Genomic DNA, 144,179 nt, shown 5'->3' with positions numbered 1-144,179 from the left:
GAGTAGGCTTCAGCAAAGCAAAACAGAGCGAAGCAATTGAGAGCTGATGACCAGAGCAGCCTGATATCAGACCCCAGATAGACAGGGTTTATGCTCGTTAAATGTGTCTGCAACTTCTCGAAAACTAATTAAAGTTAAGCATATTCTTCTCATCTTACAGGTACTCTGTGTCTGCGAGCTATAAAATACCGAAAAAGATATTTCTGTTTCCCTGATCCTTTAACTGTGTGTCAAAGCAATGAGCCCTAAATGAAGTTTCATCTTTCTGGAGGTGTTGCTAGGTGCTAATTAGCCTCGGGGCCTTATAAAAAAGGGGAGAAAGTGCAACAAAGGATTTCTATGGCGATTGGTTTCTTGCCCACTCTTTAGAAATAAGCCCTGAAGGAGTCTGTTATTAGAGGCTGCTGTGACATTTATCTGCATGTTGTGGTTGGTCGAGGGGTGGACTCCGCACTTGTTAACACCAGTACGTGTTGCTGTTTCAGCGGATATTTCAGCAAACTGATTTTCCTCACTCTATGGCCAGGGCTGTCTGTAACATCTCCAAAGCAGAAGGCAAGACAGAGCAATATTTATACTTCCCAGGTCTTTGCTTAGTTCAGTTCAACTAAGTAAAACTTCCGTCCTGTGCCAGGGTCTTTCTGATAACTGGTTTATTATATCGTTATAAAACAACAATAAAGTACAGCAAATAACCCAGTCTCAGGTGAAAGGGGGCAGAGCTGGATCAAGCTGCAGGTCCTAATGTCCCAACCTGGATTAAATTCCCAATGTCCTAATGGGTGGGGGAGTGGGAAGTGTCCTTGATTCCCTGATAGCCTCAGCTCTACGTGCTCAAACGTTCCAGCACTTTCTAATAAAGGGCTTTGGGAAACTGGATGTGGATTTGGTCTACCCAGATACCCACTTTTTTTTTTTTTTTCTTTACTGTTCCATTTACTGTGAAGGAAGGAAGTGGTGAGAAAGTCGAGCTGCGTGCCCAGCCGCAGAGTCCCAGCAGTTTACAATATTCCCATAGTCCCAAGGATGGTCATATTCTTGGCAGGCTGATGTTAGTGGCAGGCTCACCTAAAAGTGCTTACGGCTGCTGTCAAACCCTTCATAACATGGCAGAGTACATCTTGTTTGTAGATATCCTAGCCTTTTTTTATTCAATTTCCGACTGTTAAATTACCCCGTGCGCTCTTGTAACTATGTAATCACAGTCAATTCCTTCATTGTTTGGGGTGATTGAATCCAAAGCTTTTGGGCTGTTTCGGGTCATGTGTGCCAGACCTCAAAGTGACCTTAACTAACAATCCCTTGTTTCTCTTCCCCTTTCATGTACTTACTTTCCAGGATCGGTATCTTTCCAAAAATAATATTAATTTTGGCCCCATACCCTACTCCGTTTCACTCTGGTAAATGTCTGGAGCAGTAAGGATAAGAACAAAGCTCTCTGTCTTTAAAACACTTCTCTTTCAACCGCAGTGGGGTCATTTTCTTTACATCCGTTGAATTTCCAAAGGGGAAGAGGAGTGTTTTGCAGTCAGGGAGCTCTGTGCCCAGCTAGACTTGTGCAGCATCAGTCAGGACTATTGGCTGGACTCGTTCCCATCACACTTTGATATTCTTCAAACACGAAGGGGAATTCATAACCAGCGACTCTAATGCACAATCACTTTGTTCCAAATTATGACATTTATCCAATTAATTCTCCATTAGTAAAAACTAATCACAAAGCAAGTAAAGTGAAGAATAATGAACAGATATTGGGGTATACAGGGAAAGAAATGGCAGGAGAGTCTGATCCTGGGATACTGTGCTCAGTTTTGGTGGCTGCAGCAAGAATCAGTAGCTTGAAGCTACTGATTATCAAATTATAACGAGAAATTAGATGAACACATTTAACAGTAAAGTGACATAATCCTCAGAAATAAATTACTGCAGGAGCCAGTGGATCTTTTTATCACTTCAGAGCAAGGCTGGATGCCTTTCTAGAAGATATACCAGGTTAAAAGCCTGGACTGTGAACTGGGGGAAGGAGGCTAGACAGAGACGAGGTGACACTTCACCTCTCACCTTACATTTTCATGAGTCTTCTCGTGCCTTCTTCCCTGTCCCGGTCCAATCCAGTGGGAAAGGATGTGGGCTATAGACCCCTCTGGATAACTGAGGGAAGCCCTGGCAATCAGCCCCTTTGATCCATCGCCAAACCCTTCAAAACTTCCAGAGCTTTGGACGTGGTCCCTGTTCCCTGGGGAGGATGGGTCACCATCATGCCATCAGCAGTCCAGGATGGAGAAAGCTGCTGTCATTTGTCAACATCCCTATTTTTGTTGATTCAATAACAGGAACTGATACGTGTGCTGTGCTGTGATTCCAGCAGATAAATATGGGAGAGGCTGGGCAGTTTAGCAAGAGCAAAGAGATGCAGAGGCGTCTGTTCCATTGGCAAATTGCAGGGCAGGGCAGGAAGGGTGAAATGGAGAAGTGTTAATGCTCCATTAACTTATCTGATGGGTGGAATTAGGACAGTTGGGTTTGAGGGTTGGGTTTTCTTTCATGTTTCCTATTGACAAACATTGCTTTTCTTGCTCTTCCTCTCACAGGGAAGAGTTAAGTACCTTCCCTCTCCTTCCCTTACTCTCCACCCAAGGGCTGGACAGCCCAGCTGTTGATGCTTTGCAGGAGACCCCAGTGCTTACGAAGCTTCTCAAGCAATCAGCATCCCAGCTTTGCATCCTGAGTTTTTGGGGAGAAATTGCACTGGTTTCCCATTTGCAGGCTCAGAGTGAGGGTAATTATCCCCATTACCTCATCAGGCCTGACCTATTTTCACTGCCTGTGGTTCTCTGCTTTCTGGGAGCAATGTCACTGGTATACAGTAAAGAAAGGGCCCTATCTGAGCCAAGTACTATTTATTTAGAAGAAAGATTTTTATTTAGCAGAAAGACTTTTAAGAGAAAACAGATTGTAAGGGCTGTAAATCACTCTGCGTCTCTCTACCTAGAGCTTACTTATCCCCTGATGTTAGATGCAGCCGGGGTTTTTTAGACTTTCCTCGAGACTGCTTTCTTCTGGACAGCCATGGACCACTGACCACCGCCCTTGTGCTCCAAAGGGGACCGGTCCTTGATGCCTGACACCCAACTGCAGCTCAGCAGCTATTTCAGTTTGGCTGGGACCTTGAAATTAGGCCATACCCTTGTAATGGAGTCGTCAGCACTTGTTGAGAGATCATTTATTGTGTTGTCCTGCTTGTTCCCTTCCCATTCAGACAGGAAAGTCTTATACAATAACTTCACCTCGTGAAAAAGGTCATGTACAGAGTTCACAAAACACTGTCTCTGTATTCCTTTGTTTATTGCTCAGTATCCCTATGCCCATCCCATAAGCCACAAAACAGGGGAAGATATTTAAAAATACTCTCCATTTTGGCACATTCCCCATAATTTGGCAGTGTTTGGGTTGAGGCTTTTGGTTTACATTTATCCGAGTTTTAGAAAAATCAGGACAAAGCTCAGCTGGAGTTTCACAGTTTTGCTGAGTTTCACAGAGAACCCCCACGCAGAATTGCCGCAGGTTTTAGAGGTCTCCATCCAGCCCATAAATCAGTTGAGGTCGACTTGAACCTTGGCCCAGGTATGCCATGACACCCCAGCAGCCCTGGGACTGAGCCGCAGCTGCACAGAGGCTCGTGCAGACCCCGCCTGTGCTCGGTCCTGCCCTGCCACTGATTTTCTGCCTGTCCCATCCCTTTTGCCTTCACCGGTCCGTTACCACCAAACTTACCGACTTTCCAGCGTGCCATGACACAGCACACGCGCGTTAACACCATCCTCACGTCGGCGATGTCCCATGGTAGTAACAGGCAGAGGCGTTCTCATTCACTGCAAACTGTTCTTTCCTCTCCACGTTGGGGTTGGGTTTGGTTTTTCTTTTTTTGGAGTGTCAGATGTGGAAAACTGAACAGGATGATCACTCAGCCTGTACCTTGTCTCTGCTGCCTGCTGGAAAGTCGCAGCGAAAATGAAAAATGAGAGAGGGGAGAATTTAGAAAACACTGATTTGCTCAAAAGGCAACGGGGCAAATTAAGTCCAACTCCGCTGTGGTTTTGCTGGTCTTGATAGAGTTGCACCAAGAGACGAATACTCAGATGTTCCACTGATTTGTCAGCAGGCAGTTGGTAAAAATCTTTTAGCACTTTTACTTAAGGAGTGATCATTTTTTCTTCCCACAGAACTCCTGTGGGTATGACGAGGCGTTCCCCAAAGAGCACTGATGATCTCATCCTAGCTGACCCTACAAAGAAACCTTTAGCCTAAGCATGAACACCGATCAGCAAGTGCTCACTTATCATGGCACAATTGCTAGTTGATGCTCTGTTTGGTCTTGCATCAGTTTACCCACAAGGGTTTCCATGGAAATTAATATACAGTATCATACCTGTTATATCATGCCCGATCTGCTGTTTTTCCACGGGGTGTACCACATGCCAGCCCTATAAATCCTTGAAAAGCCTTGGATCTATAGGGTAGTAATTACCCCCGTGTCTGTGGAGCAAATCCAAAACATACTGCGGGTCTGTGGGGCTGTAATTACGCTCGAGACGGGATGACTAACCGGCTGCTGCCGGACGGTTTCCCAGTCACAAGGTGTAATGTAACCCTTGCAGCCACTGCATGTTTTCCTACGTGAAAAGCCTTTGCAAGGATTTTAGGGGTTGAATGTCATTCAGCTGCTGTAAACCTAGACTCAGATTTTTAGACCAGATTTATTGGTAACAGGCCTCTCGATACGCAACTTTCCCACCACCTGAGACCTCGGTACCTCTGGTGACACAACAAGGACCCGTCCCCAGAGCGCGGCTGCACGTGGGGTCAGGGGGTGTCTGCGTGTCTGGGTCATGTAACGGGAGATGCTGTGCTCCAGGACCTGAGCCCCTTTCTCCTGCTACGTCACCTCGTCTGTGAGACACAGGCTGGCCCGTGGACTAGGGACCCAGAAACCATTTGTGTCTGGCGTGAGGCTTCGTGGGAGGGAGAGGGGAGCAGGGAGAGTCAGCAGCCCAGCTCCTGGAGCAGACAGTGAGGTCTTTGCTCAGCTCTTTCCCTGTGTTCTGCTCAAAACAGCTGTTCAGCAATATCTAACAGCCATCAGCATCTGTCAAAGGGGATCCACCTCAAGAAGTGATGTGAGAGCCCAGAACTATACACGTCCCGTGTGACCACATGTGTACAGTGTCCCTCGAAAAGCTGTGAGATCCCTGTGTTTATTTTCTTTATTGCAAATTCTGCCACAACCACAGTTTTCCAAATTTGGAGGGGCCACAAAAGACATAAAGGGGAAGATCTAGACTTTAAAATGACCCAGAGAAAATAGATCAGTAGGATACAGAGGTGTGAGAGAAAAGGAGTATAATTACAAGGAAAATACAGCGTTCAAGGGTGGGATACTGACAGCCCAGCAGCAGGATAAAAGGATGTAACCACATGGTCACACCCAATGCATCACTTTAATTTTCACCTCGTCTCCTTAAAACTGCCTCTGGTTTCAGTCTCCACCCATTAGAAATATTAGTGAATGTGTTATATTGAGGGCAGGGCATTTTCAGTAGTAGAAACACTTTCCTCCGAAATTAAGTCCTCCAAGAACTATTTTGGAGGGCAAGTCTGATCCCATTCGGAGGAAGACACGATGTAGGCCTTTGTCCATTCCTATCAGTTGGATCTGCAGGTCCTGCCGTTATGCCAATTAATTATGTCCTCAAGTGTTTACCCACGTTTACGCTGCAGGGACTTGAAGGTTATACAATGCATGTTTGGGGCAATATAATTTCATGTCCTTCTGAAATCTCAGAAGGTACATCACGATCTCCGGAGCACAGAGAGCTCTGTGAAGTGCTTGTGAGAAGAATAACGACAATTCATTTGCTTTCCCCAGTATTTTTAGTCTCATTCCAAGCATGATTTTATGTGGGACTCTGGAATTTCTTGTTAACTGTGGTACAATCATTTTCCAAGAGTTACTTAGGTATTTTACAAATGTTTACAGCTGGGGCACGTGGCAAAAAGGGGTGAAAGGTAGCTATAATTGAAATGAAATTGGCTTAATACCGCTAATTCATCAGAGGATAATCATGCTAGTTAAAACTTTACCCATAAGACATGCCCGTACCACAAATGGAGGCAGTGAGCAGCGACTGGTGACCTGACAGCTCTTAAAACAATTTGCCGTCACAGTCAAGATTTTTCGACAAAACCTTGAGCAGGCAGATGGAGCCACGTGCCTCTGGCCATCGCCATAGAGGAATCTCCCTGCACATCCTTTTACAGTGGATGGTGGCTTTGTAGGGCGTATCACCAAGACAAGGCAAGGAGGTGGGAAGCAACACCAGCAAGACGATTAAATTTCATAATATATATAGATATATATATTTATTATTTTTTTTTCCTACGATCACCGCCTGCAAACCGTCCATGCTCTTACCCTCTTGCTCTTAATGTAGACTGAGAGACAACCCAAATCTGCAAGTGGGCCTCATGGCTTTGCATGTCACTTTGTGGAAGGTTGTGTCCAGATTATGACTCTCTATATATGTTTATACACATATATTTGAAACAGTTTTTCTTCACCTTCTGCTCTTCAGCTTCTGGGTGGTGAACTGGAAGAAACTTCACACATCTATCCTTTAATTTTTAAGGATAAGTATTGTAACTTCCAGAAGGACTTTAATTTCAAGCAAAGTTGTTTTCTCCTTGAGAGATTGATAAATTGAAACTTATACCTTGCAGCTGCCTCAGTCATTCTCTTGCAGGCACGTTCACCTCGCTCCTCCAACAGCAGAAGAGACCTGGTGCTCCCCTCATGGCACTGCTTGTGCCTGCACTTGAGCTGAGCTCATCGGGCACGAGACCAAACTGGGCTTCTCTTATAAAGGGGATCAATGCCTTAGCTGCAAAGAAAAGAAACTGAATCACAATAGAGGTTGCTGGAGAGAGGACTTTTGAAAACATTTTCTGTTTCTAATTCTGGTAGGGAAATAGGCAATTACTGTCTTAAAAAATTAAATGTCATGAAATTTCAAACTCCGTTTGATCTGATAAATATCTTTCAACTTGTGACAGAGGTTGATGGAAATTTCCCCTAGTAGCAGTGCCATGTTGGCCAAGAAATGTTTGATCTGTTCTCTAGCCTTTTCTTCATGTGGGTTGGACTGGATGATAGTCAGATAAAAAATAATCTTGGTTAGTTTAGCTTTTAAAAATAAATTTCAGCCAGTCAGTCTACTTTGTAGCAGCTATACCAAATCTATCCAGAGAAGTAGTTAAAACTAGGAATCGGCCAGCACTAAAACACCATTTGCCAACTTACTTGAACTTTACAGAGGGAGTCTGAAATCTTGATCTATGTGTCTTCAAGCTTAGGCTGAGGTCCAGTTCTACCTACTGCCCAACAAGGCTTGGTCAGACAGCGCCTACTCTGTTGGATTTGCAGCCACGAGGCAGACCAGCAGTGTTTACAGATTTTGGCATCTGAGTCACCTCCACACTTCACTAGGTTGTGATTTCTGATGTAAAACATGCCCAGTAGGTTGGGTTTAAATGGCTGCCCAGATATCTGGGCATCAGTCTGTCTTTAGATGTCTTAGAAGGTTTATTTGGCTTTAATCCAGCCTTACATGAACTTTCTGCCATATAATGTGACCTGCACTGATAGCGCTCGGTTGAGTTAGGGTAATATCCTGACCTCCACTGAAAAATCAAACGCCGTGTCCCAGATTTTTAGTTAACAGTGCCACTAGGCCTTTTCAAAAGGACTTTTAGGACTAAACCTCAATCATTTGTACTCATTGGCTTCAAAGCCAAGCAGAAATTCCAACATTTTTACCTGTGCTGTTGGCCCAAACGCTTGTGAACAATCTCTTCCTTAGAAGTTGAAGTCTCTTTAAATGAATTCTTCAGTGATTGCCCTGAAAGTCTGGAAATAATCTTTCACGCTATCGTGTTTAACTTTGGAGAACGACATGAGATGCTTTATTCCTAGAAATCTGTGAGGCTTGAAGACAGGGCAAGGAAAGGTGAATGGGTCTTCTCCCGACATGCCACGCTAATATGGACTGGAGTCTCCTTAGTTGTTAATACTCTTTGGGAATTGTATCATCACGTGCTTCCTTTGCATGGCCATGGTTGTCTCAGAGACAGCAGAGGCAGGGACAAAGTCACCGACCATGGGGGGGGGGGAGGACGCCCAGTTGAACATGGTGGCTTGGGCTTTAGCTTGTGATGATGGAGCACAGCTCATCTGTCACTGCTACCACAGCCCGCCTGAGGCGCCGGGAATTAATTACAAAGCTTGAGAAGAAAAGTCAATAACAGAATTGAAATATTCCCATCGGTTTCTCTTGAATTAGATCTCCCAGATAACGTCTGCTGATCGTAAAATACAATGCCAGGTGAGATAATATTGCTAATTAGAGGGACACTGCGCCCAGTCTTCAGCCAACTCTTGCAAAGCTCCATGAGGTCATGCGTGAATAGACTCCAAGGAAGAAGGTAAAGTGTCAGTAAGGATGACTTTCTTCAACAGATTCACCTGCGATGAGCACATTCCAGTGACTCAGTGCAGGATGAGTAGGTGCTGGAATTTTCACATCCACGTAAAAATAATGGAGTATAGAAAAATCCAGTAAATGCCTATTTTTTTTTTTTTCCCACAGATTCTATTTAAAATTAGGGATATATCATACAAAATCAGAGGCGGAAAATAATTAGCCAGTGTCTATGGATATTTACTGTCATCTCAGGATGCTCTGCTCATGAGGTAATACTTCATAGTATGGTGGGAAAAAAAACCATGCACAAAATTACTTCCAGTCGGTTCTGAGGTAGGTCCTGAGTGACCAAAATCCCTGTCCTTTGAAACGTATCCAAATCACATTAGTTGTGCAGGCTGTGTTCTGATTCAGCATGGAATTTGTTTTTCCCGTCATGTGAGAGAGAAAACGTCCAGTCCAAAAAGGGAGATGTCAGCCTGTACGCAAATTCGCTCATCGGAGAGAAACGATGCCGCCAACACGCAAAGCAGAGAAGCTGGCTTAGCAACATGATAACTTTCTGTATTGCCTTGTGGACAAAACCGTCTTTGAAGGATTAATAACAAACCGAAAGCTCACTGGAAATCTCTCGCTTGTTTGTTTTGGCTTCCAGAGTATTTCTAAGTGTAATTACTAGCAGTTGAGAAGCAGAGAGCATGAAAAAAAAAAAAAAAAATCTTGTGGTTAGTGCGCAGGGTGGCAGCTCAGAAGACCTAGGTTGATTTCTAACCTCTGTCATGGTCCGGTGTCACGCAAGAAAAAGAGCTTTTAATTCATCTGCAGCTCGGATCCTTTCCTCCAGCAGGGCTGAGGCTGCCCTTTGCCTGCCCCGTGCCCGGGCTGCCAGCGGCACAGGCAGCAGCTCCTTGCACAAGGGAACCTTACACAGCCAGCCCTTTGTGGCCCGCTGATGCTAATGAAATTCAGACAGCAGTAATGACGTACCTTCCTCGAGGGTGCCCAGTGCTTATATATAAGCCCTCTTAAGAGCAACGTGCTGCTTCAGAGGGGGAAAATCCAAAGTTCCTGTGTGCCGACGCATCCTTTTAAGCCAGTGGATGAGAATGGATTTGTTCTCCGCAAGAACGAATGTCTTTATTAAGATACATGTTTGCTGGGCAGTGACAAATCTTTCCTTCAGAACATAGTGATTAAGGTTTAATTTTATTCTGGATTATAGACAGCTCCGTTTGCAAACCAGCCCTCATCCAAGTTTGTGCGCATATTGCCTGGAAATGAACATTATTCTCCAACTGCTTAAGCAGCTTTGGATAAGAAATGATGGTTTGGGGAAGATTAGGAGCATAAGAAAGATCCTCAGGCTAAGAGGAAGTTAAGAGAATGTGTCGTCACGAATTCAGGAAGAAATGCTGCCCCCTGTGTGGGTTTGAGTTTTCCAAATCGCTTGGGAGAGTTGGAGAAAGTTGCTGGGAAAAGGATGGATTAGTGAAGGGATGAACTTACAGATGGTGAGCGTGAAGACAGCCTCTATATATGCATGTGTACATACATATATATATAAATAAATAAATTATCACCAGGAAAATGTATAGGCTTCAGTCTTCTTAGAGAAATAAATCAGTTGTTACAGTTCTGGGGATTTTATTATATGGCAGCAACCAGGAGCATCGCGTGAGATGAAGTGACAAGTGTCACCTTAAACACAGAGGGGGATAAAGTCTGCTTTGCCCGGGTCAAGAGCTGAGTAAGGACACAGGCCAAAGGTCTGGTGGAGAAGCGGGGCGGAGGGAAGGGAAGCGATGCTTTCAGGGCTGGAATGCAAACGTTACCCAGTACCCTGTTCGTGATGGTACCCCCTCTGGGATTTTCCTCATAGGCATGTGCCTATTCTGCCAGATAAAGGTATTTAAATACAACATATTTGTTCTTAAAACCATGTTTGTCCCCCTCTGGGAGCGGTAGGAGCAGGACAGCGTGGATATCTGATGAATATTTCACTCTCGCTGTAGCGACAGCTTCGATTTGTGAAACAGCTTGGAATAAAATGAAGGTAATTTTTCATGGAAAAAATAGCGTACGTAATTTCTGTGTGTCTCAAAGGGAACAGCAGAGAACTGAAATGCCTGGACACGCTGTTATCTGAGTGCCAAAATCCCGGATGGATATAAAAGTTAGTGTTTTTAACCCAGAGAAGTAATGTTACAATCATCCCTAATTAAGTAGATTCTGCTTGTTTATTGTTTTCAAGTATCTGCAGCTCTACTCATCAATTTTTCACATTATTCCTTGGCTGTTTTCTCACATTCAGTCTCTCTGCTGGTTTGATGTTTTGTTCTCTGGAGATTTCTTTCATGAATTTTTACTGTTTCCTCGGAGAATTTTTTTAATTTTTTTCTAAGGGAATCTTGTCACTGCGCTATGGTGCAGCGAGAGAAGAGAGTCAGGCAGTGGAATCTCCTTTTAACTGAATGACATGGAAAAACCCCTCTGGCTCCCTGTCAGCCAAAGAAGGTCGAATGCAGGCAGAGCTGCAGCTCTGTCCATGGATCCTAAATACAGTATTTAATATTGATCTTCACCTTCATAAATACCATATTGACGCTGGCGACATCAGTCCTGACATCAGCCTGATGAAATACGAACTAAGACATATAAAAACGACTTCACGTTGCCAGATTTGCTCACAGCCGCCTGCCGAAGCAAAAAGGGATCTTTTGTAAGTGTAATTAGTTAGTAGGAATAATGTTTTGTTAGAGGAGCTCTGTAGGCTGGATGAGTGTTTGCTTGCTATCCAGCTGTCTGCCAGGGTGCTCAGGCATGATGCTGAGGTGAGAGTGAGAGGAGCAAAGCTGGGTTGCCTCGGTGGCCGGGGTAGGGGCGTATTGGAAATCTATGCTGCAGGCATTTAAAGCAGATATTGTGCTCCCCTTGTCTCCCTGGCTGCCGGCGGGAGGTTTGCCAGGCGTGCCCTGTAGCACCTCGTGGCTCAGCCAATGGCCCAAAGCTGATCTTGAGCTTTGGAGGAGATTTCTGAAGATCTTTCTGTGATCTGTTTTAGCCCAGCGCTAAGCACAGGGTAACAGAAAAGTTCCCAGGCAGCAGCGTTGGTACTTGGCAGATGTGCCCAAGGTGCGGGGCACATCGCCCTGCAGAATAACAGACCTGGGCTGCCTCTGTCAGTGCTGAGCCTGGGGACGTCCTGACTGAATTTAATTAAAATCTAGAAGCAGCACCGTTAAATCATACAAAGACCAACTGTAACATTTTGCAAAAGAGACTGTTCTAAGTGACCGTGGTGATATTTAGGCAAATGGTTATGAGCAGACAAAAATTCACGTGGTAACTATTTTTTAATAAAATGAAGGGGGAAGGAAGAGAACAATTCAGATCTTCCCTTGAAAATTTTGCAGAATTACTTTTCACATACCTCAATTATCTCCACCTTCATTTAATATACGAAAATCTGTGCCTACAGAATGAGTCAATAAAAGCCAATAAAATGAGAACAGTATGAGACAGATCTTTGGACTGTATAAATAAAGCATGGCTGAGGTGACATCATTGGGGCAACAATGATTTATACCAGCTGAGGATCTGGCCCATCAACTGGGAATAACTCTTTCTGTGCTGTGATTTATGTTCTCCAGTTATTGACTGCTTAGGAATAAGCCCTCTGTTATAAACAATCTGGGAAGTGAAGAAGGCAATTGTGTCTTAATGAGACCATGGTTCAAAGCACTGCCCTGTTACATTGACCCTTCTATAGATCAGAGAGTCTCCTTGATTTAATTACTTTACAGAACCCCAGACTAGACAGCTCCAAAACTCATTTATATCCTGATTTATTTTTTTTTTTGGGGGGGGTCTTTATAGTGATTTACAATTCAGCCAAGGGATTCTTCAGGCAACCGATGAGAATTGTTTAGAGGGGATTGCAGTTTGTATGCGATTACATTTTCCTTAAGAAAAAAAGAAAAGCCCATTTTGAGACTATGAAGGTCCTATTTCCTTTTCCAAGCACAAATAATAAGCAGTTCTTCCTTTTAAGTCTAAAGGACCAAAACCTTCAAGGATAGATTTAGGAGAATTTAAATTAGAGGCAAGACACTGCACAAGTCAGAAACGTTCCCATTTGAACGTTCACAATTCAGTCCTGCACACAGTTTTCAGCAGGGATTACAAGATTGTTCTACCAGGATTATTCCATCTTCAAGGAGATTTTTATTTTTTTTTCTTTTTCCTTCAAATCTCTGGTATAAAGCAGTGGAAATCATACGATGTTCCCTTCCATTCACAAACGAGCATTCTGTTCTCTCACAGGTGTCTAACAGTCTCGCATTAGGTAAGGCTCAAAACACCCCCAAAATTCACAGGACACCCAACAATTACATCTTCATTTCTTCTGGAGCAATACTGCACTGCAACCAAAAGGCCGGCAAACAGTCTTTGGCTCCTCTGGGATGATTCCTCGGTGCCAGAGCCCACAGAATTTTGTCTTGCCACTGGCAGGGAGGGATGCTTAGAGTCCCCACAGCCCAGAGTGAATGTAACTTAACCTGGGGACCACAGCCCCCCATGCCCAGGGGTGGCTGATGGCCACTGAACCAGCATGGAAATTGCCTTTCTGCTATCAGAAGTCTCGATAAATATTCAATAAACACCAACCTCCCTGTCGAGCCTTTGAAACCATCTCCTCCCGAAGCTTCTCCCTCACCTCTGCGGATTCAAAGACTTTCGTGTTATAGCCGCCGACAGTCCCTGCATGATTTAAAAGCTCAAATCCCATTGCATTCTCATAATTTACAGTTGGTTTCCAGAGACTTTGACTGAAAGACACAGTTCCCACTCACCTTTCTTCAAAGCTCCCTTCTGCCCATCACCTACCCTGATTTAGGATCTGCTTTTTCCCTTTTCACTAAATCTTTCTCTCCTGGTACCTATCCCTTGGCGATTTTTATCTCTTTCCTTTCTCTGACCACAGAATAGTTGGAGTTTCAGTCTTTAATGTGATGGTCTGACCTTGGCACAACTGCTAGTGTCTGTCTCAGTCTCAGGGGGTTTAAAAGTAAGAGCCTGATCGAGAAATGAGTCAGGTCCTTTCGCCCCGGACATGAGCACACTACCTGTGCTCAGCAAAGCACCACGCCAGGTTCATATACTGTCATTAATTAGCTCACGCCATTAATTATCACTAATGTTCAAAATGTAGCAGAAGTTCAAACAGAAAACATCCCGTATATTGGCATTTTTATACCTTGTGAACGTATTTTTTTTTTTCTTTATTTTCAAGTCCCTTAAGCAGAAACTTATACTCAGGAATGAAATCTCTTGGGCAAAGTTACAGTATATATTGAGAGGGGAACTTTAACCCATGCTGTAAGCCACGTATTAATTTTTAATAAGCTCCTGCCTTCTTTCAACACAAATAAAATATTATTGCTCGCTGAGCTGAAATATGTTTAAATGGAACAATGATTTATATTTTCCCAAAACAAACAGTCTTCAAGTAAGGTTCTTTTGAGATTATCCGAGAGAGATTTTTTTGTGAATTGGATGGGTGCCTAAAAACAACGTAAGATCTGACAATACCTGTAATTGCTGTAATTCAGCTTGAGCACCCTACCTTCCTCTGGATATCAGGACTCCCTTTTTCTCCTTGACGTCTAGGGCATTGGCATGTATTTTAGTTGAACATTTAAATCTACAATCGTAAGCTCGTTTGAAAAATATAGCCTTGTCTTTTTAGGACTGGAAAAGGAAGTAAGGAATTTGTTTCTCCTTGTTAAAATGATAGTAAGTGTCTCTACTGATAGGAGAGGGGGAAAAGGGAGAGTAATGTAACAATTGTAATGATCCTACTCTGTCAAACAAGGATGTTAATAGTGAGGTACAACCATCAAACAGCAGAGCTGCTCCGACACCAGGACCGAGCACCGATGCTGCCGTGTCCCCGCTCGGAGCGACCTCCCAGCACTTAACCCTCCTCCAGCTCAGCAGAGCCGGTCCTGGGCCCCTCTTAAACTGGAGATGCTGCTGAATCAGGCCTTAGCAAGATCCATAACCAACGTTGATGCCCTCCGCAGCAAAACGGGTTTCCCTGGGGAGGTTTTCAGCCTGCAGTTAGAAGAAGGGATTGCCTTCGGGGTGCCCGGGTGCACTCATCGCTCTGCTGAATCCCAGGCTGGAACTAATCGCTGATGCAAATAAAATATTTCCTGAGTTCCTGATGTTGTTCACTCAGTGCGAGAAAAGAGAAGGGAAAACAAACATGGTTTAAACCCTGGTGGCTGTTTGCAGGTGGCTCAACCCTGGCATAAGCAGGAACCACCTTTTTTTAGGCTGCCTGGGTTTCTGAAGAGCTGCTTTGATAGTCAGGAGCCAAATTTCAGGACCTCTCAGGCCCTGTGTGCTGCACAGTTCTGCCAGGTCCGTGTCCAAATCCCAGAGCTGGGATGGTGCTGCAGCTCCTCCAGGTCTGCTGAAGTCACCACTGCTTCAGGAACCAAACACCTGCAGGACACAAAGCTTGCTTAGCTCAGAAAGACCCTCCGTAACACCTACGAGTGTGGTGCTGGTAATTCTGTTAATAAAAGGTCCTGGATCCTTACAAGGTTTAAAAGGGTGATATTCAACCCAAAACACTGCCTCACCCCTCTGAGGGTCTGGCACCTGGTGAACCGTTAGCAACACAGCCCCCAGAGGATGAAATACAAAAGGGAAACAGCTCTGCATGAAAAGAAAAATTACATCAATTACAGCATAACGAAGCCTTCCCATGTATCAACTGGCTGAAGCGGCTCCAAGCAAATCCTCTGCGTTATCTGGCAAAATATGATTAAAATTATGCCTGTAAGCTCCTTAAGGGGACAGATATGGTACAGATGAAAGCTATATATACACCTCAGGGTTTCCCTGTCTCTCTGCAGTCAGATTTGGGGCTTTCTTGCAGAGGTTACTGGAACGGCACGTCCTGGGGTTTCCACCTCTCCCAGCTGGCTGCTGCCCCCACATCCCACCAGGCAGGTGGGGTGAGGGGTCCCGCCACCACCCACCTGATGCCACACTGGCACGACTGTAAAAGCCAACCTAGTCTGCTCTTTTATACTATAAATGGGACAAGAGGAGCAAAACTCGTGGTGCTGTACGCTACCGACAATGCACGCGGGCTTTTGACTAATTGTAAATCAACATGACATGGTGGAGTTTGAGAAAGCGAGATTGGTTTTGGTGTTATTGCAGTAATCTGGTGGCTTCTTTAAACGTTAACAAAGCCCTGCTGCATAAAACCGGAGATGCTAAGGGGAAAAGGAACTTCTTGTAGGATATCCCTTCCCCTCAGTTTTTTTGCTCAATACTTTTCAGTGCTCCCAGCCCGGTTCTCAGTGCTCCCCAGCGATGGGGACTCCTCTCCAGGCAGCAGCTGAGCAGTCCTGTTTATTTATAAGAATCAACCAGAGCCACACAAAAGGTTATGGCTACAGGCCAAATGTCTTTGACATCATAGCCTGTCATTAATGGCATAAATCCTCTGTGATTTCATTTCCCAGTCAGCTAACCAGCATCTATCACAGATTATTTTAAAGGAAAAAATGTCTAAACATTTACCTTCAAACTCCAAACAGATCATATCGTTCTATTTTGCCTTCCCAATATTAAATATATTCGCCTGCATATGGCATTTTTATTACAGGTTGTGGCCAGTCACAGAGCTTGTTTCAGAAAGAGATATGTACAAAGAGAAGTTTTCTTATTGTTCCTTAAGGGGAAAACCAAAAATAGCATTTGATTTAACAAAACCTTTACTAACCACAATACTTTGCTGTTTTAATGTATTTTTGTTCCCCGGGTTGAGCACCCGATCTCTGGTCATTCCTTCTGAGGGAGAGAAAAATTAAAAATGTGGCTCTCTGTGCTACAGTGTCTTAAATGTGAGAACATTTAATGTGAACAGGCCAGAACAGTTTTCCCTCAGACCATGCCTGTCCCTTCTTTTGCATCAAATGATCGTGGTTATGTGTAAAACATCAGCAAATGACTCAGAGCATGAAGGGACTGAATATACATGTAGTGCCTGAGTATTTTAATTTAAAACGCCTTGCTATTTTAAGTCTGACTGACCTTGGTATATTTGCTGACGGACAATACACTGTTCGATAATAAGCCTTGATATTTAACCTGTCTGTGCTGATCATTAGATTGGGCCTAAAAAGCACAGGAAAAATTTTCCAAACCAGGGCTGGTACAAACCCTGCAGGGATGAACCAGGAATTCTTCAACATTACTTGCGAAAGCTGATAGTCAGAGAGGCAGTTTTGATCTCCCTTTTTTGCATATAAACCTGAAATCACTGAAATTAGCCCATATTACACTGTTTGAAAGCAAAGAAAACCAACCTGACAGGGCTGCCTCTAGAAGAAAACCTCTGTGATATAACGACCGGCACTCACTTATCACCTCCCATCTCGAAAGCGCCCTGTGAGGAGAAGTTAATTATACGCAATTACAGATTAATTCTGAGATCCAAATGAATTCAAAGGAAGAAAACTCAGGGTCAGATCAAGTCCATTTCACGTCTGCTGCACAAAGGGCAGATTTACACGGGCAATTTGGTACGTGGCGGTAGCAGTTAGGCTGAGGCAGCGAGCGTGATCCTCCTGATGCCAGTGCAAACTCCTGGCAGCTGTATTTTTTCAGTCCCTGATGCCCGTAAGGTGCAGGGGAAGGGACCATCACAAGGAGCACCGTGCAGTGAGCAGCGTGCCAAGGGGCCAGGGCAACGCAGCCAGGAAGCTGCCCCAGCCTGAGAAGGTATCTGTGAACTTTCCCAGGGCAGAAAATAACACCCAGGGACAGACGAGCAAGACTGGCTGAGCAATCGCAGGCTCCCCACTCTCTCTGGCTGCCCTGCAGTGTTCAGAAAACAAAGGACAGAACTGGAGCTGGACATCGCAGCATGAACCCCAAGCTCCCATTTGAGCCCTTCACTCTTTGCCTTCGTCCCACGTTTAACCCTGTGCCCAAAAGCCCTCACCACCAGCAAAGAACAGCAAAAGGACCTCCCGCATACCTTAGCAAATATAAATTAGATGTTTCCTTTTTTCGAGCTGTCTCGAATCTCAGGAGGCAGCCGCATGAAAACGCTACCCAGACGTGCAGACAGCATGGATGTGTCAGAGCACTCATGTGAGAGCCAAAGTTAAAATATGCCTGCAAAGCACCAGTAGCTCCATTCTTATGACTAACGCATCCCAAAGGTGCCATAACATGCACTGATGCAATGAATTCTGGGGCGCTGGAAGGAGTACAGTGAGAGGAGGAGCTGGAGAGGAGAGTTTCTTAGGAAAGCCAGAAAGTTATTTTTCCACAATTTATCATACTACTTTTACGCTGTGAGTTAGCCTTTTCCTCCAACTGCAGGGATGAAAAGTCACACAACTCCAGCATGAATCAAGAGAGCCAAGAAAAAGAAAGGCAGCTTTCTCTGCTCCCTGGGGCATATATTATGCCTATTTGTTAACATTTTTTGATATGTGGAGGAGACAAACTTCAAGGAAGGAATGTGGACATCTCCTATCTGAAACAAAATCTACCACGTTGGAATGGGCTGAACGTGTTTAGTTAGGAAGATGTGTTAGGGGCAGTAATATATTTGAGTGGTAACGCTTATATTTTTTAGTGCAGATAATACAGCGTGGAGCTGCCTGTGTGAACGACACTCACAGAATGGACTCTTACGGTGCTGGTGTAAATAATAAATAGCACATCTGCACCTTGGCAGAAGAATAAGATGGGTGCCCCAAGCAGAGCAGGAGGGAGGGCGGCAGCAAGGCAGACCCCAACCGCCACGGTCACAGAAGCTCCCAGGGTTTACGTGCTCCTGTGGATGATGAGCCAAGCGTCAGCAAAACTCCATGAGCCTTTAGAGTAGATAAAGGTACCTGTAAACGTGTTGGGAAGCTCCCTCCTGAGCAGCCATCAGGAACAACCATCACCTGAAGCAATCTTTCCAGGGACATGGAAATATCTGTGGAAGGAAACCTGCAAGATTTGAAGTTTGTGGTGTGAGGCTTTCAAGCAATACATAATTAATTGTATTTTAAATACACGCAAATAATTTACCCGTGTAACAAAATCTCCGAGTCTGAAAACCTAGAATATGAAATGCTGTGACTGTTCAACCCTTCACTGTAATAGCAATATTGTCATTAAAAAGGCGCCACGATTCTGGCAGCAGGGAAAAAAAAAAAAAAAAAAAAGAGGGACAATACATGCAAATGCTACTCACATTTTCTTTTCCTGCTCTCCCAGTGGTTTAATTTATATCTGATGAGACTACATTTTCAAGAAGGAGAATGGCACATTAGTCTCACTGGTAATACTGCTCAGGATGAAAGCACTCTCATTATTCGCACTGAAAGATCCAGATTTGCTTAAACAAGAACTGTCACAACATGCTGAGGTCCAGGGATTCCTAGGGGAGCTAGTCTGACATATTTGAAGCTGATTTGCATTAATTTATGAATATTACATAGTCTGTTTGTCCAATGGTTCTAAAAATGTTTAGTCAATGCATACCTTGAGTTAATTCAACAGAGAAAGCGTCAGATAATGCACCAAGGGACGGGCACAGCAATTCTGGTAACCCCTCCTCATTAAACACCGAGTGTAAAGAACTGCAGAAGGATTTCATTGCAGGAGTTAATGAGCTATAAATATTGCAAAAAAAAACCCAAGACACTCCAACTCTATTAAAACGTTGCAACTATAAAGGTAAATACCAAATCCGCAAGGGTCTTTGAGATCAAAGCCTGGTGAAGAGTGTCACTGGGAGGAGAGAGAGAAAAGAAGAGGGAAGAATGAGAAGGGCAGAAATAAACTCCTGAGCCTGCTGGGACACAGCTTTGGAAAATTTGAGATAACGACTCTAATACAGTTCCATGGCTGGCTCTAATTAGGATATGTCAGGCCTTCCCTAATTGCTTTTAATCCCCTTGGCTTCTTCAGAACCAGGGCTGACCACGGCCAAGGCACGTGGCGCGGGCTCGGAGCTGCGCAGCCGCTTCACCCCGCTCCTACTCCTGGAGGTGATTTCCCAGACGGGATCAGATTTGTGGGCTGGCCGAGGTGAGGAGGGAGGCCAAGGACACCGTGATCTGCAAGAGCACCTGCCTCCGCCAGCACAGCCTTTGCAAAGCGAGATGCAGGTGACCTTACGCCTTCCTCAACGGAATTAATTGCTGTCCTCTTCCAGATGCTGCTGTTGCAATCACCCCCAAACCCTGCAGAGAGGTGTCCTTTGGGGGGAGCTACTGAGCGTCCTGGAAAGAGCAGACAGAGCAATTTTGCACTCCACTGGCTTTGAAATGCGGAGTGTGATTTGAGCTGCTCTATACCTTTATTCCCTTTATTTTTCCTTTAAACTTTGTTTGTTGGTTTGTGGGGTTTTTTTCTCCAATGAGCTGCTGGGCTTCTTATTAGAGGGCAGACATCTCTTGCCAAACTTTCAGAAGGAAGAATGGAATTCCCTCCATTTCCATCTGTAGATCACAGAGGTATCCTGAGTCAACTACAGACAGCCAAAGCTCCCTTGCCTAAGGTGTAAACAGAGAAAATACCAACTTTTGATCTGCTTCTACCTTTCCAGCAAAAGTGAAGGCAGTGCAAGTACCAACATGGGAAACAGGAAAAAAAAAAAAAAAAAGAGATTTGCTGGTCTGCCTTTCATTCTCTGCATGCAAAGGGCTCACACAGAATTACAGGAGTAAAGATGGAAACGCTTTGGTGAAAGGTAGACATTCATCCTTCCTGGGAGCTAACAGCCACTGCACTATTTAAGAATATTAAAAGACTTGAAAAATAGAGCTAAAACAGTATTATTTCTCTGGGTAATCTCTCTGCCCCAGGGTGAGATTCATCCCTGTTTGTAAAGATCCTGTGCTATTAAACGGTAGAAATCTATCCTTTCCTGTTAACTGCCTATTATATATCAATTAAATGAAACTCCAGTAATGATTTCAGTGGAAGCAGTCTCTTGGAGTCTATTAGTCTTGGGCAACGCTAGCAACTAGATCTTTCTCAAAGCCGAATAATCAAGAAATTTCTTAAGTAGTGACCTCAAAGTGCTCTGGTTTGGTTTGTCTTTTATTTACAGCAAACACTGGTATTTGCAGGCTGGAACAGGGGGCTCCCGAGGCAGGGGTAGGAGGTTTGGGGAGCACAGCAGCTCTGTCCCTGCTGCTCGTGGGCTCCAAGCCTGGATCAAACACAGGCATAGCCATGGGGCACCTTGTATGCCATGTAACGCAAAATAATTAATGAGTTAATTTGCGTATCAAATGGAGTTTATGCTCAGCAAGATTTTTTTTTTTTTTTTTAAAAAAAAAAAGCATTAGTAAACTATCAATCCTGGAAAGCAAGAGCCTATGGTTTCCTCCGTGCTGCAGCAGGGAAGGTCTCCCCAAGGAGCCAACATGCAGCAGGAGGGTGCAGGATTGATCTGGGGGGATCCTCCCCCCAGCTGCCTGGTTACAAGGAATAACCAAGTTAAGACCAAGTTTGGGCATGTGAGACCTAATACTTGATTTTTGACCTTGGTTCCTGGGTTACCCTGAAACCTGCTATAGTCGGGAGGGGGAAAGAGGAGGGTCTCCAACCAGGACAGGAGAGCTACGCTGCAGCTCATCAGGCCCTTTTGCTTCCCAACCAGAGTATTCAGCAGGTGCTTCACAATTTAATGTACATGTCATTTGTATGAGTTTCAAAGTAGATTTTTTTTTTTTTTCATAAAATCTGTTTCCAGTGTCTATGGGTTGAAATCTAAGCCAGTAAGGGAGGAAGAGGCAAGAGGAGTTTGTTTGTTTTTTTTTTTTTTAAATAATATGAAACGTATATATTGCTGAAACAGGTGTGAGTGTAGCCCCTTCCTGTCCTGCCCACCCAAAACTATAAAATACATCAGCCTGTGTATAACCACCCGAGTCTGCACACTCAAACAAGCTGTAAATGTTGGTGTTAGATTAAGGCCTGTACTTTAGAGACAGCTTTGGAAGGAGCAAAACAAAAGATTTTTTCAAGACTCATATTTCATTTTTTATATTTTTGGACTCTTCCTATAATTTTCATTGCTTTCACTTTTCTGCCCTGTCCCCAGACACTGGCAAACCAGCAGAAACATCTCTGCAGTCTGCAGGAGAGGACAAAGCAAAGGCGATGCATCAAGGTAAAACCAAGGAAAGAGTTCAGGCGGCCGTGAGGGTTATAAATGATGTTAACTCCTTACAAAAAAAAAAGTCTACCCGAGGCACAAGATAAATGGAAGGATTTAGCTGTGGGTTTCGCTTCCATCTGGAGAGCTGCCCAAAGCACGGAGCAGCCTGCTGTGGGTCGTGGTGCGATGCAGTGGCCGGTGTCACCGTGTGGGCTCGTGCTGGATGTGATACCAACAGTTCCGGTGATGTCTCTGGTGCTCCCCTGGCAGCACGTGCTGTTCCTTCCCCTTCTCCTAAGAGAAGAAGTACAGGACTGCCGTGAGCAGTGACACGCTGCTGTCGCTTCCCACCTCTCAGCTGCCGTTGGTCCCATGTAGCTGCTCGATTCACAGAGACTTTTCCCATTCCCTCCCCTAAAACTTCGACATTTTCATCTCAGACTTCACCAAGTGACTCCACAATCGTCCAGATGGTTTTACTCATCCTCTGATTTCTGTGAAATCGCAGTTATAGGGGGGGTGGTGGTCAGAGTTTGGTTTGCCTCGGCGGGTTCCGGGGTGCTGCAGGACTCCTACTGCTCTGTGGCTTCCCCGTGAGGACGCGTGGCTGTTGTGTTTGCAGCATCAGCAGTCCTGCTCTCACTCCCACCGTGGCTTCTGAGCTGTGAACAGGGCTAAAGACTGCCAGTTTGTTGAATTTAGATGAAAGTTTGCAAGTGCTTCCAGATCAACCAGTCTGGAAGCTGATGGGGGGGGGGGTGTGTGATCTGAGTACAGGTGAAGCAGCTGAACCTTGCACACCAAAGAGCAGATGGAGAGAGAAGCAAAAACCAGTCTGAAAAATTACACTTTGCAAACTCCCCCCACCCCCCCTTCTATCTCCCACAGGTTTAACAAAGTCCAAATCTTTCCCCTGCTGCCCTGAGGGGTGCAAGAAGCCGTGGGCACCCCATAAGTGCACTGAACCCCTCTGCAAAGCTGACAGGCTGTTCCCCAAATTGCTGACAAGCCCATCACGCCGGGATAAATGAGCTATTCCAGACAGGGCGGGTGTTGAATCCCAGAGAGCGTGTCTCATCCAAACCCTCCACACGGTGATCTCCACCTGCCAGGAACCCAGAACCGTGAAACAGGCTCCCCTGAAGTCACGAATTGTTTAGGCAGAATGGACGTTTCTTTAAACATTATTATACGTTTTTGCACGGCAACGAAACCTGCGGTCAGCCTGAGCTTGGCACATCAGAAGAGTCAGCCAAGCACTACTAGTTTGAGGAGAAAACTGGGAAAACAGGAAACAGTTGGTGCATGCAGCTTCCTCTAATGCACCGTCCTGCGCTCTCTGCGGAGGGCACATGCACCCAGCGAGCCGCAAAGCAGCGTTGCCTCCACCCTACTGTTGCTGGCACGCCAACACCCATTTCTGTAGCATATTACTCATACTTCTCGGTTTGAGCAGCTTATCCTTGCAGCTTGCAGCACAGGCTTGATGCATCCAGCTGCTACAGGAAGGAGAAGAGTTTAGCTATTACCTTGCTGGCTACTAAAATACACCGTCTGCGTTTTGTTGCTATATTTATTCTGTCTCCATCCGACCGGACCAGTGGCCAGCAAGAGAAGGGAAAGGCACTGACAGGAGAGGGTGCTAATGATTTTGCAATAAGAGTGAGCCAGGAGGAATAGGCAGATAGTGGCCCCCGACCCGCTGCCCCTGCAGCAAACATCAAATCCAGGGTTAGATCAGTGAGCGGCTCTCACAGAGGACACTCTTCAGGAGGGAGAATAAGCAGATCCAGGCTGTGACAGCTAATCTATATCTCTAAATCCAGCCCTGTAATTATTAGTGTAAGCTTTCCAAGAGACCATTAGATTTGAAAAGTTAATTTTGAATTTATAAATGGAGTCCTTCTATATAGGGTCAGGGCTGCATCCAAGGCATCATTTAATAGCGTTACAGACTGAGGAGAAAAAAAAAAAAAAAAAAAAAAAAGTTTGAAAAATCAGCAGAGGGGTCCAAACTGCATTGAAATGCTTCGTGGCTGTCCTCAGCTGTTGCAGCGTGTTTGGTTCCGGTTAGCTCAGCAGTTTTGAGCTGAGTCACACTTGTGCAGCCTCAGTATCTGCCCTGGAGGCCACACAGCAACAGCAGGAATGGAGATTTCCAACGCAGACAAATAAGGGCATCGAGTCTTTTCGGTTACACGAGGCCCATCCCCGTTACGCTTCCCCATCCCGTTACCCAGCTCCGTGCCGGGGACGTCAGGCTCAGGACTCCAGACGAATGAGGCGTGTATGGAGATTGCAGAGACCGTGGAACGGAGCTGAGCTGAGGAGCACCGCTGCAGTAAGGGGATGTTCCAGGCAGGCATGAAACACGGGGATTTGAAGATGAATTTCCTGCTTAATTTTTTTAATCCCTTTCCAAATCTTTCAACGTGCTTGCCTACGCTCTGTGTTTTCATTCCCCCCCTCCCTGCCCTGCTTTGTAGTTTACGCAGACTTTGAGGGTTTTTTTTTTATTTTTTTGATTATTGTTTTTTTTCCATTTCATAGGACTTGTAGCTAATGATCTGGAGTTCTGCAGATCCAGGTATGACCTTAAGAAAGTCTCTCTGGCGCAGATCTTCCTTTGGTGCAAGTCGCCTTACACTGCGCCGTGTTTGTGTTCTCATCTGGGAAATAATGATGGTATCACCTTTCCTCCTGCCTTTTGTCAAGGGACAGAACGACCTGTCCCTTCCTAAAGTGCTCCAGACAATGTCTGTGCTCAGACAGCCATAAACACAGCTACAGAATAACCTCCAGACCCATCTCCCCACTTCATTTACATACATGCTGCACACACGAGTTCATTCTCAATTTTTTTTTTATTTATTTAGAAATAATAAAATAAGACATAATATATAAAAATCTGTACAATCCACAATTTGTGCAGTACATTAGGAAGACTTTGATACAAAAAGGCTGCAAACAGGAAAATAGTAATGGACAACTGTCAGATGCCTAGATTGTTCACCTTACAATAGCTGCAGGCCAAAAGTCATTACAAAATCAGTTTCTCGTTGGCTGTGGGATGGCAACTATGCAGCACCCTTCTACCTTACAATGGTCGGGAGCAGCCATAATTTAAAGACATTACAGTACTTCTCAGTTTTACCTTGTAATCCATTATGAAAAAGAAGACCTAAGAGAACAAATAAAATATCTGGACCCTTTGTCTTTTCCAAGAAGAGCAAGTGCTAAAGGAACAACACAGAAGTTTATGGTGGCTGGGAGAGCGTATCATTAAACACAGCTAATAAGTAATGATCTCTACCCTTGCTACTTAACCAAGGACAGCTCGCACGGAAGAGACAGAGGGAAGATCCGTTCCCACCTGCCTCGGAAATGCTTTTTGTCACTGTATGCAGTATTATGGTTTAGACAATGTGTCTCATTCAAGTATTTTCAGGGAAGGGCAGAAATAACATATTTCCCCCCAGACCCTAACCGAAATACAGTATAAACCTTCTGTGCGAGCCAGCTGAGCCAACGTTAACCTTGACAAAGAGGTTGAACCAAGGCTGTCGGAGTCTGCGGGTAGAGCTCGGTCAGTTTAACGGGCCCCTAATTAAGCATCATCTCGGCCCAGGATGATCGGGAACTGAAGAAACGCTGTCAGTCACTGTGTAGTCCTTAAAAATAACATTTTAACAAAACGACTAACCCAATTTGCTGCTGTAGAAGTGTGCTACAAGGGTCTGTCCTATACCGGGCTTCCCAGGGCGTATTGAGAAATACAGAAATGCTGGACAAGGGGGAAGGGTACCATGGAGTGTACATTGCAGGTCTCTTTCTAGCAGCTTCCCAGAGCCAGAGGCTGAGTGCAATTCTGCAATGTAAGATTCAATCGGCAAAGACAAAGGGTTATTTTAAAAAAAAAAAAAAAAAAAGAAAAAAAGAAAAAGAATGCAGCAGAGAGTGTAATGGATTACCTCAATGCACACCCTTGACAAGACTAGCACTCGGAAAGCTGGTAACTTTTAAAAATGCCAGTAACTAGAACATGTTTTCAAATTAAAAGTCCATGCTTAAAAATAAATAAAGAGAAGTTCATAGCATTAGGAATCCTATAAGGCTTGCAAGTATTTGCTAAAAATCATGCTAACCGGTAGCATCTAGGTACTAGCTAGCCGAGACTGCCGAGCAGAAGTTATACTTTTTGTGGCCTTTTCTTTTTCTTCTTGTCCTCCTTTACAGACTTTTATTTACATTTGGCTTTAAATATGAAAATACTTGATAAACTTTATAAAATGTACATTTTAAAAATATTTCTGAAAAACCGACTTGAAAAACAAAACAAAACAAAACAAACCCCCAAACCTCTGCACCAGAAACGTTAAGGGGGAGGGGATTTTTTTTTCCTTTTTTGTCTTTAATTTCTTTTGCTTTAAAGAAACAAGCTGAATCTTGCGTTTCCCATCCCCTGTCTCTCATCCCTCCCTCAAATCTCTCAAGTATCATCTAGTGGGAGCACTGTGCACCTGGGGGATGCCGACCTGGAGAACGGGTCCCCTTTCTCCCAGTCAGCCTCCCTTTTCCATCCCTTCCCCATTGCATTTTCACGCACCCTCTGTTTCACTGAATACTCTTTGGTTTAGGTTGTGTTGGTTGGTTGTTTGTTTTTTTCCTTTTACAAATATATCACAATAGCAGCACTAGCAGCACTCAGTTGTCTTCACTACTGTTGACCCAGGAACTGCAATCAAATCGCCTTTATATGTTCAGCCTTTTCTTTACATCCCCCCCCACCCCAGTAACAGCCTTAGAACTTGCACTTAATCATCTGCCCTCTCTAGTAGCCAAATCTATGTTTACAATGTCGAATTTCCACAGTTTCGAACCTGCCCACTGTAGATACCATCTTATCAGAAACCATTTCATTGCAGGCATTTCTTTCAGGCAGGGCTGGAAGGGGCCAGAGGCCTTCACAGATATCCGTTTGCAGAAGACATTAGACCTAGAACAAGCTGTTTTTTAATGGCATACAGTGATCCAATACTGCAAGAGTTGACTAGGATTATCATCCCCACCACCACCCCTCTCCACCTGCTCCTCGGGGAGCAGGCGTGAAGCGCAGGTTCGCTGTCTCCTTGATCTTAGAGGCACAGAGAATTTAAAGCCTTCTGGATGAAGGAGCCAAAATACCGCTAGAGCCAGAGCTTCCCTGAAGGTCACAAAATCTGCTCAGAGCTCAGTGACATGTCTCATCCACTGACCACTCGGTTGGTGTTTGCTGGGGGAGAGGAGGCAGGAGCTGGCTCTCGCTTTGCTGCCTCACCCTCCCCAGATGAGGTGGAAAATACAATTTCTGACACCCTTGCCCTGCTGAAGAGAAGCATTTTTTTTACAAAATGCCCAAAATCCCTGTGCCATTCCCAAGCGCTGTGTCACAAAAGCTGGTTTTTCTCTTCCTCTCCACTACCCTCTCCCTTCCTCTTCAAAATCTCTTCCCGGGGATTTACCTATCGCTCGGCTCATCCGTGCCGGAACGCCGGCTCCGGCAGCGCGAGCCTCTACCATCGAGCGGCAGCTTCGCACGTCCCTGGCGTGGTTGGAGGGGTGACACAACGGCAGCCGAGGGGGGCTCGGGTCGGACGCCTGCAGCACACGGAGGACGGCTCAGTTTTCAGGAGGCTGGGTCAGCGCTGAGGTCTAGCGCTGGTTTGGGAATGTGCGCACTAACACTTGACCTTCTGCTGCAGCCCGGCCCAGCAAGCGACCGGGGAGGACAGATGTTGGCTCGTTTGCTTTCCCCCAGCTGCCTTTCTCTGTACAAGAAAGGAAGGGAATTTATTTCCCCATAGAAGAGCAGGGGGGAAAGGGGAGGAGTCCTAGCTCACTTTAGATCCGAGTCTTAAGCTTTCAGAATAAGGTGCAAAATAAAGGTCTTGGAAAAAAAAAAAAAAATTAAAAAAAAAAAGTGTCTGAGGTTTGAAATTTTTTTTGTTTAAAGCAGCCTGTTCATTTTTTTCTTCCTTTTTTTTTTTTCCTTTTTTTTTTTTTTTTTTTAAATAAACTCCGCTGTGCAAAACTGTGCATTTTCTTTGGTATCCATTTAGGTAGTTTTAACTTAGTACTTTTTTCTATGTATATATATATATATTTTATTTCATTTTTCCTTTAGACAGAGAATTAAATTCTCCCCCCAAAAATCATAATTTTGCTGGAGGCTACTGATTGGCCTGATATTACATAATGCCCCTTATGTAATTGGAAAGAGAGAAATTGATTCTAGCTATCAAACTACTGGCCTCAAAAGGAGTTTAGACTTTCTGGCAACATTAGCCTCTCTGAAGTGATCATGAGCTTTTCAACCCAAAAAGTTCAACACTGTCTTTTTTTTTTTTTTTTTTAAATTACACAAGAGAAAATAAAAACTACACTGCAACAAAAATAACCATTTCTGTTCATGTAGTTAGCAGCAGCTTTTTAAAAAATAATTATAATAATAATAATAAGGCAGATTCTTGCCTTTGTTATGCCATTAAAAACATTCTTGTTCCCTAGAGAGAAGCATTCTGGAAAAAGTTGAAAAAAAAATAATAATAACCCAACCAAAGCTTGCCTGCAAGTTCAAGTTTTGTAAAAAAATATATACATAATTTATTCTACAACATATGTGCCTTCTGTTCATACTTAGACATGTTTAGTGCTTTGTGTTTAGAGTTCATTTTCTGTCGTCCCTCCTCTGAGGACAGCCCTAAAACCAGCCTGGGTTTCTCAGGTCTGCTTGCCTTCACACCACTCTTCAACAGTACCGTTGTCTGAAAACTGTTCTGGGCCAACTTCTCGGGTCAACGTGCCTTTGACCGATAGATGTAATTTTTTTCTTTCCTTTCAACCAAAAGAGAGAGGAAGAGTTTGCCAGTCATATTTCCGACTCCCGCCGTAGCGGCCGTGGCTCTAGAGGCACCCCTGCTTGGTTGTGGTGGTCCATGTCTGGGTGGGTGTCTGTGCTCATGCTCTCAGGCACCCCAGTGTCAATCTCGTCCTCCTCTTTGCTGGTGAGGGCCACTTCGTTCTCGTAGCAAAAGGAGTTTGCGTTCGAGAGAATGTATTTCTTTTCTGCTAAGTCTCTGGCACTACAGATGGGTGTGTTGGGCACTTCGTATGTTTTGTGGAACCTCGAGTAGTCCACTTTGTAGTAGTTTTTCTCTTCAAAGAGTACGGGCTCGTAGCGGTGGCCCCAGAGGATTTCATTTGCCAGATATGAGCTACGGCACTGGGTAGTCATGGCGGTAGCTTCCACCATGCCCTCTAATATTACTACAATTTCAAAGTCAGCATTGTCCATGTCTTGTTTGCTCAAGTCATACAAAGGACTGTCTTCATCTATTTCATGTACTATTGTAATTGGGGAGACCAGGAATATGCGGTCTATCCCGCTGTCAAACCCTACGTTGATGTCTATTTGATCCAAGGGGATGTACTCCCCTTCTGACGTGATCCTGGATTTGAGGAGCTGTGCTCGCACGTGTGCCTCCACCAAGTGGCTTTTCCTCAGGTTTCCAACACGCCACATCAGGCACAGTTTTCCGTCTCTCATGGCCACCACAGCATTGTGGCTGAAGACCAGAGTTTCATTCCTCTTTTTCGGCTTAGCCATCTTTGCCATGACAGCACCAATGATGAAGGCATCAATGATGCAGCCTACTATAGACTGGAAAACCACCATGAAAACTGCGATGGGGCACTCGTCTGTGACACACCTGAAGCCATAGCCGATTGTGGTCTGGGTCTCAATGGAGAACAGAAAGGCTGCGGTGAAGCTGCTCACTTGAGACACACAAGGTTTGCTATTTTCTTGATTCTCCAGATCCCCATGCAACAGTGCAATCAACCAAAACACACAGCCAAAAAAAAGCCAGGAGAGGATGAAAGTCAGGCAGAAGATAACTAGCATCCACCTCCAGCGGATGTCCACACAAGTGGTGAAGATGTCTGCCAGGTATCGCTGTCCCTTCTCACCCACATTAATAAACTGGACGTTGCAGTGGCCATCTTTTTTGACAAAGCGGCTCCTGCATTGCTGTCTGGTATGTACCTTACTCTTTCCATTCCCAAAGCCGTTGGCAACGGCCATGGTTGCCAGCTTCATGCCGTCCTCTTCCGAAGACACAATGCTGTAGCGGTTGGTTCGCACGCTGCCCATCACTACTGCTGTGGACTGAGGTGCTTCTGCTTTAGAAAACAGTCTAAGTTTCTGCAAAACCCTTTGGAGAAACAGTTTTGAAAGTTCTAGAGGAACACACACACACAGAAAAACTGGGGAGAGGCCGGAGTCCCCAAGAGCCCTCGGATCAACCAAGGACAGTCTTCTGGCATGCAGAGTTAGCTTAACAAGTAACCGTCATAGAGAGGGCATGGTCTGCAAGAGAAAGAGAAATGTCGTGTTAGATCTTGGAGGAATAGGATAAGGAATCAAACCTGAAAGAATCAAGTAAAATTAATCCTGTGGACCTGAGGAAGCTTCCTTAATCTTAATGACAGCATTTTCTGGAATGCACAATGTGCGGGGTTGGGTATTGACAGAAGTGACATCATTACTACCAAGAAGGCATCGCTCTCCCCGAGTGGAAGCGCTGAAGACACAAGGCTCTAAGCAATATTCCCATTAAAATCTGGACATGCAAACAATCTATCTACTGTTTACAACTGCGCTTTCTGTTTATTTTGAAACTAACAATTGGTGTTAACATCCATCTGTTCAAATATAAATACTGAAGCGGTTTTTAGTGACTTTCGATGGATGTATGGATCCTGGACTGGTTTACCTACGACAAACAAGGGAGTGTGCAAAAGGGAAGATGACGTGTACTGAGAAAAGCAATAACCTTGGAAAATGCAAGTGTCAGTGATTTTCATGAAATTATACCCCATATAGCTTTTTTTTTTTTTAAATCAAGCTAAAAAAAACCCCAACAAACAACCCAACAAACAAACCCAAACTGTGTATTCTCTGCAAATGGCAGGAATAAGGGCTGCATTAGTTTCTCTCTAACTCCATAAAATCATTGGAATCTATGTGGGTTTTGCACTCACATTAGGCTTAAGTCATACGAAGCAAACTAAACTGTGGAAGGACCCTCATCTGCCCCTGCTAATGCAACTAGCAAAAGGCTACGATGGAGTAGGACCAGCCAAGTGTCTTCGTTAACACCTTTGGTAGCAAGTACCAGCATCTTCCCCTCGGGAGCCCGAGGCAGCCAGTCCCATCTCCACCGGGTAACAGTTCCGAGTGTCCCGTGGGTCTTAAATGTCAGCAATTAAGACTCAGCAGAGAGGCTACAAAACCTTCTTCCTGAGGGTAGAAGCCACCAAACTTGTTTCAGGGAGGTCTGGCTTAGACCCAGGTTTAGCTTTTAACAAGTGCGTCATCCATTAAGTCATGTACTGTATATCAGGAAATGTAATTGAAATATTGCAGAGGAGAAAAGATGCATTAATGCAACTGCTCCATCCACACATGCGCCCCATGGAGGAAATAAAACTAAAACCGAGCGATGAGGAATGTCTGCTCTTCATTTGTCATAGGAGAGGAGACTTCAGTACCGTTTACAGTAGCAGGGGAATAAATCACGATACTCTTTGTAAATCGGTATTATCAAAACCCAGTCTGAGTTTGTCCGAAACCCAGAAAAACTGCAGCCGCCAAGGAGCACAACCTCTGCCCACAAAGTGGCTGCAGTACTCTGCGGCTCTTCCTCCGATTCATATCTGATAACAGCTGTAGATAAAGAGTTTATTTCCTTCCCGAAAAGCAGCCCCTGAAGCCCTGCAGGGGTGTTCCAAAAACTTGCGGGATTTCAAACAGTTTTTCAGCCCTCCCACATCCTTCAACCACATTACAAGGGCTTTAGATCAGCAAACACTTGTTAGGAAAAGAGCAGGTGACAAACAGAAAACAACACCGTGCTCGCACTTGCACGCAGGATGGTTTTGCCTCTAGAATCTCTTCAGGGTTTACTTTTTACCTTCTCTATTTCCCCCCCCCCCCCCCCTCACTTCTGTTTGTTGTGCAAGAATGCGTCCCAACGCCTACTTGCCGAGATTAGTCATCTGTGACTTCAGCGGCGTACAAGCCATTTTGGCAGCTTTGGAGGGGTTTGGCAATGCCCGGTTTTGAGGACGGCTCTCAGCACTGTAGGCTTACGATAGAGCTGACCTCTTACTTACCTGACTGTCTTGCCTACACTGTGTAAAGATTCACTCCCCGCCCCCCCCCCCCCCCCCTTTTTTTGATCATGGGATTTCTCATTCCCATCAGAATATCATTCTCAAAAATACAAATGAATTCTTTTAATGTTCCCTTAAATTGGTTGGGGGGGGCCTGCAGAATACTTTTATTAGAAACCTGAACACAGAGGGAAAGTTAAATTACTGTTAATACATTCCACACACACACACAAAAAAAACCCAAACTTCTTGAAAAAACATCGCACCGGTCTGCAAATCAATCACTTCTATAAACCACATCCTATAATCACAGTCATGTTCAACTTCCACATTCAAAGTCTGTTTTGTTCCAAGCTGATGGAAACACACAATTTAGGAAAGATTTTAATTTTAAGTTTGGTTTTTTTTTCCTACATTGTCTCTTGGATTTTAGAGGAAAACTTGTGGTGGAGGGAAAGATAAGCTGTAAACTCCCAAGTGTCTGAATATGCAGCTCCCCCCCATGAAAGTCTTGACCCGAGGACATATGTTTGAATTCCACAAATCACTGAAATCCTCACGCCAGCTTCCTGAGGTTTGGGACCCGAATTAGGTATCGTACATTGTCATATTCCTCCTCCGCATGGCCAAGCACCTTCTACCTACTGCACCTCCCACAGCGTTTCTCCTTCCGAGCCGCACGCTGTCCCTGCTCTGCCCTTGGGAGCCAACCTGCTCCGGTCTGGCTCTAACGATCCTTAAACTTGGGGGCACCCTGTGGTCCCTTTACAGGCTGCTTGAAGTTTATACGCTAAAGCCCTGGCATGCTCCACCGCAGCAGAGTTGTCTTCTTTCTTTTAGAACACCACTTGACTCTCTCCCTCACAAGTGCTTGGTGTGGGGAGGATGCCAGGAGGGGAGCACGACCAGCGCCGTGCGCAGGAACCGGTCAGTGCAACACAGCTCGGCCGCTCTGGCTCCGGCCCTGTAAAATGCCGGGTAGATCCACTGGCTGCCTGATCCCCCACCCCATCAGCATTCACCCTGACTTTCACAGCTACTTGCGGCAGAGGTTCCCCCCAAAATCCCAGAAACAATCCAACTAGCATGAAAATCTAGATCGTACTTCTGATTTTGCTAATCCACCTGCTGCTCAAAGGCAAAATAAGTTTGCCGCCTCCCACCCCACCCCACGATCAGTAGTTGGTGGCACCGAAGATGCCAAGCTAGTGCGGGATCAGCCCTGCAATCCTCACCAGACAAAAGAAGCCAACCCAGCACCCACCAACCAACCCAAATCGTTGGATAATTGGGCCCAACGCACTGCAGCTGTACACACACACACACAGAGCTGTAAATTCACTCATCACTAGGTGTGTTATTATTATTATTATTCATTCAGGCTACCTTTCCTCCTGGAAGAGGATACAAGACTAGAGCAACACAGCTTGTAATTACCAGCACTGGCACCGACGCAGAATTACTGGGAAGGGATGAAATGGGATGGGAGAGCCCTGGGCTTGCTCTGCTGCAAGGGGATGCTTGGAGGAGCTGAGAAAAACAGGGCTGTGCTGCATCTGCAGCATTTCTGAACCAACACTTGTGGAAATGCCACAATGGAGGAGCCCAAACCCTCATTTTCCCCTTAGCAAGCATCCCCCTCCAGACCTCCCCCCAGGAGAGACGTTCCTATCCCCCGTCTAAACTCCGCACCGAGCAGCTCGAAGGGAATTTGCGCAGAAGGTTTAATACTGAGCAAAAACTCCGAAGCGCAGAAAGAGCGCTGGGGGGGTGGGTAGAGAGAGGAGCACTAATGAGCGTTTGGAGGAGTTATTCCCAGGCTGACACCACCCAGCCCTGCAGAGCGAGCCAGGCACATGTTGCTAAGAGAGCACCAGCACTACCTTAGCCAAGCGCCTTCCCCTCCTGCCCTCGGTAAACAGAACAAAGGAGCTACTCGCCCCAGCGAAGCCTGTTCCCACAGTCCCCGCTCCCTCGCTGCTGGGTACAGCCACCCCCGTAACCTTTCCCCAGACCCCCGCATTACTTAAAAGTCATTCCCCAGGGCTTCTCCGCTGGTTTGGGTAGGACTCAAGTTACATAAAGTGGCGAACTGCCTTCAGGAGAAGGATCTGTCCTTCACGATCAGGCAAAGGGGGGAAGGAATTAAAAAAAAAAAAAAAAAAAAAAAAAAGCAGATGATGTAGGGAAATGGGTGTGAAGAAATAGGAGAAAGGAAAGGACAAGTGGCGTTTGCATCTGCTGTCCTGCAAAGGAGACGGGTTCAGGATATTTCTAGCTGATGACAAAATAACTACAACTGAAATAGTCATCACCAGGGGGTGTACTTGATGCACCGGCTGTGAGGATGGAAAAGCAAACAAGTGTAAAGGTAAGGCTGGAGCACAGAAACAAGTGCCGGCTGCCTGCGGGGTGGAAAGGTGGCAGCGAGGTGGGAGAGGACAGGGACGAGGTGGGAGAGGACAGGACAGGGACGAGGGGCCTGGCTCAGCCCGGCCACCCGCACACACGCACCTGCGGGTCCCCCGGCCCCAGGGAGGTGACAAAGCCGTCACCGAACCCCCGCTAATAAATCTGCCATTTCTTATCAGTATTTTTTCCTTTAACTGTCATGAACTAAGTTGAAACAATACACCCTCTTCACAGGCTCCCCAGCTGCAATGTTGGTTTCTTTTTTTTTTTCACCTTTCTCCCCATTCTTTTTTTTTTTTTCCTGGCAGGATGATTCAAAATAAAGACAATCCCCCGTTTCTATAATGCAAATGAATGAAGTTACAGGTTCATTTCACACCCCTCTAAAACATTTTGGGCACTCCTCTCCCAAACACGCATCCAATCTCCAAGACTTGATACTTTTGATCTCTCTTGTACAGGAAACAACAGGCGAGAAGAATGGAAAGGGATGGAGCGGTGCTACTGCTGCGACACGGACTTGTCATGCAAACTTCCAGCCCTTCCCCAGGATAAAATATCTCCGGGCGGGGAAGCAGCTGGTGCATGGAAAGTTATGAACATAAACAGATGCTGCAAGCAGATGCTCGAGTGTTCCCGGCATACCTATCTAATTATTTTAGGCGCTGAGAATAGCCCGTGGATGGGGGCACGAGAAACGCAGGAGTTCCCCCTCCAAACGGCTGCGCCCAAGCCTGCAGCACATTCACCGACACGCAAAGCTTCTCCCTCGGGAATTTTCCCCGCAGGATGCGTGGCCCGGGGCAGCCCCCCCGGAGAAATGGGGAGGGGGGGGCCGGCACTTGGAGGGGACCCGGGCGAGCCCCCCGGAGGGGGGAAGCAGCGCTCCTTACCTGCCGGCGGCCGCGCGGGAGGCGCTTTGCGGAGCCAGGAGGGTGTAAGATCCAGCGGCTGGGGGGCGGCCGCACGCCAGTGCTGGGGTACCCGCCGCCCCGCTCCCACCGAGCCCCTCAATGAGCCGCGGCCCCGCTGCTGCGGGCGGCCATGGGATGTTTAATAGCGGCCACGCCGGCCACGCCCCCCGCGCGGCTCCGCACCAATGGCAAGCAGGGGGCGGGGCCTTGTGGGGGGGGGTGCCCCGTTCTGAGGGGGGGCGGCCCCGGGCGGGGGGGGGTCCCCGGGAGGACGGGGTGGGGGGGAAGGGTGAGTTCCACTGACACCACCACCCCCCTTTAACCCGCCCCCCCGGCAGCCTCTCGCCGCGGGCACCCAGCACCTGCCGCGGGGGGGGGTGTGTCTGTGTGTGTGTGTGTGTGTCTGTGTGTGTGTGTGTGTGTGTGTGTGTGTGTCCCCCAACGCTGAAATCGGGTTTGGGGAGACTTTAGTGGGAATTTGTGGGGGTCCCGCGTGGGAGCTGCGCGCCGGCTGGCTCCAGCTTTCTCTCCTCGGGCTGATGTCCGAGGCCCCGTGTCGTAAGGAAAAACACCCGAGAGCAAAGAGTTTTGTTCCTTTTGTTCTTTATTTCGGTGAGGAGAAACGCTGCGGTGCGGGGAAACTCATCACTAACGCCCGAGCCTCGCACGCACCAGCAGCAAGTCAAGAGATCGCAGCACAGAGCCTAAACTCAACATCCTTCCCTCTCGCTGGAATCGAACGTCTCTTCCAAAAGGAGAGCTTTGATCCCCGGGCTGAGCTCTTTTGGAGCGAGAGGAGTATTTGCCTGGCTGCAGAACGCAGGATCCATTTCTTTGTTTCATAGATCACCTGTGGCAGCTCGATCGGCGGAGCTGGCTGGCCCTTGGTGAAATCTGCAGAAATCAAAATGATTTAGAACAGCCAGTCCTCCCTACAGTGGACGTGGCCTGAGACAAAGCGAACAAGGATGAAATGTCTGGCCGGGAGCCTTGCAGGAATAAAAAAACCAGCCTTGTAAGCACACTCTGAAGTTTGCCAAACTGCAGCTCTGATGGACAGGGCCGGGGTGTTGGGTTCCGAGGCAGGTGTCCGGCTGCTGCGGCGCTCTCCTGCTGCCCTCACAAAGCCGAGTTCCCCCGTGCCAACAGCTGAAAGGCAGCGGGCAGCCCGGTGTGGTGTGCTGGAGGACCGAGAGAAAAGGTGACTTGCTGAAGGCGAGGGCTGCAGATCACACAAGGCTTTAGAACTTGGCGCGAACACTTTGAACTGCACCCAGGACTGCAACGGCCGCCTCTGCGACCCCCAGAAATCGGGTGCTGGGGATGCTCCTGGGGCAAGGCAGCGGTCAGCAGCAGGCAGGGCTGATGTCTGGAGCTGCTGGTCCGAGGGGTTGGCCACTCTGCTCCGGGGAGCTTCCTTACAAAGTCCAGAACAGGCTCTAAACACGATCCCCTCCGTTCCACAGCCATGCCGGTGCCCGCAGTCACTCCTAGTCACTTAAACTGTCCCCTTTCCTCCTCCTCATTTGTTTCATAAGTTTGCAACTGTCTCTAAATACCCAGTGCAAATGTTTTGCTCAAACGCCTTCCAATGGAGCCTAGGCTTTAGGAACACACTCATTGCTCTGAACAATTTCCACCGACTGCTGTTACTGTCGCTACAGTATTTGCCGAGTTCCCCAAACTCCGAATGAGGAAGCACCACATTGTTGCAGCAACAAATACAGTGGCCAAATGCAGCTGGTTTTAAAAGTCCCTGGTGCTATGTGTGTAGGCTACGCCAAATTTACATGATGGGGAGAGGGGGAAAAAAAGACAAGTGCTTGTCTATATTGAGCAATGTGGCATGTTGGTTAATCGTATTGTTTATGAGTTACCCTTGGGTGATTCTGTTCATTTTGAAGTGGAAGAAAACTCCGGTAACACAGGTAATTTTCTTACGAATGACGAATCTGGGGGAAAAAAATCTATAAGAGGGAATGACTGTGGTTATTTTATTCATTCAGTGAGACGAAGATCATTAAATCCACAGATTTTGAAAGCCATAGGTGAAAATACTACACAGTTCATGTAGCTATATCAGAGAAAAAAAATCCCTCATTCCTCTGAGGGTACGTGTGCTCCCTATGGACAGCTAAAATAGCAAAATTTGACCCACCTTGAAGACGTATGTGCTCATCTATATTTAAGTGAAATAAAGCGGAGCTGTGATCCACCACTGCTAAGAGATGCTCTGCTGAGAATAGATGCACTTTACTGGGCGGTGGGTTTGACAAACCTCTGCACAATATCCACAAGATACTACAGATTACAGTCTGACCTTGTAGACTCTTACTCAGCCTTTACTCATGCAAACTGACTGATAAAGAGCACAGACCAACTAGACCCAGAGATCCCAGATCTGCCGATATGAGTAAGGCTTATTCACAGCAGCACAGACTTGCGGGTCAAGCCATTTAACATTTCATACTGAGGAAGGGTAGAGCATAGGCATCACGACTATTTTACAGCTTGCTTAAAGTTGGAGCAGCTCTGCCCAGAAAGCTCTTCTTAGAATGAAATATCGATTCTAATCTATTATACAGATAATGAGAACCGTAACAAAGCCATCTCTCGTCTGCGTGGACTTCAGCAAGCAAAGTACTTCCAAACCCCCCAACAGGGAAGTTGAAATTACAAGAAAAGTTTCTAAAAAACCCTTTCCTGTTGCAACAAGCCAGGACAAAGAGGGTGAGAGACAGCTGAAAACTTAACCCTCGAGAGTGAGTGAGGGTTTGTTTTCCTTCTCTCAATGAATGGTTTTCTAATTTGACGTCGTCTAGCTACAGAAGTCTCTTACTGCCTCGCTATGGAGCCTCCTGACTGAAATATTAGAAGAGCTATGCGAAATGGTCACAGCCTGAGGAGTTTTCAAGACAGGACCCACTATCTGCAGAAGAAACAGTATCAAGGGATAAGACGGGCACTGGAGGGAGGGGGGAGCAGAACATTCCAGTGTAGGAGGTGTAAGGAAAGGAGCCAGCAACTAAGCAGGATGCTTTCCTTAGACAAACTTCAGCCAGGCCATATCAGTGGGGAAAAAAAAAAAAAAGGGCTTTTTCTCCCCACTTTTTCTGTTTTCCAGCACTATTCTCACCTTTGCCCGTCGCAGCCACCCTGGCCCTCAGTCTTGCAGAGATCTGCAGATGCCCCGTGGAAGCAAATCTGAGAGTTGTATTGCAGGCATCGTCCTTGCCAGCTGGGACCAGAGGCTTTAGCCCCAGTCTTACTGCATGGGAGATGTTATTAAATTGCTTTTTCTGTCTTGGCGGTGAAATGACCTAATTATCAGATTGCATTAGTCTTCATCTCTTAAAGTGGCCAAATCTGCTTTGGTTCTCAAGGATTTTATTGCCAGCTGAAAATAGCTTAATTGTATTGTACTTGCAAAGAAAACATGGTCTGGTAGAATCAAAGCAGTCGGTTTCCACAAGATGAGAAGAAATGCCATAAATAACACGTTGGGCTTTTTTTTTTTTTTTTTTTATTTTCTGGTCTCACCATTTCCATGCATGTAAACTGGCATAAGTTAGCCTTTCTTCTCTAACCATTAAGTCAACTGGAAAAAATTCATCAGGAAAAGGTGGTTTCCCCATTCACAGTAAACCCCTGGGGTTTAGACATTAACTGGATCTTTATAGGTCTAATGCTGGGCTCTCCAAGGAAAAATGAAGCCACACTGGTAATAGAAGGAATGGGTAAATCCAATGAAAATCCCACAGAGAGACGGTTACATGTTTGATAAGACTTGAGAGAGCAAATAAATATATTTTGTACTTTGCAAGCAAATAGGATACACAGATGTGCAGCCAGCGACACAGTTATACTGGATAATAATGTGTTTGTTCACAGAAGGGGTGAAATATGGCATAGGAAATTGAATTGATTCTATATGTGAGAACAGTGGGACTCACACTTTGTTTTTTTTTTCTTTCTTTCTTTCTTTCCCAGATACTTGGTGTCCAAAACCTTTGCATAAGATTTCAGGCTGTCTTATTTAGTCTTATTCTAAAGTCAAATCACCAGCCAGTGACTGTATTTTGGGAAAAAAAAAAAAAAAAAAAAAGTATATACTTTCAGTCTTTGCTCCTGCAGATGGTGAATGTGGGAAGCAAGGTGAAGAAATCTTGAAATAATGAATTACAAACAGTAATCCATAGTTAACAGTAACAGCATATAACTAGCAATCCGACAGCAACTCGAGGAGTTCTGCCAAAGAAAACTTATTTCCAGCGCTATATTCCATGTGGAAGATCCCTAATTTAAAGGATCTTTAATTTCTAGCTAAACTTTTAGACGCTGCAAAATATGATAAATACCTGTTGGTAAAAAGTGAGCTCTCTCAGCTCTCAACACATGCTTACCTCTGCAGGGTCAAAGGCCTTAAAATGATTGGGGAAATTAGTCTGTCATTCAGTGTGCACCTTGCACATTGTTTATTTTCTAGAAGCCTTGCTCTAGCAAGACAGCTCTATTACCATTTAGTGAGCTATTTTCACAATTTAGGGTTGTGGATAATCTTTCAGGAGCGCAATAAACTTAAGGGACATCTAGCGTTGTTTGTGGCATGGCAATATTCTATATTTTTCCTTGTCTAGCCATCACTCGGCTGTGGCAATTTGTCCTCAAACGTGGCAGTAGGGAATGTATGTTCAGATATAATGAGAAGGACATTAGCATAAGTGATAAAACTGACAAAGCGATTACATATTAATAAGGCTAATATTTTTCTGTTAATCTCAAAGTTATCCAATGATCTTCCATAGTTCCCATTCTTTGGATATCTCAAGGGAAAGGGAGTTAATGGTTAATAAAACTTGCCAGAGTGGTGAGAACATGCCCATGGAGCTGACATAGGGACCTTGACAATTCCTGGAAGGAAAAGGGTTAAGAGCCAGCAACTTGTACATACAAAACCGTGTGACTACACTTTCATTCTCTTCCTCACAGCTTCAGTTGCTAGTGTTGCTGGCCTACCAGATTTTCTAAAATCAGGATAGGCTCACGCTCAGCTGAACAGAACAGGGTAAGAACATTTCTGTATTTCTCTGGCTTGCAAACTTTTGGTTACGTAAATATTGTATGTAAGGAGGAGGGCTCTCAAGGGAGTAGCTACTCACAGGTACTCCAATGAGTACCCTACCGTGGGCTGTCACTAGTCAAGCCACCTACTTGCTCAAAAACCCACGTGGTGCTCAGCCAACTTTTGAATTTCCGTCTGCAGAGTCCACTCTGCTCAGAGGCAGTGGCTGCGTCCCTCCCCTGTGGGCAGGAGTGAAACCTCAACCTCCTTCCTTGGCGGTTAGCAGGGTTGGATGAGTTGAGCCTTATAAATGGTTGTTAAGCCAAGGTGTGAGGGTGGGGAGAGTTGCAAGGGGTAAAGATGTGTTTCTCCTGGTCTGCTTCTCTGACTTATCACCAACCTTCCTGGCACAACAATGTTCTGGTTAGAAAAAAAAAAAAAAAAAAAGCAGTACCTTACCTTCTGGTGTTCTGTGCAGAATGAGAAAGGGATAATGATTACAGAGTTGTGTTTCCTCTAATTTCACCGTGGCTGTAAGAGGAGGGATGAAGCAGAGATCTGCTCCAGCCTCTGTCACCGTGTGCGTGCCACTATAGGCAGAAATGTGGAAAATTTCCAGTGGGAAAGGAAGTGGCAAGAATTCAAGAGTCATTTGTGATAGAAAGAGCTAGAAATATTTTGTCTTTTCTAAGGAAAATTGATGCAAAGTATCTGCCCTTTCTGCAAGCGTCCTACTGACCCATTCGTATTCCAGAACTTGATTCACCGAAGTGATTCAAGCTGGGCAGCTTCACTTTCTCAGGTGACGTTTGGTAGTTCCTGAGAGAAAGGTGATGTGAAATATGTGGGTACAGGATGAAGCCTGCTTCCAACAGCAGAACACTATACCCAGAAGTGACTCAGAGAATCTCTTTAAAAACCTTACGTGGTTTTCCTGCAATGTGCGTATTGTGTTTCTGCTGATGATCATTTATTATCACTGTACTTTATTACCTATCGGTGTATCCACTCCAGTGAAAACTGCACTTATAAACTGAGAAGCATCAAATCTGAGCTAACACAGCATAAACTACTGCTCTCCTTACTTTCTCACACTTCATTTTTGTATATTAGCTTAGATGCAAATGTCCTCAGTGTTTTCTAGCAGTTTGTACCAGAACCTAAGAATTTGCCTGGAGTCCATGGCCACAGCATAAATGACAATATCAGGGTGTATTTTCTTCCCTGGAAAGCAAATAAACTTTGCTAAAAACAGAGAGTTAAGTCATTGACCATTGTGGAAGAAGTGAAACAGTAGAAAACAAGCTTATGTTTTCCTGAGGAGCCAGCACTGTGCCCATTTACATGAAATGTGAACTTCCACCTTGAAGGCAGGGGTGCAGACCCCTCCCTGGTAGGAGACCGGGTGATTGTACGTGTGTTTGTGCTGGCTGTTTCAAAGCACTGTCAATAATGATCGACCACAGAAATTCCTGCATCGGCTCTGCAGGTGCCCCAAAGAGAGTCCTTGAGCTGGTGGAGCTGGTGTCGAGCAGTTCCACCTTGACTGGGAGAGCGTTGAGACCTGTCAGAGCCATGGCAGCATCGCTTCTCCCCCGCGCCTGCACCTCCCCGTCAGGAAGCCAAGCTGAGCAGGGAGAGCCTGGCCGGCAGACACATCGCCCAGGCAATCAGAGGAGTAGATCGCTGGCACAAAATCCCAGTCCAGCCCCGCTCATAATTCCTGCGTGGCTGGGAAGGAGGTTGACAAATTAAATTAGCTGGCACCTTTTTAAATTTCTCCCAAAACTAAAATTGAACAGATGAGTAAAACCAAACCAAGCTCAAATCATTGGTTGAACTTCCTGATATTGTTTTTGACTGGTTATTTGGACCAGCCCTCCAAGGCCCACCCACTAAAACACCTCTGTCATTTGAAAACTCTGTCATAAGAGAGGAAATATTCTTCAGTGAGTAAATGCCACAGCTTCCTTTCTTCCGCTATCATGATCTCTTGATGCTTATTTGCTTTTCTGATGCCATTTTGTGCCTCCAGGCTAAATTCTGCCTTTCCTTTATGCAGATGTACGGGGAGGAAGGATTCCTCACTCACCCCTGGGCATCCTGCATGAAAATTTGGGCCAAACTGCATGTCCTGTGTTCTGTTTTGGCTTGATCAAGATGCACAGACAGAGGGAAAGGATGGCTGCAGAAGGAGGCTGTCCCCTGTTTTGCACTAGAAAATGTTGCACCTCAGAAGGCATGAGCCATGTGTTTCTTTGTAATCTCCCTAATACTTCAAAAGTTGGCTTTGATCCTCTGATATTATTTGAGCTAATGCCCAAACCCTATTAAGCAACCTTGTGACAGGGACTGGAGGGGAAAGGATTGTGCAATTTCCCATCAAGTATTAAAAAATCAGTATGGAAAGTTGTAAAATGTCAAAGTTGCTGCAGCCAGCAGTAGCTGTGAGACCCAGAAACATCATGGTCCACTGATGGCGTCACAGGTCCCAGGACCCCGGTGGTCTCCCGGGGCTGTGCTTGCTCTTCACACACACCAGTGGGTGCTGCAGGGCTCGCTGCCGGTCCCTTCCCTGCCTGCAGGCTGGGCTGGCACGAGTTAGCATTTTCTGCAGTTTTTTCTTGGCATAAAGCAACTGGCAAAAACATTTCACCGGTCTGTAGCTCCCGAAGAAGAAGTCCACATTCCTCCCTGGAGGCCTCAGACCAGAAAACCTTTAATTCAGAGCAGCACTTTGATAGATATTTCACCTTAATCTAAGCACACATTTAACTTGGGACCCAAATGCCTGCTGAAGCCATTGGTACCGGGCTCGGGCAGAGGGAACACTCAGCACCCAGGTTCTGCCTATCTTGATTTGACAAAGGCCAGAGATCACATGTAGAGGCAATCAGTGGCAAAGAGTAAAGAGAGAGAGCAAGCTAGAGAGACAAAGAGACAGAGAGAACGAACAGAGGCTCGTCATGTCGCTTGTTACAGTACTGGAAGGTGCTTGTGCTCTCTGACAGCAAAGGTGACATAAAAAAACCTTTGCAGAACAGACCAGACCAGAGCACAACGGGCCAGCTTTGTTCGTCTTTCCTGATGGGGTGACTCCAGTGCTTAGGATCGAGTGCCAGCAATGCCAGTCATTTCTGAGCCTTTTGTTTAAAAAAAACCAAACAAACAAAAAAAAAAAAAAAAAACACCAGCCAAAACTATCCTCCAAGTTTACAGAAGTTAGAAATCACCAACCAGCTCATCTTTCCTTAATCACCATCTGTGGTGCCGGTCACCAGAACGTCCAGGTGAAGCCAGGATGGGTGCACAGTTGAGCATGCTTGAAAGCACAAGGGAATGCTGCAGAGAGCTGTTTGCTTTGCATTATTCACACTCTTCAAACTCTGGGAAATTGCTTTTCCTCTGACTATACTTCACTGTAATTTTTTCAAGCTGAACTGGTTTGGATAGAATAAGTCTCTGTTCTGAATCTTCATTAGAAATGTCAATTGACTTTGAATCTTTTTGGAAGGTCCAGAAAGAAATAGAAGACTTTCAAGCATCTTTGTGCTTTTGGTGTCTGGAAGTCACTTCTCTCACAGGAGGGAAAAGAAAAGAAGCAGATCTATTTGAGTAATTTAATCTGTATAAAGTAATTTACTACAAGGCAACAACACTTCAGTACTCACTGCTTTTATGTTCCAGCACACAAGTATCCTTGACCTCGCTCTTCTCTAGCCTCAGTTGTGTTTCAGCTAACTCTTGTAAGAAGAAGCCTCCCTAAGGAGCAAATCTACAACTCGAAGTCATGACTTCTTTTGCTCAAAAAAGGACCCAGAGTAGTGAATCAGCTGTATGTATCTCCTCCCTTTATATGGTTAGGCTGTTCCAGCGCTTTCATCATCTCAGGTAAAATTAGCACTATAGTAATTACCCTGGGCCAAATATACAGCTGGTGAAAGTGCACATATTTCAGAGGGATGAAACTTGAGATGGAATTGGCAAGCACCAGCCCCTTTTATTGAGGCTAACGTAAGGAAAGTGATGGGAGCTATTTCCGTCCCACATCCACATGTGCAGACACACACTCACATGCGACGCTTCCACTCTGCTCTGATTTCCCCCGCTAGAGCTTCACGCCCAACTTACACCCAAGCGTAAGGGTTTCCAAATTATCCCTCCACATCTTTGGTACCATATCAAAGGAAAACTGCGGGTTTTGGTCTTCTGTACTATCAGCCGTAGGTTTGCTGGAGGGTTTTGGGAAACGGCTTGTGGCTGGTGGTATGTAAAGGGACGCAGGGTTGATATTTTGTGTGACTGTGAAGAACTGTATTTGATGGCTTCACCTGGTACTTTTCCAAAAAGAAGGATAAAATGAGAAGAACGAGAAAGATGACCCCGTGAGGCAAAGCGCTATGGGCCCTCCAACAGAGTGGTGCCAACTCAGGACTGGCACTCTGCTGTACCCTCTCAAATGAAACAACCGGCAAAAGAAAGGTGGATTTTTTGCCTATGGAAAAAGTGATCACCAAAGAGAAGAGGTTTTAGTCAGTATATACGGTGAGTAATTCCAAGAACAGCAATAAAGTACTTATCAAATTTTGCTTCCCGACTCACATCCTACCACAGGTCACTCTGGAAGCTGTCCCATTGAAATTGGTGGGGTCACATTTACTTAACATGAGTAAGGCCCTTGACCTGGGTGGGCAAGGAAGGTTTCCCCTTGGGTACACCCACCAGGGTCTTTTTTGATTTCCTCTTGGAGATCGGAAAGAGAGTACCTACCCATTTATGAATAATTCCTATTTTTCATGCCCCATTTAGGACATAGCTATCACAATGAGGCATTTATCAGTCAAAATTTGTGGTAGAAGCACCCAGTGCGGATGCTTCACCAAGCCACGGTACCGAGCAGTGGCACCGGGGAGGCTTTGGGACGGTCTCCTCTCCACTGCTGTTTTGTACAACGGTCACATAAAGGCCGTCAGCTCATTTTGGCACCTGGATGGAGCAGGAATCGTGCCGAATGAACATCAGACCAAAAATAGTCCCTCCCCTGTCAGGCAAGTCTGAGAGACACCCTGTGATCAAAGATGGGGAAACACAAGGAACAAATACAATGCCCAGTAGTCGCAGCAGACCAGCTGCCTGACAGTTGTGGGGCTTCCTACACACGCCGCCGCGGAGGAGACTCTGAAGAAAGGATGTGAAGAAGAATGATGATATAGATGGTTCAGCAGATGTTTAATTGGAGCTACTCCCATGCGTGAGAGAACGCACGAAGCCGTTCAATGGAAAATGTGCATTCAGAAGTGGACATGGCACTGAATATGAGATAATTATTAAGGCATTTCTATTTTGGAGCCCTTCTGTGTGTAGTTTTACATAATAAACGTTAACGTTGCCTTTCTACACGCACACATGTTCCCCGGTCCAAACAAACAAGCAGTTTTTTTGCTTCTTGTCACTGATACCTCTTGAAGTAAGTATCTTTGGCCACAAATAGATCATTGCCCTATTTGAAAAGTTCCTAGTGGAGCGTAGCCAGTTCTGACTGGCTATATATACCGAAGCTGGCAAATCAAGCCACCTCTCAGCTTTTGCTTCTATATATAAAGAGGAATGATATAGAATAAATCAGCTGGACGGGGCAGATGTCAAATCAGTTTTTATACCGAAATCATTTTCTTTCGGAGTTTGATTTATCCTGCGGCGCCTGAGCGGGGCAGCTGGAGGAAGCTCCGACACCCCTCCCCAGTCCCAAGGATGGTCAGGCAACCCCAGGAACTGCCTGACAAGGGGTTCTCCGCTTGTGCCGTGGTTGTAGCACCGCTTTTCCACCTGACACTTGGCGACGGCCGGCGGATCCACCGGCGGGGCCGGCACCCCACCGCTCCCCCAAAATTATGGTCGCGCAACGCCGCAAAGCTGCCCCTGAGGGAGCACGAAGGGCGGGCCCCAAGCACAGGGGCTTCCCCGGAGCTTCGGGGCGTTTTGGTCCCGAGGGGCTCCGGGGGAGCCGGGGGGAGAGCGGGGCGGGCTCGGCCGGGCCCAGCCGGGGCGACCGCGGCTGAGGAGGGCGGGGGGGGGCGCGGCCGCGCCTCAGGCTGCCGCCAGGTGGCGCCCAAGTGCCCGCGGCGGCGGCGGGAACGGGCGGGAAGGCGGCCGGCAGCGGGAGCGGGCGAGGTGGCGGCGACCCCCCGCAGGCCGCGGGGCCCCGCTGCCCCCTGTACGGGGCTGGGAGGTGCCGAGGGAGGGTTCGTGCTGGGCCCAGACGGATGCAGGATTTGGGGGACGCAACTGGGGTGGGCAACTGCCGGGCGTTTGTGACAGCCCCCAGGTAACCGCGTCTGGGGCAGCGCGGGGCAAACGTGGGCTGGCAGGTGGCAACCGCACGGCTCCAACAGCCCCGGCGTTCCGGGGAGCCGAAAGGCACCTGCCCAGCTTCGGACTGCTCGTCCCTGATGTTTATCTCGTTCCCCCATCGCCTCCTCAGCCACCGGGACTGTCCCCAAGAAAAGCTTTAAACTCCGCAAGGAGCTCCCGTGTTGTGATTCTAAGCTCCGTGAAACCATCGATCCACATTTTTCAGCCCAGACTAAAACGAATTGCTTCTTGTTTCTTTTTTTGGTGTCGTTTCTGTCACGCTTCCTCTTGTCTGCTTGGAAATGAATTTGTTGTCGGATGCTTCCCTAAATGGGCCTCTTGGGCCCACCACAGACACACCAACTCTTTCTGTTTGCAGGTTCCCAGCTCAAAACCAGCAAAGATTTAAGAGCTTAAAAAAAGCTCATGAGCAATTTTTTCTTCCCACACAAACACTTCCGATACCCTGAAAGGTACCTGTTATTTCCTGAAGCGAGCGTAACTGTGTAACTGTAATGCCTCTCCTTAGGTACGCAGCTGAAGTCAGACCTCCTGCACAGTGTGTAAGAAACAAGGGATAAACAAGGGGATTTATTATGCCCCACATCTGAAAATCAGCTTCACAGAAAATATGCACTAAATGATACATGATAACGGGGAAGGAAATGCCAGCCGCCTTAATGAACGGTGGTAGGCAAAGCTGGAAAAATAAATTATATAATAATCTCTTATTATATTCCCTTTGACATAAACTAATCTTGACCCAGAACAATAGTGCTACTTTCCAAGAGAAAATAACCAAGATGCAGCTATAATCATGATTCAGGAGTCCAATGCAAAGTGGTTTGTATTTCCTCTTTGTTGTTAAAATTCTGCTTCATCTGGTAAATTTGGTGGAAAAGCTGGGAACGGGGTGAGCAACTTCCAGCTGAGGCAGAAAGAAACACCAGTTGCTGCTTCTTGGTTGGCTGGGAAGAAGCTGCTGAGCTTCAACCCAACGCACTGGCTTTGTGCCGAGGACCCGGGGCACACGTGCAATGCTCGGGCAGAGCGGGAGGGTACTGGTGTTTCTCTTCAGCTCCCAACACACTGAACAGCCCCGATTGCAGCCAGACACTTGCTTCTGGACTGGGGGGCACTTGTATCCATTCCAGTGGGATGACTCAGGGGTTAGGTCTGTGTTTCTGCTGAGGACACCTGAGTTATTACTTCTGCTCGGTTTCCGAGTCTTGCTTGCCTTTGCATCGCTCAGCTCTGCAATGGGGATGAACAAAACCAAGTGGAAATCCTTGCGAAACATCCGCATCTAGAAAGAGCAGATGGGCGAGGAAATTCTCCCTCCTACTTACCCAAAGCTGCTGTGTGCCGCAACTCTTTCCTGGTTCCTCTCCTAAGGCAAGGAGGGCGTAAGAACTGGTTCCACCAAGAGCGCAGTCAGGCTCCACCTAAATGACGTTACAGAAGGAGTCTGCGCATTTTGTGTGCTTGTGTATCCCTCCTGCATCTCTGTCCATTCCTGTCTTATCCACCTGGTGCTCGCAAAGATCCCTCACCAGGTGAGGAAGGTGCAGGTTAAGTAAGAAAGCTCTGGATGCAGCTGCCGTGCAGGAGCGTGTGTGCGCGTCCCTGAGCAGGGCTTTGTTTGGCTCGTTCCCTCAAACAAACAAGAGTTCATGCTACCAAGCTTCCACAGAATGTATTTATTTATAACTTTGCGGGTTTGCTTGCGATTTGGCGTCTTTTAAAGTCAAAAGTCTACTCTGCCCCTTGTAAATCTTTCCCTGACCTCTTAGTGCATAAGATACAAAAGATTAAAACTGTGGCTGAATGGAAGAAAAGTAAAATGTGCTCTCACAAGGTGTGTGGTGGAGGCATGGTCTTTATTCATAAAAATGCAGTGCGTGCTTTACTGTACATTATTACACGTAGTTTTTATACTGGGATAAATATAATTAAAATATCAAACAGAGAAACCCAGAAAAAGCCAGACTGGTTGAGACCAGTGGTTCAACCAGTATCCTGTCTCCAGCACTGGCTGGTATCAGATGCTGTAGATAAAAGTAGAAGAAACTGTATAGTAGCCTGTTATGAATTAACATGCCCAGGAGAGAAGTTTCTTCCTGACCCTCATCAGTTTGTGGTTGACTTATATGCCAAAGCATACTTTACTATACATGCTCACGTATTTATATCTATCTGTACCAAGAAGCATGTGACAAAACGCTCAGTCAGACTCCTGGTACTTTCACTTACAGGAAAGTCATTCCGAAAGAATTTTTTTTCACTGCAAGAGGCTCACGCAGTACATAGCTTGGAGAGGGAAAGGCAGCTGCGATTCACAGCTTAACGGGGGAAACTACTTTTACCAACAGCACCCGAAATACGTACCTTTCGAAGCTATTTTGGGGATTTTGATTAAGCAAATACTCACACGTGTGTATTTACTTGTAAAGCGGCCAGTTGAGCAGATTTGATGTCAGACATTCCCCTTGTCTGAAAACCATAGGATCACAGAAAAACGGGGTTGAAAGGTCAAGGCAAGGCTGACCATTCTGTAGCACTCCTGACAGCCATTTTCTCCAACAGGCTCCTGAGGGCCACCACCACCACCACCGAGATCACACACCCCACCGATCTGCCAGCACTTCACCTTCTTTGTGACAGTTTCCTAATTAACTTCAATCTCTTTGGCTTCAGTTTAAGCCCATGTTTTCCTGCCCTATCCTCCAGATACAAGGCAACAGATTGTCCCTTTCTCCTGAATTACAGTTGTGGTGTTGGAGAACTGTTTCCTTGTTTCCCAACTCCTTTTTTGGACTGAAAGACCTTGAGTTATTTCCCTACTTCCTCACTGTTTTCTAGATCCCCGGATTCTCTTCAGATTGCTCCATCTCTTTCCCAAAGTGTGGTGCCCACCATTGAGTAAAGTAACCTGGCCAAGATCTTTCAAAGACAGAGGAGTGTGGAAGGATTACTTCACATGTCTTGAAGGCTGTGTTCTACTTTATACAATCTGGATGGTATTTTTTCCAACACCACATAAGTACCAAGTCCCTTACACATTTTTCTACATTCCTTCCCATTTTCTAGACTGTTTCCCCAAAGCCTGCCAGTGCTCAGATCCAGGATACAATAAGCTGTTTTCTACTGCAGTTAGAGATGGATGCTGCTGATGATTCAGCATATAAAACAGGCTAATTAACGAGCTTTGGAATAACCACCTCCCCCTAGGCTTGTTAATATGCTTGCCTTTACCTAAAGCAATCACATCTATCCAAAGACAAGTGCTAGCAAAAGAGAAATGCAAATATATTAAAATAATGCAGCGATACTACTGTACGGAGTAAATTTCAGGGACAAAAAAATTCAGCATGCTATTTTTCTTCATTAAATGTGATGAGCTCATAAAAACTTTTAATTAGTCAGAATGATGTGAATGACTCGTCAGACCTAATTTTAGCAGCCTAAAGTTAGCGAGCATTTCCACAACAGTCATCTCATCTCATCTCCTTCAACAATAAATGGAGAGGGATGAACACTTCCAGGATGAACACATCCTATTGCCTTCAGCTCCCTAAAAAGCCAGAGTCAGATGGGAGGAGCTCCTCTGTGAAGACAGAAAAGTTCTAGTAACCACAGAGAGCCTCGACTAGTAGGCAAACACTTAATTTCTTGATGGCTGAGGTCAGGTGAGATAAATCCCATTTTAGGCAACCACAAATTCAGAGATAATTATTTTTACGTTAGCATGATAATTAAACACAATGCAAATTAACTGTAATCATCAGGGGAAAAGAGCATGATGAGATATTGCTTACTGAATAATTACAGAGATGTGCAGAGCACGAAACTTCCATGTCACAGACAACTTCAAAACATTAACACTTTCCTTTTTTTCCAAATCGAGCTGATAGCTGAGTATGTTGAATTTCTCTGTGCAGGATCATTTTTACACAGTCATTTCAGATGAATAAAAATAATTTCATTTTGACAAAATCACACTGTTTGGTCCTCACATTGATTTTTGTCTTTTTGAAGAAGTATAATGTACTAACAAGAAAAGCAAGGCTGACATTCTGAAATGAAAGACGTTTCGATTTAAAATATTGCACAGCTCATTCTAAAAACACGATCTTCTCTGTGAGGCTCAACCGGATTTTGTGGATTTTGATTTCAAACTGGAGGTCTCGTTTTGATTTCCGAGCCACGTGAAGGAGCCAGTTTGGCCAGCCCCAGCCCTCCCAGCCGTCAGAGCCACGTAACACAACCTGCGCGCAGCCCCCAGCCAGCTGACGTACCGCAGACCTCAAGCTGCTGAGGGAGTGGCAGTTCTGGGAATGGCTCACGACTAGGAAATGAGAAAAGCTCCCCAGGATCCCACCGTGGATCCCGCAGGACTGGGCAGGGTGTAAGCAGGCTTCCAAAGCTACCCAGTAATACTGGGTTCAGTGATTCTTACCAGTTCACTCCCTCCTACAACCAACAGCCCCACAGATTCACCAGTAACCCCAGGATGGGAGTTCTCTGAACTGCCGGGGAGGTGCAGGGTTATGTCATGATGGTGGGGGAGTTTCAGAGCCTCCTAGAGGGACTGGCTTCCAAATCAATTAGGCAGCTTCGAAAAACCTGCCCTAGAGGGCACACTGGTTTTGTTCCCTGCCTAGATTGTTATCTCTGGGTATGTCCAACACTGGTCCCTGCAGGGTAATAAAGTTTACAGTAAGTTTGCTCAAGTCCGGTAGCTGTCTAGTCAACCCAAATGTAAGCTGTTTTCCTGTGCCAACACTAATCTGTTACTGATACCCACGCTAACCAGTATGAAGCTCCTTCTAGCAGCTCAGCAGTGTATTACAATGTGGGCAGGCTGTCAGTGAGGTTTATAATATAAATACTTGTGCATATGAGTTCATTGTTTATATTCTAAAAGCTATGCTGTGACAACTTGTTGGAAGTGATTTTAATTGCAGTAAAAAGCTAGATTTGGGACTCTATTGATAGCCTACTTAAGGTCACAGCTGCTTTCCGATAAGAAATTTCTCCAGAAGGCTGATTGACAGCTGTCAATGGGTCTTCTGGATCTTCACAACTAGTGATGAGAGCAATGGCACTAAATGACTTTTGATTAGTATTAAATGACTTGATCTCCAGTGCCGACGTCTCTGCTTCTTTTTCCCGTGTCTTCTCGGTTCGGTTCCATTCTTGCTCCTTCCGATCCAGTTGCATGGCACTGCAGTGAGGAGCGTAAACTTCTGTGGTTTCTTCAAACTGTAAGCAATCCACCTTATAGTATTTTTTCTTTACGTGTAAGACATCGTTAAACCTGTGGCCCCAAAGAATCTCTCTGGGGACATACGAGCTTCTCGACTGATGTGAAGTTCCTGTTGAATCACCTGTGTAGACAAACGTGACCAAGATTTCAAAGTTGTCCTTGGCCAGAGCTTTCCGGTCTAGACCATACAAGGGGCTCTCGCTATCAATTTCATGCACGACTGTCACTGGTGTAACAAGTATGATCTGGTCGTTTAGCAACTTCAAGTCCTTGTATTCCATTGTCATTCTCCCCTCCTTGTCTTCCTTGTAGCGCAGGAGCTGAGCTCGTACCGAGCCCTCAACCATGTGATTCGGCCGGAAATCACCGATGCGCCACATGAGGCAGAATTTATCATCCCTTAAGCCAACTACAGCATAGTAGCTGAAACGAATGGTTTGAGCTCGTTTTCGAGCTGTAGCCATTTTAGCCAAGGCTGCTCCGATTATGAAGGTGTCAATAATGCAGCTTAATACTGACTGTAGGATAACCATGAGGATTGCAAGAGAGCACTCTTCTGTAACACAGCGGTAACCATAACCGATGGTCGTTTGGGTTTCGAGGGAGAATAGGAACGCTCCTGTGAAGCTGTGGACATTTGCCACACAGGGAGTTATTTCTTCATCATTGAATAAATCTCCGTGTTGGATTGCTATCAGCCAGAAGACTAGTCCGAAGAACAGCCATGAAAGAATATACGACAACGAGAATATCACAAACATATGGCGCCACTTGATGTCCACCAGTGTGGTAAATATGTCCACTACATAGCTCTCCCATTCCCCAAAGATGTGTTTGAAGTACACATTGCAGCTGCCATCCTTGTGGAGAAATCGATTCTGCAATCTTTTCATCCCCATCTCAGGGCTTTCTTGACAAGTGCCTTGGTAACTGATCTTATTTCCCTGTATGTTTACAGGCCTATAGCGACCACTCTGTTCAGTCATCTTCCTCATACCTGCCTTGTGGCATCAGTTTACAGAACACACTTGCGGTCCCAGGGGCTATTTGTTTTCTTTGTTCATTGGAAATCTATGAAATAAAAGAAAAAGTTTATTTTTGGTTTAATTTCCTATGCCAGAACTGTGTAACACCAAATCTAAATACAATTCACTCTGTGGCCATCACGAACAATTTCCTGAAGTGTACAGACTCTGACATTTATTGCACAACATAGCTCAAAAACTTAGGACTGGAAATATGAGGCGGCTAGAAATTCAACTCGTTAGAAATGTCCATATCAATACCAAAATTTGGTATGTACATGAAAACAGATATCAAAAGCCGTTGTGGTGACCCCGCTGTGAGTATCTCTTCTAATGTTCTGGTGAAGTAGCGTTCAAATCGGGATGGGCTCTCATGAACAGTCATGAGAATGACACGAACGCTCTTAAAGTTAGCCAAATATTTGAGGTAGTATTTGTTGCATAATTGTTTGTTTTCCTCCATTAGAAGAAATGCCTAAGAAATAACTCTCATTTAGACATGAGACTTCAGTAGCATGGGCAGGCAAACTCAGTGCTAACATGTTTTAACCAGAAAACGTATAAAACACACAATCACTCATCATTATTCGTGTTTCAGTATTGCCCAGAAAAACCTGGTCATGGAATTGAACTTTACTGGGCTGGTGCTACAGAGACATATTTGTTCAATTTGTCAAAAAGTATTTACATTTCAAATGAAAAAGAAACTTCTCTCAGGTCCTGGAAACCCTCTCAAATAATTCCTTAAAACAAAACAAAACCAAAAAAATATCCAGCTGCCAAAAAGTTATTTCAATTTTTATTAATGAGTTTGAAACAAACACGCAGTATGTTAATAAAATTTGTGGGTGACACAAATTTAGGAAGTGATGTGAATTAGGAGATTCCTCTGTCAGATCAGGGAAAAAATGGATGCCTGCAGATTGCAACCATATGAACTTCAGCAGTACAAAGTGCTAGGCTATACGGTTAGCGACTAATAACAAGAACTTATGTTAGAAACTGAGACCTCATCAGCTGGAATCCAGTAAAAAAGGAAAGTCTCAGCTGAAGTAATCACTTACAGGATGCTTATGAATTACTTGTAGGATACAACACTGAAAAAGGCAAATGCCTTTTCCTGCAGGTCTCCAGCTCATTCCACCATATCCCAACCGCTAACACACAAAGCACTGACAAGTCAGAAGTGATGGGGTACACAGCTAGAACAATCCAAAATTTTTGCAAAATGTCATGCTCCTAACTGATATTTCTGAAGGAAGAAAGCTAATATTTTTGAGGAAAAGCTAATTATTCTTCCAAAAATTTTAAGCTTTCAACGGAAAAATGACAAGTACTTTTCCCATTTTTAAGCTGGTTTCAGCTGACAGAAGTTCAGATGTAGGTTTACAATGAAGCCAACATATTCATGGAAAATGAATTAAAAAAAAAAAAAAAAAAAGTTTCCTAGTGGTAGTCTTTTTCCTCAGGTCTTCATTCACTTTGCCTGAGTATAAATGACTGCACACACTTCAAGGCTGAAGAGAGTCAGGCCCATAGAGTGTAATATATATTGGATGGACTAGATTAACAGACCGAGAACTCTTCTCTCATCCAAGGAACAATGACAAGCATGCATAGACAGTATTCCAAAAACACTTAAAAGCCAAACATAGTTTCCATTTCTTTTTTCTTTTCTTTTTTTTTTTCTTTTTTTTTTTTTTTTTTTTCAGTACAGAAATGAATGTGACATATGGTGTCGTAGCCTCAGAATGTGGCCTTCATTAAAAAACACAACATTAATGTTTCCAAAAATACTTCTTGGAATACAGTCTTTGGAAACATTCATATGACTTGCTTTACTCATAGCTTTAAACAAACAGTGTAGCCTAGTCTATTGAAGGCTCTTGACTTAACATTTTATAAGTCATATTTAACAACAAACAAAAACTGGAAAACGTTGACTTTTTTTTTTTTTTTTTAAGAACCTCATAATGTGAGGTGTGAAAATGAAGCAAACTGTAATCAGAAGCCAATATAATCTTAAATAAAAAAAAACACATTAGGCTTAGACTGTTTTCTTATTGACTGATTCAAACTGGAGTTCCTTGAAAATACTCACAAACATCCTGGGATTCTAAAAGGGGCTAAAGAGTTCATGAATCAAAGGCTAATGAGTTGATTCCACTCTCTGCTGTTGTCATCATATTTCAAAAATGCTGTTTTGCTGGCACCACCTTGAGATTTTGTTGGTGCTGGCAAGAGTCACGGACCGTCACACAGGCATCTATGCGGCAAAGTCCACTCTGATTTTATAGTAGTCTATGAAACACAGGAGACAACTTAGGTTTGTGAGGCAACCTGGATTAGAAACTCTGCTTAGGGTCTCTCCTAAGTACAAGCTGTAGTAATACATGTCTGCTCACGGACGTCCGTGATGCATTTTTGACTGGTATAAATGAAGCCATGTAGTAATATGCTAGATTGGATTTTGTAAAACAATCAAATTATGTCTGTACCAAGAAAGGGAACGTGATGCAGAGCTTCCTAAACCAGAACCAAATAATCTAGCCCTGAAGCTAGATGGAGTAGAATCAGTGCAGAGCAACACTAGCAGACATATATTGCTCTCAGCATCTGAGTTAATCTTTCTCTGTCGTGTTGAAAATTGGATTGCTTGGAGCCATTTGGCATTGCACAGTGGAGACGTGCCCCAGATGACCTAAAATCCCAAATGTGCTTGAAAGTCTTAGGAAACAGCCTCCTCAGCCACTCAAAAACAGCTCAAAATGTTGCCCAGTATTTTGGGTGTGCTTAAAGGTAAGCCAAATCGGAACTTTTCCAGGCTACCTCTTAAAGTCTTTGAAGTGCAATAAGAATAATGCATCACAATTAATAGCTCTTTTACATTGTCTGATGTTGCTTGGGATATTTAAGTCTAAAAAAACCATCCTTCAATGTTTCTGGATTATGTACGTCTTTATTACCTGAGCTTCATTCATGCGGACGCTTTTAAACAGGCACGTGAATTTCCTACTCCAAATGAGAGGCAGTGAGGCTGTGAAGCCAGATGTTCATCGTTCCCTCTACTGAGACACGCCGCCTTTTGCACAACAGTCTGAAGACTATTATTATCACCAAATTTTAAAAAGGAGAAGACCACAGACTTACAACCGGACTTAAGAACTTAAATCTTAGAGCCATTTCAAAAATGTTATTTTTCAAAATGGAAATATTTTACACATCCCCAAGAAAGCCATACGAATCACATTAAAGGTCCTGCTACCTGGTAAAGATTAACAAAGGGGGTGGGGGAGGATTTAAAAACATTCTCTACTCACTAAAGCTCATGGATCGGTTGCTGCAAATGATTCTCAGATGTTGCCAGGAAGCGTTTTCACCTTCCCCTAACACTAACACAAACCCTCGCCCTTTTTTGTCTTGCTTTTACTTTCCATGTTGGTTTTATTTTTTTTTTTTTTTTTTCTCTTTATTTCTGGGCATGTTTGTACACATCATGAGCTTTCTCTTGCACACTGTTCTGTCGTTCAGAGGAGGAAGTGTGCTGAAATTTGCAGTACTTTTGCTAACCATTCTTATAAAAGTATTTTTCCCCCCCCCCCCAAATAAAAACACATCAGAGACAAAAATGGAGCAGTGAATCCAGGCAGGATAGCAGGAAGATGGAAATAGAGAAATCTCAAAGATTTCATCAGAGTAAATGGCAGAGAGGGTGCAGAAGTTCTTCAAAAGCTGGATGTCTCAGACTCAGAGCTCAGAAAATCAGCATATATTCTTCATTATCTAAGCCAAGGCTAGGATCTTAGTGTTGGATACTGAAACATGCTCAGGGAGATACCAAACTTCTCCAGAGGCCTGTGTCACGCGGTTTGCATACTGACCCCCCAAACCGCTATCTGTGAAAATGTCACCCCAGTTAGCTATGGGAGACAGGTAAGTAAATTCCTGTATTTCAAAGGTCATAAAGCAGTGCAGTGACAGAAATAGGAACAAACCCCGCACCTACTTTTCCCCAGAACTACCTCAAAGCAAACACTAGCAGAAGCAAGCCTTTTTATCATATTTATCATTTTCATCTAGCTCCTCTTGTATAGAGCAGCTGTGCCAGAAGAACTTGAACTCTTAAGTTACATCAGCTCAGAACAGCAATAACTTAAAAGCCTTAAGCAGCGAGTTTAGCCTTTTAAAGACTTGCCCTAAATGTAATTGTCAATTTAATCTTGATATTTTGAGTTCAGGGCTCAGTGTTTTATGAGGATAATCCCGATGCTGCACCTTAACCTAACACCCAATGGCTTGTTGCTACACCCATTTTATGACTATCTTTTCCCATTATGTAAACAAGTAGGGGTGAATTTTTGTTCAGTGACAACTTCAGTCAACAGCCTGTTTGTAAAACTGTTAAGCAAAACAATGTGAAGATCGTGGTTCCAGAATAATTCTGTTCTGAGATTAAATCAAAAAGAAAACAACTCAAAACCTCCAAATGAAATTGGGTACTCTCACTCTAACCCCTCCACACACATGGAAGTAGATCTCTCTCGCTAGTGTCAGTTTAGCAATCGCCTCAGTTTCCTGCTTCATTTTGGAAATGGTCTGAAAGGTTTCCAGTTTTAGTCATTGTTGTGTAACCCTGGAAGATTTTCAGCTCAGAGACCAGAGATGTGACAAGTAGAAACCTTTTGAGCTGCTTTGGAATTGACTCAAATACTTGTTCCTTTAAAAAAAAAAAACAAAAAACACCAAACCAAACCCAACAACCAAACCACCATCCACAAAATCTAAATAAATCTATTACAGGACAGCATTGAGACTCTTCCTTCCTTCTTTTTTTCCTTCCTTCCTTTCACTCTTCTTTGCAAAGGCATCTAGCTTCTGCTAATACAGCCAGTCTTTCTGCTTCTGGTATGGAATCCCCAGAGCAGGGTTGGCACATCATGATTCACCGTTTGTGTATCTCGTATCACGCACAACACGTGACTGCCCGCGGAGGTGTTTGCTGGCTGTCTCCGCCAGGTATGCTTCAGGACACACGAAACTGTGCTTGTAAATCTACTGCCTGCTTGGCTTGTAAGTCTGATTACCCTTAACCCACAAGACAGACTCATCTTTATGGTGTGAAAGCTTTCACTTGTCTCCTCTGGCCGAATGAAAAAGCGCAGTGATGTTCGCAGTTTCAGAAAGTGTCTGATATTCTTGGGCTCTAAGAGGTCATGCCTGAGAGCCTGATAAGCACAACTTTATGTTACAAGTGGGGTTTTTTTTGATATTTAATGTTCCTCATCTCATCTCAGCTCCCCACAAATGACTAAAGGGCATCTTTATAAGGGGAAGGGGAAAGCAAAATCCCCTAAACTAAATGCAGAGTCAGACCTGGAGGGAGCAAGGATGTAGGAGAGGCGTTCCCACCACAGAGCATGACCCGGAGCTCTCTCAGATCAGTTCGTGCTTTTGTGCTGACTTTACAGGAGTGGAGCCCACCCCAGCGGGAGCTTCAATCACAGACCTTGCTTACATCCATAGTAATGTATTTGAAGCCACAGGAGATTTTTTTTTTTTTTTTTTTTTTAAATGGTTCGTCTTTCCCTTTAAAATCAGTTTTGTTGTTCACATCACTTCAGCTTAGATGACTGAATGCAGTGGAGGGTTGGTAGGGCTGCGATTCACCGACCAGCAAGGGGACTCTGTCAAATTGTGACACACAGTTCTACAAGTGTCACCTTACAAGTAACACCCTTCCTCTCCGTCATTTTGTGTAGGTTGGTCTTTCAACAGCAGAAGAAAAAATTGTAAATACAGAAATAGAAGGAAACTTTGAACAGGCTAAGTAAGCTCAGAGCTGGAGAAAAAGGGTATTTCTTAGACTTCTTATTCAACACCTCCATACAGAGACAAGACCTAAAGTATCAATATAAAAGTGTTTGTTTACTAAACATTTTTAAGGATAGACATAAATAGCACAGAGCACCAGACCTTTGCACAGATTTAAGTCATGCAATAGTGCTGTAATGTACACTGGAACAACTCACAGTAACAGATATATTGACATTTAATTCATCTAAGTGAAACCAGATCTCCTTAAAACAAAACAAAAAACAAACAAACAAACAAACAAACTAAAAAAAAAGAAAAAGAAGTTTGGCCCCTTAAGTTTGAGAAGACAGATTCTGAAAGTTGCTCCTTGGTGAAGGCTGGTTGCCTGTTTCAGAGCCACAGGACAGGTTAAAAGTGAACCAGCCCCCTGCTTACCACTCAGAGCAATTCCCAAAATCTGCAGAAAGCTGAAAATGTCTATTTTAATTTATTCGCACTGTATGCACTGCATGGTTTTAGCCAGGAACAAGCAGTGGAAACACTGAAATACCATAAGAAATGGAAAGTGCTGGCAACTTGAAACTCTTGATTTCGGGCCTCACTGCCATTCTTTGTCTCAGACAATTTGGCAGGGTGAAACTTAAAACTGTTGACTGAGGACTCTCTTCCTCTTTTTAACCCTCAGCTCTCAGCAGCTCCCATACCAGGGTGACCGGACACAGCGTGTGCCCGACAGCACGACACCCCCTCAGCCCCCCGGGCAGAGGTGGGGTACACGTGGTGCACAGGCTGGGTGCAGCCGGCGAGCACCCGCAGGGTGCTGGGGCTGAGCAGGGGTGGCCCAGGGCTGCCTGGAGAACCCCAGTCCCCGGCCACATCAGGGGAACAAAGCGAATGGCAGGACCTGAGCCAACCCTCCAAGGTGGCTCTGCTGTGCACCCACACCTGCAGAGGGGCAGCTGGATCCACACAGGGCCACCGCCATCTCCTCCTGCCTGAAAATTCCTCCTTCTGGTTCTCTTCCCATCAGCGGTGAGCTGTTTGCATTTTGGTATCGAGCTGATAGGACCAAAGAGTCTCTATGTCTGGTCCCTGCAGCCCAAGATCTTAAAAATGGTACAGCTGGTACACATCCTAGACCCGAAAGTCTACCAGACACACAGACATGGAACAGCTGAAAAGATATATATTATATTCAGCCTTCCTCCTTTGGAAATCAGTAGCCAGCCTATTCCTTATTTCATCAGGCAGAATCCCCTGGGCTTTAATGCAAGTTAGCTGTGAGGCAGTGGAATACAAGTGTTAGTGCTAATTATAATTTCCTCCATCCCCCCCCACCAGTGACACACTGTGCCGACGCACAGTGAAGGTTAATTTCAAGAGTTCTGCAGATGTGTGCAGCAGGATTTCTGCACACATTGAACCTTATGGATTACATTCAGCCTACAGAGGCACAGAAAAAAAAAAAATTATTCGAGGAACTTTTCCGCCAGATCTTCTTGGCAGGGAGCAGTAGAACAGTTTGTTGCAGCTCTTAATAGACATGATGTAATATAATAATGTATTCAACAACAGGTAAGTGGCAGGTCATGAACAATGATACAATCAGATTAGATAATGCTGACCACTTTCATTTAACAGAGCCAACACCCTCAGCTCTGTTATTTGCGGCAGTTCGGGGCTGTTCTATCTCTTTCCAAAACACAACAGGTTATTAATAATGTAGGATTTGGGGGACAGGCAAGAGCTGATATTCTAAAAGGGTTCTTCCAGTCTCAGGGGCCGTTTCCTTTAAGTCACATTGCGCAACACTGCTTCCTGAGGCAGAAAGCGTACTCCATTTTTTCCCCTGTTTTCTGGAGCACATTGCAATCCAACTATCCAGGGAAGGGCACTGTAACACAAGAACATGAAGTCTCCATCTTTCCAGTTGTGCTCTTTGTTCAAGTATGTCTGCAGAATAGCAAAGGTGAGGACACAGAGGGCTGTACTTGGGGCACTGCAGTTAGCTCCTGCAGTCCCGTGTACCTCAGTGCTCCCTGGTCCTGCAGCTCCGTCTGCACACACGGCAAAAACAACGGAGAGAAAAAAAGGTTCTGTGGCTTTAACCAAAGGGGTATGTGAACAGCAGAGAACCCCTTATATTGCCTGGGCAAGTTTTAATCCTGCCGGTTCAAAAGGCTGCAGCTTTGACAATGGGAAGCCTTATGCTGGTGTCAATGGAGTTTGGATCCCATGCCTTGCTATTGTATTTCATGTAAGGAATAGAATAGAATAAAACCGAATTCCAAGTTAACAGCATGAGTGAGCTCTGTTCAACAGATGAGAGCTGATGTGAGTAGGAAGCCTGAGGATCTCTGATTTTTTTATTTTTCCAACTCTAGTAGAAGGTTCCTTAAGATGTAGCTTGACACCAGTTATTAACTTCTAAGGGCTATCCAGGGCAGACAGGAACACTTGCAAGTTTCTTCTGATCTCAACTTTGGGCTACTGACCTCAGCAGGAATTCCACTATAATACTCAGAAGCTGTCTCGTCCCACCTAATAAAATATCCTAAATGCCAATTAAATCACCAAAGCCTTTACATTTTCAAAACTAAAGTAGGGTTTCACGGTGAAAATATCATTTTGCATTACTTCTTTGAGGAAATGGAAGGGAGAAGGAAAAAAAAAATAAAATGAGACATGTAAATAAAACGAATCACATCCATTATGACCTAATTTTTTAGGAAATACCACCCCAAAAAATCTGCTGTCTCAGATTTCTAGACTGATTCCCAAATCAAAGAGGTTAAGTATTAGCTAAAGGTCAAAATCAAACAGTGCATCAGTGCTTTTTTTTTAGGGAAAGCACCAGAAAATTCTGTGACTGACATTAACACATGCAGTCAGATAAACCAGGCAATGAAATCCTGTGCTTCAAGAAGTTAATTTACCAATCCTTAATAGGGTCAAGAATCACTATTTGCTTTTCTGAGCAGCTTTGTATCTGTACCTGTGAATGCAGCTACAGCAGAAGCCCACCTCTCATATGACTGAGTATGATTTTCTCTCTAGTTTGGTAGAGGATATCAGGTAGGTCCCATGACTGGAGCTCCTCAGCCAAGGCCCATGGTCCTACTTGGCATCCTGAGTTTCAGGTTCTTTATCCAAACCAAAACATGCTTCCACATTTGTTGGGCTATATATGTCACCACTTTTTAAAAGCCTGTGAAATTTATTAAATGGTTTCAGAGATCAGAGGCCTGATCCAAATCCTGACTGAAGTTAGCAAAGGGGTTGTCTTTGATTTCTTGTTTTGGATGAGATCTAGCTGTTGGGTTTCTTAGTATCACCCCAGGCAGCATCCATCGTTGCTCTTCAGAACTGGCTTGGCTTGCTGGAATTACAGCAATACTTTCTAAGGAACAAGGGCTTTTTTAAACCTTCATTTTCTTCGGTTCAGAGACTTTGGCAGAATGTTGACTTTCCACATTGTTACTTAACTCCGCTGAGGTCTATAGGAAATTTGGGAATGGGATGCTTCTTTCAGAGTTGACTTTCAACACCTTGTAGAGCAGATGGCTGAACCTCTGTGTATACAGCCTCACGAGCCTCTGTCTCAGCATGGCTGTGTGTGATCTGGAAAGGCAGGTTACCCTGAAACTCAGAAGTTGGTTTTTTTCAGAACTTACACTCAGCATGGTGTTGGCCACTCTTATTTTCAACTGTGATTCTCTTCCCAAGTTCAGTGGTCTAATTTACAGTATGGTGGTGTTTTTTGCAAGTCAGATAATTAAAGTGGAATATCGTGTGTGTGTGTGTGTGTGGACTGTACATTTAAGAATTTTATTTTTACCTCAGTGTGTGAGTTGCATAACTTCAGTTCTGGTCTCTTGAAGCTGTCCCACAGCTTATTCCTCATCACCTGAGTGAATTTCTGGACACAGCAATTAGTATTTTAAGAAAAATGAAGATAGACAGAATTTCCTCTTAAACCTTGTCTCTTCTCCAGCATCTTTAAAACATCATTAGACAAGTTACTCATTTCTCTAAAGATGGGAACATTCATCCTGAATCAGAATTGAGTTTCATTTGTGCCAGTGCCTACTCTTTAATGGTGATCCACATCAAGTACTTAATGGGGTAAACTTTACTCATCATTTATGACTCCATATACAAAGTTTCTCCTCTCCACTCCATCCAAAACCATGGGTAACAGACAGATTCAGTGCTTAATTTTTAAGATTCTTTTCAATATTTGAGCCAATGCTAACTGTGACACCCTGATGAGTCATTGCCTGTACCTATATCCCATTCTTTTAGATTAATCTATCACCTCTATATCAGCGTTTCTCGGATCTAAACCTCCTCTTTTGCATGTCTTCTTACTGTCCTGCTGCTTACAGTTGTCTTTTGGCCATATTCTGAGTTCTCAGATGTTGTTGAGTGAAGACAGTTTTTTTTCTTGCTGTGCTCTGGCTTTCCACACTGTGTATGTGGCATTCATTGCAACAGGCACTGAAAATGGCTTTTGCAATCCACCTCATGCATTTTAAAAAGATACTTTTCATGACAGTGAAAACCTTAAATCTTGACCTTGTTTTATTCTTTCATTGATTTGTGTTGACTACCAATAATATATTTAATGTAATTTCCTAAATATTTTCTTCTTTATTTTGGGACCCATGTTTCAACCACTATGTGTCAAATCTACAGTTGCCAAACTGGTTTGTCAGTAAATCCCAATTACGCCTTCCATGGGCTCCCCAAGGAATGGACCCTTCAATCATAGGCAAGCAGTTTCTCCAGCTCCTGAAGGCCTTGAGAGGAATCTCCAACCAGGCACGTGGGATAAGGACAACGTAAGAGCTAAGGCATTGGGTTTAAATCTAAGAAAAACATTCATGCATATGTTTAACTATAAGCACATAATAAGAATGAACATAAGCCTGCTTCAAAATCTTCCAGAGACTGGAGCTGGAGAGGTAAAATACTTGTTGAAGGCTAACAACAAACCACTGGAAGAATGCAACAAACTGTTTTTTCGGTCCCATCATAGCAAATTTATTCAATCAGCAAATCCCTCCGCTGTCTCAGAGAAAGTTAATACATTCTTTTGGTTCAAAATATCAAACTGTTTCCAAAAATGGCAGTGCTTGTTTTTAAAATATATATATAAGTTGTCTTTAATTTTTTTTTTTTAAAAAAAAAGTGAATTTAGGGTTTTTTTAGTAGGATTTTTGTCTGCCAGTGATTTGCATAGAGACTGGCCATGCCTCCCTCACTGCCCATGATCTGTGCCTCTATGGTTGCCCTTTGTGTGGAAATTTTCACTCGGCAGCACTACTGACCGAATGAGCTACTTATAGGAGGTTCAGCTCATTTCAAGATGTTTGTCCTGAACCTGTTCAGTCAGCCGTGTTTTTCCTGTTTTACTTCTCAAAGGCAAACACTGTGTACAAGAGAGCAGATCTTATCAAGGCGATGTTAACAAAAATACATCAAATAAAAATCTGTTACATTACAAATGTCAACACTCACGAAAAAAGATATCTAAACTACAGCAGAGTTGATTTTATTGCCAAAGCAATTCCCAAAGATTGTTTTGAGAAACAACTTTTCTGTTTTTCCTTATAGGTGCTATGGACCTGTGAAACAAATGTCTCTCTCATTTATTACACATTAACTTTACAGGGGTGCCGTCATCAGAGACAGCAGCATGACTAAACGGAATTTCACTCTCTGCTTTGAAATTTCTTTCACTGTCCCCCAATCCACTCTGAATTAGTTAGGACTTAGATAAATGATTGGTCGAGAAAATTAAATTCAGAGGTGATGTAGCCCCTAAGTGGGAGATGTTTTACCCTATATTTTTCCCGGTGTTGTTTTTGCGCCTGTTTTCACTGAGTAAAACAGTGTAAAAGCATCGCTTTCTCCTGCCACAGAGCCAGAGTCACTCAGAAGTCACACAAATCCGTAGGTGATTAATTAAACCTCAAAACGCTATCAAGGACTGACAAGCTCCAAATCACATGAGCTTGGACTGGTGGCATTCTTCCTCAGGAACATTTTGTATAGTGCTAAGCTGTATTCACTTCATAATGAAAAGATCTTGAGGGGCTGAAGTCTGTGAAAAACATAACGTGGTGTTTCCCACAGAAAAAGCAAGCCACGCCACTTGGGTGTCTTAGTCTGGGAGCAACTGCAATGCTGATTATGCTCAGGAGAGAAAGTACAGATTAAGGAGACTAAAAAGTAACCTAAAAGGTTCTGGAAGGAAGCCAGAAGTACTGGAACAAAGGGACAGCAATCTGAAAACAATAATGTCACAAAACATCCCACGGAAAGAAGCATGGATGACTCTCCAGTCCATATGAATGCTAGCTAGATGAAGTTATCTCCCAGCTACTGCCAGCACAAACATCATTTATGAAGCCTGACAGCTGCACAGCAATCAGGAGAGGAGCTTGTGTTTACTTGTGTTTAAAGGCAGAAGCGGTGAGTGGGTTCCAGAAACGTTATGACGCGTGTTGATAATTATGATATTATGCCATTGATTTGGTCTTCGGGTGTTTTTCAAATCAAGATTTGAGATCTCTTTGTTCTCCTGTGTAAAACTCAGCTTTGAGGTCATTCTTCGCCTTACACACCCTTGGCTGTTTATGAACATCCTCACAAAACTCAAAACCCATTTCCCATTGAGGAAGACAAGAAACAGGTTGTGTCATTGTCTGGCTCAATTGTTCTGCATAACTGCATAATAATTCCAAAGAGAGGAATACTTACTAGCTTGAAGTGTTATTGTTGTAAAAGCCTCATATCAACAATGAAAGGATATGCAAGGTACCAGGCATATGATTGAGGAGAATCTGCTTTTCATATTAAAGGAAAATGAATGAGAACGGCATTCATCTGTATGAAAGGAAAATTGGTAGAAGGTTCAGTGGGGTACCCACCTACAATGAATGTTAAGGGCCATTTCTGCTCTCTTGGCACCGAAATAGAAGGCTCTAGACCCCTACGTGTGACAGAGATCCCCTCCTGACATCCCAAAGGATGCCAAGCCAAACCTTTTAAGCTTTTGGCTTCAGGCTGGAGGAGCAGACTTTGGCACCCTAACCTGACATTTCCTTAAAGCTGCAGGAAACATATTCCCCTGTCCTGGTCTTATGCATTGGTGCTCCTAGCTGTGGCTGCATTTTATTAGTTTAGACAGCACTCAGAATAAAAGGATTGTTATTGCAGAAGTTGGAAAAATGTCAGCAGAAGGGATGAAATATTGCCCCATGCCCTTGCCATACTGAACAGGGAATCTTTTCTTCAGTGTTGGTTTAGGACTTAATCCTGCAAGGTCTTGTCTGTCAGCAAATACAATCGGGTTTAAGAGCATGAATAACCATCCTAGAAATCGCTGGAAACTATTTTGTTAGTGTAAAATTAAGCAAGTGCGGAAGTTCTTCAATAGACTTGGACCAGAGCACTCAGCACCCTGCAGAAATGAGCCTTTAGTTCTTAGAACCATTTATTGTGTCCAGAACAGCCATTCATTAGGGCTTTGTGCAGAGAGGTTGAATTTCACTCACTTGGAAGATATTCTTTCTAACCCCCTGAGACACATAGACTCTTTGGTTGATTTGGAAAACAAAATGATTAATGGCATTTTACAAGTTTTTCCACTAAACAGATTTCAGTTGAAGTCTGTCACAAGCTAAAGAATTTGCAGGAATACTGTCAATCTGATGACATAGTGGCAATAAATCCTATTGTACTGGATTACATTTTTACCCATTAAAATGCTTTGACCTATTGTCATCCAAGTAGAACCACATTCCACTGGCTGTTCAAAAGGTTCTGATTTCACTCTTGATTGTTACCAGGGAAACTGCACCTCAATCCAAAACTCTGTCGCACCAATCATTTAACTCAATTTAACAGACTCATGTAGATAAAGCAGAGCACTAATTGCTTATTCCCATTGAAAAGGTCCAAATCAAATCTTTCTGAGACCTGAATAACAGAAACTTATAGAAGTTGTTTGAGGATTGCTTGGTTTTTTGCATGAGGCACCAATTGCCTCATTTCTTCGGGGAATAGCTAGCTGTGGTGACAAAATACCATGAAAAGATTAATATTCTTAGTCTATCCAAAGCAAGACTACACTAGAAATCTCACCACAGGCCACTACTGGAAAGACTTCTCACTCAGTTTTGGAAAACTAAAAAGATTTTCATTAGCAGTCAGAACAGCTGGTTAAGGCTTGTGAGTGGAAATAGAAATATTTGAATTTTCCCATTGAGATTTCTGGTGGAAAGTGGGCTGTGTTTTATGGCATCTACTTTTATATGTATTAAGTGAATATCATCTCAGTTCAGATTTGTCTTAATTTGAGTTATCTTTGAGTGGGAGAATGCCAGTTAGGAAATGTGCATGTTCTCCTGTAGGCTGCTAAGTGTCAGCATTATCTTGGACAGCAAAATGGGCCAGAAATCAGGTCAGTAAAGTTAGCTCAGGCCTGATCACTGCCAGGGGTGCAGGCTTGCACGGAAACGACGAGGTGATGCTGGTACCGCAACACAGAATCAATGCCCTGATGTTGATGTACAGAAAATTAGGTGCCAATCTGAAAAGAGTTTGAGAAAGGACATTTTAAAAAGAACCAGAGATCTTTTGTGTTCAAAGTTGCCTCAGGAATGGAGATATCTTTAGTTCCTATATAGGAAAAATTTCCAGCTAGTTTTATCCAGGTGAGTCCTCATTGCACAATGCCTAGTGAATCCCTGTCTTGGTTTGCCTTTGGGGTGCAGGAAAACTTGTCTGAAAATCGGTTGTTCACTGAAATTGCCTCTATTCAGTTTGTTTCCCAGACTGTTGATTTTTATCAAATGTCAATTCTTAAACCTTCTCAGGCGAGTATTGACCTACTATCCTCTACCATGCTGACAGCAAAGAGAAACCAAAAATTCAATGCTTCCTCAGCTGAATCTTTCCACAGGAAATTAAGGGCTGAAACACTCTCCGCTCTTCCAATTCTCCAATCCAGCATGTCACCACAAATAATATTTGAGTAGTTGAAGCATATTCTCCCCTGTCTGCACTCTCAAAACACAAATTTAACTGCTTTAAAAAGAGGAACCAGTGCTACTATCATGACTGCAAACTACAAAAAAATGAACGGTTCCTTGTGAAAAGCAGCTCAATGGCTTCTTGGGTTACAGCATTGCTTCCTGCCAAATGGGATGGACAGCCAGTCTGCTTTTACAATATAAGATGAAAAGATGAAGAATCAAAACAAGCTCTTATCCTGATTCAAAAATCAAACAGAAATCTGAAGTTGTTTTTCTGTTTTGTTTATTTGGCTTGTTTGTATTTATCACATGGCATTTTAATTGCACAGTAGGCTATTAGAAATGGATGTTCTGTCACTAAACATTCTCACCAAAAGCTCACGGTGGGAATATTGGGGCAAGAAAGGTAACTAACAAAAGAAAGAAGGGCAAGGCATCAGTCGATCTAGAGAATCTTACATGGGAGAAGACTGTGCAAGGCAAATTAGCAGTGTCCTCTTGAAATGCAGAAACTTTCTCAGCATGGAGTGTTTTCCAACCGCTGTTTCCAACAACTATTCAGAACCTCTCCTGGCAGAAAGGTTTCTCGCATTGCAACCTTTTTGTCTGGTAACACTTCCTTTGCAAGAGTTTGTTTCTTTAGAAACAGTTTCCTGAACAAATGACTGATACATTAGTCCCTGCTCTTTCCACCTCCAGAATGATAGATACACCAATCTTGGTAAGAACCTGACTTGTATTTCTGACATTTCTTCCCTTCTGTTGCAGTACTGAGTTGTTACAGCCGCACTAATGAAGCCCATCTAAAATATTGATTGCCTGGACATTGCCTGAATTTAGCAAGTTTGCAGCTGGTTAACTCTGATTGATCAACTGACATTTGCTAAGCAGTGCTAAACCGTTTATCAACATGTAGTATAATCTTGCATTTGACAGTACGTAGATCAGATGTCTGATCCCTAGGGAGCTGGGCTGACTTAGTAGCACCAATTGTGTTACATCAGTACATTCACAGTCTTTCAAAAGCAGGAATGAAACAAGTGCATCAGCATGTTTGCCCTCATTTCAAAAATACCCGTCAGACTTGTAGAATGTGTCACACAGATGCCACAAGCCTGGAGAGGAGAGGAGAGGAGAGGAGAGGAGAGGAGAGGAGAGGAGAGGAGAGGAGAGAAGAGAAGAGAAGAGAAGAGAAGAGAAGAGAAGAGAAGAGAAGAGAAGAGAGAAGAGAAGAGAAGAGAAGAGAAGAGAAGAGAAGAGAAGAGAAGAGAAGAGAAGAGAAGAGAAGAGAAGAGAAGAGAAGAGAAGAGAAGAGAAGAGAAGAGAAGAGAAGAGAAGAGAAGAGAAGAGAAGAGCTACAAGAAGGTGCAAAAGTTTTGTGAGGCTAGTTAGTGAAGTCTTTGTAGATCATGAAAGCTAAAGAATTTTCCTCTTTTCTGTCTTTCAGTGACTAATTTCTGTTACTGTAACTAGCAGTAGGAATGTTTCTCCCCACCAAAACTGAAGCATTTGCTTCCTCTTCTCCATCTCCTACCATCTCTTGACAAAGCACTTCCTTCGCCATTCTGGCTCTGGCAGGAAAGCTTATAATAATGCTCCAGAAAAAGACTATCTATAAAAGAATTTCTTTTGTGTATTAAAAGCTTATAGTCTCACTCTGTATCACCATCCCCAAGGGGAATTAGTCAGGGTTAATAAGAAACATCAGCTCAGAGTTCCCAGGAGACAACACTACCAGAAGAAAGGAAAGAGCTGTAACACAAGGACATCGCAAACTTTTGAATGGGAAGGGTCATACGGACAGACCACCCCTCTCTCATCTGGATCGCCTCTGTCTGCTTCCCAGGATCACAGCCATGGGGAGAGAGCTTCAATCCGAAACTACGGCCCGGGCGCAAGTATCTGAGGAAGTTTAACAAGGAAGATGCAGAAGCCAGTATTATGTAACCAAAGCCCTGGCAAGGGCATTGCAACCCATGCAGCGAGCAACATGACGGTTGTATTGTCTTTCTCTGCCATCTTTCAACGTGTTCTGTTGGGTTAGTATTACTAGACAGGTTATCTGCAGCAGGCACACCTTGGCAGGAGGAGTGAAAGCCCTAAATATATAGAGAGGAAAGGAAAACCTGTCCTTCAGTTTGCCTTCTATATGACCTTCCCCAGAGCCTCAACCTACTTAGAAAGATAGTTTACTCCAGTTTACAATGTTTGATCAGGATTTAGAAATATAGAAATAGGGGTAGGTCTAAGGTGGATAAACATAATTCTTCCTTTTTGACCTTTGTTTGAAGATTTTCATAGCATACTAGGGGTCAGAATCTCTCAGCAGATTCCTTACATGTAGACATTTGTGCACAAGTCACATTCACACAGGCCCTCATGCACAGACACTCAGATTAACAAAATTGTGTCCCTTCTTGTCTTTCAGGCCTCCACAGCTAGGCCCCCTCTACTACAATCATTCCAACAAACTGGTTGCCCAGACCAGACTCATACAGCAAGCTCTGGGGCAGAATGATTCTTCTGACTCACACTTATTTCAGCCAACATTTCTCACAGTCTGTAACCTTCAATTTCCTCTGGTATGAGCTGAAAGTGCCTCTGCTGGTCTGCCCTCCTAACTCAAGAATTCACACGGGCAGTTTTGCTGCACCTTAGCTTTGTTCCTTCTCTGGTAATGACAAGTTGGGTAAACCCCACCAGAAATGGACAGACGGGAATGGAGGAATGTAGGAAGTGCCAAACTGGATCAGACCCACAGTCTGTCTAGTCTTGTATCCTGTCTCCACCAGTGGCTAATACCAAATGCTCCAGGAGAAGGTGTAAGAGCCCTGCAATAGGCAGCTTTGGAAGAATTTCCCTCCTCTAACAAGTTCTTAGCCTGATCTTCAGTAATTAGAGGCTGGCTTCAGCCCTGAAATTACACAGCTTAGTATCCTTCCCAAACATGTATTCATACAGTCACTAAGGCTCTGCCTCTTTTTAATATTCAAATGAACACAAACTCTCCTTCTGAATTTCAGAGAGAGAAACTTGTGTTTCCAAACAACAACTGACAAGCTGCCAGGTTACATGCAAAACACACTTCCAGTTGAACAAGATAAACAGTTTATTCCCATACAGGTTGTTTAGTTAGTTAGTTTAAAACTCTCTAAGGTAACAGGATTTCTGTTTACATGTACACACACAGAGACAAGCACAATTAAGGAAATGAGAAATGGGCTTTACCTTAATGTCTGCTGAGATCTGAAAGAATCTCTGCTTCACTCCCTCCTTTCTTTTCCTCTGTCTCTCTCCCTCTCTCTTGTATGGCTGGACTGACAGGTTGGCAGAGCTGAGAACGACAGGTTGGGTTTGTTTTTTTAGGCACAACTCCTCCCCCTCTCAAAGAGAGAAAAAAATGCAAGACTGTTTGGGAAAAGTTCGCAGAAAATCCCATCCTTTCAGCACGTTAGAACTGACGAGAAATATACTACATTTGGGAGCCCAGCAGTTTTAATTTTTTTTTTTTTTCTCAAAAAGGCTCAAGGTCTACTTTGCAATAAGTATGAAGCAAGGAGGGGATTTACAGCAAACCTTTCCCATTTCTCTAATAACTGATCCAACAGATAATCATAGCCCCTTTAAGGCAGCCTTGACAAGAGGATTTTTGTAAAAGTGGAAAGGGCTTTTTGCATGCAGCACAAATATCTTTGGGCCTTGGATTTTATCCTTGCATCCCACCACTATGTATACTAAAAGTCACCAGTAGATGTCCGAACTCCTCATTTTTCCCCCAGAACCCTCTGCTGCTGCTGACCTGCCTGCATTCACAGCAGAAAGCAGGTTATTTTAAACTGTTCTACTCCATCCTCTGACTTGGTTGCATAGAGACCAGCTCGCCTTCTGTCACCTGAAATGTGATAGTAATCCCAGAGAGCTACGAGGGATCTTTAGCAGGCCACACAGGCCACAGAAATGAGGTCAGTGTAAAAAGAGGCGTATGCAGTACGGAGCAACACTCTCAGTTGTGTGCTTCCACAGGCTTTCCCCCCTTAGACAAAATACTTTTCTGGAAACTCCTGCTACTGCAAAGTATTTAACTCAGCCCGTTCGAGAGTGTTGCACACAAGATGCAGTGATCTTACCCTGAGCCTATCTATAGGATCTTCAGCTTAGGACCGTGTCAGATGAACTCTGCCTGCTCCTACTTCTGTGCTCCACTGCTGCTTGTGTCTGTGCCCAGCTGCCTTCTGCCCAGCTTTGCTTCTGGGCGCTCCTGGGCAGAAATAGTTGTTAATAAATGCCAAGAAAGAAGAGCCGAGAGGTTGGTGTCTGGTGATGAAATAGCTTCTACACTCCCACTTTCCTGCAATCTATCAAAAGAACTGAGAGGCAAGTCTCTTCTGTGCTCTAATATTTTTCCTAAGATGGCAGTTTGGGCACAAATCTGCAATCTGTTCTCTGCAGAGTCGTTGTCTCTTCTTTACCCTGAGGTTTCAAGCAAACATAGTAGACTAATGACAGTCATCTGCATAAATTTGCATCACAAACTCCTTGAATAGAATCCGTATCTCCTCGGGGTCCGATTTTCAGTGGGTTTAGAGCAATGAAGTTTCAGAGACTTCGTTTACCTGTGGCACTAGGGCTGGCATTACCCTACTCAGTGATAAGCAACAGCTCCACAAAGCTGTACGTGTTCCAAAACTTTTGGAAAATAAAACCAGCCATTTTAACATTATGGTGAGCTAGATTAGAGGTGAATTCAATGGGCCTCGCACAAAGTCAGTGTGACATCATATACAGGAATGTCCACTGACACCTCTTGCTAGCTCAGATTTTTCTCTTATACCAGGGGAGAGCCAAGTCCTGTTCCAGGACCCACTTCCATTCCTCCTTAGTCTCTGGCAAAATGCATTTTCTTTCTGTCTCTTCTATCAGGCAACTCTTCTCAATCGTGTTCAGCTCCCTACTTAAGATTTCCAGAGAGATAACAGAAATGCTCAGAAATCTTTCCTACCATGTTCACTGAATCCAGACAAAACTGGCCAAGGCCAGCCCCAAAGTTCAGTGGTAATGAATCATGGCTGAATGCACCAGTGCCTGCTGAGTGCCTCTATGAAGTGAGAAACTGTTCTGAAGGTTACAGCATGGTAACGGTCTTCATGTTTCTGCCTTAATTTCTAATACAGATGGGATGGGGATAAGAATGTATTAGCATTAAGTGCGTGCCAGTATCAAAGGTAGATTTACTAGCAGAGAGATCCAGCTGCAGCTTGCTTTGGCACTGATTTATAACACTCTTCTCAGTCCTCCCTCCTCAGCATTATGAGGCTGAAGCTCTAGATCCTTCTAAAGATTTGCAACTTGCAGAATCCTTAAGGAGGCAGGGTAGATCCATGGGGGTTTATTCTCTCTGCTGACTCCTGTTACCTGCCCCGATACCAAAGAGCCAGGAACTAAATCACCCAGCACAACACTGCTGCTTTACCTCTGGCATACTCACCCCTCCCTGGGCTGGCCGGCCTGTGGGCTCCTGGAGGGGAGAGAAGCTGAGCAGCATGGCAGCAAGGGACAGTGTGCCAGTCTCCAGCTAGAACTTTCTGCTCAGCCCCAGCCCAACCCTCTGATGCAAGCCTGGAGCGGGATGTGTTTGTGTGTGTAGGCTGTGTCCACCCCAGGAGCTCAGGGGCTGCACAAGCCAAGAGCTGGCCCATAGTTCTTAGCAAATAGAGTTGCTATAAGAGCTTAAAATCAGTCAATAAATGCACTTCAATTAAGTACTACAGTGAGGTCAGATTTCTTGTTTTTCCTGTTTAACTAGCAAGTTTCAAGACAGTCTAATAACGAACCCTCAGAGTACAGCTTATTACAGCATCTGAAAAGTTGCAAAATTGCGTACAACTTCGGTTTATTATACTCAATTAGTTACACTCCCTTAAAAAAAAAAAAAAAGAGAGACAAAGGAACATGTCTCATAATGTAGGAACTTAATCCCAAATGTCTTGATGCCAATGACAAGATTCCCATGGCTTTCAATTGACTGTGGGTCAATACAACTATAATAATACAAACCTGGAATATTTTCCCTTATTGCTACTGATGTTAGACTAGTGTTTCCACTGATTTGCAGTTGGATTCTGTACCTCCTGCTCCCCTCTCCTGCTTTGAAAACATCCGCCTCAATGCTACAAACAGTCCTTGGTCTTTGCAAGCTTCTCGGGTGGATAAAGCTGAGCAGATACCAGCCACACTGGTGCCGTCTGTGTATTGCAAAGGGGAAAAGGGAAAAAAAACAACAGCATTTCAATTCCCACCTGTTAGCCTTTAGGAGCCTGGATCACTCAAGCAGCCTTGCAATGGTCCACATCCATTACCTCAACCCTCAGCAACAACGTGCACAATCCAGGCTGCCTTTTTTTGAACTGTCTCGAGTCTGTTGCTCTAAATTTCCACTCATTTCACAGTTCAAATGTTCTTTTACTACCTGTAAACTGCAGGTGGTTAAAGTTTGATAGGGAGGTGAGAAGCTCCCTGCAGAGAAGAGGAGCAAATGGGACAAAGAACGGTATCTTCAGTGCTTACAGATTGGTGGTCCCATGAAAATCAGCACAAAACTTGTTAATTTAGAGGACACAGATAAATTATGGGGATGCCATCGACCCTCTGGCACCTCTGAGAGGATGTTCAGACTACAGGGAGCTACAGAAGAGTTCTAGCCCTTTTCCATGTGCTATTGCACAGGGAGAATATTTCAGTCTGGGGACTGAATAATTCACCAAGAAATCAGCTGGCCAGTGTGGAAATAATTTTAAATGAACTGAGCCCTTAGGTATTACATTAACTGGATCTCTAGGGAAGGATGTGGATTATTGCAGCTGAATAGAGCCCTTATTTATCAGATGGAAAAGGTTAATGTCATTTCCTTTCCTTTCCTCCATGGTTTTTCTTACCACATCACCATTTATGGATAGCATGAGGTGCAGACAGTGTAAGAACACGTGCTTGATTGTTTAAATGACCAGAGCTGTTACTTTAATGGCAGAGGGGGGGGGTGTGGGGGTAAGAAATTAAGATTTCTTCTGGTTTCCTGGAGGGAATTACAGGGCTAGGAAACATAAAACACTGAAGAAAGGAAATGGGCTTGTGGAGCACCTGGTCTTTGATTTGACATCCAAGACTACCTAACTGGATGAGGGAATTTTTGCATTCTCATCTACTGTGTGTGCATAATAAGAACCAGGATCAAACTAATCTAATATCCTTACTTCATACTATATAAAGAAAGAGTCCATTAAGAAAGGTCATTTTTTTTTTACTCCTTAATGAAGTTTAAATACAGTTAAATTAAGTTCTACTAATAAAGAGTCTATACTTTTTTCTAATTTGCCTCTGGAGCCTCAATAGCTGTTGACCTAAAGATAAATATCAGAGCAGTTCAGCTATCTATTATACGCTTTACTAATGATGTCAACAAGGCAATCCTAATACCAGCTGTGGAGACAATTTCCATGGCAATAAGACTGAGAGCAGAGAAAGCTTAGATTAAGAGAAAAAAACTCTTTTTGTGGTAGAAGACTCAAGAGACCTCAGTTTATTTCCCTGTCTCTAGCTCAGTATATCCTTAGGTGAATCACCTAGGGATATCTTCCTAGTGCAGTGACAAAGATGGACCTGAAACACACTGTCTGTTGTCAAAGTTCAAGACAAGGATAATCACTTCTGACCAACTGGGAATTCAAGGATGTAAGGACCAGTCTCCCTCCATGAGTCAATGAAGAAAGACAAGTACGGCATTTGTGTCAGGCTTCTGAGACAGCTCTTCCTTCTTCTCAGTGTCTAGAGGTATTTGGATCACGCAGCAGAGGTGTCATGCATATTTCTCCTTGCCATGCCATAGATAATAGATGGTTTGAGTTCCTCACCACCCTCTTGTTTCCAGAGCCATCAGTAGAATTTAACTCCATGCTAGGCCCCATAAGAAGACATCTGAATGCAGCTGCTGGTCTGTCTGACTACACACAACTACAAGCTGTGAAATTGCCTCCCAGCTTCGAGGTCCAGCTGCTTCCCTTCCCCTGAATTCAACTCCATGTTGGAGCCAAACTCCAGCATGCACCTTTCCTCTCTCCACATCCCACTGTCAACGGAAAGAAATCCAGACCAAAGGGATGGTGAGGGTCAGGACCTCTGTGTATACGATGGATGATTCTGAGGTAACCTTTTGGGCTCCAGATTCCTATCTGTGAAACCGAGTCCGTAGCATTACCTTACCTTGCAAAGGTGTCTTGAGGACAAAAAATTAATATCTGGGGGCACTGCAGCGGGGATAGCTAATTCCAGCTCTGAATGAAATGAGGAGAAAGGTGCCCATTGACTTATATGGGATTTAGAATGAGCCCTTATTCATTTTACATTAGGCACCGAACAGCCATTTGAGGATAGCAGCGAATAACTATTAATACTTGTGCAGTTAAACAATCAGCATCTAAGTTATAATGGAGTAAATTAATGTATGTATCTAAGGCAACCACGATGTGACTCCTGAGTTGGCTTCATGAAGTGAGTATTTGCAGAACATGAAAAGAAGCACGTGTAAAAGCTGAGTGCATCTGTTCTGATTTTTTTTTTTTTTTTTTTTTTTTCTCCCCCCATACAGGAACAACTTTCCTGGACAACCAAGCAGCAAGATATTACAACAAATAGTCTTTCACATAAAGCCAATCTTGACTTTGCTATAATTGCTATGTAAATATAATCCCACTCATCAATTAAATGCTACTCTCCTGGGCTGGAACATTATACATGTTCATTGAGATGGAATCCCTGTCAATTCAGTTTGCGAACTCAGTATTCATGTGCATTAGCCTTGGAAAAGAGAATGTGATTGCTTGAATAAATTCAGCCACCACCTCCTGCATCCCTGTATCAGTTGACACGCGTCAGTCTGACTGTAATATGGGTCCAGAAATATGTTGCCATGGAAATCCTAAATATTCAGTTCTTGGATAAATAGAAAAAAGATACTTGATAAATACAAATAGCCCAGCCCTTGCCAACTGCATCGCTAACCCCTTAGTCTTAAGAAGTTGCTGAGAATCAGGAAGCCATTTTTTTCCAAAGTACTTGAAAAAGTCTTAATTTTCACTAATATTTGTACTTCCAGGTCCCAGATTCCTTAGTGAGCCGGGAAATCTCTCCCAGAACTTCTCATCGCATAAGTACAGTCTCTCCAGTGCGGTTACATTATGTTTGAGCTGTCTGGATCCAGCCAGTCCCACAGGCCAGAGGGTAATTGTTAATGGTCTCTGACCGCGTGGGTATTGCTACGCAGCAGTAGCCCTTGCACTCAGGATGACCTGCGCTTTCCGTCCCCGTACACCACCCACATGGGGCCAGCCAGTGTCTGACCCCTTGTTTTATGGTTATTGTTCTGTGTGACTGAACATTCTTAATAATTCAGCACGGTTCTATAGCTTTGCTGTTTCCTAAGCATGGTTGCAAATTTTACAACCCAAAATACAACCCATAAATAGATTTCCCTCTCGGGCAGAATCCAGCAGCTGTTTAACAACATACAACATCCCCTTGCAGCAGTTTAGCACAAGAAGTAATGTGTGTCATAACTAATTAAGCTGTAGGCAGTTCAGGCTGGAGACCAGTTCTGTGTTGGTAAAGCAACAAAACAGACCATTATGGGTCTGGGGGCATTAAGTAGTACTGTAATATTTTAAATCTCAGAAATTGCTAATAGGGAGGAGAAATGCAGTTCCATGGAGCATAGGAGATGTTGTCCAAGATGTTGAGGTGCTGGAGCATGTTTGAAGAAGAGCAACGAGGCGGGTGAAGAGTCTAAAGAACAAATATTATGAGGAGCAGCTGAGGGAACTGGGGGTGTTTAGTCTGGAGAAAAGGAGGCTCAGGGGAGACCTCATCACTCTCTACCTGAAAGGAGGTTGTAGTGAGGTGGGGGTTGGTCTCTTCTTCTAAGTGAAATGCGATAGGATGAGAGGAAACGGCCTCAAAAGGAGTTTTAGATTGGGTTTTAGGAAAATTTCTTCACTGAAAGGATTGACAAGCACAGGAACCGGCAGCCAAGTGGTTGAGTCACCATTCCTGGAGATATTAAAAAGACCTGTAGCTGCAGCACTTAGGGACACGGTTTAGCGATGGACTTGGCAGCGTTGGGTTTACGCTTGGACTCGATCATCTTCAAGATCTTTTCCAACCTAAAAGACTCTCCGATTCTACAGTAAAGCAAGCTTGGGGGCAGGAAGATTGTTTGGAACAACTTTTCTTCCAGCAAGTGCTGCAGAAACACTTTGCCAACCTCCTCCTTTTTTTTTTTTTTTTTTTTTTGCAAAACGCCCGGAGAACCCGCGGAGCGGCGGGCGGGGGGGCGGGCGCTATCCCTTCAGCACCACGGCCGGCGGCCGCAGAGCCCCGGCACCGCGGGGCGGGGGATCCGCCCCCCGCGGAACCAGCGCGGCCTTGGGCCGGATGGATGAGAAACTCCCGGCCTCCTCGAGGGGGTCAGTAACCGCCTCGCAACCCGCTGCGATCTCAAAGCTTCGAGGGGCGAGAGCGGCGATGGGCCGAACCTCGGCCGCGCCTGCGGAGCCGGATTATCTCCTTCTTCTTGCGGTGGAAAGAAAAGAAGAAAACGCCTTTCTCTCGTTTTAGGTTTCTTATGATTTTCTACTGGAAAACAAATTAACCTAAGAGGATTTTCTGAATTTGAGCTAGGAACAAAAGACAAGGTGAAAGCGTCTGAATTTTGAAAACGTGCCAAAGTCGCAAACAAGCCAATCCTTTTTCTGCATGTTGTCTCACTAAGATCTTTTATCAGCACTAAAAGAATATAGAGAAAAGGCTAACGCAAAAGAAAAAAGAAAAAAGCACAAAAAAGATCCCCCAAAAAAGCTATTTTCTGTAGAATACTGATTGTGCTTTCTGCTCTTCTCAAAAAAAAAAATGTTTCTGTGCACAGATTTATGCCAGAAGAAAACTAAGCAACAATGCAATCTGTGGATCTGATCTGGCCATTTAGATAAAATTATAATTTGGATTAATGAAGAGTAGAACTTCATTTGTCTAAGACATACATCTCTGCCATTATCTTGAACATTACTAATTTCATTTTCGGCTGAGATTGCTTCATATTCCACTACTGCCAAATCATCTGCCTACCAGCTAAAGAAGTTTAGTTTATTGTGTGCTTTTTCATTGCTTCAAGTAGGGTCTGGAGGGAGGAAACAGCTGTCTCCAGAACTGAGCAAATACCTGGGAATTTAATAGCCTCCTACGACTCCAAAAATATTTGGTACACTTCTTTTTGGTGAGAATATTTCCATCAAAGACAGAGAAGTTTAAGTTTCTGTTCAAAATCAGGACCTCCATAGTATCCCAGTTTTCTCTGTTAAATATTTAAAACTTATTCATAGCTGGCCAGAAGAAACATTAAAAAGAAATGCTTCTGCTTCTATTGAGAGAGGAAATTTCTAAACACTAGTGGAAAAGTTTACTTAAAGGACTGGATTTCTCTTCCTCCAATAGAGTTTGTCATTTACATTTGGCAACATTCATGCCTTTGTGCTGAACAAAGCAAAGAATTGTGCAGATCAGATTAAGAATATATAAAAATAAAAAAAATATGCATCAAGAAGTGTTGTAAAACAGGAGTAGAAAAATATTCCTGTCAGACAAACCCCTCTTAAATCATGTACACATACACGCTAAACATTGCAGATACAACGATCCAATCTTTGTGCACATTACGAAGCGTAACTGACGCTCTATAATGGACAATACCACAGAGCATGGACTGCACCAGGGTTGTATATTCTGCAGACTGCAGTGGCTTTCAACAGTGTGTGAAATAATCTTATCTGCAGTCACTGCTTTGTAAGTTATTTATTTTGTGTTTCAAAATATAAGAATAATATCGTGCTTTGTTGGTTTAGTGCTGGAAATTGATTCGGGTTATCAAATGAAGTATGGTAAAAGTCTCAGATGCCCTTACTGAATGTTTGCTCCTTATGTTTAGACCAGAAACACTATCTTCTTGACCAGGCGTTATCAGTCACAGTCTGTGTGCTTGGTTCCAACTGCTATAAAAAGTAAAGAGATACACTTCAGATTGCAGAATCTACCCGTCCTTCGCTAGCATCTACTGCTTTTCCTGCTTTCCGCAGCCCCTGAGTTTTCTCAGGTGCTTCATCCTTCGACTCAAATGAGGAATACCACTATATCACCACTTAAAAGATTTTTTTTTTTTTAAGCTCAGAGATCCTACACAGCTCTGAGCACAGTGAGAACTGAATTGCCAGCAGAGGGGGAGAGTTAGAGAGACATTGTGATTTGATCTAACATCCACTGAAGTCAGTGGAAGTATTCTCACTGACCGTGTCAATAAAAAGAAGGAAAAACCTTCCACTAGAGATGTTTGTGTGGTATTTTCTCCAATTTACATTTTGCAGGTCCTACCTGTAACACCAGCTTTCCTTGCTGTTTATAGTAAAGGGTGTTCATGATTTTTTTCTGTGCAATAAAAAAAAAGCTCTGGGAAATGCAAGGCCACATATGGTCTCACAAATAATGATTAAGATGAAAAAAAATCCTTCTTGACCAGAACAAAAAGGCACTGAGCAGCTTTAAGCAGAGAATACCGTATGCCAACCCCTCATGCCCCTAATAAATCTGCATTTGATCATGCACTCTAAGTCCTTAAGCACATTGTAGAAATGGGACAAATCCTCTTTTGGAATTTACTGATTTAAAATAAATGAAAAGCAACATAATTCCATTTATTTTAACATCATTGGATTCTGAAAAAGAAACCCCGATCGCATCATGGGATAGTGTTATTGCTATTTCTATGATTACCGCTGCATTTTTACACTTGACACTGCGCATTGCTGCTAGCCAATTAAGCTTTTTGCTGCCGAGTTATACAGGAGATGAGAAGCATGTCAAGGGCTGGATTGAGGCACAAAAAGCAGTCACTGCTCTGTACTTCTTTCCTCAAGAAAGTCTAATCTATTTATTGTCTGCATAATGCCGCTGAGCCTGGTTGGGGCAGTGGTGCTGGAAAAATGCTATTGTGCTTTCTGTTCTTGTGTCTCTGAAGCATAATAAGGTGGCATCCTACACATCCTATCCTATCCTTTAGTATCACCAGAATGTTTTTGGAACTGGCTCCTAGCATTGCACTAAAAAAAAAAAAAAAAAAAAAAAAAAAACAAACAAAAAAAAAAACCAACAAAGCAACCTAAAAAAAAAGCAAAAAAGACAACCCAAAACCAACCCTAAACCCCCACAACTTAAAACTAAAAACCAACCAACCAACGAACCAAAACCCCTCCAGGGCTCAAAGTCCTGTTGGCCTGGGATTCTGGCCGCTGGCTCTTTCACTCCAGCAGAGCCAAAAGTTAATTCAAACACAAGGAGCTCGTCTGCCTTTAATACAGGCAATACATAGCATTGATCCACTTCTCATCTCCCACCTTCTCCTCTGCAACAGCCCTCAGGTAAGTTCCGTATCCAATTTTCTTTAACCGCTTCAGTTCTGAGGCCGAGTTGAAGCAGCTCTCTTGGCCTCAGGAATTAGCCAGGAGAAAGCAATGAAGATCTCCCCTGGTTCCTTTCTGATGTGTGTTTGCTTTCACCAACAGGCATAGCGTCCTTTAAGTTCCATGAGAATTCCAGTTCTTACTGGTCCATTGGCTCCTTGGCTCTTTGTCAAGCCCTTCATCTTCAAAGCACTCCATCCCCTTTTGATGCCAGCGTCTTTATTTGCATTTCGTAGCACCGAGAACACGCTAGGCAAATACGTTTAAAGTCCAACATATGCTTTGTAGAATTGCCAGATTGGAAAAAAAAAATAAAATAAAAAAAAAAAAATCACTCAGGAAATGGAGAAACCAACGGACCCTTAACAAACATCAAACTCCTGACAAAAAAGAAGGCAAATTCATCCTCAGCTGACCTAGGTCACCTTTGAACAGACACAAGGTTCTTTATCAACTTGCCAATTCTCCCATTCTTTTAGACAACGGGTTTGTGTTTTGTTGTGTTTTCTTTACTTGTTTATCTCTTAATCTTTGAGTAAATTGCAAAACCTGAATTTGGCCATTGTAGAAACAGGTTCAAAGCTGCACAACTGACTTCTCACTTACTTCATAACCAAGGTGTCAGGCTCTTAAAATCCATTCAACTCCTCATTTACTTTTTCTACCTTGACTCAGATTTGCATAGTCACTTGGGCCTGTATTCTGACATCCTTCCAATACATACTAATTTATTCCACCAATACTCCCATTCATGTCGGTATTCTCCAGTGGGAGTAAAGTGACAGAATCTAACTATATGTGTTAGATGTTTTGGAAGTATCTGTTAGCCACATTATCATCCCTACATCATCCCTTGCTTATGGTGCCAATGATCTTTAGGGCTAAATAAACAGCTGGATCTGATCAAAATGCGGAATAGCAGAGTCTTTTCCCTAATCTAATAGGCTTACAAGAATCAGAGATGCGTGAACTACTCCCAAACGGTAATTTCTAGTTTCTTTTCAGGAACTATGGTGTGTCCTCACAGCGCTTAGTGATCATGCCACTTTCACATTTCATACTGTGCCTGCAAACCTTTGCTCACAGATTCCCAAGTATTTACAGACCAAATACTTTGATTGCCAATACGGCTCAAAGATAATGTAAAGGAACTGTTTTACTCTGAGGGCAGTACATACCACGTTGCAAATGCTGCTGTACTATAAATAAAAGTGTAAACAGCGTAGCTGCAGTGCCTATAGAAATCTCCTCTCCAGCAGCACTCGGTAGTTTCGGACAGGCTCGTCCTCACAAGGCAGCACACACAGAGTTACAGAGAGGAGATCACACCTGCGGCTTCTTAAGGAATGTATCGGGGCTGAGACACTGTCTGCTTAAATGGAGATCACACCTGACGTACGGGATTTACTCATGGAGTAAAACGGTATTCTGAGCAGCTGGAAACAGGAACAATTTGCTTCTCCTTTAACTGAAGTGTCTAAAACCCGTTTCTATTGAAATATTTTTTGCTAAAAATGTGTCATATTTATCAAATATGTAATTCTACAAAACAATGAACAGCTACTTTTTGAATGTCTTTAAGCACCGTTTTTTTAACTTCCACTCTTGATATTCACTCGAATTTCCTTTGATGCATTACTTTGGCTAAAGTTCAATTATATAATTTCCACTGAAATTTATGTGACAGCAAATTTAAAAAAAAAAAAAAAAAAAAAAAAGAGCAAGTGAATCCTTCTCTTTACAAACCAGTTTTGAGCCACCACCTAGCATGCACAGATATTTAACATTATTTAAAACAAGTATTCACACCATATTAATATAGTAACCAGAATAATTGTGAGACAAGTGTCCTAGTCATTTCTATACTGCGCTGATGGGTGTCTGCCTCACCAAGAGGCTTCTAGAATTCACAGTTTACCCAAGAGCAGAGAAAAAAAAAAAAATAAGGGTAAAGGATGATTGCGAAACAAATGGTACAGCTGGTTTGTGTGAGCTTAGTGAAAGGACTGATGTAAATTCAGATCTTCACAGGGCAGTCATGCCTCTCCAGTGGAGAAGAGGCAGATCTTTTCAGACTTGAGCAGTACAGAATTAAGAGGAAAATAACAGTTACAAAGATAAGGCTGTTGGTGTGAAGAAAAGAGGGATAGAAAGCAGCGTGTGTACAGCAGCGAGCATGTGAATGTCTGAACAAATTCACCATGCACCCTCCTGTACTCTGCGTATAGATACTTTTTCAGTTTATGTCCAGTTAGGATGAAATTAGCTGCATCTATCTAGCGATTTAATTTTAAAAAAGACACAATTAAACAATGCTTGCTATTGACAGGTTGTTCTGCCCTAACAGAAATGCAGAACACAGAAACGTGCAACTACTTTCCCACCTATAGGTACGGAAACAATACAAAAAGTACTTTACCTTTGCTCATGCCTCCATGAGGAAGTTATTTCAAGGGTCCTTTGTTTCTTGTGTGCCAGCAGCTGTGCAACTGTAAAGAAAAACAGGGGTTGGGTTAATAATAAAGAAAGGTACAAGCCGTAGACTCCAAAGACTCAAGTTAAACATTTACTCCAGTTTGTTCTTGTGAGCAAACTCAGAGGGTCTGCTTTGCTAACTGCTGGCATCTTGAGAAACAGGTAACGGCCAATGTGCTGCTGGCCCAGCTGCTTCCCTGTCTGCAGCTCAGACACACACAGCAGAACCTGAAAATCACCTGTGCACATCGAGGCTAGGATTTAAAAAAACAAAAAGCAGGAAATTCTCCCAGGTAAGAAAGGCCCTTCACAATTCAAATTGTACTTGAAATATTTAACCCATGGAATCGGATTTGTAATTACCCACTGATAATGACACTTTAGAATAAACAGGTTCACGTTTGTACTTACATTTTATTTATTCAGATTTTTATTTTTTTTTCTACAGAAAGCCTTTTGTTTCTGTATTAGCACGAGGTTAAGGTAAAGACTTCCAGTTTGCACAAGAAGTGCAACATCCTTTTCTATCAGATTGACAGAACAGCAGCATTACATGGCCGTTCCTGGAAAAAGGTGAGGGTGGAGCGCAGCCTTCATCCCTACACAGAAGCTCTGCTGCTTTGGGATCTTTCTGAAAGGATACTAGCTACTGCTTTTTGCTTTTCACAACATTATGTTCCGGCTGTTCATTTAGGGACTTGAAGATTAATTTAGGCACTTAATCTAGGCCATCTGAATTTCTAGGTATGGTTCTGTACCATGCAAGGTCAGGAGCAGATCGGAATCCAATCCCCGCGCAGAGACCCTGTCCACGTCTGGACTTTGGATACACAATGAACCTGTAACAGAAAACCAAACCAACAGCAAACCATAGGGACTAAACAGAGGAATGACCTGGTGCAAGGTGCGATGAGGTTTCTCTAGCTCGCGCAGCCAGCCATCAGCAGGAGCCGGTTGAGCTAACTCACAGGACTCTTGGTTTTGCTGAATCAATCTCACCCTATCTTGTGTTTGGATACAAGAAGGCAGGCTCGTTTCTTTTAATGACAGCTCTGTTCTCCAGAACTGCACTCCAGTAGCTGAGGCACTAGGCTATGACTCAGGAGAGATGAGTATAATTCCTAGCTCAACTGCTAAGCTGCTATACAACTCAGGGCAAAATGCCCTTTGTCTGTCTGGTCTATTTAGACCACGGGCTCTTTGAGGTAAGACCAGTCTCTGACTGGATATTTTTACAGCACCTAATACAATGGAAATCCAGTCTCAGTTTGGTAGTTCTGTAATACAAATTAATAACAATAACTAGACTTGACTGCTTGACAAAAAGCAAATAGTTTGGAAAAAGCTGTCTTAAATCTTTCTATCCCACTTCCCCAGACCAAAAAAAATCTACAAATGTTATTTCTTTTGGCAGCTGAAACCTAATCCTACCTTGGTTAGCATAACAGAGAGAACAGGAAGCGCTGTGAAGGAATTTTTCATTCCCTGGGACGTCTTTGATCCCCCTCCCCTCCCTTTTCCTATCAGGTAATTTTCAAATCTTGATGTTTCCAGTTAGTCTACGTATCTTCTTGTTTTGTCTACTTCGGTCAAGCATTATTTAACTTCCATTTCATGGATGAAAAACTGGTCTGCGTTTAGACTTTGCTGTTGTGTAAGCCGGAACCTGAGAACTTCAGAATCCCAGAAGGGAATACAGCTAAAATTCACAGCCCTTGCTGGTGGAAAACCAATCATTACTTTGCCTTAACACAGACAAGGTGCATTCATATATTACATAAATGCTAAACAAATCATTTAATCATTTTCTGTTGCAGCCACCACTTTTTGTCACTTAGAGTTAGTGTCTCAGTTCAACTTTCCAACATATGGAGGACATTTTTTCACCATCATACATCTTGATTTATGCTCATCTAAAATGTGCAAAGCTCAAAACAAATTAATGTCTGTTTAATATTTGGGGTTCTGAAGGAATGTGTTGACCCTTATTTCAGTCCCACATGGAATGCAAGACTGCATCTCATGTGGGCAAGCTTGTGACAATAAAACAAGCAATAATTAAAATATGCATGACCCTCAAAGGGCTTAATTACCACACACTGCTGAGTGCAGCCTCATGCTTATTGCAAAGACAAGTCTGTAGCACTACAAAGCGGGAGATGACAACACACGCAAGATAAAAATGAAAACAAGTTCATCATGGAGTAGATAATACAGCATCCCCTTCGCCTGCAGATGAATGTTCCTGTCACACAAGCTGGAGCTTCAGTTGCATGTGCAAAGCACACCACTTGGAACTAAAGAAGCTGCATATGTACTGTCTTTTTTGCCTCGGCTCTTCCTGCTTTGAACCAATCACCGTTTGCCCTGCCTGATGATTGTAGCACTCTGCATGTCTTTTTAGCCTTGATCTGTTCAGATGGTTCTTCTTTTTCTACTTATCTTCTTTACTTCAGTTGCCACTGGCATCGTCTGCACCTTCAGGTTACCAGTAAAAAGTTCCTTAGAAGCCAACAGGAGTGGGGGCAATAGCCTGCTGTAGAAATTGCTCTGGCTTTTCAAACAGTTCCATGACGGTCTTGCAGCTGCTCCCGGTCAAATACACTCAACAGCGGCATGACGGGGTCAGCTGTAGCAATGACACAGCATCTGTCAGCCATCAGATGGAAGATGTCGTCTCGCATCTACTTCAAGGTAGGCTCAGAAAATATCTGTTCCCTGGGAGGGATTTAGCTCTTGATTAACAAAATACCTTTCAGTCCCACAACTCCATGTATCCCACGCTGTAGTAAGAATACTTAGTCCCATTTTATGGCTGGCAAACTGGGGTGTAGAGACAACAAATTACTTCAAGCTGTATAATTCCACTTCACTCAACAACAACAGGGTCAAGCAAAATACAATCCGTCGGGGAAATTTCAGTTAACCTATTTTTTTACTCACACATACACAAATCTTGGTTTTAGGAGATCCCTATTCTGATAGTCCTGATGGAATAGCAGGACCTGTACCCATAAATCCTTGTACCCAGTCCCATACTACATAAGGCCCCTTTTTTTTTTTTTTTTTTTTTTTTTCCTAGACCGTAATACACCTAACATTTGCTGCTAACTATTGTGCATGCTTCCAATTTTCTGATACAATGACTAACAGTAATTCTCCTTGGTAATAATGAAGAAACATTGCTTGCACTTGCAAATAGTGCAATAATGATAATCAACAGTGATTTTGTCACGGATTTCTTTCTTTGCAAAGCTGTCCATAATTGGAAGCCACTGGAACATACACCGACTTGGTTATGTGATTATTACTACTTGACTGCAGCACTGCTAAGCCTGAAAGATGCCAACAGAACTGAAGTTAGACTTGAAGTCTTTCCTGTCTCTCTTTTTCCCTCTCTCCTTTTTCTTCTTTACCCAGAGACGGCCAACATTACTTCTTCCTTCTCTTCTCTGAGAAAAGTTACAATAAAAGCTACAAAAAGTGACTGGAAGGCAGAGTAGATATATAATTTCCCTCCTCTTTATGGCTTGAACTTGTGAAAATCCAGGAACATTTTTATTATTATTCTGTGTTATAATAACCTGCACATGGAGGTAGATTCTAGGCCATTATTGACTTCACTGGTCCTGAAACAAGGACATTGCTCAGAGCTCCATTTACAAAATGTATATACCACTGTTCTGCACTCTTGCTTCCAGCTATTTATAACTCCCCAGTGCCTCGGAGCAAACAGCTGGGGAATGAGTTAGGGACTCAATGGTACTCTGGGGACTCAATGGCACGATGCTTTTCTTTTCCATTTTTTCCCTTTTAAAATCGAATTCCTTTCAGCATTAGCAGAGTAAGACAGGCAAACAAAGTGTGCACAGAATGAGACAGTACAAAGGCAGTTGATACCACCAGCCCGATGGTGCTTGTCTGTCACTGCCTGCAAGCACAGATGATGTGGAGTTGCATGGCCTAAACAGGAGCTACTGCCTCGAGGATCAATGTGCACTAACTATGCGACGACCTTTAAGTGTGTGTAATGTGTCTGCCAATGACCCACCTTTTTTTCAAGCCTTTCTGGGGTGGTGGTTGCTAAAGAGACTCATATAGGCTGGAACTGCTATTAACTTGATGTGGGTGACTCTGCCTCATCAATCTGTGCAGGAACCAAGGACACGTTAGGTTCCTTCCTCCTCTCCTAGCAGAAGGGCGGAAGAAATCATAGACTGCGACTTCCATTGTTGCAGGATGTAACAAGAGAAGGATCGACTCATCTTGCTGCAAACAGAGGAAATTAAATGGACATGCATGCCCTTTATTTTCTTTCATATTAAAGAGTCCATTTGAAACCATCTTAGAAACATTTTCTCTCGTTCTCAGAAACAGACCTCTCCTTGGGCTCTCAAGGCTGTGAGAGAAAAGGAGGAGATCAGAAGGAAGATGTGGCAGTTTTTTGTTATTTTTAAGTGAGGCAATAAGCCTGGAAAACATAATCACTTCCTTTGCTTTGCAGCATTTCTAGGATAAAATGGCAGACCCTTCTGATGCACAGTCCCACTGTCCTGCAGGTCCCAGTGTTTCAAGGGAGCTTACACACACCCTTCTGTGTTTCTGGCCCAGTATTCCTCTCCCCTCAACTGGTAGGTGTCTGAACTGGAAATCTCAATATTCTTGAATGGGTGGCACTGGAACCTGTTGTGATGGGAACCCTGGCAGACAAACAAAAAAATACAGTCACTAAAACACCACAAGGAGCAATGTAATCGTTCTCAGTAAATGTTTTCTGAAAGGGACCCAGACTAAGGCTGAGTAAGCAGAACAGCTTGCCCGCAGGCATCGGCTTTACCAGGGGCAGCTTCTCCACTGGTGTCCCTCAGGCGTGCCTCAGACGCCGTGGACCCCCTCTGGGAGAGATTCGGTTATTTCATATTTTACATCCTGTTACTCTGACTTGATGACAATACACGTCACACACGTGCCCCTAACGCTCACTTTCCTCACCAAACCGGCTCCTCATGCCCTTTTTATGTGGGAACCCCCCGCCCTGGCCTACTCGCCCCAGGCCCGCCTGGCCCCCCGGCGCCATCACTGTGGCCGTCGCCAAGGGGGGGCTGTAAATGGCGGCTGGGCTGGGGCCGGGCCTGGGGGCTCCCTCCGAGAGGGCCGTGGGGGCCCTGTGGGGCAATGGGGCTCTCTGGCAGCGCTGAGGGGAAAGGCAGGGGGAGAGATCACAGCAATGTCGGGGTGTGAGAGGCAGAGCAGCCCTCAGCCAGCCTGATGGGGCTTCAAAGCACGGCCTGAGGTAGCAGCTGGGGGCCAGCTGGGCGCCGTCGTCACCTCCATTAGCGAGAGGGCTGCGGGGTCGCCTCCAGCCCGCGTTCAGAGCGATGCAGAGTTCAGGCAGGGGCCAAAAGCGAGAGGCTTTGAGTTAACCAAAGCGTAGCTTTTCTCATGGCAGGGCCTACTCGTTAGACAAATTAAAAAAATTAAAGAAGGTGACAGGCTTGCAGCGTTAGGTGCCCAAGCTGGGGCTGCCAGCCTGTGTGCTGAGAGCTAGGGCACCGGCGTGAGGTCACCGAGTCACTTCAGGAACTGCTTTGCTTCTGTAACCAGAGATGGGAGCCATCATGGGAAGCTCCAGCATCCAAAGCAAATTGCTGCACAGGTTCTGACAGATTTTCTTCAGGTTTTTTGGAAGTTAAGGAGTGAAGAGGCACAGCGCAAACAGAACGCCATTGGTGACAGAGGAGGTTTTTTCCAAGGGCTGAATCTGCGTAGGAATTACTGACGACTCGGAATACGGTCAGCTTCTCATTATTGTAATGCCAGAGAACATGGTGGTTTGACCACTTCCCTTCATCCTTTCCTCTCCTTTCCAGCAGGATTTGAGAGAGCACAACTGACAGACAAAAGAATTTGAGAAGGTCATTAGGAAAAAAAAAAAAAAAAAAAAAGTTGGCATCACTGTCACTGCACAGATAATAAGACTTAATAATTTTTATTTCCAGTTTGATTTTTGTGTTTTCTTATGGAAACAGTCTCTTTGGGGGTGATAGTTCTTCATTAAAACAAAAAAACACACCAAAAAAAACCCCAAAAAAACCAAACAACAAAAACAATTAGTGGAATGAAACTGGAATGACAAACTGTGTTACATTGTCAGATCCTTTTATGCAACTATTCTAGTAGCCTTAATGAGTTGTAGGCATGTTTTTTCTTGCCTGTGTGCCTTCCTGGATTTCAAAGTGCCAGTATAGGAATTGTTGTTTTGAAAAGCAATGCAATAAAATTTTATTAGACAGAACAGGCTGGTTCTGTCCTGGTACGGACCAATTGCAGTGTAGGACAGAGGAAGAGACATGCCAAGCACAATAAGGAGGGAAGCGCTGGAATGTGACATTGGTATTTGTCTCCGATTGATTCTTCACCTTGGAGGAAAGATTTTAGTCCACAGGAAACTCTTTCTTCTTATTCATTGACAACTGGGAAATAATAGAGTTGTTCACCAAACAGTTGTCGTAAAAGACAAAAATAGCTCTGAACCCCTACAACAGCCCCTCGGCAGCCCTAGGAAAGACCTCTTTGCTAATCCTGTCAGCTCCCCTGCCAAGCCAGGACTGTTCTCTGTGCTGCAGTTTCTGGTGCTTTGGTTAAGCTCGTTTCAAATGTTCCGAAACATGTGGACTCTATCATTTCTCTCTGCAGACTGTTACAGGCTAAGAAATAGCAGTTTCAGAAAGTTTTCCCTGCTATCTAGTTAGAGCTGTTTAATATACCCTACTAAGCTATCCCTTCCCAATGCTGATGTTATATTTGGTAAAACAAGGCATGCAAACTAATAATCCTATTTTACTTTCATGAATCAGTCTCTCCAGCTCAAAATCCTTATTGCTGATCAATTCTGAATTCTGTCCAATCTGATGATATTATTTTTGTGTAGTATTACCACGAACTAAATATTCTCATCTCTCTACAAACACTTGTTGAGACATTTCTTTTTTTCTTTCACCTGCATTCTTCTAACTTGTTTTTCTAGTTTTTTGGCATATATAGTGGATGGAAAATGCTATATATTATTAAATTCCTCTTCTGTACAGAGTAATGTTAGACTGAAAAAGCAGGCCTGAAGCCTGGGGTCAGTTCCAGGTTTCACATAACTGTGGCCAGCTGTGGTGTTCACCTACATATAAAAATGCAAATTATATTTACCTGCTTTGAAGAGGTAACATTTAGTAGCTAAATTCATTTTTATAAGTATTCATAAATGCTGTTTACATAATACATGGTGATAATCAGATATTTAGCTGTGACTGTAATATGATCTTGTAAATTGACTGTTATCTAAAGGTTTTGTGTTTTTTTAAACAAGGTTATGGCAGAGCTCAGTAACTTTCCTCTGATGGGCAGGTGGCTGGAGGACAACACAGCACCGAGCAGCGCTGCCACCTCTGCACCAGCTGGCTTGCTGCAGCAGTCCCCCTTTTGGTGCCTTGCTTTGTAGTGAATTCCTGGCTCTCTGTGCAAGGAGATCACACACCTTTCCCAGGCCAGAATACTTCAGTAGGTGAGAGCACATCGAGCCATGTCTGTTAGGGATACCTGACAAAGTATTTCTACAGGCCAAGCTTGATACCCGCATGCTTCACGTAAAGGGTATAAAAGGACTTTTTCAGGCCTTTAAGCGGAGGATACAAACCCCAAAATCCATGTCACTGAATGAGTGTACAAGAATTTCTTGCAGAGACTCGCAGAAGCTGTTTTCTAAATTTAACATTGCTTTTGTCGTTGTGTTTCTAATAAAAGTAATTAAAAACAACCCCAACCAAAATATTGTCTAAAAGAGCATATTTATAACATATAATTTATAGTAACCACCACTTAGTAGCAGTCGTGGCTGACAAACGAGAAAAGTCCTCATTTAACTTTTTCTTTGGAATCAAACATGTTTGACTTGACAATCACAATCAAACTGTTTTTCTTATCAAAGCATAACACACCCACAAGGTTGTATAAGTCAAGAGGCAAAAAATGAAATGTGGATGGGAAAACAGTTTTCTTGTGAACTGGAGGAGATTATACAATTGTATTATGGCAGTAAGCATGACTGAGTTTCCTCGTTGAGATTGAAATAGCTTCTGTATGTCTTGAATGTGTATTTCTGAGAGGTATGAGAGAGCTGAAGACTGTTGCCCAGGGATGTCATTTTTGATTAAAGAGTGGGTTAGGCCAAAACCACAGATCCCAAAACCTCTTAAACTTTCCCAAAATGTAACTCCTAATCTGAATTTAACATCTGTCTCTGTAATGAGCTGAACTAAAGCTTGACCTCCAACACCAATGAACTTTGGAAAAGTTCAGTTTCCTGTTTGAAGCTGTGTTTCCTCCCTCCAGATGAGCTATCCCAGGAAATCAAGAATTTGGTACACTGATAAATCCACAAATAATACTTCTAGGTGTTCTATATACAGGCCATTTGATGCCAAAATGTTACATTCAGCTACATCCAGATGATATCTATTTAGTGGATAGACATGTGCGAGACCTCATACACCTGAAAGAATTAATAGCAGTGGAAACTATTTGAAGAATTGCAGGTGAGGCATTTCATTGTGCCCAGGGGTATTTATGACCTGGTTTTAATAATGAAGACTGTGTTTTCACAAGGTCACTAACAGCATTCAAACCTGTCCCAAGAAATGCAGCTAGTAAATAGTTGGGATGAAGGAAAGAAACAATAGAAACAATATGAATGTGTACTTTGCACCGCAGATAAAGTCATCTGTCTCTCCAAATGCAAAAATCCAAGGGATTATTAAGCATCAGAGAGATGCTGCATCCCCAGGAGATACAAAACATTTCTCTCAGGACAGTGAGGTGTTACACAGTCACGGAGGGAAGGTTCTGCAGAAAAATTCAGGCCTGTCATGCAGTAATGTCTCTGTAACATTAGAATTGTTTGAGATGTCATTCAGGGTGCTGACACCTAGAGCTGGTATTTGGGATGGGTGCAGGCAGAAACGCTGGGATGCTGAGCATCCTTCATGTACCTCCAGCAACACAGAGAGCAGTGCTCTGCGGTGAAGGAAAAGGTTTGTTTGAGCAACTGAATGTAAGTGAAAAGATAATATGAAACAAGTCAGTATGTCCTTCTGTTGGGAAGTCATTTAATAAGTACAAAGATTTAAGTCTAGCGTGTGTCACAGGCACCACTGAATAGAAAAATAATGCACAGTGTAGCCTCTTTGAGGCCTAAAATACCAATCCTTTGTATTTTTCTATGTATCTAACCTCTAATTAACTGTATTAATATCCTGAGGTGGGCAAAATCACTACTCGTTATCCATGAATCAGGGAATAAGCTTTACAACCTCTATTATTTGCTACTCTACAGTTAAACTCTTGGTAAACTGAGTGAGAGGCACTGCATCCTAACGGGGCAGGGGAAACGGGAGTAGGGATCGTTCTGTAGGTAGCTCCAGACGCCGCTGGTGCTGCCTGACTGCTTAACCATCGTGTCGTACCTGCGTTAATGATACACAGTGAATAATCCACAGGTAAACACCCGACAGTTTCCATCCCATAATTGTGCAATAAGACACACCAGGCTGTGCATTTCATAGGGGATTATTACACTCCAGTGAAATCTGAAGTCACTCGGCCTTTGGCCTCCCAGAACCACCCAAAGCTCTCAACAATCTCCAAGGCTCTGCTCCCTGTTGTGTCTTTCTCAGACAAATGGAAAACTCATCTTTGCTTCAAACTTATCCCCATTAAACATCACTGAAACCATGCGAAGCCTTGAGCTGATTCTAATAAAAAAAAAAAAAAAAAAAAAAGAACATATTTAGAAGCAAATTAGTCTTGTAACTCGGGCACTGTAATATCGTTCTGTGAAGACCACTGCTGGACAGCTGTGATTAGCTGCTCGCTAAATGCTTCCCTGGGCCTCAGTGACAACCAGCACACTTCACTCAAACACAGAGATGATTTGAGCCCTCTGCAAGCATCTTAAGCTCTAATTTATGTTGGTGTGGGCTCTCCAGTCCTGTGAAATGACACAGCATTAGGCTTTTTAGCGAAGGGGAGAGCCAGCTCTGTACAAGCAAGCTAATTCAGAGAAGGAAACTCTACCTTGCTCCCCCATGCACTGCTAGCTTTTAATTAATCACCCTAAATGCCAAGTGTGTGCTGTGATTTACTTAGGATAGTGAGCAAAACATTGCGAGTAAGTATCTCAGCTTTGTGTTACTTGCTAGTGAAGCCCCGGTAAGCTATTTCTACAGGGTGATGTATAAAGCCCTTTCAGCTCAGTAACATTTTTCCTGGGCCGCCTTCAATACTGCCTTGATGCTGCCTCAACAGACGATACCTCATGGTCTGTCAGCTCTGCTGTCCAGCCACCAGCAACACTTGCTGGTTCCAAAAGGTGAAACATTTCTGTCGTACACCTTGCCAATACTTTATTGTTCTTCAGGGAAACACATTTCTTCCTGATCCCTGCAGTGATCAGTTCATGCAGTGAACATTTTCAGATTAGTGTCTCCAGCTGTGGAGTTTGCTCACATTTGGAACATGGTGTCAATCTCATCTTCCCAGCCAAGCATTGTTTTGAACATCACTTGTGAGGGCTGAGTTTTGTTTTGGACTGGGCTTTTTTGTTGTTGTTGTTGTTGTGAGTTAAGGGCTTTGCATGGAAAATTGCTTTGTGAGATCTCTGTTATGCTCCCATTTGAGCTAATGTGTTGCTTATTTTTAATTCTCCATTCTGTACTCCAGTCTCAGTGCACTGGTTACATCCAGAGATCATTTAAAATGTGCAAATGTCTTAACAGCCTATTCCAAAGCCCACTGAGGCTTTCTGTTTTTTTCAATAGACTTTGACTGGGACATAAGTAAATAACCAGGAAGTTTTAATTATTTTAACCTTCGTCCTACCTTTCTTCTTTCTTGCAGCAACTATTTCACTTGCATTTGTTACCTCACATCTATATTTAAAGACACAAATTCTTCAGATTAATTCATGCCTTTAACTTTTGTCCCTTCAGCTTTTACAGGTTTTGATTTATTAGTTCTAACCACTTTAAATGGCTTAGAATCGGATGTGTTGTGCAAGTGAAAGTGATGCCAGTATTAATTTTTGTCCTCAGGTCTTTGCAGGAAAGCCATTAAGAAAGTAGCGGATAAACCTCTCAAGGGGTTGTGTTATATTTTCCCTTGGTTTGTGATGGGGTGCCTTTGCTCAGACACTGCCTCAGGAGATGGACAGCCTGTACCCCCTCTCACCCCAGCCTCCTGTCTCAGGCTACAGCAGGACAAGGCTGTGCTTGAGGAGGGTCTGTGCTCTCCTGACCGAGGAGATAACAGTAGCCATCTCCTCTGACCCACCGCAGGTGCTCTGGAAGCCTTTTGCTTTTGTGTTCTTTGACGTTACACAGGCCTTCATCAGGCCGTGGGTAACCACTTCCATTCCTGTCACTTCACTCTGTTCCTCTGCCCATTCCCTCCTGTTTCACTGGGCAGCAGGTACCAGAATGATGCTTCATGTGCCACGAGGGCTTTCTGGTGCTCAGAGAGCAACAGTCGAAGGAAGAGGACGAAAGAATGCAGAGCTCAGTCTGACTCACCTGCCCTGCTCATCCAGGAGTGCAGGCAGTTCCCCTCTTTTCAGTGGGGTAGTGCTTTGTATTTTCTGTCCTTCCACACAGTTTACTTTTCCACTGATTCAAACACCGGCTTGCATTGTCCCATATATTTTAGCAAATCAGTGCCAGATATTTCACAGTGTCTTCATTCATCCTGTAAATAGGAAAATGGATAACAGTGTGTCATGTTACCTTCAGACTATGCTTGGCCTTCCCTGGGGCAAAGAAGAGTACTTTTATTCTTCCAGGCAATCCTCTCTGGAAAAAAAAATAAAAAAAAGAATTTTCCATCTCCAAAAAGTCTGTGAGGGTCGAAGTCTTTCCTCTGCAGTGGATAAATTCAGATCATACTCAGTGTTATACCCTGCAGCTACACTGAGGCCAGTTACTTGGTATTTAATGGCTTTTATTATGGTCTTCGTTGGCGTGAACAGGAATAGTTAGCAAATAATAGTTAAAATTCAAACAGCCATTAAAGTCTGGTCCTGACAAGATGCAACTACTCTGTTACTAATGGACTTTCCCCCACAAGGACACATTTGTTAAAGGAAAATGTTTGAAATATTTGGCCAGTTGACAGTGGAAAAAAGGAGAGAGCAAATTCTAAAGTTCTTAGGAAGCTGTGGTGGCAGTATCCAGTCTGCACACATCAGCAAGATCCACTGACCGAGAGAGGCAGCGTTCTCCTTAGGGAAGTTTTCCATGGGTTGTCTTGATTTAAAAGAACAACTTGGTGGAGAATGCTCAGACAAAAAGCTACTTGAAGATCCAGAAATAACGTCTGATCATTTATCAAAATAAAGCTTCTAGTTGCTATTGAAGCCTGGAGGAGTTCAGCACTGCTCTGGTACAACTGTAGTATTCTATATTATGAATGTTAAGAGGAGAAATAAGAGTCTGAAAGACTCAAGGGGCCTAAAAGTTTGAGTCCTGCAAGATAACGTGTAGAACAATATGTGATGTGGCAAAAACCATACCCAGCATTTGGGACACAAATTGGGAGGTTTTGCACCAATTTCAAGGAGACAGAAGCACCTGCACAGTTTGCAGTCTATAGCTAAAGTTTTTCTGCATCAAAACAGTGTCGGTTCTTGGTCTGGCCCTGGATTTACTCCATGTTGCTCTGAGTATGTAAACGTTTGGTATACAAACTCACCTGAGTGGATCGGCACCTGGAGACTTCCCACTGGTGAGCAAAAGGGTTTCATTCGTCAGTATCCCTCACCTAAAATGCCAATACAGAAACGTATCCCAGAGGTGATAATATTCAGCATTTTCCATCCGACCACCCCGCCATCCAGCAGATCTTTCTGGCCGTTCAGAAAGCTTCATTGTATTAAGTGCATAAGGGGATGGAGGCAGCTGAGTGAAAGATGTGTTGTGTACTTCAGGGTATCACTTTGTTCAGATCAGATGCAAGTGCAGATAACATAAGCAACTTCTTTTAAAATTGCAGTTACAAAAGAGAAAAAAAAAACACAACACAACAACAAAACCAAAAAACCTAAGAATAATTACACTTTATTTTGTTTCTAAATAGATGCAGGTGCTAGAAAGCACTCCAGAGCTACTCGTTACATGGTATTTGACAGCTCGCTCTACCAAATGAGATCTTGGAGTGGCAAGTAGAAAGCGACAACCTCCTGACCCTCCTCTGCCTCTATAGTAGATGTACTCTCAATGGCTGTGATTTTTCTTTTAAGGAAGTTTTTTACTCATTGCTCTTGCACTTCTAGTTCATCTTTCCAGATCCCCAAGTTTGGATTTTTTTTTTTTTCCTGCCATACCATTTCTGTTTTAACCTCTCAGCAACTGCCTGTAGAGAACATGAAATTGCTGTGTGCTCCTTCAGCATGGTGATACTTGGTACAAAAGGCTTCGGGCTCTCTCACGCATGTTAGAACTCTCAAACGTGCCACGTGTCATCCGCAACACTGGTCTAAATGTGTCATTATAAGATACTCTTACCCAGATTAACCAAAGTGTTAGAGCAGAATCTCTCATCCTTTTTCTTCTCTCAACGTACATATTCAAAATATCTCAAAGGAATGCATCCTGTCAAAATGAGAACCTGTTAGGTACCTGGTTTGCACTTGAAATACTGGTCCCTAGGTTATGGCCAAGGTGAATGTGATTTAAAGCTCATTAGGCAATTTTGTATCATTATAAATGAGAACAGATCTTCTTGGACTTCAGATAATAGCAGCCACTTGCCTATTTCTTAGTTTGACTGTATTTCTTTATAGGTTTTGTTTCACTCAACACTGATTAATCCAGATATTTTGCATACATTTAACTATTTAACAAGATGTTTGTAAAGAAAGATCTGGTCCCATGAGCCAAAGCCACTTTTTTCTTCTGTATTCTATACTGTGCTTGCCCATATTGCATTCATGTAGGTAATGAATGGTAATAAAAACATCTGGTGTGGCTTTATGCATTTTGTTTAATGTCAGCTGAAGGAATACAGATAAAATTCAGCCATGAAAGACCACACTCGTGCTTTGTGTTTCTCCTCCCAAGATCAATTTTAACTTCCCCATGACGAAATGTATGTTAAGAAGAGGGAGAAAACCTTCATTCTCACCTATAAAAGTTGCAGCTGTCTTCCTGTTTTTATAGAAAGCAGCAGGCAGATTTACTATAAAAGAGTAAATACTCTGCAGCAAAGTACGGTTCACCTTGAGGGATGATGTCAGACCCATAAATAACACTGCGGGAATACAGATATGTCCTTAAAGGCCCATTAAGAATAATGTGAAAAGGAAGTGAAAAATAGGCAAGCAAGTGTGCTATGTGCAGCATGCACATGCTAAACATCACTTTAATTTGGATTTGGTCTCAAGTGCAGGAATGGATGGAAACATCGACAGCATAAAGGAGCGTAATAATCATAATGAAGCTGGATTTGCGTGCTTTCAGAGACAATTAAACAGAGCGACAGGCACTGAATGCATGCGTGGTGTGGGGGATGAAGGAAGAAGGCTCGTGGTCCCGTTACATGTGCTCTGTGCTGTCCTGTCTCCAGTCACAAGTGACTTACAACATCAAGGACAATATTCAAAGACTCTTGTTGAAAGACAGGTCACATCTAATGTTTGCTTTCCTTTTATTTTAAAAAAGGGAGTGAGAGATCTGTAGAATGAGATCTGAAGAGCTGCACTAGTGCCGGCTCTCAAGGAGTACACAGGGTACAGTTTTTAAAACAGTAAGCAGACTAGATAATTGGTGAGTCTGGAAGAGGATCAGGTAATTGGAGTGAATTGTTATCCCCTTTTTGTCTTCAAAAACCATTAATTTTTGGAAGAACTTGATAGGCTTCTATTTACTGATAGTGACTATAGAAAAGCAGCACGAGTATTTAGAGACAAAAATCAAATGACTTTCAGCAACGTAATGATATAAAATCCAATCATAAGTTATTCTAGAAATACCAGGAAAAAAAAAAATAAATAAAAGGAAGAAAAGGAAATAACGCGGGTTCTTCTTTGAAAGTCAGTTGTGCATTATGCTTTTCAAAGAAGCATTTTGAAGGTTTCATTGGTTAAAGAACTAAGAGTACATTGCCTTTTTAGTGACAATTTCATGTTTGATGCTCCACTTCACCAAAGAAATATGCAGAATATTTAAGAAATTATTATAGTATGAAAAAAGAAAAAAAAAAAAAAAAAGAAAAAAAAAAAAGGATAAGTAGTATTTCAGTTTAAAAAAAGTAATCTACAGTAGTACAACAGTAATACTTTCCTGTCTGTGAATATCTTCTCTGATATATTCTAGGGCTGGATTCATCTTTTTCCTCTGTTCATAACCACATGTTCCTCTTTTCCCTTTTTTCTGGGTGTTACATTCTGAGTATGTAGCAAAAATTCTTGCTATTACCATTTTATGTTTTAACACTGTGTGTTACTAAATTTCCATCTCACTGCCATTACTCAGTCCCTTGGGACTTTTTGGTTCTTCCCTTTTGGTATTTCCCTCCTCCAGCATCTACATTTCAACCCCAACTTTTTAACATGCCCAAGACCATTGACAAAAATGTTAAAATCAAATTAGTTTGAAGACTGATCCCAGGGAGCCTCCTAGTTGCAGTCCTGTCTCATGTGTTACCCTTTGAATGAAACACCCTCTCCATCCATCTCTTACGCTAGCCTTGATCTTCTTTAGTTTAATGAATATCTTCGTGTGTGGCAGTTCAGATAGATTTATCTCCACTATCAGTAGAAGATTAGTAAACAGTTAACAGAAAACAGGTTGACAGTTAACAAAAGCAGTCCACACTGGGAAAATCTTCCCTAGCTTTTATTCCCTTCTGTTGGACAATTCTCACTGACACCAGTGCCTGGCAGTATAACATGCTGAGAAAGTATGCTGCGTGCTGCATACGCCTTGGGGAAGAAATAAAGGATTCTGACTGCTCCTAGGTGCAGATTCTCTAGCACAGAAGGAGATGCTCACAAAACGAGACTGCATTTTCCTCTATCTGTCCCATCACCGGACCGCCCAAGATGGCTGAAGCTGCTCTGCATCTTCCTTCATTGCCTTGCCTTTGGTATCTGCAGCTTTGGCAAGATTTGGTTGCTTCGAGAAGTACAAAAGGGAAAGCAGCAGGGAAGTGAGAGGGTAAAAAGCTGCGTTCTGTTCCTAAAAACCAGCAACGTAGTCAGAGGAGGTAAGTTCTCTGAACATGGCTTCCAAATGGCATCATCAGTTCATTTTTGTGGTTTTCGCTTGAACATGCTTGCCATTGCACTCTGAGCAGAACAGCTGTCTACCAAATGCTCCAAATGCCTCAAATTAGCTACCCAAGAGCACCCATCAGAAGGGAACGGTTCTGCTGGCACTCAAGAACATCAGGCTTTTATGACATGTCATTCTTTGCTCTGTCCTTATTCAACCTCGCATTGTTTCCCAGGCAGGGCATATCTTCTGAATTAGAGCAAGATTCATTATTGGGAAAACATGGAGACTCTAGTAATTGTACTAGCTTGTGTAACCTTTGCTTAAGTTGGATCACACTCCTTTAACACCAACGGGGACATAGTTTTTCTCTAAAGCAATGGAAAGAGAAGAGTGTCAGGGCAGAAAGAAGAGGGATCTTCAGTGCTGATTTGACATTTTTTGTTATATAGTTGATGCAAACTTTTTAATGAGGGGAATAAAAGCAAAACTACATCCCAGAGTTTTCCGCAACCATAGCTCTGATGATATCAGTGCAGAAATTGGCTCCAGGTTTCCCATGACAGCTAAGTTTCTGGTTAATGACAAGTGTGTTCAGAACTGGATCTTTCCTTCCCTATCATGGTCTCATGGTAGTTTTTGTGAGCCAGAAAGGTACTCAGGTAATCACAGTACATAGAGCAATCTGGGTCATCAGCCAAAAGCACCAAGACGCTGCTGATTTCCAGAAGCATGTTACCATGGAAATGTGTCCTTTGCATGCTAGGCAGCATCCTACTTGGAAGAGTAAAAAGGGGAACACTTGCTTTATGTTAAGTTATTGGCATCAGAAGCATAGTCAGGACAGCAGGCAAAGATCTTACGGGAAAGGAGACATCAGGCCGTTCACTTTGGCTTGGAGTCAGTTCTTACACTTTTGTTTGGTTTAGTATCTACTGGCCTTTAAGGGTTTGGGTTTGGTGGTTTGTTTTTTTTTTTTTGGCTTTCTGTTAAACATAATGGAAAAATGGCCTCTTCCTTTGGGAGAGGGAGCCAAATTCTCTATGGGTAAAAAATAATGTTTTGTTTATTTAAATATCTTTTTTCCAGATAACTCAATGATCCTATACTTGTAATTGACACATGTTCATTATAGAAGGTGCTCCTAGAAAAACTGAAAACTTGTTCAGTGCTGTTATCTTTTAATCATGGTCCTTTCCAGGGAACATCCCACAAGTCTGGGAGTCTTTGCTCTTCTCACCTCCTGATGTACCCTAATGTAGTTCCCACTGCAGCACCACACTCAGCAGGGAGTTCTGCTCCTATAGAACAATTCCTGTTTCTCTGGGTGAACCCCACAAGCATCTTAAAAAAAAAAAAAAAAAAAAAAAAGTCATGTAAGTGAGATTTTTTTTTTCAAGTATAAATGAGTCATCAGCTCAAGCCATGTGTGATACTATGGTTTCTAGCTAGCTTAAAAATTTTGTGCCAATATTCTAGTGAAAGAGAATCATTATGCACATATCGTTGTCTTAATCCACTAAATTTGTGATGACAATCTCTTATTCTTTTATTTGTACAAGGCATAAGAGTCCTTATTCATCATAGCAGCTTATAGGCACTAGATAATAATAATAGTAATAAGAGCAATAGTAATTTGTGTCTCATAGTAATGAGTTTCACGAGTTGCTTTGTTTTCTAAAAGCTTCCTTTGCTTGTTTCTGAATTTTGCTGCCATGAAGTTTGTGGGAGAATTATTTTAATATTATCACTTAAGGGTGAATAGGAGCTAACTTTTGTACATTCAACACTTCCAGTCTCTCTGTCTTCACTGCCAAAAGTTTTGCATTGATTCAAAATAGACAAAGGCTATATATTAGAAAGATCTGCAATTCAGATTCATTTTTCTTTGTGGGATAGCTGCAAAATATTTGTTTGCATATGCAGATCCAGTGCCCAACTTGTTTGTTCACAGCTTCTTCAGAATATAAAGCCATTGTGACCCGCTGATCTGATGATCTGCAAAACATAGACAAGGGAATTTTGCCCAATAATTCGGGTATTAAGATGGTAACTCATGTTTTAGCTGCACATCTTCAGAAATACAGGCAATATTTACTTTCCTTCTAGAAATACAAGGAATACTGATTTCAAATTTATGTCACAGTATTCACAAATACTTCTACAGGCAAATATTGCCGTACAAGTGCTAAAAAAGTATTTCCTGAGATCCTTGATTGCGATAAATATTTCCAGCTCTTCAGATCAAGGCTTTAGCGACCCCGTAGATAAGCTGGTGATGTAATGAATGATCTCATGCACTTTAAACTTGAGTTGGTTGCAGCTGAATCTAAAATCTTTACTTAAGTAAAGCTTTTGTAGAATAGAGGGTTTCTTAGTGCAGAATACAGACAATGCTTCAACCTTCCATCAGAGATGGGTGTCGGTCGTTACATGTCTCGGAAATGTTGATAAAAAAGGGGAAAACAGCTGCCTCAACTACATCCATGACCCACTGGCCAGATGGAAGAAAAAGTCTAGGTCTCCTTGCTTCACGTCTCGTGCTTTATTTGTTAGGTAGTGCCAACTCCCAACATCATGTCATGGTTGTGCCTACAAGATGTTCTCCCTCTCTTCTCCGCTGTACAGCCTGAAATGAAGGACAAGCGAGCAAGGCAAAGGAGGACAAATACTGCTACCCCAGGAAAAAGGTCTCTGCTCTTGGTTGCTAAGGGTGTTATCAGCACAGTGGGGTGGCATATTGGGCTAGAAGCTGAGTTCCCACAGCAAATTTCTGCTAAAAGTAAATTTATGCATGTTTCACTGCTAGTAGGTAAACTGGGAATCCTGGTAATCAACTGGTTTGTGTATGTGTTTACTTCTGTTCTTGTTTTTCTCCCCGAGGTGAGGAGGGTAGATAAGTATCATTTCTTTTTCCCCTCAGAAGTGCAGGCTGCCCTACACGCTCCTGGAGCTCAGCAACGTTCGTGAGGGTTCAGGCCCCATGCTGAGAGACCTGCCCACTGGTCCCGGGGTTGGCAGCTGTACCTGGGCTGGCTCTGGGTGTGAGCACATCCAGCACAGCCCCCTGAGCTTCCCTTGCTCATCATCCTCATCCTGCACAGCCTTCCTCCCCGGGCCGATCGGCTGTTTACCTCTGCAGGGACTTTATAGTAAAGTGACTCTGTGTGAAGTGTCATTGTAAAGGGCAACTGGGGATTATGTTTTGTCCCTAACACGATTTAACATCCTATGCCACCTTCCTGTCCCTGTTGAAAATACATACTCCTGTTTTCCTCCCTTCGCCTAAATCATGCTTTTCTGAGCTTCATTCTCAAACGATGGGTCTCTGTTTATCCAGATCAGTGTAGACTAAGCAGGATTATAAAACCAGATTTATCCAGGGCCATAATACTGTAGTTCCAAGGAACACTTTCCAGTGACTGTGAGGTGCTTAATCTTTTAGATTAACTAGAAAGATCTATGGCTTTAAACTGCTGGTTTGCGTCATGTCCCGAAAGCCGCTTTATGAACGGGTTGAGAAACATTAGAACAGTGATTAAAGAATTGTCTCTGATCATGGATTCTGCATGAAAACTAGGAGGTGAAAGCATCAATTCTTGGCAGTTTAATTCACCTTTGTCCGCCCAAGTAGTCAGACTTACATGTATGAGGCAGACAGCAGCGCTTTCATGAGTGATGGAGTTTTTCCAGAAGACGTGGAAAAGGAAAAGGGAAACACCAGGACATGTACTAGTAGCTCAGGGGAATTCTCTTCTCTTGACACTGTCTGGCTGACTCTTTAGCCCAGCACTCATGCTGTGCTGTGCTGAAACACACTCTTTAGAGCCTGATATTTGGCAGAAAATTTGTAATTAAATAAATCAGGTATGGGCCATCAGTAAGAGCTTCACTCCAGGCCAGCTCTTGGCTGCAGAACATCTTTTCATTTCTCCCTCTGCTAACCTGGAGGATCCATATCCTCCCACCTTCCAGCTTTTCCCATCTTTTGCAGTGATTGCTCAATCCATTCCCTATTGAAACACACCACGTTGCAACGACGGAGGTGCAATTTATGCTGCAAGAGTAACGGATTCACCAAGCCCACGTGGTGATCAAGTGTTCCGTGGGACAATTTGTGTGCATCTCATGCTTGAATGGCTCATAGCTTGGTCTGAAATGGCTTTGCCATCTCTAAGCACACTCCCTTCTCCCTTCAGACTGTGTATGGCTGGTGGGACAGAGGTATCAAGGCATCTCCTCTGCCTGCCAGGTGCCTGCATGGGACTCCTGATTTTCATGAATTAATAAGGTCGCTCACAAGTGCCTGGCACTTTTTACTGCCTGTGTGTAGCAGCTGAGTTCATCAGGACAGCTATGAAAACTCCATCCAGGTAGAAATAGTCTGCAAGTGCTTTCCCTGGTGATAATATTCTAAAAAAGGAAACAACCGAGAGAAAAACAGTTCCATAAATTTGTTTATAGAACATTCAGTGACCATGAATCATGCTATAAATATACCAGGCTATAGGCTTCAGGGTTTCTTTACCAAATTGGTACGGTGGCTCGTAACAGACCTTGGTAACAGTAGCTTCATGATGGCTGTGATAAGCTGTTTTTATTCCTTATCTCTCTCTTTACTCCTTCCTTCCAGCAACACCAGGCTTTTACCCGTAATGTTTATTCCTCACCTCATGGAAAATTTTTGACTCAGAAAAAAGATCACTTCTGTTGAAAAACCAAAAATGTCCAGCCAAAACCAACGTTTTCATTGTTTGGCTGAAAATGAGAGGTTTGCCATTTTAGGCTTAAAGTTTTTGGTTTGGGGCCAAAATATTTTTGCTTTTTGCCCAAAGTCTCCAGTAAAAATTCCCAATTTTTCAGAGAGACAGACACTTGTTTTTACATCAACAAGAAAAAAAGTTTAAAACCTGATTTCTCACCAGAAGTAGTTTAGACAAAACCAGTTCTACAGAAAAGTCCTTTTTCTTTAAGGGACTATTAAATAGCAAATGAAAGAGTTCACCTCCCTGTTACATGAAGACGACAGAGCTGAAGGAGAACGCTTGCCAAAAGGATTCATGATTGGAACAGAAATGACACCATGTGATTTCAATGTTTGATGACAACTGAGACAGTTCCCACTCGGTCCTTGTCCTCTGCATGGCAAATCACAGCCTGTGCACAGCTCAGAATTCATGAGCAACAGCACTGGAGAGGGAGCCTGGAGCTGCTGTGGTTGTGTGTCAACCCTGATTTCTGCTATGAACTTCAGTGAGGAAATTGTGTGTGGACTCCGAGAATGCTAGCCCCTGCTTATAGACATGGATTTACATTGCATTAGGGAGTGGGATTTTGCTCATTGCCATTCCTGAAGTGACTCTTTAGCCGCAACAAAGAATTAAATCAGTTAAAGCTGTTTTATTTCTGACACCATATCAAGAATTCATATAAGAAGCGAGGAGAGGAAGTCATTTGCAACTCACAACGCCACATGTTAGTGAGCCCCCAGGAAACTGCACTGTATATCCAGGTGCACCATGGACTGTTGATTTTCTGCATGCAGCTGGTATGCAACTTCTGTTTCCAAGGTTTTGCCATTTAGTGGTAGGGCTGAAGTAACATCTAAAACCCTGTGTGAGTGATTTGAAATGGGGAGGTGAAGACAGGAGCCACAAAGGACTACTACTACTCTCGTCATCTTGTGGATAACCTTGACGCAGAACTCCAGGCTCAGCAAATGTCAGCAACACCAGTTTGAGTAGTGCTGACCTAAGAAAAGGGATAACACGAAGCATGCACTGTAACTATAAAGAAATTGTAGAGCCGGGCAGTCAATAAGTGATGTTTAATAAATATTTTAATAAACCAGGCTGCTGTTTGATACAAAGGGAAATCTTTCCGAGTATCTTCTTGCTCCCTTCTGTGTTTGCAAGTGCTTCTCTTGGTTAGCTGCTTTTAATGATAACCAGTTACTGTGACTTCTGTGGGACTGCTTTTTAATACAACTTTCAGCTGAGAGAAGGCCACAGGAGTCGCTAGGATGGAAAGGGCCATGACACTAAACGAGCATCCCATGTCTCTGAAACTTTTGCTGTCCCTTTACGATAGGGGGAACTTAGTGATGATGTTTTAATACATGGCAAGGAGATATGGGCGGTAAGGACCAAGCCGAGGAGAAATCATCTGCCCTGGGAGAGCTCCAAAAGGACCCTAAGCCCAGTTCTACCTAGATTGCCCAGTGCCTTGATAGCAATCAGGTAGACCATGGCAAGAGCCTAAATGTGGCATTTTTGAATGCCAAGAGCTGGCCCCGTAGTTGGTTAATTTTGGAGTGGATGTCTCTTTTTTTGCTACCTGTGTTTGTTGTTGTGAACTTCAGACGCATTTCAGCAAAACTTCTATCAGAAAATTCTAACATGGAAAGTTGGCATTTTCTAATCATTTCCACAGAGCAATTTCCAACTAGATAGACATCCTATAGACCAAAAAAACCGACAAAGCATTGATTTTCTTAAGAAGAGAGACCTATATTTGTTACCCTCCACAGAAGTAAGGCCAGCATCGTGGTGGTTGTTGGGTTGTAATTTGTGCGTGTTTCCACAGTACCAAACACCATGCTATTACGCTTGGCTAATACTGGAGGTGAACAGTTCATCAGAGGAGGGAATTCATACACATCAACAAGACTTAGTGATATATGAGTAAGCTTGAGTCACTCTCAAGTAACACTATAAAATATACCGACATAAGCATTAGAGTAACTGTAGAGCTTTTAAGTTGATCTTCAAGCGTTTCTAGGTCCCAAGCTGAACTTGATACGAAAAAAACTGATTTCATTTAAACTTCAGGTTTAAATTTTTGGTTTAGAGTTTTAAAGATTCCTTTACTTATCATACTGGCCTATTTTCCAAGCTGCCTGTAAACGAATATCTTAATGATTATCAAATATGTTCAGTCTGAAGAAACATCATCACTGAAACCAGATAAAAGAATGGAAAAAAGTAACAATAAATAATTGCTCACTGGTATGAACAGTGGTTTCAACACATCCGTTTCAAGTATCTTTGCTAGGCACTGTGGCATAGGAGAGCTTTACGATAGGACTTCTTTTTTTCCCCAGAAAAATTGGTTTAGACATTGGTAGACTTGGGGTAATTTTTTTGTTTTATCCCTCTGTTCTTTTTCATGCCATGTATTTCTCAATGAAGTAATTTTATCCTTGCATTCACATATTAAGAAAAGGAGAAAAAAAAAAATCAATATGTGGGTTCTTATTTGTAGCAAGTTATGGTTTCCTACATGAGTTTTCCATGGAATTTGTTTAGGAAAATATGTAGAGTGCACCAAAATGAGATAATGATGGGGTTTGGTGTTTGTCAAAGCCCTTTTTCCCTCGTCATCAAACTGCTAACGTCCCGCTGTCTACCGGACGAGAGGGTGCTGCACAAGCCAAAATGTGAAACACAACTGATCCCTTGTAAAGGTTCTTCTTTGCAGAAACCAGTACAGAAATCTGGGACGTTGCAAGGAGCTGTGTCTTTCTGCTTCTAGCATTAATTTCAGAAGAGGAAGATGAGTATGTTCATGAGCATACAACAGCGAAGACTCAATAATTGATTAAATGTCATAAAGATCCCACAGAAAACAGAAACAAAACCCCATTTCTACTACCTGAATACCCTGTGATGTGGATACCTCTGAGTGAAGCAAACTAGTGACTTAGTGTCACTGTGTCGTACAAGTGAGTGACCCATTGCTACTGACTGCTTTGGGGTATGGTGAGTCCCATTTTCACTAGGACTTTTACTTGACTCTTTCAGTGAGAGTTTTGGTCATCTTAAATCATCTTAAATGTGGCATCTTAAATATTGCCAATTTTACCACGGTTTTTTTGATCCTGAAAAATTCCTTGAAAACTCTGTGGATGACTGTATACTTCAGGGTAATGTAATCATGAGGATAATCATAAAATTAACCTAATCTCGCTCACCTGTGTTGGATAATTTCCCTACTCTTCTGTTTTGCCTTTCTGTCATTTTTCAAACCCTTAACTTTGTGCCTGTATGTTCTTTACACGCTTTCTCCTTTAAAACCCGGTGGATTTCACAGCCAGGAAGTACTTCCCACCCCCCCCTGGAAAAAATTGGAGTGTTTTATGTTTTTCCTTTCTTACTGTGGGTGAAATCCTTAAGTGGTATAGATCAATGTAGTTCCACTGAGGTAGAAAGGCTCTACTTCCACTTATAACAGTGGACAAGATCACCTATTGAATTATTTTTCACCAATTATAATAACTTATAAGCATTTCCGAATCTCTTTTATTTCATGGATAAAAACAGGTTTTATGTGTATAACTCCTAGGGTGATAATAGCAGGGAGTAGTTTTACTGCACACATATAACGTTTCCTTAGGCCAAGAAAAGCAGCCACAGTGTTTCATCTACTCCCAGCAAAAATTAAGCAGGATTAAAAAAAAAATAAATCTAATTGATGGGGACAGAAAGTGGTGGGAGAAGAGAAGCTGAAGTATGCAAATTAACAACATGAAGTATACAGAGATCGCTCTAAGTAGTTTGTCCTCTATTTTAAATGTTTTTGAACTCTCTCAAATTAAACTTTCAATTAAATGATCATATTTTCAGTCTTTTGGGATTTTTTTTTTTTTTCCCCCTACAGCTACATGGGACAAAAATCAAAGGATGAAAAATAGAAACATGAATATTTTATCTGTGTGTTGCTCTTGCTGACTTTTCAAAGCAAAGTTTCCCAGCTGCCTGACTGCAGGGTAGAACAGCAGCAAAGTCATTCATGAGAGCATCCTTACCCAGGAAAGCTCATAATCTTTGCTTTAATAATGTGAATGGGGATTTTACACATTTTCAGAGGAACTGTCCTGAAAATGGGCCTTATTCTGGGAAAGAGAGGAGGATAGAATGAAGGTTTGGGTAAAAGAAAGACCAGGAAGACCCCCTCTTGGGGTAGCGTGCTCAGATATCGGATGTATTTTGCTGGATTTGAGCTGTGAATGAAATTGAAATTTAAGTTTCTAGATTTCCATAAAAATCTGGTTCAGAAGGAAAGTGGGTTTTCAACAGTATTGTACATTTCCGTATAAAGACAAGAAATAGGTTCATATTCTATAGCTCTCTGCCCTTTGCTGCAGAGCCAGTCATTTAGTCGTGGAAAGCGCTCAGGTTGCTCAGGCATAATTTGCCCTCGGTAAGTCAGCGCTGATTTCTGCTGCTTGTTGTGTCCTTCCCCTGCCCAGGGTTGGCCTCCATGAGGACTGGCCCCACAGTGCTTAAGGACTGGCAACTATTTCCCGATGAATGTGGTCAGTGTTGAGAACTAAAAAGGAAAAGAAGCGAAGATCCAATAGTGTCTGTTTGGAAACAATCTGTACATTTTAGAGACCTGAGACCCACACGCAGTTCCCTGTACTATAGGTTTTACTATAATAGTAAATATTATAGTAAATACCTAATAACTAGAGCATCAGAACGCAATTACCCCCTTACTGGTTCCCTTACACTCGCTTCTCCCCGCTGCAGCCAAGGCAGTTATTAAAGAGGGTTACAGACAATTACAATTAATTCCAGGTAAATTGCAACCCAACTTCAATCTTATGTTGAAGAGGTTGGGGGGAATGGACGGTGGGTTGAGTTTGGAAGATCCTGAGACTGGGAAGGAGAAATAGGCAGCAGGAGGGAATTAAACAGCAGCATCAATGTGCACAGGGGATCAGGCTGCAGGAGCTGAGCTGTTCCTGGTTGTGTACGAGTATCAGCTCTGTGGTGGTACTGAAAGAGCACAGGAGCTACAGGAAATAAGAAAAGGTCCTGCATATGCCGGGAATAAAAAGCAAGTGGAACCAATGTGAGATAAATTTGTCACTGAGGTGAATGTGTGCAAGCCTATCTTTAATCCCGTTAAGGATCCCTAGGAAGCTGAAAATCTCAATATAAATACCCACATCATGGAGCTCTTCCGTGTTGTACCCGTGACATTTCAGAGAGTTAAGTGTTGATTAAAGATGTGCTGTTCAAAAGTTGAAGATATGCCGATATTTTGATCATCCTTTTTGACGGACATACTGTTCGTGGCAGGTGTTTCCAAGCTCTGACAGGATCAGCGATGATGTTTCAGCCCTTGTTGTGTCCTTCTTAAATGTTAAATGAAGTGAGTGGTGGGCTGGCTAGATGTATGAGTGAATTATTGACTCCTGATCAAGGGATTGTTGATCCCAATCACTGGGATTTGTTGATCCTAATCAATGACACCAGTATGTTGTCATGGCTTACGACATTGCCTTTCCTCTGGGCTTACCTCTATTCTTAAATGTGCTGTATGAGTCTCCTGAAGACCACAACTGATTGTGTGGACATTTCTAAGTCTATGTACATATATATGAGGAAGACAGCACTGTACATACAGATAAGATTGTATTTAAGTTGTCTGTTCAAAAAAAAAGTAAACTAGATGGTTTACATAAGCATGCTTCTTCCTGAAAGGCTGAGCTATTTTAACAGTGCATTCCACCAAAATGAATAATATTTGGCTTTTGGAGGCAGATTTTTCTGTGGTTACAACCTCTTTTGCACATCATAAAAGTACAACCCCATCCTCTTGCTTTTCTTTCATTAAAAAGAACAACAACCGACCTTTAAAAATACCGTATTTGTCATATGCTTGCTTGGCTTTCAGCTGGTATGATTTATGTGTCTATCTTCAGAGTAAACATACTCACTGAGGAAAATAATCAAGCCTTTTACACCATAGAAGTGAAGTTTTGGGGAGAGAGTGGGTCATGTGCGGCTGAGGACATGGTCTCCTTAGAGCTGACTTCGCAAAGGGGTCACTGCTTAGGCTGGGCTGTAAGTTGAGGTCAGGTATGAGTCCAAGCTTTGAACTGGAAAACCTGCAATGCTTGCAGGTGATCTGTGCATATAACAGCGAGCTGAGATGACAGCGAAGTGCTCCTGCCTTCACATGGGACTGTCATCATCATGTTCTGTTAGCAAGCTGGCTAAAACCAGACTCCTAAATCCTAAACCCTCCCACATTTTAGAGTGTGGATCACATTAGCAATTTGTGGCTCCGGCTTACCTCCAGTTATAGCCTGACTGGTCATTAGCACCTTCAATTAGTTAACCAGATTCTGTTCCTCAGCTATACCACCGTGAATCACGAGTTGATCCTGCAAAATTTAAAAACAAACAAACAAGTAGCGCTGAAAGAATCTGGCCCAGCATAAATATATTTGTCCCTTGACTTAACAGTGAAAATTTTCAGCTGGTGCAGATCTCTCCAGTTTTGTTTAAGACCACAGAGGTATCCCTCTTTACACAAGCAAATGATAAGATCCAAACTGAGCAGGATTTCTTGGTAAAAAGGAAAAACTATTTGAGGAGGGAGTAAATGGCGCTGTATCATTCCAATGGTTCAAAATTTGTTTTGCCAAAGCAACAGGAGAAAGCTGTTAAAAAAAGATTTTAATTGGAAGTCATTTCAGCTTTCCCTGTAAGAAAACAAGGAAGAAGCAAACACAATGGCTAAAGAACATGAAAAGATCCCTAAGGTTAAGAATGCTCCAAGAAAAATATGCTCTCAGTCTGAAACAGCGAGCAATGGAAACATTATTTGCACTACTTTCAGTGCTGTTGTTGGTTGCAACAGGCAGCAAAGCCTCTGTGATTTCCAAAGTCTGTTTTTCCTTGGGGAGGGGGCAGGAGGAGAGAAACAGCAGAGGCTGAGCCTTTCTGCCCCGTTTCCCGGAGAGCTCAGACAGTGCGTTTGGCCCTGCCACTCTCCCACCACAGAGGATATATTTGCATAGCTCATTTGCAGGGTGAATGAGAAGGCTCGAGTGGCAAATTGGATATTGATAACTTCCAGAAGACTTTTTGGGACTGCTATGTTATTCCACTCGTCTGAAAAATCGACAAACATTTGCAGCAAAAAGTTCCCTTTCTGGCAAAAAAGTATGGCTCCAAATGAATTAACTTGAAAAACTGATATTTAAGGATATTTTATTAGTCTGATGTCTCTCCAAGTCTTGCCAGAGCCATCATGTTGAAAAGCTGTAGACTCGGTTATAATAAAAGAGACATTATTTGTAATTGTTTCCTCTCGGCATTATCATGTAAGGGTAAAGGCAAGTGGAAAAGCACTTTTCAGTGCTCCGATCCATCTGCCTCGTGTTGCTCAGTTCATGTTCTGAGCTTCTTCTGATGGACTGAGCAGGGAGGCGTTTGGGAGCTGTGTAGGAGCTCGTGCTGCGTGGAAGTGTTCCTGGGGATCTCAGCGGCATGGAGCAGAGCAGCCCTGGAGAAGCCGTGGAGATGCCAGCGCAGGCACAGCGCGGACGCGTCCCACCACCGGTGCTGAGCACAAGCCTTCACTCTCCTGTACTGCCGCTGGAATATTGTCATTCTTAACAGGAGGGGGAGAAAAGTGCCTTTTTGTGTTTTGCTTCTCTTTGTTTGGCTGTTGGTTTGTCTTTGTGTAATGTTTTTACTAATTAAGGATGGGGGTTTTTTTAATTTTTTTGAAAAGGAGGCAAGGATCCAAGATTAGACTTTTCACATAAATATTGGCAGAGCAACTTATATGGGAGAAGGAAAACAAAGGTTATCGTGATTAGCACATGACTTTACTTAGGCAGTGTATCAGTTAAATTAGTCTCAAAATTATAATGTTTCAGCTCCTGGTATTTTCCATATTAAAAAATAAAATTTAATTTTCCAGTTTTGTGGAAACAAAAATTCCAACCATTTGTTGCTTTCCACCACCAAGAGGGAAAAAAAAAAAAAAAAAGGAAAAAAAAAATAGAATGAAATACAGCCTAATCCCCCGAAATAAATTTCCACAAAGGCTATTTCTATCTGGGGGAAAACGTCAGTGCAGAAATTTCAGCCACCCTTAGTGTCTGTACTGTGTGACATCTCCCAGTGAGCTTCATGGTCTCCTCTAGTGGGGGACAAACCTGGCCTAAATCTTCCAGACTCTGTGACTTCACTCCGTGCTTACAGCTGTGTAACCCAGATCAGAATTTACCACAGAATATGCACGGATGCTCCTCGTGCCCTCTTAGTGATTGGATGTGAACTTTTGCGAAGCATCGTCAGCGTGCACGCTGCCCGGCCGGAGCAGACAGAGGAGTGCCATTTCTGACCGTGTGTGGCAAGCTTTTTCAATGCTTGGTTTAGTTCCATTCAGGCTACAAACCAGAGAACCAAACCAAAAACAGAGAAGAAAAAAATCTCTTCTGATTTTCAACATAAAGCTAGGATTACCACCAAAGAACAATAAAAATTCTTTTATTACCAACAACAGGAAGAGCAGAGGGAAAAAAAACCCACAGAAAATCTTTGTTATAATTTTTCCATAACAAATAAGGTCTTTTCTGGTCATGTTTGGTTTGTTTTTGTTTGGGTTTTTTTTTTTTTCCTTAAAATTGTATCTGTTTAGGGAAAAAAATCTTGTTTAGAATAAAAACAAAACTGCAGAGGAAAAAGCATAGCTCTTATTAAAGAGTTTGACATCATAACCCATCTATTAAATAGCAGTATTCTTAAAGGAAAGTAATTTACAAATAAAAGGACGGAAATGAAAGGTTGTATGAGTTCCCGAGCCCATTGTTGAGGCAGTAAAGCACAGAAAACTCCCACTATCTATAGTCGCTGAAGTCATGTATTAGCAGGAACCGGAGCTGGAGGTTCCCACAGGGAGAAGATCCTTGTAGAGAAATACTGCTGCGACTTACTTTTGGGTTTCTTTATTCCCCATGACTTTTTGTAGCTTTACTGGGGGTGACTAAGGAGGATAAAGTATCAAAGAGGAGGGAAATGCAGCTTCCCCTGGCTAGCGGGTGCGATGGAGCCGCATCCCGCAGGGATCTGATCTGCTCTCCCTGGACCACCGTGGGTGTTCCCTGCAGGCATGGCCGAGCATCAGCTGAAAGCTGGCTCCTGTGAGTTCAAGGGGGATGTGAAGTTATCTCCAAGAGCTTTTTCATGCTGTCTCTAGATTTGGGGACTGGTTTGGTTTGGTTTTCACCAGGCTTCTGAGAGAGAAAACTATTTTTCGTCTCACAAAGCCTAGCATGCTTTCTTCCTGCAGACTTGGCATTTGCTGTGTAGCTCTGTCCGAGGCTGATTAGGGTCGATAACGAGTGGCAGTGAGTTATTACTGTGTGACACCATAAAGCCAAACTGGACAGGTTCAACATAAAGCAGTTACAGAAATGGCCTTTTATTTTTCCTTATCTCTCTGTGCTCTTGATAGCAAAGGCAGCCTGGTAACAAAAGATCTTGTTCCCCATTAATCCGTAGTGAGAAGTATCAGGCAATTCACCCTTCCCTCAGAAGGGCTGTCTGCTCTGATCCTCTGCCATGGAGTGACAGGAGATGCTGCTAATCCAGACCCGGGTAATGCTGTCCCAGATCACAGCAGCTGGGGTCCCTTGGGCATATCCCAAATGATAGTGGAAGGGCAGTGCCTACATTTCCCCTTAGACAAATAAGGGACACTTCCCAACGGGATGTTGAGGGTGGCTTGCGGATGAAACAACAAAGAAGCAAAGTTCTCATCAAGTTTTAATGGGATTGAACCAGGAATAAGTTCCAGGCTCTTTAACCAATTTCTTAAAATTATAAATATATCCATTCTTAGAGAGGTCAGGAGAGAGCTAAGCAGGACTGACATCCTGGACTTCAGAAGGGCTGACTTCATCTTGTTTAGGCACCTGCTTGAAAGGATCCCCTGGAAGACTCTCCTGAGGGGTACAGGGGCCCAGGAAGGCCGGGCGCTCTGTAAGAAGGAAGTGTTAATGGCTCAGGAGCAGGCGGTCCCCAGGTGCTCTAAGAGAAGCCAACGCCAGAGAAGACCACCCTGACTGAACAGGGAGCTTTGGCTGCAACTCAGGGAGAAAAGGAGAGTTTACAGCCTTTGGAAGAAGGGGCTAGCCACACACAGTGACTACAGAGAGGTGGGAATCGGAAGGGCTAAAGCCCAACTGGAAATTAATTTGGTCTCTGCAATCAAGGATAACAAGAAAAGTTTCTATAAGTATGTCAGTAGCAAAAGAATGTCCAGGGAGAGTCTCCATCCCCTGCTAGATGCAGGAGGAAATTTGGTAACAAGCGACGAGGAGAAGGCTGAGGCGCTTAATGCCTTCTTTGCCTCAGGCTTTAATAGCAAGGTTAGTTGTATTGATGAAATCCAGCCTCCATGGCCGGAATAGAGAGACTGGGAGAATGACCCCCCTGCAATCCAGGAGACAGTCAGTGACCTGCTGCATCACACAGACACACACAAGTCTATGGGACCAGACGGGATACACCCGAGGGTGCTGAAGGAGCTGGCTGGGTGCTCGCCAGGCCACTTTCCATCATTACGAGCAGTCCTGGCTGACCGGGGAGGTCCCGACTGATTTGAAATTGGCCAATGTGACGCCCATCTATAAGAAGGGTTGGAAGAGCGATCCAGGAAATTACAGGCCTGTCAGCTTGACTTCGGTGCCCGAGAAGCTGATGGAGCAGCTCATCCTAAACACCATCATGCAACACATGAGGGACAAGGAGAAGCTCAGGCCCAGTCAGCATGGGGTTATGAAAGGCAGGTCCTGCCTGACAAACCTGATCTCCTTCTATGACAGAGCGACCTGCTTATTGGATGAAGGAAAGGCTGTGGATGTAATTTACCTTGACTTTAGCAAGGCTTTTGACCCCATTTCCCACAGCATTCTCCTGGCAAAAATGGCTGCTTGAGGTTTGGACAATCGCACACATTGCTGGGTAAAAAACTGGCTGGACGACCGGGCCCAGAGAGTTGTGGTGAACAGAGTTAAATCCAGCTGGCGGCCGGTCACGAGTGGTGTCCCCCAGGGCTGGGTGTTGGGGCCACTCCTGTTTAACATCTTTATGGATGATCTGGACGAGGAGATCGAGGGCACCCTCAGTCAGTTTGCAGATGACACCCAGTTGGGTGGGAGTGTTGATCACCTCGAGGGTAGGGAGGCTCTGCAGAGAGACCTGGACAGGCTGGAGCCATGGGGTGAGGCCAACTGGGGGAGGTTCAACAAGGCCAAGTGTCAGGTTCTGCACTTGGGCCACAACAACCCCCAGCAGGGCTGCAGGCCTGGGGAGGAGTGGCTGGAGAGCTGCCGGTCAGAGAGGGGCTGGGGGGTGATAATGAGCCAGCAGTGTGCTCAGGGGGCCAAGGAGGGCAATGGCATCCTGGCTTGTGTCAGCCATAGCGGGGCCAGCAGGGACAGGGAAGGGATCTGAGCCCTGGGCTCGGCACTGGGGAGGCCGCCCCTCGGGGAGGGGGTTCAGTTTTGGGCCCCTCACCCCAAAAAGGCCATTGAATGACTCGAGCGTGGCCAGAGAAGGGCAACGGAGCTGGGGCAGGGTCTGGAGCACAGGTCTGCTGGGGAGCGGCTGGGGGAACTGGGGGGGGTTCAGTCTGGAGCAGAGGAGGCTGAGGGGAGACCTCATCACCCTCTACAACTCCCTGAAAGGAAGCTGCAGAGAACTGGGTTTGAGCCTCTTTAGCCTAGTAGAAAGTGACAGGACAAGAGGGAATGGCCTCAAGTGTGCCAGGGAAAGTTCAGACTAGATCTTAGGAAGCATTTCTTTCCAGAACGGGTTGTTGGGCGTTGGAATGGGCTGCCCAGGGAGGTGGTGGAGTCCCCATCCCTGGAGGGGTTCAAGAGTAGGGTTGATTTAGAGCTTAAGGATCTGCTGTAGGTGGGAACTGTGCTAGGAGAACGGTTGGACTGGATGATCTCCAGGGTCCTTTCCAACCTAGATGATTCTGTGTGATTCTGTGTGATATCAAAATGTTTACAAGAGCCTCCTTATCATGATAGAGCTTTCTTCTGCTCCTTCACTGTTTCCCTTCAGTTCCTTCTCACATCCAAGCACCTCTTGCAGTGCTTTGAAATCAAGGCCTGAATTGAGCAAAGACTCGTGAACAGGTTTAACTATAGGCAGCTTTATTGGTGCTAGTTTCCGATTCCCTCTCAAAAGATAATTTGGGGTCATGTGTCCATGAAGCCCACGAAATCCTGAGTTATTTTGCACTGGCACCTGGAGCTCTAAGCTCTCCAGTCAGGTGCAGCATCCAAAACTGGTGGGGGTCCAGTTCTTTCAGCTACCTACAGTGTATTGTAGAATGTTAACTCTCTGCTCCAGTTGATTTAACAGCCAAAGGGGTCAACGATTCTCTATTTTGTTTTGAACAGTAAAGTCTTAACTCAGCAAACATAATAAAATCAATCTAGAAAAAATAAGAAGACTCTCTTGCCATGCACATATTTCCAGATGTAAATACTCCTTTAACACAAAATTATTGTACTGTAAATTCTTTTTGTAACGTCGCTAGCTTTCATTTTGGGTTTATTTTTCATTTTCTTATGTATTTTGTGGCTTTGGGGTCCAAACAAATGAGAGAGTACTACCAGTGACTTGAACTAACTTTTAAAAGATGTCTGTTTTTTCTCTCTGACTTCCTCATTTCAGGTCTTCTCACAAGGGCAACACATTTTGCCATAGTGTGTAATGGGAGGATTAAGATTCCCATGGCCAAACCCTTTCCTGAGATACACTTGTATAAATACTAGCGGATCCCTCAAAATTAATTTGGCAGGATATTTTGGGAAGATCATGGTGATGAAATGGTGATACTTCTCATCTAGAATCTGTAGGAGGAAGATGTCCCAGAAGAAATAAACCAAGTACTAAGCAGTTGGTCAGAGCCCAGTGTTCACATCTACAATCAAACAATCGAAACGACCAAACTGAATAATATTGGGTGTTTTCCTGTAAAAGAGCTGCTGGGTACAAATCTAGGTCTAAGAACCCTACAGAAATAAGATGCAAAGTCAAGGCAAAAAGTGATTTTAGTGCTGCTTGGAACAGAGCTGAGGTCAGGCAGAGCTGGAAAAAGACAGACCAGGAGGGAGTGTGGCCAAGGACCTGGGCGGCATTAATTACGGTGATTTACATGCGGTGCAGAACAGCTCCATGGCTGGGGCACAACACCTAAGGATAATATTTACCTGTTCTCTCATACCTCCTGATACGTTATGTAAAACCTACAATATGTTATATAAAGCCTACACTTCATAACATTGTTTTTCTATGCACAAGATACCTCCAACACATGGAAGATCTTTATCTCAGGTCTATCTAACCATGAGCTGTCCATACCTTGGTCCATGAAATATAAAGTCATACAGAGAAGGACAGAGATCCATTCTGATTCATTCTTTCCCAAAGGCACTTTCTTTTGAGAACAGTGGAAAGTACCTTTTTTTTTTTTTTTTTTTTTTTCCATGACCATAATTTAATTCTTTATTTTAACCAAGTTGCTACGTTCTTTCTCCCTGATAACTCACGAGTTCGAATGTAAAAAATGTATTATTACAAGAGACAATTACGGGGTTCAAAGCATTCTGAAACATTCCATGCTTCCAGCTTCTGGTACTGATATAAGTAGAGGAATATTTGTGGTTTTTTTACTTGCATGAAGTGGAAGAGTTCCAAGAGCTAGTGGTAAAAGGCCTAATGAAAGTCTGCCTTCATCAGACACAACAAAGATCCTGCATCCTGGGAGGTTAACTATTTATATGGACATGATGCCCAAGCACCATCATACAACACAAACAAGCCCTTGACCATGTAAACTCAACCATTTCATGCTCAGTCAAAAATAACAATAGCAAAATAATAAGAAAAAAAAAGAATCCTGGTTTTGTTTGGCTTTTTTTTTTTTTTTTTTTTAATAAAGCATTACTCTGGAAGTTCAAGGTATGCAGCTCTCTAGTTGCCAAAGTTTGTTTGGACTGCAGATGTGTCTAGCACCTTTGGTGGTATGGTTGGATACCAGCAGGCTATAGAACTAGTGTCTATTTTGCACAAGCTGACGGCTGTAGTGCAGGAGGTTCTTTTCTACTGAACCTTCTGTTTGTCATTTGTTTTTCCATTTTATAAATACTGATTGGAAACTTCTTCTTGGAAGGAAGAAGGAAATCTTGTGGATTGTAAACACTGAGAAGAAGATGAATTGTTTAGGATGGTGAAAAGGGTATAAGGACTGAAAGCATAATGTTAAGTAGAGGAAAGTTTAGGCTGAATAACAGGATAAACTTCCAAGTGCTGAAATCTTATTAGACTGTGGAAAATTATTGTAAAGGATGTGGGAGAAGCTCCACTGTTTGAGCAGTTTGCCATTAGATTGGACAAAGGACTAAAAATAAATCTTGAACAATCTTGCCTTAGCAGAGGGGGTGAACTGAAGAGGCCAGGTCAATGTATCCAACATCACCTTCTTCAATTTCGTTGATCGCAAATCAATCCATGCCCAGAGAGTGGGAATATCGATGAGACGTGTGTGTCTGAAGACGAATTCCCTCACCTTGTTCAGTTCACAGGGCTGGACTCTGACTCTGTAACCTGCTGAAGAGAAAACCTGTGCAGTGCAAGAAAGTAGGGACCCTCCAGCAACCTCCCATCTCAACAAGGAATGTAGCAGTTTGAAACCAGGAAAACAGTAAGTCAACATTTATCTTTTAATTGCTCCACGGTCCAGAGGGCCACTTGTGCCCTGGGGTTCAAAGAGCCTTCTTCATCCATGCGGAGCAGCCTGGAGGGAGCATGAAGAACCTTGGAAAGATACGTTGTGATTTCAGACCATCAGACAGAATATGGCAATCAATTTGACACAGCTGAAGCCAAACAGAAAGATACGATGCCCTAACACTTGCCATCTGTCCTTAAAGGACATTTCCAGATTCAGCACCAGTGGTGAGACCTGTGAGAGAAAGAGCAGCCAGCAGGAGCTGCAGATGTGCTGGGTCACTCTGGGAAAATAATTTAAATGCCTTGTCTCAGACGGTCCAATGTTCAGGAGAGAATTTAAGTTTTAAATATGCATGTGTTCAAGTAATGGGCTAATAAAATTGTTGTCAGTGTGGATGACTTATGATGATCGAAGTTGCTAACTAGTTTTATGTAGTAATGGCAGATGACACGAAGAAGATACAGCAGGATTTACAGCTGTGACAATTCGCCAGCAAGATTATAGTATTTTGGATATTAATCCACTTGCTGCCTTTTTTCCTTCTCTCTATGGATGATCTCAAAGTGATTTTTTTTTTAAAATTTATTTTTTTTAACAGCCATTCACGATGGTATTGACCTGAAGTTCCTGAAGAGATGAGAAATCTGCCCACTGACTTTGCTGGGTCCTTGGATTTTATCAAACCGTCTTAAATTTATTACATAAACACCATATTTCTGAACTCTTTTCTCCAGGGACTCGTTATGAGTCTTCAAAATTTGATCTGAGTCACTTAACTGTGACTGGTCAGATGAATCACATGGTGGCTTTTCCAGTCCTGAATGGAGGCATGTGTAAGCACATCTGGTGCAAATATTTCCTGGTAGAAACCGAAATGTCAGTTTCTGTAAATACTTCTCTGTGTGATTCTGAAATTTGCTCTCCGCTACGTTTTTGGCCAGTAAAACTTGATAACTCAAACGTTCTTAGAAAGCAAAGACAAAGGGATGTGAATGTGGCCAAAGTGACTTTACAGCAAATTTGAATGAATGCAATATCAGTTAAAGCACACATTAAATGTGCAGTAAAATTGAATCTGTTGTAAAGGCTCGAGAAGATGCACAGCTCTTGAACGAGTAGTAGAGCAGATTAAAATCTCAGGTTTTTAAGCTAAAAGCAGATCGACTGGGATCGTGTCGCTGTAACATGCACAGAAATAAAGAATATTTAATGGATGGGAGCAAAACATGGTGTTTATGCTTATGTGCCTACTTAATATTTTCTGCTGGACATGTCATGTTAGTTGAGAGGGCATCTGAATCCCACCACAAGCGTAGGTGAACTAAACCAGTCTCCTACACGTACCTGTAAACATTACTAAAAACTATTATGATTAGGAGCATCAGACTGGAAAGAATTTGGTTATTTCCTGCCTAAACCAAATCCTACTTTTTCCCCCCAAGGAACTGATGGATATCAACATTAATTTGAATTTTCTCCCTCTTATTATTTTTTTAATTATTACAATTCTAATGTTGTGCCAGTACCTTAGTGCTTTTAGAGCCCGAAATGTGATTTCTAGCCTGCTCTACTCGCAAATGATGGATTTATTTTTCTGCCGGCAGCCGGACACTGCAGTCTGAAGGGAGTCTCACCAGACTTTCCTACAGCAGCCATCTCATGGTTGCAGTCCCTCTCTCGGAGCCAGGCAAGCTGCAGCAGCTCCGGCAGCAGTAGGAAGGGCCCCCTGACAGTCACCTTCCCTTGGTTGATCCCTCACCTTGGTTAAGAGGATCCAAACTGATACACGTCTTCTTCCAGTGTGGCCACAGAAAGCCCGATGCAGTCACGGGGTGGGCTTGGCTGGGAGGATTTCACCCTCTGGTTAAATCAGTGGCAAAATCCTTTTTTTTTCTCTTTCTCTGAACATGCAGCAATATGTTCTTATGGATACTTGCCCTTGAGATCCAAAGATAAAGGGACTTCTTGTGTCTTTCCAAGTGAGGCACATTCCTCAGTGTTGTATTTAGCAAGAGATTTCTCTTCTTTATTTCCCTTTCTTCTAACACATCTCTTACATTGTCTCACTTCTGTTTTTCATTTTTTTCCTTCGAACTATTCTTTTCTCCTTCCTAACTTCGTCCTACACCTTTCTTTAACGATACCCCAGATCTTTTTCCTTCTCCCACTGTTATGAATCCTCAAGGGCCACAAGAATTTTCCATTTTCCTGCCCTAAACTCTTCGTATATCTCTCCCCACCTCGTTACAATAAAATAATTCTTCCATTTCGCTGTCACCTCAATTTAGCTCTCTCACCCTCCACTCCCTCTTTTTCCCCTGGTTTAAAGACCGACCAGCATTTCCTGAATTGGAAAAGCCACAATAATATTTTTTCCATTGAAAATACCACAAGTACAGTATTTCCATTGAACATACCACAAGAACAGTGTTTCCATTGAACATACCACAAGGACGGTGCTTTTGAGGTATCTAAATGCTAAGATGAACTCATAATGTTCATCTTGGACTCATTAAACCAAAGCCCCTTCTCTTCTCAAAAAAAAAAAATTTCCTCAGACAGAGAAAGAATTTTTATTCACAGGTTTCAAAAAAGAAAAAAAAAATACAATAAAAACAAGACCTAGACAGGGCCAGGACAATTTTGCACTTGCTTTGTGAGTAAAATATAAATAGGTTTTAGCAAGTTAAAAAAAAAAAAAAAAAAAAAATCCATTAAAAATGCTTAGAGTGGTTGAACAGCTGGAAAAGCAACTTTTTTTTGATAACATTTAAAGCTGCTTAGCAGCTGGGGAAAAAATCGCCTGTAAAAACACTTAACATTTACAGCCACTCAGTGGCTGGAAAAGCAACTTGTTATAAAATTGATTTAACATTTCAGTGGCTGGAAAAGACATACACACACACATACATATAACTGCAGTGTTTTACATAGCTATTTATGGGTAGTTAGACACAGATAACGCTATAAATAGATAAGCTTGGCATTTCTGCTGATGCCATTGTGGCAGAGAATAATTTCCATTCAGAGCATTCACCGTTTTGTTTTATTTTCTGAGAGTTTTAAACTAAGCCTTTTAAATTCCCATCATTCTGAAGTCTGGCATGCCTGGATGCTCAGCCATCCCACCCAGCCCCCAGGAACATCTTAAATCATTTTAGTTACGGAGCGTTTTATGAAATAATAACTGAGTTCTGTATCTGATCAGCTCAAATGAAAGCCTGACTGAGGCAGCAGAGCCCAAACTGTTTTACAAATAATATTGTAATCAGGGGTGCTAGATTGGATTGTCTCCATCGTCTCACCTGATCCGACAGGAGCTACATACTGACGTTCTATCACAGCCCTTATAGCTGACAGAAGCCTTACAGCCCCAGAAGTGATAAGAACAATATCTGGTTATTAAAGAAGTGATGTGAAAAGCACCGTGTAAGTAGTAATTAAGCCTATTTGTTTCTCTCTGAGATTAGAGTTCTTTAAAATGCCATTTTAAAGCGTGAGTCATGTAATAAGCCCTAAAGCAGCATCAGGCAGTTGTGCTGTCACCCCCTGAACACCACACACAGCTTCTGGTCCCCAGCAACCAACCCTGCGGTGGCCCGGGATGCAGAAGTGATGTGTGGGCAGGGCCCATGCCCAGCCCCCAGACAAAACCCCTGGAACCGGGACTAAAGTTGTTGCCTAAATGTTAATGGTAGCAGGCTTTCTGTCAGAGCCTGTAAACCATAAAACACTTCCATGTATGAGAACCTTGATGTGTACGAGCGTACCTTGGAAATAATGGCTGTATTGAATTACCGTAATAACGCAACAGATCTGTTTGCAGCACAGGAACTTAATTCCTTGAACCAGTGATTCCCATTTGTCTCGGCCTCTGGTGAAGCAGCAGAGCTTTCTGTCACTCTCCCTCAGACTTCACCTCCATCTGACATTTCTATTTCGTTTTGCCAAGTGTGTCTCTATGACAAAATTAACTGGACGCATCCGTCGTGCTTGGGCGATGCCATAAAACCATAGAGGCAGTTATTGCACCGTTACAACAAATTTCTGCAATAAAACATTTTACGTGATGCATGTTTTGCTGGCGGGGGGCGGTGGGGGAGTCCAGGCAAATCAAGGACCCTTGTAAAACCCAGTGACCCAGCCTCGCTCCCCAAATGGCCAACCTCAAGCTCATGGTGAGTCCCTTCAGAAGAGAGCAGTGTCTCCTGGAGCAAATGCAGCTAATTACGTTGGATTTCCGAGCGAGGATGTCCTGACTGGCTGGATTATGGCTGAGGCTGCGGAACCCATCGGTCCCTACCCAGTCAAGAGAGAAGAGCAAATGGTGCTGTGATTGGGTGTCATTTCCCAAAACCTGACCGTCCAAAACTTCTCCTGAAGTCAGGAGCAGAGCCCAAAATGCCTCTTAGCTGGGTTTGCTGCCAGCTTTTGGAGCTAAGATGAGAAACTGGTGCCTTACCTCTGCCGGTAACTCTGCAGATAATGAGGTAATGTTCCCAAAGTATCTGAGACAGGGATCTTTTAAGTGTAACCACTTTGTGGCCAAATACTTGTGAAAGTGGAAAAATAATAATTACCTATGAATATGTGAAGACATATATTCCTCAAGGACAGACAGGAATTGTTTAGTGTCGTCCGGGTGAAGGGAGAAGGTGCAAAAAGAAGATTTTAAGAAGAGTTTTCCTGCCAGGGAGAGCTATTAGGCACTGGAATTATTTCCTCAATGAAAGTAGAGGAAGGCGATTCCTTCAGACATTTAATAATAGATTGGGCAAAGAATTAGGAAATTTAAAGAAGCAGCCTAAACTGGCAGGTAATTGAGCTAATCAGAACTAGTAGGACTTAAACTTTTAATTTTTTAATTTTTTTTTAGGATCATTTAAAGTCAGCTGCAATAGATATTTCATTAATTTACAGTCGTTTTCATTGCAGACCAATACCCAGGAGTAAGGCAGAACAGCTTAATATTAAAAAAACACAAAACCAGTAACTGCTGAGAACTCTAGGAGGATGCAGTGCCAGCGAGGCGAGATTTCATGGGCATGCATAAAATACACAAGCAAGTTCGCAAGCAGGCCACAAAAGCCAATGTGGAAGAGAAGGGGGAGAAGGAGCCAAGGTTTGATCTGGAAAATAAAAAGGCAAAAGCAAGGATGAAGAACCAGGGGATTGGACGAGATGGGATGGGATGGGAGGGGGTCCTGGAGAGGACTCTGTCTTGGCAACAACCATGGAAAATAAAAGTACAGAATAAAAAGCTGCTTTAAGAACAGCCCATGATCAAATACCAGACTGGCTAATTTGTATTTCAGGGGCTAGAGATGCTAGCTGCAGTCTGTGCCTCTGTACCTTGCAACACATTTTGTTTTCCTGGACAAACAGCAAGTACTAAAACATGGGGATCAGGCTCAGGCTTGAACTGGGGTGTAAAAGCTGAGCAGCATCAAACCAAGTAACTAAATTTGGGGAAAGGCAGACACTTCAGAGCACTGTGGTGTCTGGATTATCCGGAGGATGACTAAGCCAGGTACTTTTTTCTCTCATTGTTCATCCTGAACAGCATGGTGGGTGCCTGGTTTTATTCTTTCATCCTTTCTCCCTGTTCTGCATTTTCAAAATGAATTTTAGAACATGCTGTAATTATTCCATGGAGGATTATTAAGCAGTTATTGTACACTGCTGGACACGGTACCGTGATGTCCAGGATGCTGAGGTCAGGAGGGGACATAGCCTGGGGTATCACATCATCTCTCTGAGTGACTGACAAATGATGCTGAGTACACCTGTAATACATCCCAGCAGGACCCAGCTCCCCCCTTCCCCGACCTAGGACATCCTGCACCTGGGTGGGGAAAAGTTTATTCCTAAAACAAAGCTGGAGAGAAACAGAAGATCCTCAAGTGCTGTCCTCACCCGTAAATTCCGTCAGAGCTGAATGAACGCAAATGAAGTTTATTGCCTTTTAAACACCACAACGGCATTTCAGGTTATCCCTAGGTCCGATTCAGCAATCCATATGCATTATGAGCAATTATTGCACCCAGCTGTAATTCCATGAAGGTCGTAAGTGCTTATCACTATATGGAAAGGTTGGAGTATTTGTCCCTGAGATGTCAGAGCCAGATTTTCATGTACTTGTTGACTGTAATGGGTGCAGAGGCACAAACACACTTGTTCTGGTTTAATAGCCGTTTATACTCCACAGGCATCATCACTTGCTGGATGCTGTTATCATTAAACCTGAGTTATGGTATCGGAATCTGTCCCTGTGCTTCTACAGTTATTCTGTAGCCCGCACAGAGAGATCTCAGTACACATCTATCCCTCCTTACTGCAAAGCTGCTCAGAAATCCAGGTTATTCACTACATGTTTGCACAGTGACCAGAACAATTAAGTTTTACCATGGGCCTGGGATAGTTCCTGAGCTATAACCACCCCGGGGAGCCACTGTCCCTCTCGGCTCAGTTGGCAGCTCCAAGCAACACAGTGCTTGATGTCTGTCACTGATCCCAGGGTGGACATCAGAAGTGATGTGGTAAGAGAAGCTTTTGTCTCCTTAGAGGTGATGGGATTAGAGAAATTTTTGTCTTCTCTTCTCTTTGAGGGAAGAGGTATAAAATATGGAAGAAAAAGAGAGGAACGTTACGTGAGTAACGTTCAAATATGGAAGAAAAAGAGAGGAACGTTACGTGAGTCCATGCTTCCTCTCGAGGCATCTGCACAGGTTGCAGTATAATTAGACCCAAAGCAAAAAGAGACCAGGAAGGAAAAGAAAGCTGAATCTTTGAATTTGGATCATTGCACTAAGAATAGAGAATACTTTATGGAAAAGTCACAAACTTCATGTTGTACTGTACAACTCTCATTTATACCTTACTAGAAGCTGATATCACCATTAGATTTAAATTATAGCTATATTAACATCCATCAGCAAGTTGACCTAGAAACTCATTTATTTATGAACATAAGTGGTCTGAGTAAAAGACTTATTTCAAACACCAAAAACAAAAACAAGTACAATGGGGTTTGGATCTAGACAATGGTTGGGAACCGTATTGGCAGCCATCAAGTTAGAATATTTGATCTTCACAGCTTGACGTCAAGAATGGCTTTTAAATCTCCTGGCTGGTAAATATATCTGGCTCACGCGTTGTTTAACATTTGAGGCGCTTATAGATACTGTGGTTACAAAGTTGATCAAACATGCAAGGCATTATTTGTAGGAAAAACGTTTACCTTACTGTAGAAGTTTGATATATACAGAAGGCTCAAATGATTTCCCGTCTGCTTTAGTGCATGAAGTAAAGTGGAATTTGCTTTGAGAAACAAAATAATTAAAAAAAAAAAAAAAAAAAGCGTAGTTCTTCAGATGCACACTGCCGTGTCTGGTATGACTTGTGAATACCTATAGGTGAGTCCAGCACCATTCTCTTTTGTGACATAAAACTTGCTCAGAAAGTTAGAAAACTTTTACAATGTAAAGCAAAGCAAAAAGAAAATGATCTGAGATTCGAAAACTGAATGTGGAAATTGTGGTTATCGTTTCAGTTCTCATGTTCTTCTGTCAATGGAAAAATAAAAAAGAGAGGGAGAAGGATTGGAAAGGTACAGAAGAAGAGGGAAGGAGAAGAGTAGAAATGAGAAGTAAAACAGACATTTTGGACATCTTAGTTGAAAAATGTACTTGAGATTTTCCATAGAAAGTTTGAGGAAAAAAGAAGGATCCTGTTCAGAGGAGATGGCTTTGAAGTAAAAAAAATGGAGCTGGAGGGTTTCATGAAACTGGATCTTGTGTTCCAGTGGGCCTCGATGCAGGGGTCTGCCTCTCTAATTGCTTTGCTGCCTTCAGCTAGGTGATGCCTCACCTAAGTAGTGAACCAATATTTTAAAACTTTTGCTCTTCCCTCAGCACAGCAGTGTGAGGCAGAGGCTGAAAACTGTAGCTGTAGTTAAGGAGGATTGCAGCGGATTAAAAGAACTGAGAGAAAAGGACTAATTCTCATCCTGAAAACTACTGAAGCGAAAAGGAGCGGCATCCAGGGTGTGCATCTTCCCTTCCTGCAAAGAGGAGCACGGCAGCCCCCGTGTTCCTTCATTTTCCACCTGCTGCTGTGCTTTGGGGCGTGCAGCCCTTCTCCTGTGGCATGCGAGATGCCTTCAGGCTTGTCTGGCGTTGGGCTAAAATGAGTATAGATGGTGTAACGCAAAATCTCATGTACTCCTGATGAAGCTGAGCCCCTGTATTGGCAACCCCTCTGGACATAAGTATCCCTTAGAAGACACTCTAGTAAGAACCATACAGTTGCCAACAAGAAAACGTTATTTTTCCCCTCCAGACTAATTTTTTCAATTCTTTCTATTCTTCAAGAGAAAAGAGAGGTATGACTGTACAGCAAGAGGGAGGCTGGCCTGTGTGGGTTCATCTCTGTGCTGACGCTGCTGTTCTGAATCATAACGGAGATAAAAATTATCTTTCCACTCAGCTTAAAAATACTCAAAAGCCGTTTCCTGGAAATAGTGTATTTTGAAGCGAACCAGCGCAATTTGTACGTGGCTGCCCTTACTCTGACTACTGCAGATGGAAGCTCTTAATAAGCCACTCTCAGAGTATTTTTGCAAGAGCTGTGTGGAGGTAGGCAGCCCGGGGCAGGGCGAGATGCTATCGCTGTCTCTGCTGAAGGATGCTTTGCACGAGGAGTTCAACCACCCGTAAACCCCAGGGAACAGACACCAAAGAGACACTTTAGGAAACTCCCAACACTGGGGAAAGCATCTGCCGGCACTCACCCTTGTATTAGACATCAAAGAATCCAGCAAGCTAAAAATCCATCGAAAACCAGCATTCTCAGGAAAAACTTCCATTTCTAACTTTCAAAGCGTTGTATTTATGCAGGAACTGCATCTTGCTTTATTTTGAAGGTTGGTTTCCAGCAGATTGGCTACGTGAGCCGTACAGAAAGCAGAAAGCAAATAAAAAGCACCAGTTTTGATATGTTTTTACTAAAAATAATAACGTTTTTTAAGCCAATCCCCGGAGTTTTCGGCATTGGCTCATGACTTCTGAATATTTCGGACAGACAGGAACAGAGACTATCCAGTAAGGGAACCAGAATATTACTGCATGAACTGAATAACTAATGAGTGGCGCTTAAATTGCGAAGGTCTCGTGTACCAAGAGCTATTGCTGAGAAAACTTATGAACAATTTTAAATGACAAATTCACCTGAGAATCCGACAATTTGTAGACAACTGTCGAACAAAAAAAGTTCCAAAAAACCAAGTCCAAAGTCTCAGGATCAGCAAAGGATATGTACAAAACTCTCTTTCATGTTATTATTGGACTGGGCCAGACGTCCAGACACACCGAGTTACTCAAGCTCGCTGTCAGCTACACCATAAATTTATATGGAATTTCAGTGCTATCTCAGAGGGGCAATATTGGCTTAAGGTGTTTCCATTTCAGAACCTTGTCCTATGGCAGATCGGTTAGTTTTTGGTTTGGATTTTTTTTTTTTTTTTCCCAGTTTTGCCTGGTGTTGAGCTTTCTGAATGACTTTAGCTTCACAAATCTTTATTGGCCACATATTCCTCGCCCAGACTGCTTCAGCTCTGCGTTACTGCAATCCAGCGCCTGCCGGTCAGATTTAACACCAGTCTGCTGTCAGTGGATGCTACTGTGCTATTTATAAACCCTTTGCTACATACAGGTATTTATGGCACTGACTAGGGTCAGGAAGAACAAAAAAAAAAAAAAAAAAGAAAAAAGTTCACTCCATTTTTATGAGTCAAGTTCACAGCCAACCATATGGCCACAAACGTGAAGCTGCCAGCTCAGACAACTGGAACAACATCACTTTCTAAATCCTGCAAAAGCCATTATATTATATATGTGGAGATATATATATATACACATCTTGAGAGGGGTGTCAGATATTTAATAAATGATAACAAGTTCCTCCCTGAGACCCCTGTGTCACTCTTGTACCTGGTCCCTGGTAAAAACAGACGGCCCTTCGTTTTACGGACACACGTGCTTCCCAAGGAGGTACCGCGGTCCCGCTGCCACATCCCTCCCGTCAGACTCTCACCCAGAAAGGTACGTTCCTTTGCTGAAATAAATCATGTTGATGAAGATACAGACACAGTCCTGAGTGAAACAGGAAGAACGTGCAGCTGTGCCTGCAAGTGCTAATGGAGGGGATAGAGTCCCCTAAGCCCCCTGCTATATATTTTGGAGATTATTGCATGTAGTCTTTTGCTCTGTTGTTTTTGTTTTTTTTTTCCTCTGGACTGTTCTTTCAGGCAATTAAAAAAAAAAAAAAAAAATTTATTTTAGATTTGTAGTGACTGAGGATTTAGCCACCTGCACAAAAGGTAATGTGCAAAATCAACAGGCGCTCAGAGGTTTTGAGGAGTAGCTTGCAACACAAAATCACAGAATCATCAAGGTTGGAAAAGACCTTGTAGATCATCTAGTCCAATCGTTAAACCATTATCACATATCACAGCAAGCTGCACATCTCCTGAGGGTACCTGTCTTACACCTTCCGGGGGAGCACAACACTCCCAGCAAGCACCGATGGAGCACATCTGTGCCTCCAGCTTTGTGGAGATCCTCGCTCACATCCCAAAGGGCCGATAGCCATTTTGGTGTCGTTCGGATAAACTTTGCCTCTTAGCACATCTTTGTAGCTCAAGCATACCAGGATGATGTTAAACATACTACTACCAGGGCTGCACTTGTCAGTCTTGCTCTTGGGTCTCTGCCCTGCTCTCTGCTGAGCACAGAGGCCCGTAGGCAATCCTGCACTCAAGGGCTGGCATTGATGTTGCCTCTTATTGTGGCTTTCACAAGGTCATTCCCATTCTTTTTTGCATCAGTTTCCCTATCTACAAGATAAAAGTTCCTAATACCTTTCTACATCAGAAGCTTGTGTGTAGGTTTAATTAATAATCTGCAGTCTCTGTGGGAGTAACAAAGAGGCGGAAGGCCTGGGGGAGGGAGAAGCCGGGTAACAGTCGTAGGAAACACATGGTCGCAGAGCTGAGCTCTGCGCAGAAATTCCCATCAGGGAACAATGCTGCACCAGCTGGGAGGCGGTGAAGGTGACCTCAGGGCTTCGCCTCTCCATTGCCGCGAGCCCATTGTTCTATTGTGTCCTTTGCAAGGAGTTCAAGGGGATAAACAGCATTTTCCAACCGAGCTTAGTCTCGGGGATGGCTTTCTTCCCTTCTAGATTTATTTGAGCAAAGAAATCAAGTATTGATGCACTCCACACCTGCTGGGGTGAGGGTTCAGCGTGTAGTTTTGTAGAGCCTGTCCCAAAGTGTCCTGTTGTCCTGGGCTGGAGGCTGGAAGGAGATGGTGACAAGGAAACCCAGGAGTGCAGTGAAATGAAGGACAATGTTCCCAAAGGCTCTCCAGTGATCTCCAGCCCCCACACCCACAAACAGTCAAGGCACCTCGTATGATCGAGCGTGCAGCACCTTCCTCTGCACCACAGCCATGGCTGGAGGCACTCTCAGAGCCGTGCTGGTGGTGGGAATGAGCCCAGGGATGGTGAGGAGCCGTTGTGGTCCTTCCCTACCAATGTCCGGAGCGATTCATCCCTGCACAGCCCAGTCCCAAGGAATGGTGATGCTCAGAGGACTGACCAGGAGGACCTAAGAGTCCTTAAGTCCTTAAGAGGACTTAAGGCAACTGTTAAGAAACCTCACCAAGACAAAGCACAGGTCAGCTGGCAGTTGCCTTCACTTTTCCCCATTACACCGGTGCTTCGTCAAGAAATAAAATGACCGTCCTTCTCATTTCTAACCAGGCGTGATTAACACACTTCTCTCCCTGCGAGCTTGTCCCCAGGTCAGCTGTGCTGTTTGAATTTGGTGTTTTCTGCAAGGATACCCTGAGGTCTCTTCCCAGGCTGTGGCTGTGTGGCGTGGCTTCGCCTACACCATACCCAGGACTCTTGGAAACCCTCCCTTTAATATCCCCATATTGCTGGAAGAAGGAGGTGGCAAATCAGCAAATCTGATATTTTGCATAATAAAATCAGATAAATTCCAGCTGTTACCATATGATCAGTCTACTTTGGCAGAAGGAGATGTGCCGTGCTGCCCTGGGCCTGTTTGATTTCAGTGTGACCGTGTGCCATTTTTAAATCAGAAGACACACCTATTGTTATTCAAAGTGCTTCGATACACTTAAGCTTTTAGTCACCTTGCAGTCTTTTAGTACCTCTTTTTCTGCTGGGTTTTGGAGCTCTAGAAACTTAAAGCGCTGCAGGAACCTGGTGCAGAGAAGTCCTTTGCCACCCATGGCAAGAGCAGCTCAGTCCCTCTCCTCTGTGAAGCATCTTATTTGTGATGAGAGGTCTGAAGCGTGGCCACAGCACGGGGCATGGCCAGTGACTATAGAGTACTGGAGAGGAGAAGGAGAAGATGCACAGGGAAGAAGTCACCAAGATTCAGTGGCAGCAGAGATTTCAAGGACTTGCACCCCAAGCCACCCTGCAGGACTCAGTGGGCTTATTTTAAATGTGTTATTTATCCCCTAGTCAATGAATATGAACTTTATGGAGACCACCTCCTTGGCAGAGTGGAACAAGAGACAATTTGGCAATTGAGAATGATAAGGGGGGGGGGGGGGGAAGAAAAATATGGATGTGGGAAAGACCTTGTCTCCTAAAAGAAAGGCAACAAATGAAACTGGGAAACGGGAAGGGAAAGCGATCGGTGAGGAGGGAGAGTGGGAGGGGGGAGGCCCAGCAACACAGAAGCAAGTGGAAGGAGAAAATGGGAGTCTGGCGGCATGGCGTTAGTCAAGCCTTTCTAAGCAGAGGTTCTGCCAGCCAAAACAGCGGCGAGTCTGAAATTGGTTAGGGATTGTTTATTTATTCATACCACAGGATGTAAACTAATATAGTTAAATTCCCCTGGGAAAATAAAGCTCACTCTTTCTTTTTTTTTTTTTTTTTTGTACGTTTAAGAATACATTTATTCTTCTTTCCCCTCTTTTATAAAGTTTAAAAGGCTTCAAAGCACCCAGAAAGACTCCACTGAATTCCTGCCTCTTCAGGGATAAGAAACAGCCATCACACGGTAGAGTGAGCGCTCGGCGCCTTTGGTATCCAGATGTAAGACACCGTCCTATGATGCCTCATGGTTCATGTTCAGGAATGACTTTTTGACTCTTAACCACTATGTTTAAAGATTTGCCGGGCAGTAGATGTGACTGATATTTATATAAATTTAATCCCCCTGTGCAGGAGGCTCTACGCTCTCAGGTCAAAATGTGTTTTCAGTCGGGGTTAATTGGAGAACGAGTGTTTACTTTCAGCTCAGGTTTTGCTTCTTTGGCTTCAGTTTGTAAGTGTGGAAGGTTTCACCTTCCCAATGCAAAAAATAAAATGAAAACAACAAGATTCTAAATTGCTCACTTAGAATAATTTGAACGGAGCTTTATATAAAATACAAATACTTCTGGAGAAAAAAACAGAACCTGCAGCTGAAAAACAAGGTCTGTGGGGTTGTGGAGGATAACCACCCCGCCATGCCGGGCATTCCTCTGGCACTGCATTCCCAAGAAAAAAAAAAAAAAAAAAAAAAAGTTTAATTGACCAAAGTCCTGATTGTCTTTTCAGACACCCTTCTTGATGTGGTTGGCGATTGGAACCCTTTTGGAAAGCAACTTGACATTTCATAGCTTAGATATTTCCTCCATCGCTTTTGACTTTCAGGCCTCAATTATTTCCACCAGGAGAGCGTTTGCCAAGCTGATGAAATTGGAAACAGAGTGGATGTTATAAAATACAGGTAGCTCCGGCCGCTGTGCGTGATGCTGCCTCATGTGTTTTTTTCATTTTACTTCTCCCGACTCCCTTTAAAGGCTGCAGCATGGCACGGGCTGCGCTGCGCAGGAGCAGCTCCGCTCGCGACGGGGAGCTGAGCTCCATCAGCGTCTGCCTGTGCCTGCACATGTGTGTCCAGGTATCGGTTTTAGCTTGGTTTCTAATCTGGAAAATTTCTTATAGTTTTTGCAGGGACAAATTATTCTTCCCGGTTGTGGAGGGAAAGGAGGGAAATCATTCTTGTCCCTCGACAGGTTTTGATGGAAATTATATCCCTGTGCCAAATGATCACTGAAAACATTTTTAAAGAACATTTATGGGGAAAATGTTGCAATTCTCTGGCTTTTTGTGCCCTGTTTAACTTTTCGTGGGGATGGAAACTGGTAAACTTTCAATTTACTGCAGCCATCCTGTTTTACAACTTAGAAAAACCACCTCTTCCAGGGGCTTTGCTATCATACCTATGTGACACAACTGCACTAGTACATCTGGAGCTGCTGGAGCTCAGCGCATCTGAAAACTTGGCACAGGTAGCAATGCTTAAGTATGAGGGACTCTAAATTTACACTCTCAGGGGATCTTTATTTCTGCCAGTGCTGAGTGAGGCACTGGCTGGGACTGAGGCAGCCGAGGAATCATCTGGACACAAGGAAAAACTAGTTGAATCCTCTGTGCTAACCCCAAAAAGAGGAGGTGACGTAGGATCCACTTCTCGGAGCAGCAGCACTTCTCTGTGCTGTCCCCATCCCAAACCAGTCCTGCACAGCGGCCTTAACAAAAGAAAAGATTTGACCCTGAATACATTGGAGTTGATATTCAGAAAGCCAACTGCTTTGAGCGATTGCATGGTTCCCCCCAGGAGCCCACGGCTGGGGCAGGGGTGGGATGGAGGCACCTGGGGGAGCACCCACCGCCCAGCCCGGGGATCCGAGAACTCCTGTTACTGTGCACGCAACCCAAAATCATGTCGTCTGGAATAATAAGGTGCAGCTGCCCTGAAGCAACTGTGATTTGTTTAGACCTGGCGGAGCTGATTACAAGATTGATGTTCCCACAGAGGAACGGTTCTGTCCTCTCGTCTGGCAGGCACCAATCAAAGATATAAGGAGCAGTTTGTCTCTGCCAGCACTTGAAGCTTGAGGACGTTTCTGTAGGAAGTAAGAGTGGTAAAACATCCTCTGTAGCGTGTAAACAATTTTTTCCTATTCAGTATGGTCAAAAATATAAAAGGGAGCTGTGTAAACATCTCCAAGTTGCCCTTGCTTGTCTTTCACTCCCAAGCCGAGGAGCAGAAAGCTCCGCTCAGGAGCCAGTACATACTGTAACTTCCTTCTGCTCTGTGATCCAGCACAAATACAAAACCAAATCATATTTCCACGTAATCAATCCTTGTTCTTAGAGAGGAAAAGAGTCCTTAACAGCTGACTAGGAGACCTTGGAGTATAGCTCTCCAAACGCACAGGTGTGCCAAAATACTTCACCAACAGTGTGTGAGAAAGTATTCACATTGTTCCCAAACCATGGGAAAAACATATCCTCTTCCCATTTCTGAAATGTGCCATTCATAAGGCTCTATATATTCTGCTCGGCGCAGGAATGTGCGTTGTCTCCTTGCAGCCATCCCTGCTTTGGGGGCCGGTGATAAACTTTCGCTAGCTTCCGTGCATTGTGCGGCTCTCAAACAAGCTGGAGAGACCGCGCTGGTGTCCTTGTCCTGCTCCGATGGGGAATTAAACTCCACCGACAGCGGCATTGGGCTCTGTCTTTTGGGCTGACTTCTATCAGGAAAAATATGAAAGGAAGAGGCTTATTTAATGCTGTTGAACTCCTCTCACTGTCCCTTTCCCATGTGGATGTTTTGGTACGTGGTGTTTCCTACACTGATCCTGAGCAGCCAAAGAGTTACAGAGTGAATGGAGATCGCTAGATGGTGAGAGAGGGAAATGGGAAAGACCAGAATAAACTCTGATGATAGGAAACTTGGATGTTGTGGTCACATTTAAATGAGCAACATAATAAGGGAAATGGACAAGTGACTGTGGAGAAGGAGGACAGATGCTTATTGCTTAATCATAGTGAAGTGCTTTTACATTTTTGGCTAACGTGAGAGTGCATCTACAATTTCCACTTGAAATGTTTTGGAGATGCAAGTAGCTTTCCTTTTCATCAAGAAAAGGTCCGTGCAATTTTTTGATTTAAGGTACCTTATAAAATAACAACTGAGAAGGAAAAACTGTCAGAATTTCTGTTAAAAAGCACTTAATTTTGACATTTCAACCAGACTATGGGATTGGTACCCTGTGACCATCTCTCCTTCCTCTGCACAAAGGATGTCAGGGATAGTAGCAATGAGATTCCACTCCTGAGTCATCCCCAAGTATCCAGGACCTTTCTGATTCACTGAGATGTGCCATTCTTAATAAGAATAATATGTTTAGAGAGAAAAAAAAAAAAAAAAATAATGAAGTGGTGTTTGAATTTGAGTACGCGTGCTACCTCCGTCTTGTTTAAAGAAGTTTTATAGCTTCCAATCAGTTCACTGAGAGCTTCCACCTCCTGAAATTTCCCATAAGGGAACCGAGAATACACCAGACAGGATAAAAATCTGGAGTTTTCAAAATCTAGTTCAAGAACTGCTAACGGGGCATCCAAGCATCCCTAGACCACCCAGCAGAAGAGAGGTAAGTCTGAGCTCCTTTTTCGGTGGCATTAGCCAGATCACGTTAGAGGTTTGGTATCAGCTCGGGGGGAGGCCAGGCAATCCCCGTGGCAGCGATGGGGACAGATCCAGTACAGAACCCAGGCAGCAGAGCCAGCACCGGGCGCTCTCATCTACTGCTGTGAGTTCTCACGGCGGATTTCTCATAAGCTGAGCCCCAGGGGAAGCCATCAGAAAGCAGCTCTCCCTTCCTGGGTGAGGAAAGGCGTCTCCCAACGCTTAGCAGCCAGTCTGGCCCGACTTGAATTTAATCATTCAGATATGGAAGCCACAATGAGTTCCAGCCTAGGCAGAGTTCACTGGAGGTTTGGGATGCTCGAGTCATGAATAAATTCCCACCAACACCAGAACTTCCTTAATTTTACAGAGATTGGAAAAATATTGTAGTAAATAAAACCTGGGTATGAATAAGTGTCCTTTTTGTAGACCAGTGGGCGTGCTCAGCTCTGGAGCGGTTAGTGGCATTGCTTACAGCTGATTGAAGCTATGTTTTTCTGTTACAGTAGTGTTTTCCAGACACTGTGTTTTCCATTCCGAAACAGCAATTATTTTACTATCGATCGTGCATTTCCAGTGATCTAATTGGAAATGTATAATGATACAGCAGCCTGCATTTTCGAACAGAAATCACTAATTTTGGTCGTCAGTTTTCAGACAACCATCACAAAAGCCTGCACAGGAGTCGGCTGTTTCCAGGGGCCCGATCACCCACCTTTGAAAATGAGGTGACCACGGTGATCATCATCGTAGTGGTTTCTTAAATTCCAGTGTTGAGACACAGAGATGCTCTGCAGCACGTGGCAGGAGGTGGGCACCAAATGCTCTTTGGCTTTAGCCCCCGAATGACCCTGATGCTTGGCTTAGGAAAGGTTTTTTCATTGCAAGGACAACTGCAAGCAAAGGGGTGATTCCCCCCAGAGCAAAGCTCAAGCCCCATGGCTTTAGAGACTAAAAAGCATCCAACACCAGCCACCCTGTAGGTAATTCCGCTCTGGGGAAGGCACAAGAATCACACTTCCCCCAGCTGAAGTCAGCAGAGGGAGAGCTGATGTTTATTGGCTTCCCTTCCTCAAGGGAGCAGCAGTGCAGCAGGCGAGGGGGTGGTGGGTGTAGAAGCAAAAATCACCCACCCACCCCCCCCCGCACCACCAAGGAAAAGAGGGAAGCGCGTTGTCCCCACGGCCCTGCTCTCGGCTGCAGGGCCAGAGTAGGGATTGCACAACAAGCCTTTTTAAAAATAAAACGTCTTTAAAAATACTCTTTTTAATTTTTTTTTTTTTTTTTTTTTTTTTTACATTATGAGATGCTAAGTGAAAGCAGCAATTTTTTTTGTTTTATTTTGTTTTAAACCAACAAAAGTTAATGTTTATAGCAGTCTAGGAGCTGGAAACCCAACTTAAGAAACACTTAATGTTTAGATCTACTTAGTGGTTGGAAAAAACAACTTTTTAAATGCTCCAGCAAGTGGAAACAGCCACCCCTTGTAAACAAACCTTTAGCATTAAGATATTTCTTAGCAGCGGAAAACCTTAACTGCATGGAGACATATTTCTGAGACATTTCGAAGTGATCATAGGCTGCCGGCATAACCACGTTCTGTCAGCAGAGACGTCAATGATCAATGGAGATGAAAGAAGAAAGAGTTTCCATACAGGATGCTTGCTGAATGTTTGTTTCACAATAATTTACTGTATTACACACATAATTCATATCCATATCGGGATCCAGTTCAACACCGCGTTACTCTAGTTTCATGTTTTAGGGTCAGTGAAGTTAAACCAACACAAACAGCAAGGAGTCGTGCACCAGAATAAAAAATATTGGTTGTTTTCTGCAAGTACAGTGAAATTTCCCAGCCATAAGATAAGCCTGCCAGATATTTTTGTGATGACCTTGAAAAAATAATACAACCTGCTCAGTCGGTGTTTTGACTCCAAAACCTCACTTCAACCCTGGTCATGTGCTTTGTAGCTGCTTGCCCTGACCGTGGATTGAAGTGTCCTTGAGGTGAGCTATGTATGGGAAGTTTTTTTTCCCAAAGAAACAGTGGAAGTCCCATCACGAGACAATTAAATGCATCCGACTCGGTGTTGGCAGGGAAGTGGCAGGGATGAACTCATAGGTCTTTTCCATCCTTTGTGCTTTAAACCTACTGCCTGGATGGGTCAGTGCACGTACCCGCTGCTGCTGTTTGCTGCCGAGCAGGGCTGGATGCGGCCGCTTCCCCGGAGCACCCACCAGCACATCAGTGGCGACCTGCTGGGATGTGTGACGGAGCGGGGAGTGCCCTCCCGCTGTCCCCCCGAGCATCATCAGTGCGAGCCCAGGAGGTTCTGTGTCCTCTTTTCCCACTGCGGAGAGGAAAGTGGCCAAGGACTGGGAAAACACCCCCGGGAGGTGGGAATCTGTGTACAGCCCCAGCTCACAAACAGTTGGGCTGAGGAGAGGTGGGATTTAGGAAACACCGTAAGGAAGGGGTTGGGTGTCCTGCAGCAACGGGGTTTGGGGGGAGCGAGATGCCCATGTACCCCTGAGCCAAATCTGGGTCCCCCTGAGCCGCCTGCCCCCGGCCTGTGGGCAGCAGCCGGCCGGCACTCGCCGAGGCTGGGACCAAAAGGCAACGTCCGACACGCTCCTCCTGCGGGGTCATTTCCTTCGAAACAATTGGGAGCTTTGATCCCGTTATGTGAGCGAAAACCTGCCGCTGTTCTCACTGTGCGCCCTCGGCAGGGCTAAAAAAAACCCCACGCTGCAACCAACAATGCGCGCGGCAGAGCCCCGCTGCCGCTGACTAAGCCTCTGTCCTGAGGTTAGGTAATTTCCTCGCATAAATCTCTTTTCAAGAAGGATTTTAAACAGACTTTAACTAGTACCAGACTTCTCTCCTCTGGATTTGATCCTGAGGAAATACCTGATAATAAACAAATACCTTGCTGGGATCCTCAGCCTTGCCAGAAATGACAGTTGATTTAAAAATCTCTCTTTTGGTTTTTGTTTTTTTTTTTCCCTTCTGTTTTCTCACTTTACACTTTTTTAGGTTAAAAAAAAAAAAAAAGAAAAAAAAAGAAAAGCAAGTGAAATTGTAACCGTACAGGACTAGGAAGATGTCGCAGAACAAACAAGCCCCAGCAAGGTTAGCATCCACGGAGGAATAGCATTTCACTGCTGCATGTCCACACTTCCAAAACACCTAAACCACTACTATATTCTCTACCTAATTTAAGGTTTCCATTTGGATTTGGACCAGCATTTATACTTTTCCAGCGATCTTATTAAAGACAGTAAGACTCGTCGAGCTTCAGCATCGCAGTGCTGCATCCTGTGGGAAGCTCAGATACCTAAAAAGTGCAGCCCAAGTACAGGGCTATGCACAGTGTTTACCCAAGGCCACTTTGGCCTGATTTTCTAAGAAAATACAGCTGAAAATCAAACTCTAGGGATGCAAAGGACTTTTACATCCATATCAGCTGGGCAGAGTCCTCCGTGCAGTTTGTCTCCCTAAATCCCCCCAGCAGTTTCCCATGGAAAAAGCCAAATTTCCTGCTCCAAAGTGCTGTCCCAGCTCACTCCTGCTCTGGCCCCGTTTCCAGGTGGGTTGAGTTGTTATTAACGCTGTTATTTGTGTTGCTGTTACAGTTTGTAAATTCTCAGAATATGAGACTAAGTAAGTTTAAGATTATTACCATAATGGCCCAATTTTTTAAAAAAAATCTGTTTATATTTGGCAACCAGCAGGGAACAACTGAGAAGAGGAAAAATACAACTTGCAGTGTCCGTGTCCCACACTGCAGTCCTTCTCCATCTCCTTACAGCTGATGTCCCTCAAGCAGGAGCAGAGGCACACTGCCACAGAGGAGAGTCAGTTCTCCACGTCGGTGTGTATTGGGGGGGATTTTTAAATCCCAAAGGACTTTTCCTGGCTAGAAGCAGCTTTCAGCAAAGCTGTTAAAGCCCACCAGCATGGCTGTGCCTCTGTAAGGTGTAAGGAGATGAATGTCTTCTGGTTGCTGCAACATTTTGGGACTTGTTAGGTCCCTTCGCTCTGATGATATGGGGTAAATTTCTTTTTTTTTTTTTTTTTCCCATAGTTTAGGTATTTTCTAGGGAGAGGGGGACCATTTTCTGGAGCTCATGTTAGAGTTGCTGAGGTTCATGACCAGGCACTCAGATGGGAAAACAGAGCTTTGCAAAACAACCTCCACTGGGGATTAGTCAAATGGCTGAGCTGGGCTCATAAACTGGTTCTGGTATCCCTGAAATGTGTTACCTGCCGTCGTATCGATCAGCAAGACACACCTTACATCACTTGCCAGTATCTCAGCCTTCATCTGCAGATCAGAAAAAATGTCTACATCTGTGATTTAATTGAGTCAAATTTTAGTCTGGCTTCCTGTGCTTAACCCTCGGATCTCTTCTGGTGTTTCACGTCGCGGGCATGTCTGTGTCAATGTCTGAAAGATAAAGTTTCATCAAACAAATGATTTATTATTCGCTATCAGGGATTAACAGAGGTGTTTAAAATCCTGCGGTTGCATCTGCTTTGAGGATTAAGGGGATTTTGGAACAGTGATATCACTGGGCTTCAATGTAATTCATACGGTGGTAAAAATACACGAAGCTGGAAGGAAGATGTGAGCACGATGGTTGTGATGAGTGGAGGTGTCGGGTCCATCTGAACCATGCCTAGAAGTGATACCCCACGCACACATCCACAGCCCCAAATTCATTAACAGGGATGAGGAACTGGACCCTATTTTGATTTAAATCAAGTTCCCTTTATACATGTCTACACCAGCGCCTTGAACTTCGGTGCAGTTTGCAAGTTGTTCGCACTCGATGTGAGTGGCAAAACCTCCTTTGGAGGTAAACTTTATGACGTTTCTTTCAAAGATGAAGTCGTTATCATTTGACTTGCCTCTGTTAGAAGAGAAAAGAGGGTTTTTTTCATACCAATGCAACTTCCAACAGTATTTCTGTATTTAAGAGGTTTTCCCGATAGTACATAAAATTAAAAGAAGGATCATTTAGAAAAAAAAGGATCAGTAATGTAAACCCTCATTTGGGTCTGTGCCTCAAATTATATCTATTTGATTCTGACTTTCTGCCCAGGTTCCAGTGGAAACTTTTTTTTCCATTTAAAAAGCAAATTTCTTTCTTTGAAGGTAACCAAACCAACTGTGTCTTTCTTTCTCCCTCCCTCTTTTCATCCAGCTATGTCCACCATCTTTGTCACTTAATTCCCTTTCTCTCCTAATCTAGTTTTATATTTTCTTTCAATAATCAGTTAATACATATGCTTTTGGAGACAGTACAGTAGCTCTGTATCAGCTGTACTTTCAGACAAGTATTCTTTTGTCTCAGGTGATGTTTAGCTGTTCTTCTGATGTGCTGGAAAACGTTGCTAAAGCCGAAGTAGCTGCAGAAAGTGGAGTGCAAACTGCACAGGGAAACTCCTGGGAAATGGGAAAGCCCACTGGAAGCAGGGCTGGTGGACGGCTTCAAAGAGGGAGCGGAGATGCTCTGGTTGGGACAAAGATATGGTTGGTGATATATTAAGTTGATCATGACAGATTCCAGCTGTGTTCTTTTTCTCCCTTCTCTGTGCACCGAAGCTCTGGGCTCAAGCACATCATTTTTGGAGTTGTTTGCAGGTATGGCCGTATCTTTCCTTCTGAATTAATGATGGGTTCAAAATGAAGCCTGTGCTTTTGAGCTTTACCACTTAGACGTAAGCACAACTGTCAACAACTGTTCTGCTCCATGGGGTCCAAGCAAACACACAGGTTTAAAGGACATACATTTACATTCCTTCTTTAATGCTTTTTAAAAAAGGGCCGTATTTAGACTGCTTACTGCGGGTGTCTCACATAATCATTAAAAGCAGTTTCAAAGGCCAAGAAAGCACTAAGTAATTGTTGCAGGGTTGCCACATCTTGTCTGTACTGAGTGAGAGGAGAGGAGTTCTCGGGGTGTCTGCACGGGGTGATCTGAGCAGAGCTCAGAGGTGCTGCGAGGAAAAGCTCCGCCACACCCTTTCATCCCATCCAAGAAAAATATTAAAGAAGGAAGAAATGAATATCTTTGCTATTGCTTTTCATTGTCTCTTTTTGAAGATGTGATATACTAAGATTTCCTGTAATTACATGTAATAGCTAGAGGGGGAAGAAAGCGAATGAAAGTCAGAAAAATTAATTCATCTAAATCTGTCACTAAGACTTTTACGAGCCAACCTGTAAATAACTCCACAGTTAAAGTAACTTTGTTTGCATAACTCAGCTCAAACCCCGCAAAGTTGAGGGACCCAGTGTTTTTCCCCTTGCTTCTTGCACATGAAGTGCTATTTGAGACACTAATAGTCTGTAAATCTGACTCTGTGGCGCAGCACCAGATTTGAGTGGATGAAACAGGCTCCCCGTGCCAGCATACATGCCTAAAATTAGCACCAAAGATATTGGATTCTCAAGTGCTTTATTCCTTTTTTCCTCTCACAACAGGACTGGATTTTTGGCACGCTGCTGAGGACCAGTTAATAATATTAGCCTGTGGTTACTGCGCCATTAAAACAAACCAGAGTCAAGCACCTTTCGCTCATGAGATGAATAATAACAGCGCTCCCCCCCCCCCATCCTCAGCACACACTGCCTCCAATTAGCCTACTGGGATAACTGGATGATGTTGTTCAGGAGCCAGTGGACTTTGAGCTTTGCAATAATCGTCTGCAGATGACAGGAGAATGTGAGCCCGAGAAAGGTAAAGTGCCTGGGTGGCATCTTTCCAGAAGTCACCACGGGCTCTGGGACCCTGTTAATAACATGTAGCTTTAGAGGTGACTGTGCCACCATGGATGGGCTCAGAAGTGCTCATGAACCACGTCCCAGCAGTGCCCTTCCCGCCTGTTGCCTCCCCGTGTGGAAGCGGTGATGGTGCGGGGTGTTGGTGCTGTCTTAACCAACTGTTGGTGGGACATGGCGGTGGGGGAGCTCAGCAGGAGCAAATATCAGTGTCCAGCGTCTGGTTCAGGCAGTGCAATGGGTCTCATTCCCCTGCCACCACTCTGTGGTCCATGTCGAGAGGTGGGCACCTCCAGAGGCTATTGCCACCCATCGTGACGTAGCTGTCTGAGGTTGGATGGGTCCTCTGGAGTGCATCTCTTTGTTCTCCATGTGTGGCAGGGAACCAAGAGTGGACTTGACCCCGTGCTTGCATCCCAGTTACAGTCAGCATCCCAGCTGGGAGATGAGCATGAGAACTGGAGCTCCCCAAGGAGCATAGCCTGCCTTGTCCCTTCAGGGAGGGTTCTGGGTCCTACAGGGCTCTGCAGCCTGTGCAGATAGTGCTCGGGGGCCTTCAGGGGGTGGCAGTGCAGTGCCAACAGCGAGCATCGACTGACGGGGCACCCGTTAGAGCCAGGGCAGCTCTGGGCAAAGAGGTAGCTTCTGGGTCAAGGAAAACGTGATCCAGAGAATGGAATAATTTTAAGAATAGAGGCAAAGTGCCACTGATTTTTCATGACCCGATTTAAAGGGCTCCAGCATCAAATGCTGTTTCACACCAGGATTTCAAAAAATCATTGCAGGCAGCACAGGTATGAGAGGAACACCCAGAGCCAATTTTCTCTTGTACTTAGCCCATGGAAAATACTACTAATGGATCGTGCCCTGGGAGACTGAACTGACCCCAACTGGCCCAGCTTCTCTGGAGGCATTTCTGCAAGACTGACCTATTAAATATTCTTTTTTTGTTATTTCACAACAAATACTTCCCTCTCTCCTTTTCTAATGAGACATTTGGCTGGCCAGCACGTAGGGAACAGAGAAATTCCATTACATCATTTGCAGGTGGGCCAGGC

At 43.7% G+C, this 144,179-nt stretch overlaps 2 protein-coding genes across 6 annotated transcripts; both read right to left on the bottom strand.

Annotated features, from left to right (window-relative positions):
* Nucleotides 1-24,606: 24,606 nt before the first annotated feature.
* KCNJ2 (potassium inwardly rectifying channel subfamily J member 2) lies at nt 24,607-35,412 on the bottom strand. Its single transcript, XM_074921758.1, has 2 exons — nt 35,268-35,412; nt 24,607-30,154 (listed from the first exon to the last, which is right to left on the bottom strand). Exon 2 carries the CDS (start codon nt 29,936-29,938, stop codon nt 28,655-28,657), a length of 1,284 nt encoding a protein of 427 aa, XP_074777859.1. The 5' UTR covers nt 29,939-30,154; nt 35,268-35,412; the 3' UTR covers nt 24,607-28,654.
* Nucleotides 35,413-48,441: 13,029 nt separating this feature from the next.
* On the bottom strand, nt 48,442-84,944 carry KCNJ16 (potassium inwardly rectifying channel subfamily J member 16). Of its 5 annotated transcripts, XM_074922200.1 has the most exons (6): nt 84,881-84,944; nt 84,640-84,720; nt 83,826-83,895; nt 71,984-72,114; nt 71,085-71,190; nt 48,442-53,041 (listed from the first exon to the last, which is right to left on the bottom strand). In XM_074922200.1, exon 6 carries the CDS (start codon nt 52,963-52,965, stop codon nt 51,676-51,678), a length of 1,290 nt encoding a protein of 429 aa, XP_074778301.1. In that variant the 5' UTR covers nt 52,966-53,041; nt 71,085-71,190; nt 71,984-72,114; nt 83,826-83,895; nt 84,640-84,720; nt 84,881-84,944; the 3' UTR covers nt 48,442-51,675. The 5 variants fall into 5 exon arrangements, with proteins under 5 accessions (XP_074778301.1, XP_074778299.1, XP_074778298.1 ...); XM_074922198.1 differs by having other exon boundaries at nt 84,640-84,936; XM_074922197.1 differs by lacking the exon at nt 84,640-84,720 and having other exon boundaries at nt 84,776-84,936.
* Nucleotides 84,945-144,179: the final 59,235 nt, after the last annotated feature.

This window comes from Athene noctua, chromosome 18 (genome assembly GCF_965140245.1).
Source record: "Athene noctua chromosome 18, bAthNoc1.hap1.1, whole genome shotgun sequence".
Classification (NCBI taxonomy): domain Eukaryota; kingdom Metazoa; phylum Chordata; class Aves; order Strigiformes; family Strigidae; genus Athene; species Athene noctua.
The sequence above is the reverse complement of the archived record's forward strand: the minus strand, read 5'-3'. Positions and strand labels throughout refer to the sequence as shown.

Coding starts and splice junctions, on each gene's coding strand:
- KCNJ16 (XM_074922200.1), bottom strand. CDS start 52,965: ATGAGGAAGATGACTGAACAGAGTGGTCGCTATAGGCCTGTAAACATA.
- KCNJ2 (XM_074921758.1), bottom strand. CDS start 29,938: ATGGGCAGCGTGCGAACCAACCGCTACAGCATTGTGTCTTCGGAAGAG.